The sequence below is a fragment of the Apodemus sylvaticus genome, chromosome 15 (genome assembly GCF_947179515.1).
Source record: "Apodemus sylvaticus chromosome 15, mApoSyl1.1, whole genome shotgun sequence".
NCBI lineage: Eukaryota > Metazoa > Chordata > Mammalia > Rodentia > Muridae > Apodemus > Apodemus sylvaticus.
Genome location: NC_067486.1, coordinates 10,882,054 through 11,026,232, shown reverse-complemented (window position 1 = coordinate 11,026,232; position 144,179 = coordinate 10,882,054). Strand labels below are relative to the sequence as shown.

At 41.6% G+C, this 144,179-nt stretch overlaps 2 protein-coding genes and 1 long non-coding RNA gene across 8 annotated transcripts; 1 reads left to right on the top strand and 2 right to left on the bottom strand.

Moving 5' to 3' along the window:
- The first annotated feature begins 71,161 nt into the window (after window positions 1-71,161).
- Window positions 71,162-80,580, top strand: N6amt1 (N-6 adenine-specific DNA methyltransferase 1). Of its 2 annotated transcripts, XM_052159072.1 has the most exons (6): window positions 71,162-71,330; window positions 73,067-73,153; window positions 73,888-73,978; window positions 75,833-75,916; window positions 79,266-79,407; window positions 80,313-80,580. In XM_052159072.1, the coding sequence occupies exons 1-6, from the start codon at window positions 71,197-71,199 to the stop codon at window positions 80,417-80,419; spliced, it is 645 nt and encodes a 214-aa protein (XP_052015032.1). In that variant the 5' UTR covers window positions 71,162-71,196; the 3' UTR covers window positions 80,420-80,580. The 2 variants fall into 2 exon arrangements, with proteins under 2 accessions (XP_052015032.1, XP_052015034.1); XM_052159074.1 differs by lacking the exon at window positions 79,266-79,407 and having other exon boundaries at window positions 80,313-80,414.
- A 4,794-nt stretch (window positions 80,581-85,374) lies between these two features.
- Window positions 85,375-143,140, bottom strand: Ltn1 (listerin E3 ubiquitin protein ligase 1). 3 transcript variants are annotated; one of them, XM_052159058.1, is made up of 30 exons: window positions 143,018-143,140; window positions 137,415-137,618; window positions 135,857-135,955; window positions 135,191-135,421; window positions 134,481-134,533; window positions 132,656-132,836; window positions 130,188-130,361; window positions 128,571-128,761; window positions 126,901-127,036; window positions 123,890-124,708; window positions 123,568-123,609; window positions 120,400-120,589; window positions 119,381-119,620; window positions 118,064-118,217; window positions 116,993-117,137; window positions 116,391-116,577; window positions 113,536-113,695; window positions 112,176-112,280; window positions 110,378-110,520; window positions 108,643-108,778; window positions 108,320-108,464; window positions 106,884-107,097; window positions 106,072-106,309; window positions 105,242-105,316; window positions 102,703-102,889; window positions 93,910-94,081; window positions 91,954-92,174; window positions 91,201-91,395; window positions 87,813-87,980; window positions 85,375-87,125 (listed from the first exon to the last, which is right to left on the bottom strand). In XM_052159058.1, exons 1-30 carry the CDS (start codon window positions 143,057-143,059, stop codon window positions 87,063-87,065), a joined length of 5,310 nt encoding a protein of 1,769 aa, XP_052015018.1. In that variant the 5' UTR covers window positions 143,060-143,140; the 3' UTR covers window positions 85,375-87,062. The 3 variants fall into 3 exon arrangements, with proteins under 3 accessions (XP_052015018.1, XP_052015019.1, XP_052015021.1); XM_052159059.1 differs by lacking the exons at window positions 85,375-87,125; window positions 87,813-87,980 and having other exon boundaries at window positions 91,276-91,395; window positions 92,030-92,174; XM_052159061.1 differs by lacking the exons at window positions 85,375-87,125; window positions 87,813-87,980; window positions 91,201-91,395; window positions 93,910-94,081 and having other exon boundaries at window positions 92,036-92,174.
- LOC127666264 (uncharacterized) lies at window positions 90,111-91,178 on the bottom strand. Of its 3 annotated transcripts, XR_007973584.1 has the most exons (5): window positions 90,950-91,178; window positions 90,653-90,849; window positions 90,454-90,602; window positions 90,255-90,303; window positions 90,112-90,154 (listed from the first exon to the last, which is right to left on the bottom strand). It is a non-coding gene; the product is annotated as an uncharacterized LOC127666264 (long non-coding RNA). The 3 variants fall into 3 exon arrangements; XR_007973583.1 differs by lacking the exon at window positions 90,255-90,303 and having other exon boundaries at window positions 90,111-90,154; window positions 90,354-90,602; window positions 91,050-91,178; XR_007973582.1 differs by lacking the exons at window positions 90,112-90,154; window positions 90,454-90,602 and having other exon boundaries at window positions 90,167-90,303.
- Window positions 143,141-144,179: the final 1,039 nt, after the last annotated feature.

Here is a 144,179-nt window from a genome sequence, read left to right as displayed (position 1 = left end):
AGAAAGAAAGAAAGAAAGAAAGAAAGAAAGAAAGAAAGAAAGAAAGAAAGAAAGAAAGAAAGAAAGAAAGAAAGAAAAAAGAAAGAAAGAAGGAAGGAAGGAAGGAAGGAAGGAAGGAAGGAAGGAAGAAAGAAAGAAAGAAAGAAAGAAAGAAAGAAAGAAAGAAAGAAAGAAAGAAAGAAAGAAAGAAAGAAAGAAAGAAAGAGACTTTTTAGACTTTAATGAAAATGAAGACACAACATATCCAAACTTATGGGACAATGAAAGCAATGCTAGGAGAAAAACTCATAGATCTGAGTGCCTCCAAAAAAACTAGAGAGAGCATACACTAGCAGTTTAACAGCGCACCTGAAAGCTCTAGAACGAAAAGAAGCAAATACACCCAATAAGAGTAGACAGCAGGAAGTGAGGTAACCCAGACTCAAAAGGTGAATCATGGTATGCACTCACTAATAAGTGGTTATTAACCTAGAAAACTGGAATACCCAAAACATAATCCACACATCAAATGAGGTACAAGAAGAAAGGAGGAGTGGCCCCTGGTTCTGGAAAGACTCAGTGAAACAGTATTCGGCAAAACCAGAACGGGGAAGTGGGAAGGGGTGGGTGGGAGGACAGGGGAAGAGAAGGGGGCTTACGGGACTTTCGGGGAGTGGGGGGCTAGAAAAGGGGAAATCATTTGAAATGTAAATAAATTATATCGTATAAAAAAAAAGAGTAGACAGCAGGAAATAATCAAACTTAGGGCTGAAATCAACCAAGTAGAAACAAAAAGAACTATACAAAGAATCAACAAAACCAGGAGCTGGTTCTTTGAGAAAATCTTTCTTTTCTTCCTTCCTTCCTTCTTTCTTTCCTTCTTTCCTCCCTTCTTTCCTTCCTTCTTTCTTCCTTTCTTTCCTCCCTTTCTTTCTTTTGTTCCTTCTTTCTTTCTTTTGTTCCTTCTTTCTTTCTTTTGTTCTTTGTTTTTTTATCAAATACAGTCTAACAGGATTCAAACTGAAAAAGGAAACTTCAGTTGAGAAAAGGTCTCCATTATATTGTCTAGTAGGCAAAAGATCATTGAATATTTTAGTGATTGATGATTTACTATTGCAAGTGCCATCCCTAAACATCTGGAATAAGAAATCAGTCTGCACAAAATAGTAATTCTATTCCTTCATGACCTCTTCTCCAGTGCCTGCCTCCAAGTTCATGTTTATTTTCCTGTCCTGATAACCGTTCATAAGGTTCTGTGAGGCAAAAGATGAAATAAACTCTTTCCTCTCCAAAAAAGAAAAAAGAAAAAGAAAAAGAAAAAAAGAAAAAAAAGAAAGAAAATGCATTAAAATTTTTGAAAACTCAGATCAGTGTGAGTAAAGATGAACATTTCCATTGAACTGTATATTAATACAGCTATAACACACATGCACTTGTAAGAAAAACCATATATAATACAGAGAGTTTCCTCCTACACTGGACAACAGTATGATGTCATAGCCATGATGCTGATATCAACATGCTAAAGGTTAATGGTCTGTCCTGTTTAAAATTGTGTGTGCATGTGCACAGTACTCTATGATTTTGTAATCCGGGCATGTGTATGTACTCCCACAGTCAGGACACTGAAAAGCCTCCACACCACAAGTGTCAATCATGTTGCTTTGTAACTTCAGACTCTCTTACCACATCCCTTCTCACACTCCAGCCACTGACAACCACCAGCTTATTTTTAATTCTAAACTTTCATCATTTCTAAAATCTTATATAAGTGAATTGTGCAACATGCAACCCTTTGAAACCAGTATCTTTCACTCAGTGTGATGCCTTGGAGAACCAGTCTTCCATCTCATTATACTGAGTAGCAATCCACAGTACAGCTGCCCATGGTGTGGTATACACCAGGTGGTGGTGTACACCACTCACTTGAGAAAAGACACCTGATTCCTACTTAGGCTACTACAAACAAAGCTTCCATAAATAACCATCAACAGGTGCTTGTTTGAAAACATGTGTTCTCATTTCTTTGCAGCAAATGTCCAAAAGTGCAGTTGCTGGGTTCAACAGTCATTGGAGGGTTTGACATTGTACCAAATGTCTTCAGAGTAGCTGTACCATTTTAGACCACCACAAGTTACAGACGATGTTGGAGTCTCTGAACCTTTGCCCACATCTGGTGTTGTCACAATGCTCGGCTATCCTGGTACATATGGAATAGAATCCTGTTGTGGTTTCACCTGCCATTTTCCTAATTAATGGTCATGACGAACATCTCATATGTTTGCTTATTCGTGATCTTCACATCTCCTTCATAAAATGTGTGTTCAGTCTTTTCCTCCTTCCTAATTGACTTTTTAGTTACATTTTAAACATTCTTATATGTTCTAGATACAATAATGTATTATATTGTGTTCTGGTTTGTTTTCTCTTGCTGTGTTAAATCCCATGACCAACAGGAACTTAGGGAGGAAAGAGTTTGTTCCATCTTACAGGTTATATACAACCTGTTGTTAAGAGAATCCTGGGCAGAAACACAAGAAAGGAACTTGAAGTAGAACTAAGTAGGAATTTGATGTTACTTTCTAGCTCACCTGGGGTACTGCCCACAGTAGGTTGCCTTCCCTACACCAATTAGCAATCAAAAAATACATCCACCACGGACAAGGCTGCAGGCCAATTTGATGGAGGTAATTCTTCAACCGAAGTTTCCCTCTTCCAAGATTTGTCAGGTTGACAACATCCATCAGACCTTGTAAATGTTTCCTTCCACACTGGAATTTGCCTCTTTGTTCCCTTAGCATTCATATCCCAGAGCCAAGTTTCTAACACCCCAGGAAGTCTAATTTACCATCTTCCTTTTGATCCAAAACGATTTACTATCTGAGATAACAGCTCTCTGAAAGATATTCTTAGCAATCAGGATATTCCAAGGTTATAGCATCTATCCCAGCTAGGAGATCTACCTCACATCTGTAATTCCTACACTTCAAAAGCTGGGGCAGAAGAATTACCATAAGCTCAAAGCCAGACTGCTCTACATATCAAGTTCTAAATCAGGCTGTACTATAAAGTGAGACACTCTTTTTACAAAAAGAAAAAACAAAAGCCAAAATGATTAAAAATAAAATCCCTCACGGGTTGCTTTCTCAGGAGCAAAGGTCAACCTTCTTGGGCAAGTGTGACTCACAGGCTCCAACATACCCGTAATTAAATTTTAATGGGAATAACTAAATGTTCCTACAGATAATGTGTGAGAGATAAGAGTACCTGTCTAAAGTAGACCAGACATTTAACATGGAGTCTCTATCCTTAAGGGATTTGCTACAGGGACCTATGTGCATGCAATGAGCACATAAGACTGCAAAGAAAGCTTGACCAAAAAGTATAAAAATTATTCCTGAGTTCAAGAGGGTTTAAGATGCACACACAAGAGCACTTCGATTTGAGAAGTGCCTAGGAAATTAGTATTTCACTCTTTTAGGGGGGTGTGCCTTTGAGAGATTTTCCAGAGAAAACAGTGGTCTGAGGACCTGCCCAAAGGTTGGGAACATCACCTGATAGGGTAAGGTTTTGAAAATGTTAAAGAAGATTGTGATACATTTTGGCATTGGTGTTTGAATAATTTTGACATTTGGCTCTAATGAAACTTTACAGGGTGGTTGCAATAAAAGATGAGTTGTTGGGTTGAGGTTTTTTGTTTTGTTTCACTAAGTATAAGGTACTGTTATCATTCCCACATTACCTGTAGGAACATTTACTTATCCCAACCAAAATTTAATTACACACACTGTGTGATTAAAATATAATCCTGACACGCTGGACCTATTGGATCCTGAGAGGCCACAGCATAATCCAATGGTCTGAGAAACTACCTTCTTCACATACACCAGAATCCTAGGTAATAAAAGACTGCAGAGGAAATGGCTCCCAGTCACTACCCCCACAGTATCATGGGATCTGTGGTAGGGCCAGCAGGATCTGAGAACTCTACCCTCCCACTCAACACATCTGGCTTGCTCCATAAGTACTCATTATTGTGTCTTCCATCACTTAATTCCCAGTCTTCTATATATGTCTTATGGTGGCGTTATATTTAATTGTATGTTGCTCAGTTAAATCTTAGTGTTACATTTTAAAAATCTCAAAAAAAAAAGAAACATTGTGCTAGAAAGCACTTACTTTTCTTATTAGTAAAATATAAGAATAGGTTTGATCTGGAATTTTCCCTTTAAGGGGACCCTAAACTCAGGTCTAGGCAGCTCAACACATGCTACCTAATGTGGTCAGATATTAATCCCAGCATTTAGAAGTTAGAGGCAGATTCTCTGTTGCAGTGCAAATTTGAAGCCAGATTAGACTTCATGAGAACCTATCTAAATAAATAGATAAATATATGCATATACAACTATATAAATAAAAGTAGCAGATGAATTGATAATGTTTTTTACAACGCCACCAAAGAAACCATTAGAAGCATACTATGTTCAGATACTGTGAAGCATGTGCATCTTTAGAACAGAAGAGACAAGAAAAGTAGTCAAAGATTCGTCTTCTTTGCCTGTGGGATTACAGAAAACTAAATGGCATAGGTGAGACCCACAAAGAAAACAAGTCAAAGGGACTGAAGATCAAGACCTCAACAAGCAATGTCTGGAAATGCAAACAATGAGAAGCTGTATAAAACTGAATTATAGGCAGGTCATTTCAACCTCTCTGCATTTTCCAGTGGAGGGCACAGAGATGGTTAAGAAAATGTATTGTGTTCAAAACATCTGAGGAAGAGGGAAGAACACTCTGTTATCCAGGGAGATACAGCGGTGTCTGAAGTAGAGATGGACAGAGGGAGAGAGAACTTGCTTCTATTGGATAGCTACGTGAGCCAGACTTGGGGCTTGGCATCTGCACAGGCCTTCACCTGATGCTCGATGCAGTCTTTGTGGCTGCAATTACTGATTTATCTTACAAAAATCAGAAATAATTAAATAGACGTTTCTGGTATCCATATAACTATAATAAAGCCGAGGATATGGGCAGGATAGCACACTGAAGAAGTGCGATGTTAATCTCTCTTGACAAATATGGAAATGGAAGTATGTGTTGATGGTTAGTATCAATCCATTGAGAATATCCATAGGATTGAGAGCATAGCTCTCACCCTTAGCTTTTTATTATTTATTGTTTTTTTAAGTTAGCATATAAAATACTGAGTTTCATTATGGCATACGAATATATACATATATATGAACATATGCACAAAAATATATTTGTACTTTGTAGTTCATTCTCTTTCCTTATGTTCATCCTCCTTCACCCATCTTGTTGGTCTTTTCTCTCCCAGTCTTTCCTTCTCCTTTCATGTAGTATGTATTCTGTTACCCATCTTTCCTCCCTGCTCCCATTTATAATCTATTCCTCTCCACTCATAGACCACTTTCTACTTTCATGACATACATACACACTCATGCACACTCACACATACACAATCTCACACTCACTCAAGCATGATCACACACACACTCAAGCACACTCACAAACACTCACACACTATAGGAACATTTACTTATCCCCACCAAAATTTAATTACACACACTGTGTGATTAAGATTTAATCCTGACACACTGAACCTATTGGATCCTGAGTGGCCACAGCATAATCCAAGGGTCTGAGAAACTGCATACACCAGAATCCTAGGTAATACACAGACTGCAGAGGCAATGGCTCCCAGTCACCACCCTCCCTCCCAAAGTATCATGGGATCTATGGTAGAGCCAGCAGGATTTGAGAACTCTACTCTCCCACTCAACACATCTCATTCACACGCATTCATACTCACACACACTCACACACAGAGACAAGCACACTCACACACACACACACACATTCCCACACACTAACTCATACTCACACACACATACACACACACATACTTACACACATACCCCTATACAGTCTCTCTAAGTCGGGCTTATTTCATTTAACATAATTCCTACAAATGAACTGACTTAATTTTTTTTAACCAAATAAAATCCTGTTACATATATACATTCTGTTTTCTGTATTCACTCGTCTGTTGATGGATATCTCAGTTGGTTCTATTTCTTAGCTATCTGAATAAAGTAGCAATAAACACTAATGTGCAAGGATTGTTGTCCTTTAATTAGTGTAGGAGTAATTATGCAATTATCAGTGCTGTGCCTGTCCTCACAGAGTTATCTTAAAATAGACATTGAGTAAATAAATATAGGAAGAGTAAAGTCATGTGTGTGAGGAGTCATGGAAGTGAAGGACCTGATATGAAATGGAGGCCTGGATCAAGATGATAAAGGTTCAACAACAGCATCCCTGGGAGAGGAACAAAGATGAAACCTGATGGTCAAGAGAGCAAATGGAGATTATTAAAGCCCCGGAGGGAAGGATGGGTTCAAATGGATGCAGGTGTGATAGCAGAGAACATCCCTGGGAAAGGGAACAATAAGCATGCCAGTATACGCATAGGAATTCAAAAGCATGGAACATTCCAGAATCTAGAAAAAGTCGTGGCCCTGAAAAAGAAGCAGCCGTGGGGAAAAGGCCTCTTCAGCCACAGGAGTTTACTTAACAGGCTGGCTCATCAGAGACCGATCTGCTCTCCATGTTCTGCCAAGATCAAGTTTCCTAGCCTGTGAGACTGAAGCACAGGCCAAACCATGAAATCTACCAAGGCAGTGATGCCACCCTGTTGGCCTCCTGGGAAACAACACACTAACTTTTAGCACTAGAGATGGTGTGCTATCATTCCCCACATGGTTTTGAACCATGTTCAGTTTTCTTTTGTGGTTAATCACATTTTACCATCTTGTAGACAGAGTGGTTCTTTGTGTTAATTTGTGGCAGACACTTTGACTGACTCATTTTGGTAGGTATCTAAGTATCCACTTGTTCCTAGCATTCTAAATGTTAGCCAAAAGCTTATCTCCTTAACCAAAACCAACATTGTAACTGATCACATTTAGTTCTTGGCTTCTAAGTCTCACTCAATAGAATCCTTGCATCAATTCAGGACTGGCCTTGGTCATTATTGCTGTGGTCTTTTATATTAACATTCTTAAAGATGGTAACTGGTAACATAATTTAAGTCAACCTCTGTAAAGGGGATGATGCTGCCATCACAAAAATTTTATACATTGTTACTTGTAAGATCTGGGTCAAAAAATGTTAAGAAAAATCTGTGAAAATCTTCAACTCTGACTTTTCTTTCTTCACCCTAAAATGTCTAAGAAATAAGTTGTCATATATAATGAGGACAATCTCCATTTACACACACACAAACACACACACACACACAGAGAGAGAGAGAAAGAGAGAGAGAGAGAGAGAGAGAGAGAGAGAGAGAGACATGTTTCTTCTGATGAGACAGCAACATCTTAATGATTCTACTTTCCCAAACAGAACCACACCCACACCATCTTGGGGTCAAATTATAGATATGTGCACATATAAAGGAAGATTTCATACTCAAATTACAGCAATATCTCTGGTTATGTCTGAATGCTAAAAAAAGAGAGAGGAAGTCAGAAGAGTAAGGCTGACTACCACACAGTCCCTCATACACTATAGCATCATTCCTAATAGCCAAGATATGAGATCAACCTAAGTGTCCATCAGCAGGTGAATGGCTAAAGAAGATCTGGTACTACATATACAAATATATGCAAATACATATACAAATATATGCATATTAAGACTCACTGACAAAATTAAGTAGTGAGGGCCAGAAAAGTTTTTTGAAGATAGCATGTAGAGTTTTTCAGGAAAATCACAAACACATTCAGCTAAACATCAACTAAGTGTTTGCTTAGGGATGCCCCGTGTAATATTGAAGATATAACATAGAGATATCTCCATATGGTATCCCCCTTGAAAGATAATTACTGTGTTTTATTCATCCATAATACCTGGTGCTTCTTAAGGGTTTAAAGACACAAGTCTGGCTGTGAAGAACTAAGACAAATTCCAATTTTCTTAGAAGGAGAGAGATACACATCTTCAGTGGATTTCTGGAAAGATTGGAAACTTTTACACTGCTTGGCAAAAGTCAGGGGGCATGGAAGAGGATACATAAGGAAGGGATATTTGTGGAATCTTTTACCCTGTCCTTGAGATACAAAATCATCATCATCTTCTTCTACAAAGGCATTAGTCAAATCTATTTTGCATATTAATGCTTCCAGGTAAAAGCCTATGTTGTCTGTTTTGTGTGTATGTATTCATGTATATGTGTGTAATATGTATGTGTGATGATGTGTGTTCTTGTGTGTGTGTGTGTGTGTGTGTGTGTGTGTGTGTGTGTGTGTGTGTGTAGGGGCAGAGGTTGATGTGGGGTATCTTTTTCAAAAACAGCCATTAAGTTATTCACTCAAAGATGGGGGTTCCACTTTGAATGATGCTCTACTTAGAAGATCACTAAAGGATCTGCATGGAGATCTTTTATTATATGTAACTTTTGAGTTTATACAGACCAACACTGTTAACTCACTGCCTTTTTAAACTTACTTCAAACAACTTGGGTTTTCATTTAAGGTTTCTTTCCTGACATAAAGTCTCACTATGTAGTCCAGATGACATTAAACTCCTGATCCTCCTGTCTCAGCATTCGAAGGTCAGAGATGACAGCATACATCAGCATACCTGGCTAATTTTCTCATTTTTAGCAGCATGGGCAAATCTGCTTATTTTATAGCTACTTTGTGCCTAATCACTTTAGACTACATTTACATCAGTGAGAGGATGAAGAACATCATAAAGCATCTCCATCTTCCACTCTGAATGCCAATGTTCAAAACAAAAGATTGGAAATATAATTCCATGTTTGACAATAAACATCTACAATACTCAAGAACATTTTTTTCCAAATTGTGTTCCGTAGAGGAATTTTTAATCCAGCAACATGGCTGCTCTGACAAAGGATCACATCCAAAGACCTTCTAGCTCAGTATGATCTGGCTGGAATACAAACATACCCTTAGTACACACCTTTAATCCCAAACAATGGAGGTAAGATTAGTTTTAAGCAGGAAGCAGCCATGTTTGAAAAGTGACATCTAATTGAGGGGCAGACAAAGTGATGAATCAGAGAAAGATTTAACAGAATGAGTAGAGATAAGATATGTCCAACTCTCATGAGACAGACAGAAAAGAGAGGTGATGAGAGAGAGAGAGAGAGAGAGAGAGAGAGAGAGAGAGAGAGGAATTTTCCCAGTAAAGTTTTGAGCAGGTTGCAAGTGAAGACAGAAGGAGCCAGAGAATGAAAAGGAGCTGGAAAAACAGATTGCCAGAGTCAGTTTGAAGCCAAGCAGAGCAATTTAGTCAGAAGCTGAGAAAAGCCCAATTGAATCAGTCAGCTTGAAGAGAATTTGAGTCAGAAAATCTGAGTCCAACCAGCCAGCCAGAGTTCAGAAAGAGCTATAAAGTGTGAGTTTATTCATCAATAATCCCCTGAGATGACAATTACATCTGGTCAATAAAAGTTATTTTACAGCTCTCTAAGTTCCACTGCACATCAAAGCATTCTCTGCTTAGGCTTGTAGGGGGAGTGCTGTTGTTATAAAACATTATTCAATTCAAAGAAAATTGAAATCAGGGAACACACACTTGTGAAGCATCTTGTAAACAGCTACATGAATACCAGAGTTCAGATATTTTGCTGATCCTTTATTTTTCTGGATATTGTATGATGATGGCTCCAGGAAGAACAGTTTCCATCATTGCACTCAACCGTGGCTTCACAATCACAGTGCCTCAGATGCCTTTTCAAGATATAAATTCCCAGAATATACTGCACACCCATCAAACCAAGGTGTACATGGGTAGAAATTTGTCATCTGTCTTTTAAAAGATTCAAGACTCTGGCCAGGGAAGCAGGTAGGTTCACTGCAGATCTTCATTCTCCCTCTTCTCCAAGTGCAAGCTCCCAGTCTCATCCCCAGCTCTATAGCAGACAATCTGCTGCAGCCTCTTTTCCTCCCTTCCTGTACTGGCTGGGTTTGTGTGTTAACTTGACACAAGCTGGAGTTACCACAGAGAAAGGAGCTTCAGTTGAGGAAATTCCTCCATGAGATCCAGCTATAAGACATTTTCTCAATTAGTGATCAAGTGGGAAGGGCCCATTGTGGGTGGTGCCATCCCTGGGCTGGTAGTCTTAGGTTATAAGAAAGCAAGCTGAGCAAGCAAGGGAAAGCAAGCCAGTAAGAAACATCCCTCCATGGCCTCTGCATCAGCTCCTGCTTCTTGACCTGCTTGAGTTCCAGTCCCGACTTCCTTTGGTAATGTACAGCAATGTGGAAATATAAGGTGAATAAATCCTTTCCTCCCCAGCTTTTTTGCTTCTTGGTCATGATGTTTGTGCAGGAATAGAAATCTTGACTGAGACACCTCCCTTCGCATCCAGTTCCACACTTTTTCTGTCTCTCCTTATAAAACAACCAGGCCCTCTAAATCATCATGTTGATGCACATTATGAACTCACAGAAACTGAGACAGCATGCACAGGGCCTCCATGGGTCTGTAAACAAATGGAATCCTAGAGCTAAAAGGAGAAGTAGACACATGCCCCTGTCCCCGATCCAGAAGCTATCTTCAACCAATAACCACTTGCAAATGAAAATTTGCAAGGAAATCTCACTGGGGAAACAAACTACTAAAGGTAGGCTTCATGCCCAGTCACAGGTGGCAACAAAAAACTAAATCAATGGAATCATTGCAGGTTCCTTGTTTTATAATGTTATATTAGGACTTTTTTCTAATCTTATTTTATTTTTATTTTTGTTTCATTTCACTTAATTTATATATTTTCTCTACTTTTACCCTACAGGTCCTTTGCATACATATTAGGGCTTCCAGTTTAGTTTTTGTATGGGATTGTGTATAAACAAGTCTCTGCATCTGTATCTATTTCCTTTGCCTTTTCTTGGGCTCATTTTCCTTCTGTTTCTTTTGTCCTGTTCTGATGCATTAGTATTTGTCCTATCTTATTATATAAATTATATTATATTATTAAACATTTGAATCCTGTTTGGTTTCTGAAGAGACAGAAAGGGAGAAGACCCAATGGGAGGGAAGGTGGGGAGGCTGGGAGGAGTAGAGAAAGTTAAGCCTAATCAGAATATATTATGTGAGAAATAAATCTATATTCAATATCAGGAAAAGGAAACTTTACCTACAAGACTAGGTCATAGGCTGAATTGAAACTTCATACCATAGTTTGGAAAAGTTGTTCCAATATATAGAAGAGTAAAGTTTTATAACAAATTTTAAATCAGGAAAACAGTAGTTGGCTTGTTTAGCAGAAAAGCATACACTTAGCACATGATGGCCCCTTAGTAGAATCACCAATTCCACATAAAGAAGAGAGAAGGCCCCACTAAATCAAATGTTCTTTCAAAATTCTACAACAAAATGTAATACTTTATATGCTAATTAAATAAAATTAATTGACTAGAAAATCAAGTTACCCGGCACATAAAATGGTCTCATGACGGAAGCAGGAGAGAATGACTAGTGTCAACAGTGTCAATGACTCTGTTAGTCTTCCCGTAACTAAAACTCTTTAAGTCATTTTCAGATGTATTTGCCATTGTCCTGCCTTGGGAATATCAATCATTGTAAAACTGTGCTCTGTTTTCTTAGCAGTAAATTTTATTCTGTGCTGTCATCAAAAGACAAACAAAACAGTGAAATATTGGTCAACAAAATACAGTAATGATGGCAAAAAAAAAAATGATTGTGCTCTTGTGGTGATTTAAATGAAAAATGTTCTCTATAGGCTTGGCTGCTAGAACCCTTGGCCCCACTTGGTGGCACTATTTGGAAAAGTTATAGAAAAGTACAACCTTGCTGGAGGAAGCTCATGTGGGTGGTCATTGAAAGTTCCCAGAGTCTTCTCACCTGGGTTGGCTCTCTTTGCTTCATTCTTACTGTTAAAGATGTGATATCTCAGAGTTCTGCTCTAGATGTCTGTTGTCATGCCTCCCTGCCATTATGGACTGCCCCTCTGGAACATAAACCAGAATAAACTCTTTCTTCCATAAGACACTTAGGGTCATTGTGCTTTTTCAAAGTAACTAACACATCCATCATGGCTGAAGATGATTGCTAAACACTGACTGTCCTCTTGTCCCATACAAAAGTATGTTTTTAACTCCATTTCAAATATGAAATGAACAAAAGCCACCTTCCACCTATGAGGCTATAGGACACAGGCCCTCCTAGATCACTCCTTATCTCTATTTTATGCCCTCCAAAGAGTTGGGTAGGGAGTCAAGAAATAAGTATAATTCAAAACAAGCACAAAAATGGGTGCTCAAGATTTTCTCTTCCATCTAGACTTCCTTTACAGTGATCTATTTGACAAATCTCAATAAATTTCATGTATAAAAGACACACAGACCTACATTCAAGAAATTTCTAGCAGAAACATAATTTTGTATTAGCCAAAGTCAAGTTGAGAACCATAGTTCCAAGCCATCTTCCTTTGTACTTATGACTTCCTGGGTTGGCCACCAATCAGTTATCAGTAGTGTTCAACAGCAGTAGGGATCCCTGGACCTAGCCCTGCTCTCAAAGGATGAGACAAAATAGAATAGTTAAAAACCATAAGGGCATCAGCAGAGGTCATAAGACACAGAGTCATCAGTGAATTGTACATGGTAACAATGGGATGGATGACTACTTAGTAGAATGCTAGAAGTATGAATTCCACAGAAGACCCCAATTGTGAGTGGTACCTCTCAGAAACTACTGGCTTTGAACTTCCTACCTAGGGTCGCAGCCATCCTTCCTGTATCCGTAGCCACTGCTGTCATTGGTTCCCTCCCCATCCACACTTTGGTCGTCATTCCTTGATCTCCCCATGTGTGTTGGTCAAGAGTACGACCCACTATGTCTTCCCATGAGCCTTTGTTGTTCTTTCTAAATCTTTCAGCATTTATTCTGTGTGTCCAAACAAATCACCCTCATCCAAGGGGACTCTGGCATGAGGCATCAGAATCTCTGGAAACTCCTGAAAGAAGTACAATAATATACATACATATATACATATATACATATATATGATTTATAATTTCATCCTTTAACTAAAATATAAAAAAACTAAGAAAGCATCTGTTTTTCTTGAATTTTTAACTCCACTTTAGTTTTTCTGTGGCATGTTATTTATTCATATGCATTTGAACATTTTAGTTGTTGTCGTATGTAAATGGAAACACAACTGCCTTAAAAATAATGGTCTCTGAGCAATCTTTTAAATCCTACCGAAGGGTTTGCCATTCCCTGATGATCCAAGACTACCATCTAGTGGTGACTACCTCTGAATTGAGAATGTGAACAATCAGTTTAAGGAAGTGTCTGGTTGGTTGGTTCCAAAACTCTTTTGTCTAAAGCAAAGCTCATGTGTTCATAAAAGGAGCTTTGCACTTTCAAGTTGTGTGAGGAAACATCCCCGGGAATAAATTGTTATCAAGCCAAACTTCTTTGAGAAAATCAGCATCTCGGTTCTGCTCAGCATCGTCTTTGCTTTGCTGAATTCAGGGATGACATGACAGATAAAGGGAAATTGCTGTAAAGAATTACATAGACTGGGGCTGGAGAGAGAAGCACACACTGCCCACACAGAATAGCCAGGTTTGGTTCCCAGTACCCACATCAAGCACCTTTCAAATGTCTATAACTCCAGCTTCAAGGAAAGGAGCCAAGGCTGTCAAGTCTTCCAGCCTCTACGGCACACACACACACACACACACACACACACACACACATGCACACACACTTAAAAGGAGGGAAAGAAATAATATAATTTACATGTGCCCAAAGTGAAACATTTAATGATAAAACCTTGGTGTTTGATGAGTTTAAACAGTGTCTTTTAAGAAGATGGGCTCACACACTGAGCCCCAAAACTTGTAAGTGTGACCTTTTCAGTGAAAGTGCTTCTGTCTGTGTAATTTAGGTAGAAAACTGCATGCCAGTTCACAGTAAATTATCCAAGTTGGTGCTGAATTCAGTAACATTGCCCCTTAAGTGAGACAAGGTGTGCAGAAGACACACTAAGGAACCAGACTCTGGGTGGTGTGGACAAGACAGGAGAGACTGGGTCTACTACTGAACAAATGTGCAGGGGCGAGGTTCATGTCTGCCCCAGAGCTGCAGAGCAAATGTTGCCCTCCAAGTCCTCTGGTTTCAGACTTCTGGTCAGCAAAACTTCAATAAATTCTTTCTTTGTTCTTTAAATAAATTCTTACTGTCTTAAGACATGCAGTTAGCTGTAATTCATTATGGAAGACCTCAGTAACAAATACAGTTTATTATTTTTTTCAGCATCTCTGTGTTTGTAAACGACCTGGATATTTACAAGCTTTCAACAGAACATATGTAAACCCATTGAACTACCATGATTCAGGGTGCTGTCCAACTGACAGCAGAAAATGGGTCATGGCCTACACACTCTTTGTGAAAGTATTTTGGATGTCAAATATTTCCTTTAAGATGTTTTCTGCTAAAATGCAAGACTATTCAGCTAATGTTCCTCTGTTCTAAGGTTGAAAGTGAAGCAATAAGAGTTTTCCCAAGGGGGCTGAAGAGATGGCTCAGCGTTTAAGAGCACTGATCGTTCTTCCAAAGGTCCTGAGTTCAAATCCCAGCCACCATGACAACCATCCGTAATGAGATCTGACGCCCTCTTCTGATGTGTCTGAAGACAGCTACAGTGTACTTAGATATAATAATAAATACATCTTTGAAAAAAAAAGCAATATAAAGTGATTTTTAAGCCAGGTGGTGGTGGCACATACCTGTAATCCCAGCACTCTAGTAGGCAGAGGCAGGCAGATTTCTGAGTTCAAGGGCAGCCTGGCCTACAGAGTGAGTTCCAGGACAGCCAGGGCTACACAGAGAAACCCTGTCTCGAAAAAAAAAATCCAAAAGAACCAAAAAGAAAAAGAGTTTGCTTAAATAAAGATATGTGTAATCAGAATCATTCAAATGTCAGACACAGTCAGGAAAACATGGTAAACTCAGTAGAAATGCTCATAAATTGCCCACGAGATGGGATACTTGGAGGCTGTGTGAACACTGAAAGCAGCAGAGTCAATACAACTGAATGGAAGTATTCATAAAAATGTTGTTTGGCTCAGCAGACAGTAACTAAATATTTGGGAACTGGAAAGAAGGAAATGTTCAAACAGTCACAAACAGCAAAGTCCATCCAGGAAATGTGGAATCCACACATCATATCACAGGTTTGAGTTCCCTGTATAACACACAATGGAGTCTGTTTCAAATTATTCAATGACTTCAGAGTCCACAAGTGACCACAGAAGAGCAATAACTGATTAGCCAGCAGGAGCCTCTATTTTATGTCTGAGCCTGGAGGGCCTATTTTTCCTCTAGGCAAAGCGGGGGAGGGCTATGTAACATAAGATTCAAGTAGGAAGTGTGGAATTCCTTTATGGCTACAAGGTAATTCCATTACTTATGTTGATAGAACTATCAACACATAGATGTTGATAAGGATTGCAGATAGGTGTCCCTTAAGTTCTCACCTGATGATGTAGTACCCTGATGTGTCCAAGGGTTAGGTTCTGATAACTGCCACAATAGACATACCCACATATAATACTACATGAACTTTGTCATTACCTGGACCTATAGGTGAGTGCTTCAACAAATGCACAGAAAGGGAATAGTAGTGCCTTTTTTAATTTATTCCACATCCTTAATCCATCTTATTTTCAAAATGTCTTAAATACAATAAGAAAGGAGAATAAGAATTTCTCTGACGATGATGGCTCTCATTGGTGATGTAGCTTGGTGGGGGAAGGACCCACCTAGTATACCAGAAGCCCTAGGTTTGTCCCCTATCACTGATTATAATCCAAGCCCTTCCACAGTTCAAAGCTAGTGGTTCAGGACTCCAATCTCATCCTCCACATCAACCATCTGGGAACCACCTGGACTACATCAGACTGTGCCTCAACATAAGTTAAATTGCTCCTGGTAAAAGCAGTGGCTCTTATTTTTAAATTCATGAAAGCAATGTTTTCGCCCTCAATAGCTGTTATATATCCCAAACATCCTCCACAGCTTCCATGTTGAAAATACTGTAGCAGCTGGCGACACATTGAGGATGGTGAAATGTCAGGAGGACCCTAGTGGGAAAATTAGTCATTGGTTTTGAACATGTTTATTATTGTAATCTGGTTTTTAATTTGGGTTTAGGTTGTCTTTGCGTGGTGTTTGGTGGAAGGCTGAATCCAGGGCCTTGACCATGACAGGCTTTGACACTGTGTTACTTCATAGCCCAAAAGTAAGTCAATGGGAGACACATGTCCTTGAAGGGTATATTGAGACCTTGGACTGACTCTGTCTCTCCTTTACTCCTTCTTCTCCTGCTAACTTCTCAACTCTAATAAACTTTGCATGCTCATGATGCTCCACTGGCCCTGAAGTGACACAACCAAGTGGCCTTGGACAGACATCTCTGAACCTGGACATCAAAATCAACTTTTCCTGCCTCCTAGCTGACTGTCTCAAAAGTCTTGTTACACTGATGGAAATCTGGCATAGCTGCGGAGACAACCAAAGAATCCTTAGAATATGTGAAGAATTTGCCCCCAAAGTCAGACAACAAATAAAGAAATCCTTCTTTTGCAAAGCCAGTGTTACTCCCTGTTAATGGGGAAATGCTGCCTAATAAGGGCCTCCAGAAAAGACTCTCTTTAATGAACTGTCCACTGGCCAAGTGCCTCCCTCAGCTCATTCCAACTGACTTCACTGGATGTTCATAAACCACTAGAGCTTGTCTCCTCATCTTTCAACCATAACACTCACCCATGTGATCATCTGTACCACGATACCCAATAAATGTTTACTAGATGAACATATCAGAGGTATAAGAAAGGGGGTAACATTTGGGAAGGGAGAACAAGGAACATTTTGGAAGTGTTTTCCATTGCTATATGTAAGCATCACTTACTGATGATTATCTCAGTCATGTTGATCCATAAAGTACTTATAGGATACCAGGACTCAGCAAATAAGAACTATTTATAGTTTGAGCTTCAGATGGGCTTTTGGTACCAGATCCCAATCAAAACAGAAATCTGATTCAGGACTTTGTAATGTTCATACATTTGACAAAAGTTAATTGCCCTCAAGTGATATTGAAGATTTCTCCTGAGAGGGATGGCAACACTAGAAATGTGTGCCAGGAGGCGATGAATAGCAGTTGGCTTAAAGGCTTGGTGTGATTTGCTTGGGCATGAAAACCAATCATGAAGACACTCGATCTAAACTCCAATTAGTGACTGAAGCTTTCTTAGGGTTGTTATTTTATATACTTATGAGTTTTGTCCACCCTAAATTTTGTTGGTGGCACCCAAGTATTTCTGAAGGCCATTAGTTTGTCTCTCCAACAACCTCTAGGACCAGACACCTCTTTCTTCTAGTAGACATGAGAAGTCGGCAAACTGCCTTAAATCTTAGGTAATAGGATGTTCTTACTTTACCCTCCTCTTGCAAAATCCACTCACAGTAATCTGAAGGAGCTAGCCTGCACTCATGAGCATCCTCACTGGTGAGTGCTACTCTACCCCTGTTCTGGCCTCACTGCCCACTATCCCTGGTCTGGACTCACTGTTGAGTGCCCACTGTGCCACTATTCTAAAGACAAAAATCATGGGCAAGATATGAGTAATGGTGCAGACCAGGAAATCAACAAAGAAGGTTTCAAAATTATTTTATAAAGAAAAAGAAATAAACTTAGAGGCATAAGAGCCCCATTGTAAATACTGAAGTGTGGGAAGAAATCAGCCAAAAGCTTGTAATAAACAGATAAAGATTTATCTTAATTTCACAGTAAGTGAAGAAAATTGGGTCATTAAAAGGGGGGCTGAAACAAGCCTTTTCAGGATCAGGGACCTCTACTTCCTTCTTCTTGGTAGTCATTTGATATGTGAATTTTGTCTTGGGTATTCAGAGGAGGGGGTTGATAGGAGAATGGGCGGAGGGAAGAGGGCTTAGGGAACTTATGGGGAGGTGGAACCGGGAAAGGGAAAATCATTTGAAATGTAAACAAAGAATATAGAAAATAAAACATTATAATAAAAAAGGGGGGCTGAAGAGATGGCTCAGTAAGTAAGAGTACTGCGTGCTCTTCCAAAGGACCCAGGATCAATTCTCAGCACCCACGTGGCAGCTCACAACTAACTCCAAGCATGGGACTCTACAGCCTGAGCAGAAGCCAAACTAAGGGCTCTTCAGCCATTTTTGGTAGTTTTGTTGTTATTGCTTTGGTTTTTGTTTGATGCTCATTTGTTTCCTTTTAATGTCTGTGATCTTTGGCATCCTGACAGGGGAAAAAATGGCGGCAACAGAGATGTCAATTAATAGAGAGTAACTCAACTTGCGATAATGGCTACATTAGGAGCAATACCACTAGTATCAGACATAATGGAGGGGGCACACTCAAAAACTTAGATGATAAGATACAGACTCTCTTCAAAGACCATTTCTGTGTTCATCTGTCTCTCTGGTGACCTCCCTCAGTATTTCTCATTTATAAAACTGTGTAGATAAAGGGCTCGTGGTTTCTTAAAAATGAAGAAAGTCATTATATTAAACTTAGTTTCCTTGTAAATAAATAAATAAATAAATAAATAAATAAATAAATAGTAATAGCTATAAATCCCTGCAGTGTTTTGATAAGCAAACTATTGATTCATTCCTGAAGGTTTGGAAAGTCCCATGAGAGTTTCAAAATTGTTCTGTGTGAGTATTCTTTATTTAGCTTCTCTTCTCAGCCATAATCATTGCTTACACAAAACTATCTTCATCGTTTGATGGTAACCAGGTAACCATACAACTTCACGTGAGCATACTCAGAAGATTCTTTGATCGTGATTTCCTAGTGTTTTGTATGATTCACTAATGAAAATCCCAGCTTTGGACAGAGAGATAGGCACATTTTGTTTACCCAAGTAATAGTAATGGTATTGCCCACTTCCTGCATAGCCTGCAGCATGCACTCCCAACACTGTACTGTTTTGCCTGTTTTAAGCACACTGTGCTACAAGTTATGAGATGCACTGTCCAAAGCAGGGCAGCTCCTACTGGTTGCACCCAACAGATCAGACCTATAATTGATTAGGAAATCAAACCTGCACTACTGAGGGAGTCTCTTGCTTCCAAGACAGCCCTTTGTTTTGAAACAGCAGTCTCTAAAAACTCACCAACTTTATTCATCTTATACTGATGCACAGACAAGTAAAACTACACAGTTACAGATCACTTAACGTTGTGTCAGGAGAACTAACCCAACCACTACAGGGTCCAGTAAAAGCAAAATCTAATAAAGTATTAAAAATTGAGTGAAGGTGGGGCAAGAGCATCAAATCTCCTTGTTCAGAGTTCTGCAAGTCATCATCCTATCTGAATCGTCTATAATAGCATAATAATAATGAGTGAATGTGCTACTATGCATCTATGTTCACACAGTATAGTATGTACATATCATTAGTATATAAAAGAGTATATATGCAATCATTTCCCATCCCCTGTGAAGAAGCTGTCCCAGGATCCCTAAGGTATACTAAAATCCTTGGATGCTCAAGCCCTTCTCTATAGCACACTATTTATCTGGTTTGCATATTCATTGTACATATTTTAAATTACTTGGAATATCTAATACACTGTAAGTGCTGTCTACAAAATTTTTGTGATAAATTTTTAGGGAATAATGTTGAAGAATTTATATAAAAACACATCAATATAATAATAATTTTGTGTAGAGCCTACCTCCAGAAGAAAGATGGGGCATCAAGTGAGGAATGGGGTTCCATCCCACAGTCAAAAACTCTGGCCCATAATTGTTCCTCTCTGAAAGAACTGCAGTGACAAAAATGGAGATGAGCCTGAGGAAAAAGAGGTCCAGTGACAGGCCCAAAGTGGGATACAGCTCAAGAGGAGGACCCAAGTCCTGACACTATTACTGAGGCTATAAAGTGCTCACAAAAAGGAACCTATCATGGCTGTCCTCCAGAAGACCCAAGAAACAGCTGTAAGAGTCAAATGCAGATATTTACACCCAACCAATAGACAGAAGATGCTGACCTATGCGGTTGAATTAGGGAAAAGCTGGAAGAAACTGAGGAGGAGGGTGACCCTGAAGGAGGACCAGCAGTCTCAATTAACCTGGACCCTCAAGATCTTTCAGACATTTGACTGCCAACCAGGCAACACACACCAAGTGATATGAGGTATCATATCACTACACATATACAGTACAGTAGAGGACTGCTGGGTCTGTTCAATCAATGAAGATGCACCTAACCCTTAAGAGATTGAAGGCCCCAGGGAGTGGGGAGGTCCTGTGAGGTAGGGGGGTGGGAGGAACATCCTCATGGAGATGTGGGGGTGGTATGGGATATGGAACAGTCAGAGGGTGGACCTTGAGGGGGAGAAAAATCTTGAATGTAAAAAAAAATTAAATAAAATTAAAAAAATAATATAGATCTCATTGTGTAATCCTGTCTGGCCTGGAACTCACAGAGATCTGCCTTCCTCTGCCTTCTGAGTGTTGGATTAAAGGCATGTGCTACAGCCACTCAGCTGCTTTCTTTCTCGTTGATTGGGGAACAGAAGAGGGCTTATGGGGACTTTCAGGGAGGGGGAACCAGGAAAGGGAAAATCATTTGAAATGTAAATTAAGAATATATCTAATAAAAAAGAGATGCAGATAAAAAAAGATAAACAAGAATAAAGCAAAATGAACAAATTAACAAAAAAATTAAACAAAGGAAAAACATGGAAAACCACACACACACACATCATAGAAACACAATATCAGAAATGTAATTTGCAAGCAAAAGTTGTGAGCCGTTATTGGTTGGAGATAGTTTCTTGATTGGGGATAGAAGTTCATGTCAACTTCCCTCATCTCAGCATTAGGACCCCTATCTGGTTTAGACCTGTCTAGCCCTTGAACATGCAGCCAAAGTCTGTGTGAATTTGAATGTGTGACATTCCTGTTATGACCAGAAGATGTGGTCTCCTCCACATCCTCCAACCCCTCTGGCTCTTAGAATCTTCCTGCCTCCTCTTCTGCATAGTTCCCTAGGACCTGAGGGGAGGATTTGATGAAGACATCTCCTTTAGGACTGAATGCTTCAAGGCCTCTCACTCTCTATACGTTGTCCAGCTCTGGGCCTCTGGGCTCCCATCCATTGCAGGAGGAAGGTTCTCTGATGATGGCTGATAGAGACACTGATCTATAAGTATAGCAGAACGAAGTGGAAGTTTCTGTTTGCATCATGTGATGCAGACTCACGTGATGTTTGAAGAGAGTATAAATAAAACTCAGTGGTCAGTGATGGGGCACTCACATAGCTAGCCTTGCAACCCTTTGTTGGTCTCGAGTCTTCCCTTTGTTGAGAGAGACACAGCAGAAAACTTCTCCTGGCATCTTGGCTGGTTCTGGCCATTCCCACTGACCCATGCCAATTTGGCAGAGGCCTGGCTATTTCTATTGGATTGTGACACTGCTGCTGATTTGTGTTTGGTATCCTGACACTGTTGAAAGGGACTGCTGGTATCTTGACAACAGAGATTGGAATCACCCCAAAAAACTACTTCTAAACAGGTCCTATTTACCATCCTTACTCCCCTTACCTTTGGACAGTGGGCTAAAATGGAGGTCACATCATTGGAGAACCCTTATTAAAGTAGGTTTAGGTTTGAAAAATCTAAGCCTACAGAAGGATGACATTAGGAGTTATTTTATTGCTATGTTACTTTAACATAACAGTAGCGTTTGATTTTCCTTTAGGCCCATGGCCTATCTAGTCTCAGATTCTTGGTCACAAAGCAGTGTCAGGTATGGGTTTCATTCAATAGAGCAGGTCTTAAATCCAATGAGATAGTAGCTGGTTATTCTCACATTTGTGCCACTATCATACAGTGCAGCATATGCAGGTCACCACTGTAGAGCGAAGAGTTTGTGGCATGGTTGGTGTTTACCTGTATCCTCTGGTAGTGTTCACGGTATGGCAAAGTACCATGAAGACTAATCAGTAGGGAATAAGGCTCTAGGTAGGCACTGCGTCATCAACTTCTCTGTGTTCAATGAGATATGTTGATGTTGTCTTCAGCAATAGGTCCTTACTGTCAGTTTGTGGAGAGCAAGCAACAGTCTTGGCAATAGCATAAGTTGTTTGAGAGCTTCTGTGGGGCCTCTTTGGCCAACAATATAGTGTATTTTCTGTGTAAATATGGTATATCTGTGTGTGTGTGTGTGTGTGTAAATATATATATACTTGAAATTCTGACTCTCCTGCCTCTACCTCTCAAGTGCAAGATTATAGGCACAAGCCTCAAGGCTGAGTTTTATGTTGTGTTGAGCTTTAAGCCCAAAGCTTTGGTTCATACTAAGTAAAGTACCACTATACCACCTGAGCTCCTTCCCCCACTCAATAGTAGAGGTTATGAGACCTCTAAAAGTTGAGAGAAGTACCAAACAATCTCTGACCACCATAGTAACACTTCAACATACAAGTTGTCCTCTAACCTCTACAGACTCATACACACACACACACACACACACACACACACACACACACAAATAAATAAATACAATTTTAAGTCATCAATTATATATATATATATGTAATTCATATTATTATTACACAGATATGACTGTCTATCTTTTTTAAGAGGAATTCATCAGAAAAGACCGCTTAGACATGTGTTTAAGCCAATACAAAATCTTTATGAGGCTACTGGTAACGTCACTGGATGTTCAGAATCCCAGTGTAGCACTCAGAATTACATTTTCAGCACAAAAACTATGGTCTGGTTTGACATATTTCTTTTTTTTTATGTACATTCTAGTCATTGCCCCTCCTCAGTCCCCCCTCCCACAGTTCTTCATGCCGTTCCCCCTCCCCTTGCCTCTGAGAGGGTGCTCCCCCCCAGACCTCTCCCTTCCCTGGGGCCTCAGGTCTCTAGGCACATCTTCTCCCACTGAGCCCTGACCAGGCAGACCTCTGCTATATTTGTGCCAGGGGCCTCAGATTTGCCCCTGTTTGCTCCTGGTTGGTGGCTCAGTCTCAGGGAGCTCCCTGGTGCCTGGGTAAGTTGAGACTGCTGGTCTTTCTATGGGATCCCTCTCTCCTTTAGCTTCTTCAAACATAGGGGTCCCCAACTTCAGTTCAATGGTTGGGTGTAAGCATCACTCAGTCAGATGCTGGTAAAGCCTCTCAGAGGACAGCCAGGCCAGGCTCTCCTGTCTATAAGCACATCGTAGCATCAGTGACAGTGTCAGGCATTCATGCCCTCCCGTGAGATGGATCCCAAGTTGAGCCACCTTTCCTTCAGTGTCTTCTCCATTTTTGTCCCTGCAGTTCTTTTAAACAGACACACTTCTAGGTTAGAAATGTTGACTGTTGGTTAGTAACCCTGTCCCTCTGCTTGAGGCCCTGTCTATCTACTGGAGGTGGACTCTTACAGTTCCGTCTCCCCAACATTGGGCATTTTGGCTAAGGTCTCTCATCTCCGGAGTCTCTAGTACTTTCTAGAGAGACCTTTCTGCCCCCCACCCAATTCCCAGTGCTGCTTATCTCCATTCATTTTCTTGGCTCTCTGGGCTTCTCCCCTGCTCCTCCTGCCCGTACCTGATCCTGTTTCCCTTTTCTCTTTCCCCTCCCTTTCCCACCCACATTCCTCCTGCTGCCTCCTGTGATTATTCCTTCCCCCTGCTAAGCTGGATTGAAGCATCCTCACTTGGGTCTTTCTGTTTGTTACACTTCTTATAGTCTGTGGGTTGTATCCTACATATTCTGTACTTTTTCCACTAATATCCACTTATCAGTGAGGACATACCATGCATGTCCTTTTGAGTTTGAGGTACCTCACTCAGGATGATATTTTCTAATTCCATCCATTTGTCTACAAAACTCATGATATCCTCGTTTTTTAATAGCTGAATAGTATTCCATTGTGTGAGTGAACCACATTTTCTGTATCCATTCTTTGGTTGAGGGACATCTGGGCTGTTTCCAGCTTCTGGCTATTACAGGTAACGCTGCTATGAACATGGTAGAGCACATGTCCTTGTGGTATAGTGGGGTGTCTTTTGGGTATACAAGAGTGGTATAACTGGGAGCTGAGTCTTCAGGTAGAACTATTTCCAATTTTCTGAGGATACCACCAGGTTGATTTCCAGAGTGCTTGTACCCATTTGCAATCCCATTAGCAATAGAAGAGTGTTCTGTCATATTTCAGTTTAAAAAGCAAAACAAAAAACAAACACACACACAAAAAAAACCAGCCAGAAGCAGAACTACAGAAGCCTGAAGCAAGGTTAGTGCATTTAGAGCCTTTCCTAGAACTATGGTCACTGATGGATAGATAAGTCTTTGTTTTCATTTTGGTAGGTGAGCTCTGTTTGACTCCCTGGATGGTATGGCCATCAGGGAGTGAGTTGTGCCAAGGTATGGGGACCTGTTACCCTTGAGCATGTGCTACTCTAGGGTATGTGCTTATCCTGTCCGTCCTCCCTTCCCCCAGCGCTGAAGTCTGTACTAAAACCCTTTCATAATTACCTCCAACGCCACCCATACTGACTTGGCCTGAAATTCCTTTCTGCAGGCAAGTCATTCCTTAGTCGAGCCTGCCCACATTGCTACAGCATTGAGCCACATCTCAGGCTGCCACTGACAATAGCATTTAACTAGAGGTACACTGTTCAAAAACAAAAAGTACAAGACAAGGTTGGAACATCTTGTCGCCTGAAATAAAGATAAGAACTGCCAGATATTTGTTATCTGTCAGCAGAGTAATTCCAGTAATTGACCTGCATTTGTCATGTAAGGAAATGCTGGGACCGGTTTTTCTAAAGGTAATATGTGCTCTGTCATCGTGTGGTGAAGAGATCGTGTTGCTTAGTAGGCTAATGGATCACAAGTAGGTGATCCAATCCAAGCGTTTTATTGCTCAGAACACTTGGAAACATGGGAACATGGGAATAATGGTTCTTCTTCCTTGCCCAAGTGTGACACAGGACAGAGCCCCTGTCCTCCATCTTTGCACATTTAATAGGACAAAGGTTAGAACAAGGCTAACGTGCACTGAAGGCCAAGAATGCAAAGACCCAATCTGGTGCTTACTTGCCATTTGTAGCTCATGTTCCTCAGAGAATCCCAACAGCTTAGATACATGAAAACCTGGGTTGTTCCATAGAGAGAATCCCTGGCCTTCTCTGAGAAACCCCTTAGCTAGACTGAGACACAGCTCTCTGTTTTCACAAAATATTGTTCTCACTGCAATACTATATAAAATACTTTCTCATTGTCTCTGCCTTACAGACGCACTAAAATTTAAACAATTTGTCAGAGTATTTCCAAAGTGGCAGGGCAAAGATAGATGTTCAGTGTCAAGGATAACTGGGTCTCCAGACCCAGTGTTATCACTGAGCCATATCACAAACTCAGTAAGATGCCTATTCATATTTCAGTATTTCTCTAACAACAATAATAGCTTCAACTGGGCCTGTTAAGATGTGCTTCTATTGGGTATCATACCTGTAACTCCAACACTGAGGTTGTAGAGACAGGGAAGATTGCTTCAAGTTCAAGACAAGTATGGGTTGTATAACTAGTTCTAAGCTATCCTATACTATGCAAAGCAGTCATACCAAAGAAGGAGAAGGAAGAGGAGGAGGAGGAGGAGGAGAGGAGGAGGGAGGGAAAGAGGGGGAGGAGGAGAAGGGAAAGGAAGGGGAGGGGGAGGGGAGAAGGAAGAGGGGGAGAGGGAAGAAGAGGAAGAGGTTCAATCCCTACTTCATAGTATGCTAGCTCTCCTCTGTGTTATTTTTCCTCTCCCATTCCACCAAAACAACATCACATAGCTTCTTTAATTATATTTCTAGTTTATGTCTAACTTCACTTTTATTGCTATGATAAAAATATCCCAACAAAACAACCTTAACTGGGAATGGGTATATTTGGCTTACAGCTCCAGACTACATTTAGGGAAGTCAAGGCAGGAGTTTGAAACAACTAGTCACATCCTGTCAAGAACAGAGAGAAGCAAATGCATGAGTGTTCATTTTCAGCTGCTTTTCTCAGACTGATACTGTTCAAAGCTCAGCACATGAAATGGTGAGAACCGCCTTTGGGGTAGACCTTCTCACCTCAATTAATCCAGCAAAGAAAAATCGCCCACAGGTAAGCCCTCAGGACAACCTGGTCTAGGAACTCCTTTGAGACTCTTCCCTGGTGACCTTAAGTTGAGTCAAGTTGACAGTTAAATGACAGTTGGTATATTTTAATTTTGCTCAGTAGCTCAGGAACAGTGATAAACTAATGGCTGTCACGGTCTACTTCCCAGACGCTTTCAGCCATAGCTCCCTAAAGTACACAGTGTTGCTTCAAACCAAAATATTTGGGAATCATAATTAGCCATAACTAATCGGGGCAACTTGTCAGGAACCTAAAGGTTGCTGCCAGCTGAACTGTTTCTCAAACAAAACACTTGAGTCTGTGTGCATGAATCTTTCAGCTGGGTCATATCGCCACAGATACTTCTACTTGGATTTACATTCTCTTGTTTAAAAGTTCTGCTTTCTTATCTCTGAAGTGCATGTGTATTTATAGGTGCTACAAGCTTCTAAAATATGCCACTGTGAGAAATGATGTAGCACTTAAGCAAAACTTTGACAGAAAGTTGAAATTGGGGCTGTCCAAGAACTCAGCAGTACATAGTGTTTCTGGCCACTCTTCAGTGGTTTGGGGAACTCTTGCCTCTCAGTCGTTTCACAGTGTACACATCAGTACGTACGGAGGCGTAGTGTCTGCTTCCCAAAACTCCAGAAGCATGAGTCAGCTACTCAACTATGATCTACAAATTTGGTAAAAGTACTGTGCCATGGAACGCAAGGCTGGTTTCCAGGAATCACATCTCCAGGGCCCCCAGAATCCCTGTCCCAACCAGAGTGAGAGCGAGCTTCCTGAAGTGCTCCACCTTGACACTGACATATCTGGTGAAAGGTCAGGGATCTTGTGTTATCATTTATCCATGTGGGTGTGCAATTCCACAGCTTGACGAAACATGACCCCAACTTAACAACGTCCTTGTTCAATGAATAAAAGTACTTTATTTTCTTCCTGTATTTCCTTTATATCTCACTTTACAATGTTACGAAGGCCACAGTTTTATACAAAAATGTAAGATGTTTAGAAATATCTTTGCAGACAAATAACACTATCCTTTTAACTTGGGGAAATTCAATTGGGACACGCTGCAGGAAAGTGTCACAAATTGAATTATATACCCTCACAAACTATACTCAGGTCCTAACCTCTAGGAACTCACAATACAACTTTATTTTAAAGTATCAGGTCAAGATAATCTTTTTTTTAAAAAAGATTTGTTTATTATTATATGTAAGTACACTGGAGCTGTCTTCAGATGCACCAGAAAAGGTTGTCGGATCTCTTTTACGGATGGTCATGAGCCACCATGTGTTGACTGGGAATTTGAACTCAGGACTTTCGGAAAAGCAGTCAGTGCTCTTAACCACTGAGCCATCTCTCCAGCCCACAACCCAATATTCTTACTTAAGAGGTGGTTGTCCTGGAGAGGGGTGGACAGATCTTTAGACAATATGACCTGTGTTCATATTTTAAAAAACAGTGGTGAAAGAGGGAGAAATTGGGGGATGTTACTCAATGGTTGCCTGCTTGTCTGGCATGTTTGGAGCCTTGGCTACAAAAATGTATTTAATAAAGTTTCAAGATAAAAGGGAGAAATCCGGTAACAAAGGTAGACATGTGTAAAAGACAGGGGGAGAAGACAGACCCAAATGATTGTGATATTTGTCAAGAGTCTTGGGAATGTTTTCCAAATATGAGATTTTGATGGTATTATAAATGCAGTTATTTTACTTAACTTTCCAACTATTTACTCCTGTTACATAAAGTAAGATGATTTTTAGTCAGCCTTATGTCCTATGACCTTGCCGAGCTTGTTAGGAGCTTTTGTGGTTATGCAAAAGATGCTTTAGGAATCTTTTCCCAAACCACACCGTTCAAGATTGAGGCAACTTTATATCTTCCTTTCTGATCTTGATATTTTAGCAAAAAGCAATTTAAGTGGTTCAAATTAAATGTTTTGCAACTAAGAGAATGGCTATTAATTTTAATAACTCCTTTTCCAAAACACTAAACACCAAATTAAAAGCTTTTTAAGTGTTTTCATTTTATAAATTAATGTGCAAAGGATGGGGTCTCATTACAGGATGTTCAAGCATGGTTTGTCTTGTTATCGTCCATCATCTTCTTCATCATCCCTTGACCTCCTTTTACCCTTCCAAGCTGAGCAGCCTCTTCCGTGTCCATGTTATTTGCGCTGTGTTGTTCTCTTGTCCCATTTCACAGTATCTTTTTCCCCCTCTAATGATCCCTTTTTAACACATACTACACACATACACATAATATATATCCATCAATTTTCATGTTCTATATACATTTATGTAAACTCAAAATCCATTGTGTGGGTCAGCAACATGGTTCATCGGGAACGGCATTTACCTCCAAGCCTAACTGACCTGAGTTCAACCCTCAGATCCTACATAATAGAAGGATCAATGGACTCCTTCAAATTGCCCTCTAACCTCTGTTTGCTGTGGCATGCACATATACACAAAAATAGAACATATTTTTAGAATGCACTTTTTTCTTTCTTTTATTAGATATTTTCTTTATTTACATTTCATATGTTATTCCCTTTCCTCTTTTCCCCTCCAAAAGCCCCCTATCCCACCCCCATTACCCCCCTCACTAACCCACCCACTCCTGCTCCCCTGTTCTGGCATTTCCCCACACTGGGGCAACAAGACATCACAGGACCAAGGGCCTCTCCTCTCACTGATGTCCGACAGCACCATCCTCTGCTATATATGTGGCTGGAGTCATAGGTCCCTCCATGTATACTCTTTGGTTGGTGATTTAGTCCCGGGGAACTCTGGGGGTACTCGTTGGTTCATATTGTTGTTCCTCTTATGAGGCTGCAAACTCCTTCAGCTCCTTGGGGCCTTTCTCTAGATCCTCCATTGGGGCCCTGATAAAGCACATTTTCAAGGTCGGGTGTCACTGTATAGTCCAAGCCACCCCTGTACTCTGAGGCAAACCTCTTACCTCAAGAAGTATAAAGATTACAGATCTGAGCCACCATGCCCAGCTAAGATTAAATCATGCATTGTATCCAGAATGGTATATCTAGTCTCTTGCTGATTTTTGTTTAAAGGTGGTAACACCTTTAAACAAAGTAAGATTTTATTTTTGAAGAATTGTGGTGGAGGAGTTCCCAGTCACTTTTTAGAGTTAACTTGTACAATGTAAATTCAAAAGATGGATAGAATTGCAGGAGAAACCCTTTTGGATACAAGAAGTCTAAACTAGCCTTGGAAGAAAGGTTGATACTGTAGTTAAGGCAGAAAAGATACAGGACTAAAGCAAAGAAAGGCACAGAAAAGAACAATGAGTAAAGTGTGTTACAAGTGTAGACAGATAGTTTACAAGGAATACTGGCAGCTAATAAGACAGAGTTCCAAGCATCAGATTCTTGGTTTCATGCTCTGCTTTAAGGTTTTTACATGGTGACATATCACAAGAAAAACTATTCCAAGATCACAGTCAAAGAGACCATGACCTCTGAAAAAAAGATAGCCCTTACAAACACCACTGCAACAGAAGGAGGAGGATGAACATGAAGGCTGAATAGTTTTCCCACATATGAATGTGGTGGTTTGGTTGAGCTAGTTTGCATAACCAAAGAGATAGCCTTGAAAACATGCTGATAATTTCATTTAAATGCCACAACTTGGAGGCCTCATCATATCACATGCTATAAGAATGATTTAATACACATCAAATAGACAGTTAATATTCTGAGCTCAGTGAGTAACTATTGCTATATGGATGGCATTGGTTTTGAATAGTAACAAAAAGGAACTCGAATACTAAGAGTTGGATGGGTAGGTATATTTTCCTACAAATTCATCATGAAGTTATTAAAGGTTAAAATCCACAAGACATTGGCTCTACTATGAGTGTTACTGAAGGTTGTTTCACCTTTAAAATACTCCAGGGGAGGATAGAATGAAGAAATAAGATACTCTAGGGATGCCTCTAAAGCATTAATGATGTTAGAACTGAGCCTTGTAGCATTATCAATAACTGGTTATGAACTGTGTTCAGCCTTCTCACTGCCTTGGTCTCTCACATAATAGCATGGTCCAAAGACCACTGAAATGTTATATAACAAAGCCCTCTGAGTTTAGATGCCTGGATTCACGTTGGCAAAGATGTTCTTAGTACAATGCCAAAGCCATACTGTCAGCAATGTGTGTCCCTTCATTCAGCAATATCCTCATTCGTTGTTGCTGCAGCTATCTCTGGAAGGAGGGTACTTGGTTAGGGCCCCAGTGGCTCACACATCATTCCTGACTATTCGAGGAACAGCAATTTCTGTCTGCTCAGTCAAGAGTTCACAGGAAAACTGAAACCACCTTAAGTTTTTCAACCAAGAAATAATTTAATGAAGGAATTCTGACATACAAAACTGTTCCTTGGACTAGGAAACCAATGGTCATGGGAGCTTCTATTTAAACTCAATGAACCAGAAAGAGCAAGTATCCCAAGAAACCTTCCACCAGCTACCAATGACAGATTCTCTGGACAACACTTAATGGCCGTTTGCAAACCCCCACTTCTTTCAATTGCTCATCCAGCTGCTTATCACTGCACATGAAGACACATGAGTCTTCTCTACTGTTTTCTCAAATACACCCTCCTACCCCCAGGCTGAAGGAATGAGCCCCAGATATGCTAATGAAGCTAAAGAGCATGATATAATATTTTAGCATCTGTGCCCTACAAGGCTGGACAGAACTTAGAGGAACAATGCTGGGGGACTCTTCCTTCAGAACCTCAGCTTAGTCCCTATGGTCTGCATTCTTCTGCTCCTTCCTTTAATCCTATCTTCTGCCTCCATGGAAACTAGTAAGCCCCACACCTCCTCATCCAAAGATCTACTTCTCCAGAGTTCAAATAGCACTGGATGAGCCATTGTGGGTGGAAAGGTGGAGGAATCTTCATGAGGAGGCACTTTCACTAAACCCAAAATTAATCCCCTTGTGTGAAAAGAATAGGTTATGCAATGCATACCAAAGAGTGTTCCAGTGAACCAGCCAAGAACAAACAAAACATCCACAAGCGTGTGCAGTACTTTGTCCAATTCCAGCACAGAGGGGATCCACAGAGGAGGCAGAGATATGAGAGAACATTCTCTTTATCTCTGGAGGAATCTGACTCCTTCATCTAGACCCTTCTTCTATAGTAATACTGCCAGACTCTGTGCAACAGACTCACTGCATTTTGAATTACTAGGGTATAAGTACCACTGTTGGGTGATCCTTTAATTTTCTGGCAAATAATAGGAGAACTACTATATAGTAAGATGTATTCTTGAACAAATAGAAAGCTAAGATGAAGAGTGAATAGTCTTTTTCACACCTCTTGCTGGCCACTTAATGTTCCAATGTATATAATGTTTAGTCATTTCAAACACCACATATATAATTTAGGGGGAAAATGTTGTGGAGATAAAAACAGAAGAAATAAAAAATGTTGTAGGAAAACAAAAAAAACGGAGATATGCAAAAATTAAGCCACATGTACTTATAATCTAGCTAAAGTTATTAATGGTGGTAGATAGCTGTAGATGCTAAGGCTTCTAAACACTGGATGTTACTGGATAATGATATAGGGGACATCCCCGGTTTATCTCAGGTTTATATACATATGTATACACATATTATCAGTCCTATCTCAAATTTCACAAAAATGAAAAAGGGAAGAAAATAATAAAAGAATTCACTAGCACATTACAGAAAAAGGTATCCTCTTCTCTAGGACCACCCCTGCCGCACCCAACACATCACACTACGCCCCCCTCCCCCACAAGCCTCTCAGCAGGCAGGGAGATGACCCATGAGAAGTGAAGAATGAAACTTGAGACAGGACCATGCTTGCAGGCACTGAGTAAAGCCTTCCTGAGACCAACCTTGTGGTTTACTTTTCTTCCACGTATACATGGAAGCGTAGCAGGAAGGTGTTTCCACGTGGCAGTCCTCATAACGAAGCTTCAGGACCGACTACATCAAAATCCCTCGCAAAGTAGCCAAGGCCTGTGACCTCTGAGATAAGAGTGAGCTCTATTGGCTGCTAAACAGAACTCAAGGCTAGGGCCTAAGGGACAGATAACTAACAATGTATAGAAAGATTCTGTTGGTGGAGGATGCTGAGTACCTGGGGGACCTTTCATAGAGATGTGTTCTATTGATGGAGACACAGAGCTCAGGATAGTGGAGGCATTCCTGTGGAGGTGGCTCCTAACAAAATGGCAAAGGATCACCAGATTACTTGACCGCTTCACCCTGCATTCCAAGGACCAGACACCAATCATTTCCTGTCACTGAAGAAAATAGGCCCATGTGATTGACAATCCTGGTTTCTCCAATGCTTATTCTACAATATGCTTCCTATATCCACTGAATTTTGAAAGATAATAAGCAGACATATTAATATCTCTTGGGTTATATTTTTTAAGTACAAGATAAAATTTAGCAGAAGGCTGCATGCAGCTCTGGGTGGTCTAGACTCGATACAATGAGGATGCGTCTAAAGGCAGTTTTGAACATGCATTGATTGGTCTCTTCCATATGTATCAAACAGCCTCCAGGAAAGATGCTGGCAATGAAGCTAAATCAAGATTAGTTCTAGGGTCCAGAGCACAGATGATAAAATTTAAGTATCCTTAAAATGGATCCAGTCCCATTTAAAAAATCCACAGGGACCTTTTACTGAAGATGCACTAACTCATTACTGATGAAATTTGTTAAAAGAATGGCAGCAAGTCGTGTCAATGTAACAGTGTAAAAGAAAAAATGGCAACTTACATGTATTATATATCATTTTATATGTAACACATTGACCACCTACATATACATATGTGAGCATATATATATATACATATATATACATACATATATATACATATATATACATATATATATCAGCATAAAACATTTTTAATGATGGTCAGTTTGACTGCCAACTTGGCTGGATTAAGAAATGTGTAAAGCATTAGTGAAGCACACTTTGTATATGTCTGTTGAGGATATATATGTTTTGAATATTAACATGTTAGGATTAAGTGGTAGAAGGTACTTTGGTGAGTCCAGGCCAAGGCACGCTGAGTAGATCACACCACAAAGCAGATGTCACTCAAAGACTTATTCAGTTTATTTTGGGAGAGAAGAGAGTGGAAGACTGTCTTAGACTGGAGGCATGAGAAGAGACAGAGAACAAGAACGGGAAACCTTTTATTTTACTGATTTTATGAATTTCACATCATGTGCCACTATCACACTCATCGCCCAGTCTGTCCATATCTGCCTCTGACCTTGCAACCTCCCCTGCATAAGTAAAAAATAAAAATAAAAACAATAGTCATAATAATAATAAACCTCACTGTGGAAGCTGTGGGGTGCCACTGTGCAGATGTTCATTGCAGTGAGTCATGGGTGACAGTGACAGTGGACTCATGCCACACCTGGCAGGGACAGATGATGGAGTAAGCTGCTGGCGCTGAGCCCCTAGAGGCCAGGCTGCTTTAACAGGAAGGCGGGCTGGAGGCACAGCAGGAAGGGAGAGAGAGGGAGCCGACTGCTAACACTCCCCTTGGCTCCTAATCTGCCTCAGTGTTATCAACCCCCCCCACACACACACACATACATACACACATACACACACACATACACACACACACATACACACACACATACACACAAACACACATACACACTCATGCACACACACCACACCACACCACACACACACATACACACACACACACATACACACACACACCACACATACACACACATACACATACATACACACTCATGCACACACACCACACCATACACACACCACACACACACATACACATACATATATATATATATATAAATACACGCACACACCACACCACACACACACCAAATCACACACACATACACACACACCACACACACAAATATACACATATATACACATACATACACACAACACACACACACACACACGCACATGCACACACACATACACATACATACACACACATATATACACATACACATACACGACATACACACATACACACATAGACATATATATACATACACAAACATGCACACGCACACACCACACCACACACACCACACACATACACACATTTATATACACATACATACACACACACACATGCACACACACATACACATACACCACACACATATACACACATATATATACACATACACCACACACTTACACACATCACACACACACACACACATATACATACACACCATACACACAAATACACACATATATATACACATACACACACACCACACACCACACATGCACACACATACATACATACACACACACACACACACAGATACACAACACACACACATAGACACCATACACACACACCACACCACACACACACACACACACACACACACACACACTGATTTAAGCTATTCTTTCAGCCCGGCCTTCCCCACCACAGTGGGGAAGCAATAAGCCAGAACAAAGCCTTCTTCCTCAAGTTGCTTCCTGTTTGGTCAGAGAAACAAGGAAAGCAGATGATACACATCCTTTACGGGATAATGTACAGGACGTGGAGTATGTTAAGTGAAATAAGTCAGATAAAGACAAGTACCACATGGTCTCTGTCATACGTGGGTCTCTTCAGTAGGTCAGATTGGACAGCCATGCATTACAATAGACTGTAATGGGAGTGTGGTAGGAGGCGGGAGAAAGATACTCAAATACCCTGCAAAGAATCAGCAAGTTCTAGTGGCTTCAGTACAATGCTAGAGGCTTACAAAAATGTATCCGTTATTTTATAAATATCTAGAAGACTAGTGTTTCAGCACTCCAGGCGTTACGGCGTGACTAGGGAAAGGAAGTGTCAACTACATTTATTGAGCTATCTCTTGGTAACCCATAAATATGTACAATTATTTTATGTCCACTAACAATTTTAGAAAGCTGGTTATGAAGATGAGATGTTAATTCCTCTGATTTTACTGCTGTATGTTGTTTATGTATGTACAGATATCACACTACTCCATCAATTTGTACAATTAAGATATTATAAAAATGTTTAAAAATTATGGAAAATGGCAATGAATTATAGAAAGGAAAAAACCCACCTGACACAAAGAGATTCCCTTTCCCAACACTTCTCATGAAACAGTGCCTTGCTTCTCTCCAGAAACCACAACAGGTCATCTACAATAGTTCGAATGGCGGGCGTCCTGGGGCAGGTGTCAATGTCGCAGGTGAACCAATCATCATGGAGGAAATGATCACAGGAATGCCTCATACTGGTCTCAGATTTCCCTCATAGTCAACTGTTACAACCTTTCCTGACGCACAGCTGCAATCTTAAACTTCGTCCTCTTCCCTGCCCCTGACCCAGAGTAATGCGTGCGTCTGTGTGTGTTGTGGGAATCATTCTCTGGAAAGAGAAAACAGACTGAAAACAGCTTTATAAGATGAATTTCCACTAATTTTATAACTGTAAATGCCAAAAGCACCATTGAGATATTGCTTGACTAGGTTTGTCTCCTTACTATCTGCATCAGTTGGGGTCAGTTGGAGTCACTGGGTGAATCCCTTTTAAAACTCTATTAAGAATTTCTATAAAGTATCCCATGTTTCTTCCTCATGAAATGCTTTCTATGCTGTTGAATAACTACAGGGCAGAAGCCCTTTGCTAGGAACAAGGGAAAAGACACGGAGAGCAAAGTAAAGAATTCAGATCTGGCCTTGCTGTCAGTTAAAAGACACCAAGAAGAAGTGCTTTGATTTCCTTCCTTAATACGACACTGAGGTACTACTTTGGTAACTTTGTGTTTGTTATTAATTATTATTATTAATGCATTTCAAACTAACACCAATACCCACATAACATGTATGCAAATAAAATAAAATAAATGACTCATCAAATGGCAAGTAAAGTGAATAAAAGAATTACAGCAAAATATTTCCCTATTAGGCTGTCCAATAAAAAAAGAAAATCCCACACACTTACAGGGTGTGGTATGGGAGGGTATATACTAATACTTGGAATTTAATGGATATTTATGATCTTGACAACAGTTCTAGGTGATAAAAGATGTTGGTATGTCATACTTAAAATCCAAAAGAAAAATTAGCATTGGACCAAGAACCTCTCTCTCCATTCTCTGCAAATAGCCCCTCTCTCTCCCTCTCTGCCCTCATGGCTCTATTGCTGTTACCCATCCATCCGCCTATCTATGTGTCCACTTCTTTGCCTCTGTCTCTTTCCCAGGTCTTCACTACCTCTACCCTCTTCTACACCAGATCTGTTGCATGGCATAATTTCTCAGGGGGACACCTTGGATTGGATCCACCAAAGATACCCCTTGCCACATATTTCATAATGTGTATACCTTGAAGGAGTCATTACAGACAGGAAATTAGGGGTCTTGTTACGATTAGTAATTGTACCAAGTGGCTGCTAATAAGTGTATGACAGAATGAGAAAATGAATTGCTTAAAACACAAGGGAGCACTGATCTTTCTCAACTTTCCATTTTGTGCCTTGGACTTTTGTGTTCAGAGACCCTCAGAACAGTGATCAAAGACATAAGTGGGGTTCAAATCCCAGATGCCTAGATGTATGACCTTAGCCATTGTTCTTCCATGCTTAGAGCAATGGTTTTGTCTACTGTAACTGCCCGCAGTTACATGGAACGGGTTACCTGGAAGTGAAGCTGGGGATGTATGGGAAGGTGGCAAAAAGAGATGGAGACCAAGACAACACCTGCTACTCAAGGTCTCAGAGTTTAATGAAGAACTCCCAATATATATAGGCAGGGGGAAAGGCTGGAAGCTTCTCAGCAGAATCAGTTCAGTTGCTCCACAGGTGGCTAGTGTTTTTCAGGAAACTGCAGGTCCTTGAATAACAATAGGCTTCACCTTGGTCTGAGCACTCCACCCGAGGTGGAGGGAATTATGGCTGACAAAGGAGTTCCCACTCAAAGGCTGGGAGAGGAACTTCACATATGGTTGATATCAAGTTCCTGCCAGGTGGCATGGCACCTCAATAAGGCTCTCTACAGTCTACTGTTAGAGTATTAAGTCTCCTTGCAAAATCACCGTGTAGATAAATAATTAATAAGGTAAGTCTCATCAACTATCCATCTGTGGTTATGGACAGAAAGAGAATGGAGGCAAGAAGCGCCCTCCATATCTAAACCCCTTCTGTTTAGTTCCTGTGGATGTTTCAGTCTTCTCTTGTTTTCTCCACTTGCTCCTTAAGAATTCTTAGCCAATCCAAAATCTGTGAGAGTTGGAGGGAGCTGTTAGAATGATGAGCTTGGACTGGGAATCTTGGAGTCACCTCCTCACCCTGCAGGAATATGGGTTTGCAAATCCCTTCAGCTTATTCAGTCCTTCCCCTAACTCCTCCACTGGAGTCACCATGCTGAGGCTTAGCTCTGAGCATCCACATCTGGATTGGTCAGGTTCTGGCAGAGCCTCTCAGGGGACAGCCATAGCAGGTTCCTGTCAGCAAGCACTTCTTGGCATCAGCAATATGTCTAGGTTTGGTGTCTGCAGGTGGGATGGATCCCCAGGTCGGCCAGTGTCTGTATGGTCTTTCCTTTGGTCCCTGATCCTGGGAGAGGATCCTTTTCCCTGCATGCCACATTTTCTGTATCCTTTCCTCTGTTGAGGGACATCTGGCTGTTTCCAGCTTCTGCCTCTGGGGTATTAAAATTAAACGGTGCACAGCCGTGCTTGACAAAAGAAAAGAAGATGATGAGCTCGCTGCTATTGGTGTCTTCTCCCTGGAAACACAGAGAGGTTCTGCAGAGTCCATGGAGCTCCATGTACAACTCCATCAGCATCACTGATCATCAGCACACCGAGGGAAAGGCATGGTCTCTTAATCTTCAGTCTATACGCTGGATCACTTATAGAAAGAATGGCTATGGCCCATAGAAAAAGACTTTAGGGCTCAGTGTCTCCGTGTCAAAATGCATGAAATTACAAAGAAACATTCTTGGCTAATTTAAGAGTTAACTTTTGATCTGTTGACCTGCCATCCATATTTGCCGTTTTTGCTTTAAATTCCCCCTTCTCCATGTCTCTTTACCATTTCCAAGCCTAAGAACCACAGATTCTCTAGATAATCAGTCATTAATGTATTAGTTACTCTCCGTACATGAATACTTGAAGAAACTGGAATCTCTCAAAGCTCTGGAAGAAGCTCAAAAAGAAGGCAGCAAATAATAGGGTATAGAAAAGCCTCAAGTAAACTAGGCGAGTATTGGTGGGTACCCATGACGTACAAAGTCCCATACAAAGTCTTTTGTGTTGCGAAATCAAAATGTCATTTAAACTAAATGACAGTTATCAACCTTTTAGCTGAGGGTGGGAGTGGGGGGAGGCAGCTCTAATCATTTAGACCTATTCCATTCATGGGCTTAAAGTAATTTTTATATGCCTTGAACATGAATAATTTTATGTTTTTACATTTTAAGTACAGTAAAAGTCACATAACCAAAATATAATTCAAATATGAGAATATTTGTCCAGTCATTTATCATACAGAATTCCCTTTTAGTTAGTGGGATATGAAAGAAACCAAGTAGGGATGGCTGTTGTTGTTGTTACTGGTGCTGCTACTGCTGTTGTTATTGTTGTTGTTATTGTTGTTGTTGCCTTCCACAGTTGCCAATAATCTTTTTCCCCCTATTCCAACAGGAACACAGCCCAGAACCTCGCTGTTGCTAGGCAAGTGACTCTTCCACTGGGCTAAATCTCCAACCCACCAATGGTTCATTTAAAAGGCAGGTCCCTTGGTATCTTGGGTACTTTGGTATTGCTGGGGTAATACACCATTTCCAGGGCAAGTTAAGGAGGGCAGAGTTTATCCAGGCTTCTGGTTCCAGTGGTCTGAAGCCCATGATGGTGATGCAACAGAAGCAAACATCAGGCAGAGCTGCTGGAGCCGGAAGGTGGGGGCTCGCTTCTTGAACAGCAAGCACAGAGATGAGGATGAGCTCAGAATGGTAGACACCTCTGGAATCTCAGAACCCAATCCCGGGTACATACTTCCTCCAGCAAGAACACACCTCCTAAACTACCCAACTATGCCAACTGGGAAACCATCATTTGGGCCTATGGGAGACATTCTCATTCAAACTTCCACACTGACTCAAGACTCTGATTCTAGGTTCAGTTCTGGCAGTCATCCTGTGTTGAAAGACAAGGGTGAAGAATAATTGAATATGATCACCACTGTATTCAAGTTTTAGCACTAAGAAGGGTTACATACAGATTGCCAAGTTTTTAAGGCCTTGTCCATCTCCATTTGATATCTGGAACACCAATTAGTATTTTGGTTACTTTTATATATCTTCAGAGCTGGGTATTAGTTGTACTAAAATTCCTCCTGGAGGGTCAAAAAGAACAGAGATAAACACAAATTTTACAATAGCTGAAAGGGGGTGGAAAAGCAACTGGGCCAATAGAGAGCTCCTTTTATGCAATTATCTGTTCTTCTTCATGGGTCTTTCTTCTACTGCAGCATTCCAGTCTTTAGATTGGACACACTTTGTAAAGTCATTTTCCGGCTTGATCCTAGCGTAACCATGGGGGAAGTATAACATGCCTCATGTGGGAGAAAGGTTGGGTTTTTTTCCTTTTCATTTCCCTGGTCCTTACAATTTTACCTAATGGCATCAGCCCAAATTAAGCAGAAAATTAGGTAATATTATTTTAATTATTTGGCAATTGTATTCTGAGGCTTATATTAAGAGAAGCACAATTTAAATCACAAACGACATGAAGTAGTAATTTGTTTTAAAATGCCAGATTTCTTGGCCCACACTCTAAAAAAAGATATTATAAGAGACCAAGTGCAGCAGGAACTTTATAGGTTTGCGGAATCAAATATGTGAGGAATTTCTCTAGTTTATTTCCCTAAAATGAACCACACCATAAAAGTGGTTCCAGGGCATTTTATATACATACGAATGTCCCTGAGCCCCCATAATTGCTGGGTTGTTAGACTGGCTTTCCTGTGAAAGAGCCCAGGAATTCCAGCTGGAACCTTTCCTGTCCCCAGTTGTTCCTGAAGGTTTGACTTAATTATCCAGCCTGAGCTGCTGTAATTTGCATCCACAAAACTTGGTCCCTTTGGGATTCTGCATAGCTGACTTTGGGGAAGCCAATTACAGTTTAGGCAAATTTTCTCAACTCTGCCATTACACCTGGCAGCCAACCCCAGGAAATAACATCCGCTCAGTTTCCATCACGCCCACCCCCTAATGTGTTTGTGTACTGCTGGCTGACAACTGTAACATGTTTGTAGTACAGATAGTACTCGGAATGAGGGCTCTCTCATGTGGCTGGAATGTTGGCGTGGTGTAGAAAACAAAAGTCAACTTCACAACAAAAAAGTTAGCTCCTCCAGGAAAGATGGCTATGGGACCTGACACACACACACACACACACACACACACACACACACACACAAAGGTTGATCTGGTTGATTGCACAAAATGACTGCTAAAGGCTATAGTGTGTCTTGGACTTTTGGCCCTTCTCTGCAAACAGGGTGGGCCATGTTAAAATGCCAACTTGAAAATCGAAGATCTCAGAAGGTGGAAAGATTTCCCATGCTCATGGATTGGCAGGATTAATATAGTAAAAATAGCCCTCCTGCTGAAAGCAATCTACAGATTCAATAAAATCCCCATCAAAATTCCAACTCAATTCTTCATAGAGCTAGAAAGAGCAATTTGCAAATTCATTTGGAATAACAAAAAATCTAGGATAGTAAAAACTATTCTCAACAATAATAGAACTTCTAGGGGAATCACCGTCCCTGACATTAAGCTATATTACAGAGCAATAGTGATTAAAAAGCAAAACGAAAAAACATAACAAACAAACAAACAAACAAAAACACTGGATGATATTGGTACAGAGACAAGCAGAAAGATCAGTGGAATAGAATTGAAGACCCAGAAATGAACCCACACACCTATGGTCACTTAATATTTGACAAAAACCATCAAGTAGGGAAAAAAAACAACATTTTTAACAAATGGTGCTGTCTCAACTGGTGGTCAACATGTAGAAGAATGCAAATTGATCCATTCTTATCTCCTTGTACAAAGCACAAGTTCAAGTGGATCAAGAAAGAGGAATACTTCTCCATTGTGGGTAGGATTGCAAGCTGGTACGACCCCTCTGGAAATCAGTGTGGCAGTTCCTCAGAAAACTGGACATAGTATTACCTAAGGACCCAGCTCCTGGGCATATACACAAAAGATGATCCAACATATAACGAGGACACATGCTCCACTATGTTCATAGCAGCCTTATTTATAATAGCCAGAAGCTAGAAAGAACCCAGATGTCCTTCAACAGAGGAATGGATACAGAAAATGTGGTACATTTACACAATGGAGTACTACTCAGCTATTAAAAACAATGAATTCATGAAATTCTTAGGCAAATGGATGGAACTAGAAAATATCATCCTGAGTGAGGTAACACAGTCACAGAAGAACCCATATTATATGCACTCACTGATAAGTGGATTTTATCCCAAAAGCTCAGAATACCCAAGATACACATGACCACATGAAGCTCAAGAAGAAGAAAGACCAAAGTGTGGGTACTTCAGTCCTTCTTAGAAAGGAGAAAAAAATACTCATGGGAGCAAATATAGAGACACCCAGATGCCCCTCAAAGGAGGAATGGATTCAGAAAATGTGGTATATTTACACAATGGAATACTACTCAGCAATTAGAAACAATGAATTCACAAAATTTTTAGGCAAATGGTTTGATCTGGAAAATATCATCCTAAGTGAGGTAACCCAATCACAAAAGAATACACATGGAATGCAATCTCTGATAAGTGGATATTAATTAGCCCAGAAGCCCTGAATACCCAAGGCACAAATTGCATAACAAATGACTCCCATGAAGAAGTATGGAGAGGGTCCTGATCCTGGAAAGGATCGATCTAGCATTGGAAGGGAATATAAGGACAGAGAAAAAGGAGGGAGGTGATTGGAGAAGGGATGGAGAGAAGAAGGTTCATGGGACATATGGGGAGGGGGGATCCAGGAAAGGGGAAATCATTTGGAATGTAAACAAAGAATATAGAAAATAAAAATATTAAAAAAAATAGAGAGAAACAAAGTATAAAGCAGAGACTGAAGGAAAGACCATCCAGAGACTTCCCCATCTGGGGATTCATCTCAGTCACCAAACTCTGACACTATCGTAGATGCCAAGAAATGTTTGCAGAAAGGAGCCTGATATAGCTGTCTCCTGAGTGGCCCTGCCAGAGCCTAACAAATACAAAGGCAGATGCCCAAAACCAACCATTGGATTGAGCTCAGGGTCCCCAATGGAGGAGTTAGAGAAAGGACTAAAGGAGCTGAAGGGGTTTGCAACCCCATAGGTAGCACAACAATACCAACCAACCAGACCCCCCAGAGCTCCCAGGGACTAAGCCACCAACCAAGGAGTACACATGGCTCCAACTGCATATGTAGCAGAGGATGGCCTAGTCAGGCATCAGTGAGAGGAGCGGTCCTTGGTCCTGTGAAGGCTCTATAGATGCCCCAGTGTAGGGCTATCAAGGGCAGGGAGGCCGGAGTGAGTGGGTGAATGGAGGAACACCCTCATAGAAACAGGGAGAGGGGGAAAGGGTTTCCAGGAAGGAGGGGAAATCAGGAAAGGGGATAACATTTGAAATGTAAATAAAGAAAATATCCAATTAAAAAAAAATGTGAAGTTGATGATTCTGTCTCCAAAGGCCTTGTTTCTCTTTTTCAGCAGTGCTCCTAAGCTCTTCTTTCTGAGATGGAGATAACACTTAGCAGGCTCAATGGATCATTGTCTAAAGACCTGAAATGTAGAAATTAGGCCCTAGGAGGGAAAAAAAAAAAAAGAGGTCATTATCTGGATATCTCAGTAACTCTCTTGAGTTACTTCTGACTGGCTCTTTTCAAGTTTGCATTAGATCTGTCTCCACTGAACTGTTATTGAAACTGAAATCTGAACACATTACAGGTCAGCTAGAAATGTGGCATCATCTGCTTACTGTTGGGACATTTTCCAAGAGAATAATATCTGAGCTCTGCAGAGAGGTATTGGGGCTCTTCTATTACCTCATCCAAGTCAGGCTTAGCTGGGGCATAGATCAATTTAAAACATGGCCCCTCCAACCCAGGAGCTTAGTGCTAAAGCCACTATAAATTAATAGATGATAATAATCTCTGTCCACATGCATCTCCTAAGTATCTCTCTTATGCCAGGCCCTCTACTACCTAAACTATACGTCATAGGTAGTCTTGTCAAGTTAGAGGATTTAGAATCATGGATAAAAAACACCCTTGGTGAGTCCAGGAGGGAGCTTCCAGAGAAGACCTACCATAATCATGGGTAGAGCCATTCCACAGGTTGGAGTTCCGGGCTGACTGAAAGGAAGAGTATGAGGTGAGCAGCAGTGTTCACCCCTCTCTGCTTTCTGACTGTGCATGCAGCATAACCACCTGCCTCACCCCCTGCTGCCAGGCCTTCCTTACCCTGCTGCAATGACCTGTTCCCTCACAATGTGAGGCTAAATAACCCTGCCCTTCCTTAAGATAACTTGTGTCAGGTGTTCTGTCACAGCAACAAGAAACAACTGGTCTGGAGAGATGGCTCAGTGGCTAAGAGCACTGGTTGCTCTTGCAGAGGACCTGAGTTTGATTGCCAGGATCAACATGGTGACTCATAACTCTCTGTAATGATGATGCAGTCATAGGTGATCCCATGCCCTCTTCTGACCTTCACAAGCACCAGGTATGAGTGCGGTATACAGGTGTACATGCAAGCAAAACACTCACACACACAAAATCATAAAAATAAATCAATCTAAAAATATTAAAATAACTAACATACTAACATTAGGCAAAATAAATAAGTAGCAGAGCTAAACATTTCTAAAAGTGGTTGGATCTGCTAAATAACTCCCATCAGAGCCTTTTAGTGAGCTTATGTATTGAGCAGAGCCCTGAATCGCACCCCAGACTGAGCAGATGGAAGGGCAGCAGCTATCTGGATTTCTTACAATTGCATTGATAACCCTTTAGCTAGTCTTTTTCCTCTGGGAAGTACCTGGGAATTAACAGCTTCAAATGTTCTTAGGCTCGAACCTGGCTTCACATTTGAACCATCTAGTAAATTTGAAACCTCAAATGATCTGTTACCAGAGCAGACCCTCAAGAAGAGAAGACCTGATGAGCTTTTGTTGGGTTTGGGTTTTGTTAGTTGGTTGATTTTTGTTTTAAGGACTGCAAGCAACCCTAAAACACATCCAGGACTGAGAACAACAGTCATGAGTTATATATACTATAAACATTCAGGAAAGGAAGTGATCTACAGTGGTCAGAGCCTATATTTGCTGTCCTCTTGAACCTTGAAGAAGACACTATGTACTCTTTAGAGAGTGCATAAGTATGTTTGTGTTATTACTAACAAAATCACATATTTATGCAGCACTCATTTAAGATGTAGCCCATTTTATGGCTATCTCTTAATCTCATCTATCATCAATTCATCCCCTGAAATGCAATTAGAAGAAAATTTTATTCCTACCCAAATTGTAGAGCAAACAAACGGCATTTTTCCTGAGGCCACAGGCGAGTTCATTCTAAAATTCAAACTCCACGGAGTTTCTTCCCAGAGCAAGAAAAGAAGATTCGGATAGTCCTGGTTGACAAGAACACTCCTTGCTGCCAAACATGATTCAGTTTACCATTGATGCAACTATAGCTCATAACTGCAGTATCCTTTGGGTTTCTTTTTCCTTGGTAGCAAGGAAAAGATATGAAGTGCCAGCAATCCTACTTCCCCATGTCTCTGTAAGTCAGAAATGCTGAGTGAGTTAACGGGCATGTCCAACTAGGAGTTTCATCCACCCATTTGCCTGGGACTTAAGACCAATGCCTAATAAACTTCTTTGTTCTGTGTCATGCTAAAATGTCCTTATCAGAAATGGAAGCAAAATTGTCTTCTGAAGAGCTATATAAAGGTTCTCAAGGCTGATGATTGAACTGCCAAAATGAACAGGAAGCAAATAAAAAATCAGTAGACCAGGCTTTAGGTTTCAGGGGGAGACTGAGAAGGTACAATGGAGGGTCTAGGTTCATGGTTCTCTTAACTGTGTGGGCATCAGAACCACCCAACAGACATGTTAAATCGCAGATCACTGGACCTGCCAACAGATTCTGATTTGTAAGTCTGGAGAGGGCTTGAGAATTTTTATTTCTAGCATAATCTCATCTACTGATGCAGTTAGTCTCGGGATCACACTTAGGTCCTGGGCCAGGTTATTAAGAAGACTTGCATTTGAGCACAGGAAGCAACTGGCGGGTACTGTCAGCACCAGAGAGTTAGAAGCAAGCTATTAAATGGAGATGCAAGATGGGATCCAAATCCAGAACTCAAGGTCCACAGTATACATGAACGAACACAGAACCCCACCTAGGAATAGCTGGACTATGATGGAGAGAAGCAGAAAGAACTTTAATCAGAACAATTCATAGCTAAGACCTTTCTATTAGACGTAGGTGAGAGGTAAGTCTTGGTCTTAGAAACAAAGTATAAGTCCGTATCTGAATAACCATCTAAGGTGGGGAGCTCCTGGTTAGCAATTCAAGATTCCCAGGCAAGAGTAAAAGTGCAGTGGCCAACCCTACTGATTTTCCCAAGACTTTCTTAATGATGGCACTGAAAGTCAAAAGCCTGAGAAATTCAGTTCTAGGCCAACTATTCACCCCAAACATGGTCTCTGGAGACTAGAACCTGGTCTCCTGGCTCCACCATAAGAGGAGGGCAGCCTGAGTAGGAAGAGGATCCAGGGAGAGAGGGATGAGCCAGGACACTCATTGCAACATATGGCCTCGGAGAAAAAGGAAAGGGGTGCCCAGAAATATGGTCTGCAATGCTGAAGTGCATTTGCTTTAAATGGACAAAACACGTTAAACAACTCCCCAGGCTTGCGGTTTTTCTAAACTCCCCAAAGTGGAAAAGTTCAGAACAAACAGAGCAAGCCAGACACCCCGTAGATGGAAGTTTCCCTCACTGCCTTTTGACAATCATCACACACACTTAAGATCTCATTAAGTGTAGCCTTAACAGGCCCTATCACACACAGTCCAGCCAGGAGGAAAATAACGTTTGTAAATATTAGCAGAATACCCTGCAGTCTTCTGGTGTCTCCATAGAAAAATAATAATAAGCTATATAGAATGAACACATATTTCATAATAATGATTAAAAGGTTCAAGAGTGTTTAAATGTAAGGAGTTTTCTCTTGGAATTTGGATCCCCCTAAGATGTTTAGTGCTATAAACTATCTGCATGCCAGAAGCATTTTGAATTTCTTCCATAGACAAATATCAGTTACTGCCTATCACAAAGGAGTGCGTGCAGGTTATTATTGATAATGGCATATCCTACCAACTACAGTAGCCATTCAAGGCATTCTTTCCTAAAACTATAGTATTCCATATAGTATACCAGTCTTAGTTTTTAGGACTCAGTTTTAAGTATTCATACATTGGTGAGCACTAAAATTCAGTAAATGAGTATATAATTCAATTTTGGGAGACAGGAAAGAATACATCATGATGTAACAACGGTGTCAACCGCAGATCCTTGGAGATTAAAAGTTAGAAAACAGAACAGTGTCACCTTTCAAATGGTGGTTGACCATGATCTCTCCATGCCAAGAATGGTTAGACTCGTGTCCCACAGCTGCCTATATTCAATGTCATTTTCCCCATCTGGGAAGAAGACAAGGAACTGAAGACATACTGCTCAGTCCAGACTCTTTTGTTAATGTAATGTGTATACTAAAGTCATTTACTCTTAGAACATCTTGTTTACAAGTGAGCAGACTTAAATTTAGTAACAAACTGCTAAAGAGAACTTACTGTGTTTTGTTTTGTTATTTGGGGACTATATATTTATACAGGACTCTTGCACTTTGAAACAATCATTCCTATGGGTAAGACTTTTGGGTTCCAGATTTTCATCATAAATCAGCATAGAGTGCAGACACTGGGCATGTTTCCCTGGAGTTATTGCCTTATTATCAGGGCTAGACTTCAGTATCCTTCCCTGGCAAAGACCCAAGATCTCACATTGTACAACAAACACTCTGGAGTCTTACGAAGAAGCACAGTCTTGCTTCAGGATGTGGTGACCGTGATATGATCTCAAGGCAGGGCTGACAGAGGAAATGACAATCAGGATTTGTCTTGTGTATGCCGCTGTCACCTGGGCTCTTCCTTTCCTGTCCTCTCTGTCCTGCCTCTGACTTGCCAAGTATATCAGTTACCAATGATGTAAATAATTCGTAATGAAAGGAAAATCATTGGAGTGCATTCTTGGACACAAATTTTATGACAGTAATAAAATAAATGAATCACTGAGATGAGGATAGACTATTACAAAGAATTTATATTGTGATATAAATTGGGGATGGAACTGTTCTGAAATTAATGTATTAAAGGAATTAAAACTCTCCTAAAACATCACATTCCCATAGAAACCATTAACTTACCCAGTCTTGTGCTATGCATGATAATACTAATACTCTGACTTCTTAGCTTTTCTCACTTATCCATCATTAGAAGATGCAACATTAAGTGTTGAACTGCCTATAGGTGGCTATACAAATAATAACCATGCATTTGTTGATCCACAGGATTAAGAGGCTTCTCTTAATGATTTTACATTAAGGTTCTGCTCCTATTTTCTGAGTGACAACGACATGTAAGGTATTAAACTAAAAACACTTTAAACTCATGATGGTATTTGAGATGCACTAAGCAGTGGACTGGCTACTTCGATGTGTTTTTTCATCTGATCTTCATGACAATTTCATCAGTATACATTTAGATTTGACATACAAGAAATGGAGACTTGGAAAACTTAAGTAACTCATCCAAAGTTATATAATCAACCTTGCTTTAATATTGCTATTTAGCTGGAGTCCCCTGTCTACGTCTAACATATGGCATGGTCTGTCTTAAGTTCATGAGCTTAACTTACTCCACCCATATCACACAGCCATAAGTCTGTATCTTTTTAAGACTGGGAGTGTTGTGGCCAAAAGCAACCATTAATGACTTGATAACAGTGACCTAAAGAGACAGGTGTGATCTTTCCCAGCTGGAGTACTATTTTCAATAGATTTCAATACAACTCTTAGAATATATCTCAGGCTGTTCTATTTACATTTCTGTTGCTATAACAAAAGTCCGTGATCAACCATCAACTTTCAGAAGAAAGAGTTTATTTGGCTTACAAGTCTATATTACATCATTTCAAGGGAGTCAAGTCATGGACTCAAGCAGTTAGTCACACCTCATTCACAATCAAGAGCAGAGAGAGTACAAATACATGGATGCTTGTTAGGGGTTATGCAGTTCAGGGTCCAGCCTAGGGAATGGTACCACCATAGGCTGGGTCTTTCTACGTTAATGCACACTCAAGACAATCCTGCACAGACATGCCCAAGATCAACCTAATCTATATAATCCTTCATGAACATTCCTTCTAGGTGACTCCAGGTTATATCCACTTGATAGCTAAAAACAGCCAGTAAAAATCCGTGAGTGATCTACCAAATACAGCCCAGAGCTTTAACTATAAAGGATATAAACAATTTCACAGATAAACTAGCATAAATCAAACTATACCTTTCTTGTATCTACCATTTTGAAAGATTTCACCTAATAAGTTGGGGTTTTTTCTCTACTTAATGTGTATGGGTGTTTTAATTACATATATGGCTGTGTACCACATACATACCTGGTGCCAAGGATGCCCAGAAATGGGGGGGGGGGGTTAGATCTCCTAAGACTGAAGTTACAGATAGTTATGAGCTATCATGTGGATGTTGGGAAGGAATCCAGATCTTCTAGAAGAACATCCAGTGCTAATAACCCAGAAGCCATCTTTTTAGTCAATTTGATAAGGTTTTTAACTTCATTTTATTTACTTTATGGGAGGTAGTTACTACATACATGTATAAGTAGCAGCACATGTTCTATAGCTAGACCTTTCAGTGTTCAGATGTTGGCTCAACTGCTTCTAGTAACAGAAATGTAAGTATCTTATCCCAGTACATGTTCTAGTTTCATTTCTATGACTGTGGAAAAAAATACTCTGACAAGAAGCAACTTAGAGGATAAAAGTTTTATTCCACTCTATTGATGTGGGAACATGAAATGAATATATGTTTTCTGATTTGATTGCTTGTAATCAGCTTGACGTCTTTACTCATGATGCCTTGCATAAGGATGCCTTGAATAGGGAATGGTGCCACCCATTGTGGGCTGGGTCTTCCCACATAAATTAACTTAATTAAGACAATTCCCTACACATATGCTCATATACTCCCACAAACATACTAAAGCAATGTGTACTATCCCATCTTAAGACTCTCATCCCAGTTGGTTCTAGGTTGTGCAAAGCTGACAATTAAAGCTACCACAATGGGCTCCATTTTCTTCGCCCATAATATGGACAGAAAGTGCTTAAGGGGGAAAATGGTAACGTTCTAAATGTCAAATAAATATTTCATTTTCCAAAAAAATCCAACTATATGAACGAACATGAATCCATGTGTTTCCTCCAATTTCCTTGTTGTCCTCCTTAGGTATAGCCTTTAGCATCTATTTATTAGACATCCCATGTGTGCATAGATATATACACACTTGTAGCTCCATACACATATTGAGCATAAATGAATGTTTCTCTTTCCTTAAATACAAGCACACTTCACAATGTTCCTATGTTTAAAATTGTTTAGGTAGTTCTATATTGATATGTATGTATCTGTCACAGTTCTCTATAAATAATTCATACTATCCCATCCTGTAGATATACCATGAATTATCTAACTACCATACAAATGAGCTATGTTTGTCCCAGAGACAGGCATGGAGGGTTGGAGCTGGCATTGCCTCTTTGTTATTTGCTTGACTGTTCCTTTCCTTTCTATCTAAAATGTAAGGCACTGGTGCTATTTACATGGATTCTAAATAATACCCTTGGATAACTTTCCTTGAACCATCATAAATTAGGAGTATGAGTTTCCTCTCATTAATCATCTTACTGTAAAACACAGAACAATTCAGATGAGCTGTTCTGCTATTGACAAGTGGCTGTATATATTGAGCTATCTTTGTAAATGGCATTGTTTCATAACTGTTATTAGCTGGTGATTTGACACACAGATGGAAGATTGGAGCTCTGCCATTTTTTTCATTATATTTGAAAATTACTGTGATTGTTAATCTCAATTGTCAACTTAATGAGCTCTAGGACCACCTCAGACAGGAACCTCTATGCATGGCTGTGGAGGGTGAATCTTATTAGGTGAATCAGGGTAGGGAAAAACTACCCATTCTGAATGGCAACATTCTCTGAACTGAGAAACGTAGAATTCATTAAAAACAAAACAAAACAAAAACAGAAAATAAGCTGAGCGCGGGCCTTTATTCTTCGTGAATGTAGGCAACATGTAACCAGTTCTCTCCATGCTCCTGCTGCCATAATTTCACTTCCACAATGGACTCTACCCTATAAGTATGAGCTAAAAGAAAATCCTTTGTCCATTAAGCTGCTTTTGTCGGGTTATTTTGTCACCACAACAAAAAAGAGTGACAATGTGAATCATTGACTTTCTATTATGCTTTGTCTGCCTAATGAGCATGTCAACAATATCTTACTGCACAGGAAAGTGTTGACTCCACAGGCCTGCACTACTCAACTCTAGCACATCCCTCAAGTTGGGCTTGTTTGCATGGCCCGTGGCCAGTTCTTGAATTGTGAACTGTTAGAATGTCCTGAGAGCTAAGGGTGTTTTGTACACTGGGAGCTTTGAGCCAAACTGTACTGATTTGTCTGGACAATTTGGCAAACAGTGTGATTGATGGTAAATACCTGCTTGCCTGTTAGGAGTCTGGAGCTGCGTTGGCTGTGGTCAGTCTATGTGGAAGACCTTCAGTGAACAAGCATGGACCTGTAGGCTCAGGAGAGCTTCATGTGAACAATACTGTGTGTGTGCATTGTCTTAGCTCATTGCTGGGGGACTGAGTACACACTATTCGATTCCATGGCAAGAAGACTTCAATACTGGAGTTTTGCATCATTGAGACATGTGCCTTTTCCTTTCATGATTTTGTATTGTTCTGAACATGGATTTTGTATTCTCCTTTTAGTGTCCTGATCTAAATCTGAATTGCTCCTGCATCATGTAAACCTTTTCAGGGAATCTCTGAGCCTCGTGGTAGCCTGACACACTGTTTCAAAGGGTAACCAAAGAGCAAATGACAATATTGAGGAAAACAATGGTTTAATGACACTTCCTAAAACAAGCAAAGATAGAGGAAGCACGGCCATAGGGTTTGGTATAGGAGGAGACTAGGCTCACTCTGAGTATCAAAGAAACAAGTGCAAATGAATGGCCACGCTACAGAATATCGATCCATAATGGAAAATTACTAAGAAGAATCATCAGGGTGAGGGAGAGTCTAATAGGATCCTGGGTGAAGACGAACTAGGGTGATTAGCATCACTGGTGGGATGGTGGAGGATGAGGAGCAAAGTCAGCTACGAAGGGTGATAAGACATAAAGGAGTTTTAATAGAAGAGTTTTGTTAAACCAACTTGGCAATATTCTTGGCTAAAACTGGATTTTATAAGTGCCAGGTGGACCTAGAAATTTCAGAAGCCTGACTGTTTTTTGGCCAAGCTAAGAATTTCTGTTGGTGTGCAAGACAGTCAACATAATATATGAGCCAAGAGTTATTAATATCACAGTTGGCAGTAACCTGCATCACTTTGGTACTGATCTGACTGGGGTGATGGGAAAAGAAGAAAGGACAGATACCCGTACAGAAAATCTGGGGTCAGCTGGCTGTGCATTCTGATGAAGATGGTCATGCAACCTGGAAACTCAGTATGCTTTATTATACATAGTTGAACAAAATGGCGGGCTATCTAATCTTGATAAGATGTCTCTGTAGGGGAGCATTCTCAGGCAAACAAAGAAGGAAGCTGTTTTTGATACTCTATGCACATATTGTCAATATCCTTACTAAGGGGAAGGCCTTGCCATTCCAACTTCCACCATCCCTGGGGATCAACCTTCCAACACAGGCCTTTGGGAAACATTTCATAGTCAAACTATAGCAAATATAGTTCTTAAGTGTAAGGGTCCACTGAAGAATGATATCCCAGACTCAAAAAAATGTATGTAAATGCAAAAAGTGTTTTATTCTGCAGAAGTCCAGCATGCTGGGGTCTCCCATTACCAGAATGGAGATACAACCAAGTGAGCTTGCAGGCCTAGTTTAAAGCACATTAGAGAATTCCGGGGAAGGTGACCTCTATGTTAATCTGTTGGGTCCATCTCTACAAACATTCCATTACCAGAGTTTGGGAGCTGGAAACTTGCTGAGGAAGTCTGAAAACTGTTGTGAGGAAGTCTGGAAACTGCTGCTGACCCATTGTCCTTGCCTCAGGCCAGGTAATGTGGCAGCTTCTAAGGCCTGGACTTGCCCAGTTCTTGGAAACAGAGATTTAGGCCTAAATCTCTTCACCTGCCAATTTGAAGCCTGTCATGGAATCAACCTAGCCTTCTCACAAGCCTAGAGAAAATGTATTCAATTAAAAGCAGAAAGTGGGACTGAAAAGATGACTCAGCTATTAAGAACACTGGCCAGTGGACTCAAGTTTGATTCTCAGCATCCTCCAATAACTTGTGCCTCCTTCACCATCTGTCTTAGTCAGGGTTTCTATTCCTACACAAAACATCATGACCAAGAAACAAGATGGGGAGGAAAAGGTTTATTAAGCTTACATTTCCACACTGCTGTTCATCACCAAAGGAAGTCAGGACTGGAACTCAAGGAGGTCAGGAAGCAGGAGCTGATGCAGAGGCCATGGAGGGATGTTTCTTACTGGCTTGCTTCTCTGGCTTGCTCAGCCTGCTCTCTTATAGAACCCAAGACTGTCAGCCCAGGGATGGTACCACCTACAATGGGCCCTCTACTCTTGATCATTAGTTGAGAAAATGCCCCATAGCCCGATCTCATTGAGGCATTTCCTCAACTGAAGCTCCTTGCTCTGTGATAACTCCAGCTTGTCTCAAGTTGACACACAAAACCAGCCAGTACACTACCCGAAACAGGGCCACTAGTTGGGGACAAATTGTTCAAATACCTGAGACTAGGGAGGCTTTTGCTCTTTAAACCACCATGTGAACCTTTGTTAGTGGCTAGAAAATAGCCTGCACAGGGGATCCAACCCCTTCTTTGGTTCCCCACAGTCATGCAAAAGGAGTTCAGACCATGCATGGAGGCAAAACACATATAATGATAAAATAATAGTGGGAAATTAAATGAGAATGAGAAATGGCCCCTCTTATAAGAAGAACAAAATAATACCCAGATGGCTCCTCTTGCCATTTTTGCTGAACTTTGAAGAAATGACTTCTTTCTCCCCGTTTTCATCCCTGGTACTGTATGCAATTTCAGCAGGCTGCTTTGTCATTCCAAGCCTTGGTTTCTTCTCCTGAGTGTGCAGTTGTTAATGTATTGAGGGGCTTACCTGGGTGAAAATGATTTAATAGACATTATCTGGCAGTTTTCTATTTCTATTACTTTTACTAGTATGTTATTGTTGTTTCAACTACTAGTGCTCATGTATCTTTGTAGAATCCTGAGTCCACATCCCAGTTAATGTGGGGACAAGAATAAGTCTATCAGTATTTTTATCAAATATTATATATGTATGTATATACATACATATATAATTTTTATTAGATATATTCTTTATTTATATTTCAAATATTGTTCCCTTTCCTGGTTCCCCCTTCCCCCAAAATCCCATAAGCTATCTCCCCTTCCCCAATCAACCCTCCCCCGCTTCCCTGTCCTGGTATTCCTCTACACTACAGCATCAAGTCTTTCCAGGACCAAAGGCCTTTCCTCCCTCTGGTGTCTAACAAGACCATCCTCTGCTGCCTACATGTCTGGGGCCATGGGTAACTCCATGTGTACTCTTTGGTTGATGGTTTTGTCCCTGGGAGCTCTGGGAGCACTGGGTGACTCATACTGTTGTTCCTCCTGTGGCGCCACAAACCCCTTCAGCTCCTTGGGTCCTTTGTCTAGCTCCTCCATTGGGGACCCTGTGCTCAGTTCAATGGCTGGATGAGAGTGGCTCCCTCTGTATTTGTCATGCACTAGCAGAGACTCACATGCATGAACTTATTGCAACATGTTTAGAAAAATAAAACACAGGTAGTGTTGAAATATACAGAAGATCCAGTTCTATATCTTCCACTCAGAGTTTTACTTCAGAAAGCAAATAGCACAGATTAGTCAATCCTTCACAGTGGAAAGGAGTGTGACTTAGCAACTTGTTCAAGAGTTATTTTAGTTTGCTTGCTTTGTTGTTCCAGCTAATCATTTGACCCCCCGTGACTATCCTTCCCCTGGGGAAATATTCTGAATTTGATCTGATATTTTAAAAGCTATTTCACATAGCAAAAAATACTTTTGGCATTTTTGAATTTACAAAATGTTTTTGACCTCTGAGGACAAAAATAAACAAATAGGTTAGAGAAAATTAAAATAAGCCCAAGTGCATGTTTTGAAAGCTGTCAAGTACAGGAAGAACGTAGATGGACTAAAACTAAGGTCAAACTCGGGCAAGCACCTAAATCTCTAAAGATGTCAAAAGTGATTTTATATGAATGACTGGGTGCTTGTGTTTCATTAGTGTTCTTCCAAAGAAAAGGGAGAGTTGTTGAAAACATTAAAAAAGAAACGTTATCAAAATGCAATGTTCAGCAAGAACACTTCAGTACAGCAAGTCTTCCTGCAACGTCAACAAACCCAGCATCCAGTGATAAAGCAATTCCATGTCAGGGAGAAAGTGACCATGCTAGGGGCCGAGCTTGGGCTGAAGCATGAGCAGGTGGCATGGCGGCACAGGCCTATTATCCCAGCCCTCCAGAGGATGAGGCAGAGGGTCTTAGCACCAAGGCCAACCTCAGCTGTAGCCCCTGGCCTTCACAATGGAAACCTATGGGAAGGGCTGGAGAGATGGCTCAGCGTTTAAGAGCACTGACTGTTCTTCCAGAGGTCCTGAGTTCAATTTCCAGCAACCATCTGTAATGAGGTATGATGCCCTTTCTGGTGTGCCTGGAGACAGTGACAGTGTACTCACATACATATAATAAATAAATAATTATTTTTTTTTAAAAAAAAAAAGAAACCTATGGGAAGAGAGACCGGTCAAGGAAAAGGAGAGGCAGAGAAAGGAGAGGGGCAGAGAAAGGGAGTAAAGAGAAGACTGTGTTGCCCCATGCCTGTAACACTGGAACATGGTGGGAAGAGGTAGGATCAGTAGTTCAAGATCCTCTTTCGCTATAAATCAAATTCATGAACAGCCTAGAAAACACGAGACATGTCTCCAGAAAGAAAGAAAATAAAGAGAAGGGGGAGGGAGGGAGAAACGGGAAAGGAAGAGGATGCAGGGACAGGAAGGAGGGAAGGAGGGGGTAAATCTGAACCAGACAGATTCTTGCCTACATGAGCTACTTTAGGGGATGAAATCAGGTGAAAGATGAAAACCACGGCTCAAACACTTGGACTATAAGAAATTTCAAGTCATAGGAAGGGAACTCCACTCATTCAAAGCCTTCCTATCCCTGAGAGTAGCGTTACTCCTACATCTAGTTCAGAATCCATAAAGCATTCTAGTTCATAGTTACGTATACCTCCAGTGAGATAGTTACAAAGACCTCCCTATTCCCTATATATTCTAGAAATATGTAATCTGTAGTCTTACAATAGTTCCTAGCAATTAGAGACAAATGAACATGCCTGAGATGACAGACTTCAGAGCTAGAAGACTCTGAGATAATTATTTCCCCATATGTTTCCCCATATGTGAACTGAGACTACTAGTCATCTACCTTACGGTTTTGTAGTGATAGCATGAGACAAACAATCGTGCTTAGAACAGTAAGGGCACACATGTGGATGTGACCAGCCTTGCTTACATGTGCATTAGTAACTTTTCTCCATGAGATGGCAAAAGAGCTGACAGAATCAGGTTCTGGAGGAAAGGGTTTATTTTGCCTCGTGGTTTGAGGATAGTCTGTCATGGATGGAAAGGTGTAGAGAGGTGAGAGAGACTTTAGCCAAAGGAGCTTCTGGCCGCTGGTGCTGTTGCATCCACAGGCAGGAAGCAGAGAAAGATGAATTCTAGTGCCTGACTAGCTTCATCCTTTGTCTTTTGGGTTCGTTGCTGCTGTTGTTGTGTTTGTTTTCCTTTTATTCAGTGTAGGACCCCTACCACACTGCATGCTGCAACCCACATTCAGGGTGTGTTTTCCTCTTCATCCTTGGTGAGACTTCCTCACAGATACACTCAGAGGTGCATTCCCTAGGAGGACCTAGATCTAGCCAATCATGTTGTCCATAAATGTTAACTGCCACCATAAATGTGTTCATTGAGACATTCCACAGAGACTTCCTGAATTCCTACTCTCTGCCAGACAGCACTTTGGGACTAGGCCCCAATCATGAACAACGCAAGAAACAACACCCACGGATTAGTACAATATTACATGTCAATTAAAGTTTTTATTTGAATATTTTACTTTTTCCTCTTCCTACCCTCTCCCCACCCCCAAGACTCCTCCGCCCCATACTCCCCAGTCCCATCAGAAGAGAGCAGGCCTCCCAGCGACATCAGTCAAATGTTCCATAACGAGGTACAATAAGACCAGGCACATACTATCACATCAAGGTTGTGCAAGACAAACCAATAGGAGGAAAAGGATCCCACAAGTGGGCAAAAGTCAAGACTTTAGACTTCATGGGGCCTCCCTTCTCAACCAGAACCTAAACTCCATTAATAGAAAGTGCATTAAGTATCATTTATATGGCCATGTTACTTTGTACAAAAAAAAAGAACCTAGGAATTTGTGAGACAACTGTAATAAGTAGATGAAGAAAAGCGTGCTTGGAAAATCTTGGACTCCTAGGCAAAGAAAACAACAACTAATGTGAAAACGCCTATTGTATTCTGCTAGGAAGATCTTCTGGAACCTAGTCATTTAACATTTCTTAACAAAGTCAGCTCCTTGAAAATAGAATAGATGACACAGAGTTTCCACCCGAACGCACCACATGTTGCTTGTGTAGCACAGGAATGTGAAGCGGAGTTCATTTCTGGATTGTGGTGTTCAGCCAGGTGAGCCCAGACCACCTTGTGTTCTGGGCCTTTCTGCCTAGAGTGTCTGCCAGTTGGAAGCCTTGGTTCTGGCTCCTTATTCTTAGAGGCCCGGGAAGTCACCACTGGCCAGAGTGACTACAGGAGGCCAACGGGCTCTGTGCCTCCTAGCTGAGTCCCCATCCTCTAAGACTTGAGTTATAGCTGGACTACAAGTTCCACCAGCACACCCAGTAATGCAGGACGAGTCCACTTCCTAATAAAATAAAAAAAACCAGAAAAGAGCCTTCCTGTTAGTTTTCAGTCTAATTATAAAGATGGATTTAATTCACTGGAAGCAGGTGAAAGCTATAACTTCAAATAGTTGGGGTAACTTCTTTAATAAGTTTTAAGAGCTGTGGAGACATTTGGAGGGAACTTGCAGGAAAGCTACTTTCTAATTTCAACTTTGATTAAATAGCTTTTTGAACATCAACAAAGAAACTAAGGGAAGTCAAGATAGGAACTCAAGGTGGGAATGGAAAAAGAAGCCATGAAGAATGCTGCTTATGGGTTCACTGTTCCTGACTTGCTTGGATTGTTCTCTTATATGCCTTAGGACCACCTACCCAGGGGTGGTACCTCTCCAATCGGCTGGGCCCTCCCCACCAATCAAGAAAGTGCCCCTACAGGCTTACCTTCAGACTGATCTTACAGATTCATTTTCTCACTTGAGGCTTCCTCCTCACAGATGACCCTACCTAGTGTCAGAAAACCAGCCGTCACATATCACAACCTACCTCACAGAATAGACTATGATCCACACTCAATAGTGGTGAGTCTTACGTATCTGATTTTTAATGCATTCATAATTTTGTTTTTGATTAATTTATTTACTTTACATCTCAATCATAGCTTCCCTCTCTCCTCTCTTCCCAGTCCTTCCCTCTTCTCCCCTTCATTCCTCCTCTTGTCCCTTTCTCCTCTGAAAAAGGGGAGGCCTCCCATGGGTATCAACCTGCATGTCAAGTTGCAGTAAGAGTAGGCATCACATCTTTTTCTACTGAGCCCAGACAAGAAAGCCTAGTTAGGGGAAAGGGATTCAAAGGCAGGCAAGAGAGTCAGAAACAAGTCGTGCTCCTGCTGTCATGGGTCCCACATGAAGACCGGGCTGTACATGGGTTACATATGCATAGAGGACCTGGGTCTGTCCATGCATGCTCTCCCAGGCAGTCATAATTTTATATCTGTAAAAAGTTCGATTTTCTTTATGTCATACAATGCTAGAAATGTGTGGTATTGATTATTAGAACAAGCAATAAAGGTTCTCACAGCATAGCCAGCAGGCCTCTCTTCACAGAGATTTCTTTGCTCACTCAATGAAGCCTGCCTAGGAAAAGTTGAGCCAAGGGTTTCTAACCTTTGCTTTACTCAAGGTGTTCAATCCTGATTATTTTGTTTCCATGGCTTATAATGAGTTCTGTGCGCCTCAGAAAAGAACAACACGCTTGCTCTTTCCTAGACTGGGTTGGGTATTCCCGCCCCAGCTAGGATGTCAGTTGCTTTCAGAAATCTTTGTTCACATATTTGAATGTAACGTTAGCCTTTTCTTTGTTGGCTCATTAACTGCCCTTGGTGCAGGTTAACCAATGACCCCAGAAGAGGTCTCCAGTTGCTCTGTAAGCATGATGAGCAATTCACACCCTGCACCTTGGCCAACAAAAATGTTGTGCCCGTTTACAAGTCCCAGAAGGCCATGTGGTTCATGGCATGATATATGTAAAAGAACAATAAAAACTTTTATAGCTCCAGGAAAGCCAGCAAGTCCCAGAAGTGCCCGAGGCAGGTAAACTGGGGTGTCCTCAGGTAGCCCCACGCCTTAGCAACTTCAGGAGACCAGAGGTCACAAACTCTGCAAACTTTTGGGCAGTCTTAGACTGGAGACAAGTGCAGTCAGGTTTTCTCAGAAACCAGGGCAGTTGTTGTTGTCTTGAAGCATGAGAGCTAAATGAGGCGAATGGACAGCATGGTTTTTTAGCCTTGAAAAGACAAAAATATACATTCCACTGCCCATTTGTTAAGAAAAAGGCATGCTGATAGAAGTCTAATCAAGATGTGTGTATCTGACCGCTGACTTCTATCCACTGAAAAAGGTGCATGTGCTTGCGTGTGTGTGTGTGTGTGTGTGTGTGTGTGTATGTGTGTGTGTGTGTGTGTGTGTGTGTGTGTGTATGTGTGTGTGTGTGTGCCACAAACGATAAATGTGCACAGGGGTGTTCTCAGGAAGTGGAAATCCTTGACCTTTTTATAGACGAGCCTAGGAGGTCAATATTGACACAATGTTACATGAATAGCACCCACAATATGGAAAAGACTGTAGTGGAGGAGGAAGTGGGGGAGAATCGTTCCCACTATGAATATACTCACTAAACTATGGATTGTACAATTCTGTGCATGTGTGTGTGTGTGTGTGTGTGTGTGTGTGTGTGTGTGTTGTACTGTCAATCAATAAACCTCTGTCTGAGATTTTTCTTGCTGCTATGGCAAAATACCTCCCAGAAGCAACTTAAGGGAGAAAGGATTAACTGGCCTCACTGTTTCGGAGAGCTGGAGGTCCCCTTTGACTAGAAAGGCAAGGTAGAGAGTTCAGTCCGTGGCAGTGAGCGACAGCCACCATTGTGGGCCAGGAAGCAGGGAGCTAGTGCCAAACCAGGGCCTTCCTATCACCTCCTTAGGCCTCCTCCCAAGGGGCCCACTAATGCCATCAAGGCTCCATGGCCCCCAAACTGCTACCACCAGCCAGAGAACAAGTACCCAAAATTCAAGACTGTAGGGCAGTTCATATTTAAACCACTCATTCACACACACACACACACACACACACACACACCAAATATATATTGAATTCACACACATATATATATACATATAAATGACATACACTTTTATTCTTTTCCATGCTAAATGTTAGGCTAATACCTATCCAAAATATAACTCCTTCAAATTCTCTTTAGAGTCTTAAAATTTCTTGATCATATAAACAGGTACTACTCTCTGTTTAACAATGTACACTGGCTAGTTGCCTGAAATGCTAACTGGATTTCAAAAAGATGTAGATTTCTTCAGAATGCAAAGATGTGATGTCCAGAGACCTTGCAGGGAAGACATCTAAACTGATTCAAAACTACCCTGGCGGCCTGTGACTAAAAGGGCAAATGGCTGGGGCCCCGACCAGTTGTGCCCCTGGAGCATTCAGAACAGCAGTGTCTAGGCTGCTCTGGCTTACTCACACATTGTTCCCTCAGACACGCTGTGTTAAGGAATCCGCCGATCCCTGGCTTTCACTAATGATCTCAGCTGGGATATTTTCTCCAGCAACCTTCCTCTGTTTAAAAAAAAAAAAACCTCTAGGCCTTGCCTGTGAGAATTCCTACGCCAAAGGAAAATATGGTTTTGATTCTTACAAAGAAACATTACCTAAATGAATGTTTTCTTAGTAACAATGTCTTCATATTACAGACCACCTTTCCATCCTTGGGGAAAAGGAAATGCAACAGAACACGTGCAAAGATCACCTTCATCTACCGCAGGAAACCTTCCCTTTCTCCCATCCAAAACTGCCACCTCTCCACCGCCAAAAGTAATTCTCACAATCCCTCGGGCTTTCCCTCCAGCTCTTTAATTTCCAAAGTCTGGCTTAGCAACCATAATTTAACTTGGGATTTGTGGCGATCAGACTTTAAGCGGATATGAATTTTTTTTTAACATGGAGATACTCGCTTATAAAATTCATACAAGGTTCTTAAGTAACTGCACCAATGAGGCTGCTAGTCAGTCATCAGTTGGTCACAACTGATGCTGAATTAATGTGTATTCTATTAATTGCATCATACACAGAATCATGTATTCAGGGCAGCCCTGTCCTATAGAAACATAGTATGTATATTTTCATTTTTGCATAGCTGCATTCAAAAAGAAAAAAGAAATTTAAATTAATGTCTTACTTAACTCAAACTGGTATTATTTTAACATGTTCTCAATATATAATATTACCGATGGGATATTTTGCATTCTTTACAAAATCTCAAACTTGTGGCACATCCCATGACAAGCTAGCAGCTTGCCTAGTGTTCATTACAGCCAAGTATGGAGACAAGTGCACACGTGGGGGGGGGGGGGCGGGAACTGAGTGTCAGAGTAGAATATCCATACCTTAAATTGTAAATCCACTTCAAAAAAAAAAAAAAAAAAAAAAAAAACCAAAGCATTGCATTTTTACCGGAACATGGTATTTATACTTATATACTACACTGTGATAATGCAATACATGTTCACAAGGAGTAACATTCAATTTAATAAGTATTTAAATCTCTTCAACTGTCAGCCATTTTTACGTGCTGGGAATTTCGTGATACGCTAATTATTTTTAAATACATCACGTTCAGTCCACGGTTCTCATGTCCTGCTAAAGAAGCAGCAGAGGCTGGAGAGATCGCTCCGTGGTTAAGAGACTCGCTGTGCAGTCCTGAGAACTGGCGTTTAGGATCCAACACCCACATAACAAAGTACCTCTCCAACACATACCTGTAACCCCTATCTCCAAGGAGGAGAGAGACAGGAGGGTCACTGGGGCTTAGTGGCATGGAAAGAATAGCGAGAAAGTGTGAGCCCAGCTTCCAGAAAGATCCTACCACAAGAATTAGGTATGAAAACACTCTTGCAACATAAACATTTTTTTAAAAAAAAAAAGCAGTAACCGGAAGTTCTCATTCTGTGCTGCGGTGCCGTCATACTTACACGTCCGGCCCTTCCGGCCCTTTCAGGAGCACGGTTCCATTTTCTTCTACTGCTCTCTCGACTGTGGATGTGATGAGCTGCTTCAAGTTCCCACCGCCTTGAATTCTCTGCTGTGATGAGCTGGAACTCGGAGCCTTTCTCCTGCAAGATGCTTTGTCAGAGCGACGGGAAGGAGGTAAAGCCACAAGTGAGAACATGTCGTATTTATTTTTCCGTACCTGGCTCATTTCATTTATTTCATTTCATAGCAGCACCTGCCCTGCTGAAAATGCCAGTTTCATTATTTTATATGACCTAGTAGTATTCTGTTGGATAAATATAACACTTTATTGTATTCTTTATAAGCTCCTTGACTGAATCTGGGATGAGTCTGTATTACGTCTAGTCTAGTCTGAATATTGCTGCAACTTTGGATACAAACTTAATGAAAATTGCCAGATCATCATGTGGTAGGGTGTTGTTGTTGCTGGTGGTGGTGATGGTAGTGGTGGTGGTGGTGGCGGTGGCGGTGGTGGTGGTGGTGGTGGTGGAAGTGGAAGTGGGGTGTGTGTGTGTGTGTGTGTGTGTGTGTTTTAGCCAATGCCATATTAAAATATTTCTAAAAATTTCTCTTTATTAACAAATTAGAACAGGCAACTGTTTCTCTCACAAATTAAGGGATTCCACTAGATCATTGCTTTCTTAGAAACTGTTATGCTAAGGTTCAACACGTTCAGACAATTATGGCTGAAGCTTTAACTGGAATTCTAAACCATGATTTTCTGACTCACTTAGACAACCATTTGAAATCCCGCTGCACCACTCCAGAGTGTTCAGGTTCCCGTCTCTGGCCTTCGGGAGGATGTACTTGAAAGTGCATGTTTTGATGGCGAAAAGAAGTGGCCAAAACAACAGATGTTTGTCACGGTTTTAGAGGTCAGAAGGCCAAGGTCAGCTTTTCGACGCGGTCAGACCGTTGTAAGGATGCATCATCTCCTGGGATGCAGCCACTGTTCACGGTGTCCTCCCATCTTCTTCTAGGGCTCCTAAGTCGATTGTGAGGGCCATGTCCTCATCACCTCCCCTAAGCTTAGCATCTCTCAAAGCCCTGTAAATCGTTTCTAACATCTGACAACGACACAGGATCTAGAGTCACCTTGGAAACAAATCTTTGGGAGCGTCTGTGAGGGAGTTTATTTATCCTGAGCTCATTTAGGTGGAGAGGCCTATACTGGATGTGGGCAACACCTTTCTTTGGCCTGGGAGGCCTAAACTGAGTAAACAGTAGAAACCAAGCTGAACGCTAGCATTTATCAGCCTCTGCTTCATGACTGCAGAAGCAGTACAACCAGCTGCCTTTCAGCATGTCTTCCCAGCACAAAGGACCGTATCCCTTCAAGCCATGAGCCCAAGTAGATCCTTAACTTGAACATGTGTTTTATCACAGCACTTGAAACAATGGCTGATACTGGCGCCATCTCCAAACACCATGGCAATCTGATTGAATATCAGATTTCAACGTATGAGATTCAGTGCATAGCAGGTCTGTAAGACCCAAGCAAAGCGGAATGCAATGTGTATGTTCCAATAGATTTGATGTAAGTCAGATGTCAATCCGCTACAACACCTGGTTGCAAAGCAGAGGACAAAGAACAGGACTGCTCCTGAGGTTTACCACTCCCCAGCTTCTCTACATGCGGTTTCCATGGCACCCTCCCGAGGGCATTTGGTACCCAACACACACCAGTAACTCTCAGCTCCAAGGAGGACGGAGACAGGAGGATCCAAAATGTAGAAGCTAAGCAAGTATAACCTTAGGGCAATGTCTAGAGAAATTATGTGTGGCCAGTTTAATTTTGTTTTCAGGTAGGGCGTTCTTTTTTTTTTTTTTTTCTAAATTCTTTGTTTACATTCCAAACACTTTCCCCTTTCCCAGTTCCCCCGACCCCATATGTCCCCCAGCATGTAACAAGGACACATGCTCCACTATGTTCATAGCAGCCTTATTTATAATAGCTAGAAGCTGGAAGGAACTCAGATGTCCCTCAATGGAGGAATGGATACAGAAAATGTGGTATATTTACACAATGGAATACTACTCAGCAATTAAAAACAATGAATTCATGAAATTTGTAGGCAAATGGTTGGAACTGGAAAATATCATCCTAAGTGAGGTAACCCAATCACAAAAGAATACACATGGAATACAATCACTGATAAGTGGATATTAACTAGCCCAGGTAGAGCGTTCTTATAGAAAGGCCTAGAACTCACTCTGTAGTCCAGGCTGAACACAAACTTTCAGTGACCTTTCTTTTCAGCCTCCTGGAGGCTGGGATTACAGGCAGGAGCCACCATTCTTGGCTTCAAGATTGTGTTTTCTTGAATGATATCCATAAAGACAAACTAAATAACCAAGTAATATGATAGCTTCCTTGCCTAATTTTACCACTAGAGACATTTTTAGTTTCCTTAAAATAGAAATCATTTTATAAGGAAGAAAAGATTCACTTAATGAATTCTCAACTAAAATATCAATGTGCTAAAACACAGATAAGGGATAGCTATGAAAATCATTTTCATGGAAAGTAAATTTCATAAAAGTAATGAATTCCATTCATCATTTTTCTAAAGAGAAGGTGCAGTCATTGGCCATGGTGATCAATGGGCAGTCAGAAGGACTTTTGATGCTTTGCTTTATGCAAAGACAGTGGAACAATATGAAAATTACTGTGAATTTCAGTAGCATGTGATTTAATATCACAGCACAAGCACCTCTAAAATGTATTAAGCTTCCAATAATTTTAAGAAATTGAAGTGAAATGTGCTTGGCAATAACTGGACATTTTGACACCAATGAAAATATTTTATGTAGTTATGTAAGTGATAAAAATAAATGTTTTATTTTTTAAAAAATCTCCAAAAAGGGTTCTAACTCGGAAAAACAATCATAATTAACAAGATTTCATGCAGGCTGTGGGAGCCAAAGACAACATCTTAGAACAGCCAAAGGTGACATCATCCTGGCCCTATGGTTCTAAGATCTGACCACCTGTGGAGCTCTTTAAAATCAGCTTTAAAAATTAATTTTCCAAGTATGGACACAACGAGGCTCTCTCTATTTTACGTGACTTTCTAATGTACCAAAAGGAGCTGAATGTACTCATCAGCTTTGGAAGCAGCTGTCCCTTCAACGCAGATGACAGTGTGTCTTCAGGTACCATCTGGAGAAAGGGACATGGGTCTACTATTTCTGAACATACTAAGCAGCACAGAGTTGGGATCCAAGATGAAATGTTATAGCGACCTAATACTCACAATGGAGATGTTAAATTATGCAGTAGCTGAACTGTACATCAGGTACATTCCTCTCTATATGTGAAGGGGTGGACGTTCACTGCTTATCACAGCAGTAGTTTTTTGGGTTTTTTTTTTTTTTTAACAATCTTGCTTGCTTCTCGCTTTGGGAATTGTAAATGAAGGTGCTACAATCCTGTATGTTCAGGTTTGGTGTGGGCATGTTTTTTAATGCATGTATGTAAATAGTAAGGAACACTATGGATGGACCACAGTAGCATTCCGTTTTGTGAGAAACTGCAGAGCTGTGTTCCAAATGGTTACGCCATTTTGCACCCTCACCAGCATTTGCCAGGGTTTTGTATTTTCTTCATTATAAGGGGAAGGTTGTGTCTGTGATGGGTTCCTCTTACTTGTCAATCTGGAAGAAACTAAGAGACAAGAACACCTATCTGTAAGGGATTTTCTGATCAGGTTATCAGTGGGAAGATTCATCCTAAATGTGGGTAGATCCCTGGGGTACCAGTCCAGTTCATTGGAAGCACGAGAAAAAGCTTTGTGTTTTGCACCATTGCTCTTGTCTGTCCCTAGCAAGTCCAGCCTGTGGCTGCTGCTGCTCCTACATTCCTTCAGTGATATCAGAACCCAGCTCTCGGGGTTGAGGAATTTCACCTCAAGGACTGCCACAGGCCAACCCTGGCTGGTCTATAGGGTTCCCCCATGAGGAGATAAGAAGTCACTGAGGAAGAAGGGAGACAGAGAGAGTTAGAAATGTTTGTCAGGAGAATGTTACAGCTCTGTGGACTAGCCATCAGGCTGCTTCTTTATTGATTTGGGTTTCAAAGATCAAAAACAAACAGATCATCCCAAAGTACAGATTATATCATTTTGTCTCTAGACATGTATTTGATTTTTTTCATTACATGTCTGGGGTTACAAGTTCAGTCACAATTAGAAAGTACAAATAGAACAGATTTTATTTTTATTAATAGCCCTATTACTTCAATTCAAAGAATCTAAAGAATGTCCCCACCAAAGCAAACATGTTAAACGACAGCCTGCTTTTAGTCTGGCAGTGTTTGCAGTTTAAAGCACTCTAGACAATCAGAAAATATTGGAACTGGTCTTTTTATGATTGGCAAATACTAATACCTAACCCCTTTTACCATATCATTTTATTATTTATGCTATAAAGTAGGAAAAGGTTACTTTAGTCAATCGATCTCATTTACAGAGTTTTATTCCTCCACAGGTGTTTCCTGCTCAATCTCTTATCTTTAAACTACATTTTAAGAGAGCCCTAAGTATACAGTAAAAACCTGCTTAGATCTGTTACTAATTCTCCTGGCCAGTCAGATTTTGTCAGCTGTCTCTGCACCAATTGTACTATTTGAGAAAGCTTAGAGGCAGATGGCCCCAGAAGATTCTTGGCCATTTAGAAATTTCTCTTTCTCCACATCCTCACCAGCATCTACTGTTACCTGAGTTCTTTTTATCTTATCCATTCTGACTGCTGTGAGGTGAGGGTTGTTTTGATTTTCCCTGATGACTAAGGATGTTGAACATTTCTTTAGATGCTCCTTAACCATCCGAGTTTCCTCAGTTGAGAATTCTTTGTTTAGATCTGTACCCCATTTTTAATTGGGTTATTTGGCTCTCTGGAGTCTACCTTCTTGAGTTCTTTGTATATCTTGGCTGTTAGCCCTCTATTGGATGTAGGATTGGTAAAGGTCTTTTCCCAATCTATTGGTTACCCTTTTGTTTTATTGACAGTGTCCTTTGCATTACTTTGCAGTTTTATGCGGTCCCATTTGTCAATTCTTGATCTTAGAGCATAAGCCACTAGTGTTCTATTCAGGAACTTTTCCACTGTGAACATGTATTTGAGGCTCTTCCCCACTTTCTCTTCTATTAGATTCAGTGTATCTGGTTTTATGTGGAGGTCCTTGATCCACTTGGACTTGAGCTTTGTACAAGGAGATAAGAATGGATCAATTTGCAACCTTCTACATGCAGACCACCAGTTGAACCAGCACCATTTTTTTTGAAAATGCTGTCTTTTTTCCACTGGATGGTTTTACCTTCTTTGTCAAAGATCAAGTGACCATAGGTGGGTGGGTTCATTTCTGGGTCCTCAATTCTATTCCATTGATCTACCTGCTTGTTTCTGTACCAATACTATGCAGTTTTTATCACTGCTGCTCTGTAATACAGTTTGAGGTCAGGGATGGTGATTCCCCCAGAAGTTCTTTTATTGTAGAGAATAGTTTTTGCTATCCTGGGTTTTTTGTTATTCCAAATGAATTTGCAAGTTGTTCTTTCTAACTCTATGAACAATTGATTTGGAATTTTGATGGGGATTGCATTGAATCTGTAGATTGCTTTAGGCAAGATGGCCATTTTTACTATATTGGTCCTACCAATTCACAAGCATGGGAGATCTTTCCATCTTCTGAGATCTTCTGATTTATTCCTTCAGACACTTTAAGTTCTTGTCACAGAAACCTTTCACTTGCTTGGTTACAAGGATGTGGAGAAAGAGGAACACTCCTCCATTGTTGGTGGGATTGCAAGCTGGTACAACCACTCTGGAAATCAGTCTGGCAGTTCCTCAGAAGATTGGACATAGTACTACTTGAGGACCCAGCTATACCACTCCTGGTATAGCTCCAACATATAACAAGGACACATGCTTCAATATGTTCATAGCAACGTTATTTATAATAGCCAGAAGCAGGAAAGAACCCAGATGTCCTTCAACAGAGGAATTGATACAGAAAATGTGGTACATTTACACAGTGGAGTACTACTCAGATATTAAAAACAATGAATTCATGAAATTCTTAAGCAAATGGATGGAACCAGAAAATATCATACTGAGTGAGGTAACACAGTCACAAAAGAACACACATGATATGCACTCACTGATAAGTGGATATTAGCCCAAAAGCTTGGAATACCCAAGATACAATTCACAGACCACAAGAAGAAGGAAGACCAAAGTGTGGATGCTTCAATGCTTCTTAGAAAAAGGAACAAAATACTCACAGGAGGAAATATGGAAACAAAGTCTGGAGCAGAGACTGAAGGAAAGACTGCCCCACCTGGGGATAACATTTGAAATGTAACTAAATAAAATATCCGATAAAAAAAAAAAAAGAAAGAAATTTCTAGCTTAGTGCTTACCACAATCTTCAGGTTATAAGAAAGATATCCAAATAGGCCAGGCGAAGTTATTTCTCTAAAACCGGAGGGGATAAGCTCCACAATTTTCTCAGGAGCAGACATAAAGTGAAGCATAATGCAGAGTGTCTCCAAGAACAAAACACACAGAAACAAAACCGTGAAAGTGAGAGACCGAGAACAGTCGCGGCACTCGGCTGTGTCTAACAGCTGTGCTGGCTTCACGGCCTTCGCTGTTTCCATGGGATAAGGCTGCCAATGCACCAGGCAGCCATCAGGTTCTCAGTCTTTTAGTTATTCAGAAGAATATGATTAGACTAACATGAGTATACTGTCAGCCAATCTGATAAATATTTTAATAGGAGTTCATTTTGTCAGGCCTGTGCCTCTAGAGAACCCTAACACTGTCTTGTGGTTGATTTCATTTGCGGTTTTATCGGCATGGCATTCGTATGCTTGGCATCTGTCTTCTTGAGTGAGCCATCTCTTTAGGTCATTTGTACATTTTTATGTTGGGAGGGGATATTTTACAAGCTTGAAAATCTTTTCTTATACTTGAGATTATGGTAAATCATGTCTCTCCCTTCCCTTTCCTGCCTCCAACCCTTTCTTGTACCCCTCTTCACTATCTTCGTGCATGGTCTCTTTTGACATTGTTATTGTGTATGTGTGTGTGTTACAATACAATATATAACAATACTATATATATGTTACAATACAAAATATATAACAATACTATATATATGTTACAATACAAAATATATAACAATACTATATATATGTTACAATATATATAACATAACAATACTATATATGTATATATATCCCTAAAAACAAGCCGTCATACCATAAACCAGGCATGTGGCACTTTAAAAAATATTTCTGTATTATTTTTAGATGTCTATGCACATATGCTGCCATACCCTTGGAAGTCACAGAGCTATAAGAATAGGTTTTCTCTTCCACTGTGAGTTTCAGGGCCCTAATCCACGTGCCCAGGTTTAGCAGCACCTACCTGCCTTTTATAGGCAGAGCCTTCTTGCCATCTTCAATTCTGTATTTGTGGATGCTGGCAGAGGATTTAACTGCTGGCAGATTTAACTCCCAGGAACTGGAATTACTGTGTTTGTGAACCACCTACTGTGGGTTCTGGGAACCAAATTCTGGTCCTCTGAGAGTTAATATTATTATCTTGAAAGTACATACAAGTACACAATAATATTATCTGCAATAAGATATATTAATATCTTATTGCAGAACCATCTCTCCAGCCCTAACATTTTTTGTTACTGTGACTTTATGTATGTTATTTTTACCTGTATGTATGCGCACAGCAGTTGATGCAGGAAGAGCAACAACCTGAAGCTGGAGTTACAGGGAGCTGTGAGCCACCAAACAAAGGTGCAGGAAACCACGCGTTTCTCTTCTGCAAGTGCAGTACACCGTCTCAACCACTGAGCAGTTCTCCAGCCCTCCAAACCACTGCCTTTGTTTTGTTCTGTTGTTTTTCAAGACTGAATTTTTTTTTATGTGGCTCTGGCCGTCCTGGAATTCTCTTTGTAGACCAGGCTGGCCTCTCTGAGATCTGCCCGCTTCTGCCTCCAGAGTGCTGGCATTAAAGCCATGAGCCACTACTGCCCAGCCCAAACTATAATTTCAATGAATGAAAGTGACAAAAGTAAATTTTACACACGAATAAAATTTTCAAATAAAAAATAAAAATTAAAAGTCACAACTAGACTGGGCATGGTGCCACAAGCCTTTAATCCCAGCACTCAAAAGACAGAGGCAGGCAGTGGATCACTGTGAGTTCCTGGTCAGCCTGGTCTACATAGTAAATTCCAAGACAGCCAGGAATACATAGTGAGACTCTATATAATAAAATTAAGCAAATAAAAGTAGTTATAATCTTATAGATGGGTATTTACATTTCAGATGCTTAAAAAACAGTAAGATTGCCGAGCGGTGGTGGCGCGTGCCTGTAATCCCAGCACTCTAGGAGGCAGAAGCAGGCAGATTTCTGAGTTCGAGGCCAGCCTGGTCTACAGAGTGAGTTCCAGGACAGTCAGGGCTACACAGAGAAACCCTGTCTCTAAAAGACAAAACAAAACAAAACAAAAAACCCAGTAAGATTCAGAAAACACTATTTTTGTAAGTGCTTCCAAGTTTAAAATGGAAGAAACGTTCCAAATGTCATTAAATAAAGCAGTCACCTTAGGACAAAATAACCGACGAAGCTCAATATTAGGGTAACCGATAAAAGTAAACACAAAATGTCCAGAAGTTGTAAAGGATGTTAATGGTTGCTTAAAAGTCCCAGACTACCCCGCAAACATTGCACTCCAAACTCCACCCAGTGTCAGACAAAAGCGCATGCGCAGCAAGCCTGACGCGTCCGTACTCAACGCCCGCCCATTGGAAGCGGAAGGGAAAGATGGCGGCGCCTAGTGTCCCCACGCCGTTGTACGGGCACGTGGGTCGCGGAGCCTTCAGCGACGTGTACGAGCCAGCGGAGGACACGTTCCTGTTACTGGACGCGCTCGAGGCGGCAGCGGCCGAGCTAGCAGGGTGCGAGAAGGGTGCGCGCCCCAGCGGGAGAGAGCGGGGTGTCCTGGAGGCGGAAGCCGGAACTTGCCGCCCTCCTCCGGAAGTGATGGGTCGGCCCCTTTCTGGTGATTGACAGCGGAGCAGGGTAAAGGAGGAGTTGCCGGCTTGCCGGAGTTAGAGCATCAGGTGATCCTGCGGGTTTATGATCACCCTGTCCTGCCTTTCAGTTGATAATCTGAAAAATGTAAGCGTGCCTCTGAGCAGCCGGAGTTTATCGACCAGAAACAAGATGTTCCAAAACTTTGCTGCTTTTCAGTTTTAATTTTTTTGGTGAATATGTAAAGCTCGCGTAGTAGAGTTATTTGAACGCCTCAGTGCATAAATAACATTCTCCGGCAACGAAAGAACACGTAAGGGGTAGTGAACCATTAAACCCACTCAACCTATTCAAGGAACAGCCATTAGCGTCTGAGAAACTGGATTTTTTTTTTTTTATTGAACTCTTAGAATTTTAGTTGCATGTAGTTAGAACTATTAGGGAAGATTTAAATAGTTAAATGCTTCCGCCGGTAGGATTTTCACTAGCCCGATTGACAAAAATAGTAAATGCCTACATGTTAACTTTGCGGAGAAAAGAATTTGAGTTGAGAGCGGACAAGAAGGCTCAGCTGGTAAAGGCTCTTGCCGTCAATCCTGCAAACCTGAGTTCTAGCCTCAGAAACTACTACAGGTTGTTCTTGTCGGGTCAGTTACAATGCTGAGGATCGTTCTGCCCACACATACACAAACCTAATAAAACATTTGGCCGAAAGAATTTGGGTCATTAACTTAATGGTCAAGATTCCAACTGGGTTTCTCCAGAACGAAATAGCCATCATGTTTGTTTATATTGTCACGTTTTTTTCCACCTATAAAGTGTTCTTAAAACCAGTCTTTCTTCATAGATGGTGGAGCATTTCGATTTACTGGAATATCTCGTGGATTGCAACTTGAATGCTCAGAATAGCTCAGAAAGATTTCCAACTACAGATTGCATTTCAGAGTATGCTGTAATAGAGCTAACCTTGTTACAAAGGTCGGGAATTCTAATTAGTTATGAGACTGTAATGGTTAGTTCCAAAAAGAAGGCACCTGGTCATAGTCACAAACTTTACTATGACCCACTAGTGGCTTGTGTGTCATATTATGTGGGTCACATAAATATGTGGCTCATTCTAAAGGTAAAAATACTGTAACTCCTTCTTGAGTAGTTGTTTGAAAAGCGCCAGAAAAACTCATAAATGTCATCAGACCAGTCAGTTGTGGAAATTAAGTAGTGCTTTTGATGAATGGACCGTGATCAAGGAAATATATTTGCTGGAAACTCATATAAAGGTTTTTAAGTTTAGAAAGCAAAGATGATCGGCATTCTAAGATCAGACACTGAAGAACTTGCTCAACCCAGTTCTCAAGTAGAGAGAAGTCTCCGTTCTTCAAGTATGTAGGCAGATGGAGGGCACTTACCAAACCCCAGGATATGCTGCTGGGCTTATTTAAGTACTTCAACTGAAGTACTTTACACACCTAACTATTAGCACGCTTGAGCTGCGCAGTAATAAGCAGTATGTAGTTGCCAGGAATGGTAAATGTCTTTATATTCCCACGTATTTGCAAGTGAATGGTAGTGCTGCAGAAATACATCCTATGGCGTGAGAGTTGTCTTCCATGAAGAATGTCTTCATAAGAAGGAACTAAATATTTTGTGTTTTTGTTGTTAGAGTGGAAATATGCCTTGAAGTAGGAGCCGGATCTGGTGTGGTGTCCGCCTTCCTGGCCTCCATGATAGGCCCTCAGGCCTTGTACCTGTGAGTATGTGACCTTCACCCACCCCCTCCTGGGTCCCTATGGCTGCAGCAGCTCAAGAGAAATGTTTTAAATAGACAACATGGCTCTCATAATGTTTCATTAGGGACTCAAGTCACAGCTTGTGCTTGCCCCAGTTAGAACCTCCTGTTCACTCCTCCATGCTATGTGACTTTTAGAAGCAACACAACTTCATGCAAATCTCTACTTTGAATCCGTTCTCAGGGAAACAGTCTGAGTGTTATAAAATAGCTGCAAAGTCCAATGTCCTTGCCGAGATCGTGAGAATACAAAGGCCAGGGGGCCACATTGTCATCAGAGATCTCGCCACACATAGAACAACCGTGTCTTTTTCAGCTCGTTATCTCCTGTGTGTGTGTGTGTGTGTGTGTGCGTGTGTATGCGTGTATGTGTGTGTGTGTGCGTGTGTATGTGTGTGTGTGTGTGTGTGTGTGTGTAGCGGTTTCCTATCAGTGGTTCCCTTTTGCTGGCTGCTTGAGTCACACTGACATAAACTCCTTCAGATGAGCGCCGACAGATTCTTTAGCCGTGTCTGCCACCAGTCTAACAGTTTTTCTTCTCTTTTTCTTCGCCATTACAAACACATTCTAATTTTTTTCCTGCACCATGTTAGAATTAAGAAAACGTTCCTATATTTGCTCTAGCAGAGACCTGCCAAGACACTGCCTGCCCCTGCGCATTCTCCAGGTCTCATTTTCTCGTCTCGTGTTTACAGGTGCACTGATATCAACCCCGAGGCAGCCGCATGCGCCCTGGAGACTGCACGCTGTAACAGAGTCCACGTTCAGCCAGTGATTACAGATTTGGTGAGCGCTGATCCTCATTCTGCAGTAATTGATTTCGATTAGATGGTCAATCGGTTTTAGTGGGAATAAGCTTAAGAAGTTAACTTTTGTTTTTATGTGACAAAGTGTCATGTAGCCCAGGATAGCCCCCAACCCCCTATAAAGTCACAGATGACCTTGAACCCTCGTTTTGGTTCGTTTTCCATTTTTGCAAAATCCATCCTGTGGTTATTACTGAGTAGCTGAATAGGACAAAGTACTATGATTTACAAAGCAAAATCTTATCTAGTTTCTTTATCCAGCATTTCTGGAAAATTATTTCCAAGTTCTTTTAAGAAACTTAATTTCTTTATGGAATTGAAAACACTTTCAAAGCTCACACACACACACACACACACACACACCAGTGATTCCCTCATTCTTGCACTGGTGAAGGAAAAAACTAATCTTCTTTTGGTTTGTAGGCAAAGTTACATCCAAACTATTTCAAGGAATAATTATTGTTTCCCCTTTTAAAGGAGCAGAAAGGGGGCTGGATGGATGGCTCAGTAGTTAGGACTACTGGCTGCTCTTCCAGAGATCCTGAGTTCAATTCCCAGCAACCACATGGTGGCTCATAGCCATCTGTAATAGAATCTGACGCCCCCTTCTGGCCTGCAGGCATCCATGCATCCAGAGCCCTCGTATACTTAAAATAAATTACTAAATCTTTTTTTTTTAATTAAAGAAGAAAAAAATTATTTCTGTAAGCATATCCTCAAAAATAGGTCTTAGGAATTCTCTTTGAATTGCAAGTTAACAGGTATGTCAGGATAATTCAAATGGGATTGAATATAGAAATCTAAATTGGGCAATTCTCTGATATCACTTCATCATGTATATTCAATATTCATAACCCAGTCCAATACATGTCAAGTGCTTGGATGGTGTGAATGGAAATGAAGCGACTTTAGTCATAGTTTTAAAATACACACACACACACACACACACAGACACACACATACACACACACATACACACACACAGACACACACACACACACACACACAATTTGTTCTCCCTTGTTCCATAGAAACCTGCGCCCAGTTTAAAGATCTTCATAAGCCACACACAGGTTGGTTGCAGTCTCTGACCACTGCACTTGATGCTTCCTTCTCTGCCATTTGATCTTGTCAGTCAAAACATTTACAAGTAACTGAAGCAGCAGAATCCATTCTGTTTTTTTTTTCTGTCATTTAAGTACAGTCTATGTCATCTTACAAAAGATTTCCCTTCGGAGCTAGGTGGCTGCCTTGGTACAGTGTCTGTTTTACAAGGGCCTAAGTGAGATTCTAGGAATGAATATAAACCCAGGCACAGTGGCATGGTTGCTTGTAGCCCCAAAGACAGGCGGATTCCTGGAATCTTTCTGGCACACCATCCTAGCCCAGCAGTGAACTTCCAGGCCAGTGGGAGACAAAATACTTCAAGATTGTCCTCTGACTTCCATTTGTGTACACACCACACACGCGCGCGCACGTGTGCTCTATTTCTTAATTACATGTGTAAGTCAGCAGGCATAGCTATAACGCTCCTCACAGATCTCCAGGGAACGTGCTTCACATAAGCAGAGCTCGCTTGTCCTCACACCCACCGCTGTCAAAGTGAGGCCGGCGTGGAGGCGCCCCTGCTGCCGAGCAGAAGCCGCAGTCAGCACCGGTTTCCTCTCACCGATGCGGTGCTCACCTTCAGCTTATGTTCATATAAACTGCATCTGCACGAAGAAAAGTGAAATACTTCTGTCTGTGCGGCCTTCCCCTCCTGACCACATGAGAGTAACTTTAACTTACTACTTGAATCCGGATCCAGCTTAATCTGCACTGTTGCCACCCTCAGGTCCACGGCCTGCTGCCCAGATTGAAGGGAAAGGTAGACCTGCTGGTGTTTAACCCACCGTATGTGGTGACTCCGCCAGAAGAGGTAAGACCTGCAGCAGCAGGACTTAGCGTTTGCTTCCAGCTCTTCCATGCGACCAAATGAACTTCCTCTGACGTCAGTCACTGCCGCTCACAGCTCCTCTGACTGCACAGAGGCTGTCAGTCACAGGTGGGGGAGTGATGCAGAAGGGGGAGATACTGCTGCAGGCACAAAGTGTGACCTGCCTACTCAGAGTTCTCAGATACCTCAGGCCATGGTGGCCAGACAGATCCACTACCCTAAATAACAAATGTGTACAGCAAATGTTAAAAATACGTGTAGTCAACTGAAAGTATTCACTGATAATTTCCTTCTCAAAGTCTGGGGTTTCATCCTTCAAATGGTCAGAAGTTAAAAGTGTGGGACCCATCCTGATCTCTCATAGGAGAACAATAGAAATACACGTATTTAAGAATCTCCACCGTGAGCGGGGAAGCCACATCTGCTTTCCCCCAGAAGGGGAAGGAACATCGTTCAATAGCAGACAAACACTAGCTTCTCTTTAATTGGGCCTGTTGTATTCTTTGGTGATTATTCTCTGGCAGAGCTGGTAAATAGTACGTTCACCTCCACTCCAAGATGAAGGCGCCCATTTGTCTCTTATGACTGCCCTTGCTGTGCTTAGGTGAACTGAGGAACCAAAATTAGTCACAGCACAACAGTGTCTTATATTCTGTTCACAGCTGCTATACTGAGACGCCATTTCTCATAGGCTGGAGGCTGAGGAGACATCTCAGTGTGCGACTCTGCAAAGGCCTTTCTGCTGTGTTATAACAAAGACATCACACACTGAGAGTGAGGAGACATTCATAAACACGTGACTCTTTTCTCCTTTTTAATATGGCCCTCATGGTCTCCTGACCCTAGTCAAGCTACCTCCAGAGGCCATCAGCATGTGTGTAGGGATGAAGCTTCTGACGCAGAACCTAACGCTCAAGAAAGACCTGTGACGATGACCCCTGTGATGAAATGGTTCAGGCTTGGCCAGAGACTGGGGAGGGTGCTTGTCCTGAACCTGATCCCCAGAAACCACTGTCCAGGTCCTCTGACCACATGCGCGCGCACGCAAACACACACACACACACACAGTCAGTCAGTCAATTTCTAAACAGATTCTGGTCCAGTAATTCCAGTACTTAAGATCTAATTTAAAAAATGTTAACAATCTAATTTTAAAAATCATTCAGTAGCTTGCTGTGATGGTGCATGTCTTTAATCCTCCAGCACTCAGAAAGCAAAAGCAGATAGATCTGAGTTCCAGGCCAGCCAGGGAGGGCTATACAGTGAGACTCTACCTCTAAACAAACACAAATCATTCATAGGATAAAAACTGAAAGGGACAAAAGTTGTTTTGTTTTTTTTTTTCTGTGTATAATGACCGAATGAGCCTGTGTGCATAGCAGGAGGGATTAATTCATGGTTGTGGTTTAAGTTCATACTGAGAAAACTAGTCAGTGAAGAAACGGTTCTAAGAACATGATGACCCACTTGGGGTCTCAATGTATTTCCAGCTGTAGCACTAAGCTAGGCGTGTCTCCTGAGCCTTGCATCTGTAGAGATGCAGTGGAGGACCAAGGGTAGGCAATGCAGGAGATCTGGTGCCTGAGTTCCCAGAGCTGAATGATTAAATAGTGTCAGGACACAGCACAGGTCCAGCAAGATGGCTCAGCAGGTAAAGGTGCTTGCCTTGAACGACAACTAGCTTAACCTTTAGCGATGGTTAGAAATACTTAGAGATGACATCCAGAAAACATAAGAATTGGAGCCTTAAAAGTCTGTCTGTGCTCACTATCACATGCAGAAACATGAAGTGTTGCGGGTTGTACCTGTGGTCCCTAAGAAGCCCAGGATGGACCCATTAGCTAGCCCAGGGAACAAGCAACCAGACGGCCACTAACACATGCCTGACTCCTTCTGAAACGGAATCCTTCTTCAGCCTCAGGGTTGGGCTGGTGCCAAACACCTCTGATATCATCTCAGGTATAAGCAGATAAATGGGGCTCAATGGCCTAGAATCTTATCACCCGAAACCCTATTGCATTCTGCAGCAGCAAGAGGAGAGGTCTGATAGGGATTGACCCAGAGCGTCACACGTGCTGAAATAGACAGACCAGTTCCTACAAACAGATAGGGCAACGCTGAGAGCAGCTTGCCCAGAATTAAAGCACGGGGGACCAGGAAAGGGCGGTCTCCAGAAATCTGACACAAAAGTGGAATTAATGATCTCCTAGTGTGATTGGGACAAACACACTCAGTGGGTAATAGGTCTGGGAATAATCAGAATTAGATTCAAGGAAAAATAATAGAAGCAGCAGATGTCAAACAGCAGCTAGATAAGGTATAGTCCTTCAGTAAGGTCCTGTGCCAACAGAAATGAATTCAAGCTACTCCAGAGGGAGTGAGACTTCCACGAGATGTTGATTGATAGGGCTGGGGAGATGCTTGTGAAAGTGAGGTCCAAAGCTGGTATCATCTGAACCCAGTGAAAGGCTCCCAGCAGCACACACCTGTAACCCAGCAGACCTGAGGCATGATGGGAAGCCCAAGGACAGCCAGCCTGGTATATACAGTAATGGACAGGAGAGACCCCCACCTCCAACAAGGTGCAAGGCAAGGATTGTGTCTGACCCGCACATGCCCTCTCACACACACATACATACATGCTACACATAACACCACATGCACAAAAAAAAGAAAGGGAAGGATGAGGAACGATCCTGGATTCTGAAACATCGAAAACAAAGCTGCTAAAGATAGGGAGGAGCAGAGGACAAACCTGACAAAGGCTCACCCTTGTAAGTAGGTGTGTATATACCCTTGTTCTGTAAAATTCATAATTCGATTGTAAATGACTTATTTTAAATTAGGAAGCATATGAAATACTAATAATTAAAAAACATTATTGTATATAAAACTAAAGTCAAGTATAGGTAAAGGCTATAGACAGCACAACTTGGAAAAGTTGTCTACTTTGAACTTAATTTTCATTGATTTCTTCAGAGTATGCCTGTAGTAGCAACTGAACCCAAGACCCCACAAAGGCCAGATGAGCTCTGACACTCAATGGACTCCTGTCCCTTGAGCGTTTGTTGGCCTTGAGATCAGAATCAGTCTTCTCACTCTGGTCTTAGGTGTAGAGATTGCAGTGTGCCCAGCAGCCCCGCTTGCTGCTTCACTTGTTGGCTAATTCTGTGTCCTCTCATAGCCTGAAGACTTCAGGAGTTTGGCAGAATGATGTTCAGAAGCCAAGGCACATTCGTTTGAAAATATGAACTTGTTCGGAGATGGTTTTTGTCAAAAAGAGTGTAATCGAAGTGCAGCCTGAATGCAGTATCTCTGTGATTGCTGACAGGTAGGAGGCCGGGGAATAGCAGCAGCCTGGGCTGGCGGCAGAGACGGCCGGGAAGTCATGGACAGGTTCTTCCCACTGGCTCCACAGCTCCTCTCCCCAAGAGGGCTCTTCTACTTAGTTACCATAAAAGAAAACCATCCAGGTAATTTTTTAAAAAGAGCTTCTTGTTATCTATTCACTAGCTGACAAGAGTTGGAAGACTATGACTTACAAAGTAGCCTAACAATGTGTTGGAAGCACTTGTAAGAGGTAAAATGTTCATGTTTTAAAACCTGTTGTCTTCGTGGGACAGAGCAGTTTTGCTCATTTATAAAGTAATTATTCAAATGTAAACACTGACTCCTAACACTTCACCCTCAGCGTGGGTTCTACCTCAAGGAGCAGGTTTTAAATTCCAACAATAATAATAGAGAAGTTGGTCACTGCAGTAACATCTATACCATGCTGGCAGGCCGCTGTTGGAGTTCCCAGGATTCATAGCTGGATGGGGTGATTACTTCCCCACCTCCCACCCCACTATGTACAGGAGCCCAAGAAGGACAGAAGAAAGCATTGGATCCTTGTAACTAGAGTTTGAGATGGTTGTGAGGTATCATGTGGGTGCTGGGACATGAACCTACCACTGACTCATATCTCAGGCCTCTGGTTTTATTTTCAAAAGAAGTGAATTCATTTATACGCTGGGCACTGTCAGGATTCAGTTTGTCCAAATTTTTATTGATCTTTCCCATAAAGAATATATGGTAGAGACTGGCACCAACCAGCTAAAACTTGATCGCTTGTTATAGTAACAAGGTTAGATAATGATTCTGTTAGTCAGAAGTGGGCTAGCACTACAAACCAGGCCTTTAAATCTGTCGGAATCGTCGGACCATTTTAAAGCGGAGCCCCACCTCTCCGAGGTCCAAGCTTGAGTTGACAACACTTGCCTGGTATGCATTGTTTAATTAGGAACTTAATGTGTTTATCATCACATTGCTAAATTGCTCAGTGATCATACATATCACCACATGTTTAACTGAATTTTACTTTTATTTTTCATTTTAGAGGAAATCTTTAAAACAATGAAGACAAGAGGCCTGCAAGGAACTACAGCACTTTGCAGGCAAGCAGGCCAAGAAACCCTGTCCGTCCTCAGGTTCAGCAAGTCCTAGTGTCCCGAAAGCCACTGAAGGAAAACGAGCTGCCGGCAGCTGGGCACTCAGTTGCTTTCAGACTGATGCCATCCCTGACCAAGAAATTTTATCAGAAATTTGCCGTTTAAAAAAAAAAAAAAAAGTGGAGCCAGGTGGTGGCGGCGGCGGCGGCATACGCCTCTAATCCCAGCACTCGGGAGACAGCGGCAGGCAGCAGCCTGAGTTCCAGGACAGTCACTACACAGAGAAACCCTGTCCTGAAAACCCAAACCAAAAGGAAAAGAAAAAGGAAAGAAAAAAGCAGGACTGGATAGATAGATGGCTCAGAGGCTGAGGCACTGGCCGCTGGTCCAGAGGGTTGGGGCTCAGATCTCAGAACCCACAGCATAGTTCACAAGGGACCCTGCCCTGTTCTGACCTCCCAGGGCACAGGCACATATGCGGTATACATACATGATGCAGGGAAGATAGCTATACACAAAAACAAAATAAACCTAACAAAAAGAGAAAAAGATGAAAAGATGGGTCATTCTGTTTTCAGAGACTCAAGCATATAAGTTTTTCTGTACATGTGCAAGTAAATATGTATTATATTTATATTTCATATATTTATATATGAAGGCATGTTCTATTTAGCCCTAGCAATAATAGCAAAGCAATATAATTACCCTAAATGTCCACCAGAAAGGATGCTTGTTAAAATCTCAGTCTAGGGTTGGAGCGGGCTTAGCAGTTAGGAGCACTGACTGCTCTTCTAAAGGTCCTGAGTTCAATTCCCAGCACCCACATGGTGGCTCACAGCTATCTGTAATGGGATAAGATGCCCTCTTCTGGTGTGTCTGAAGACAGCTACAGTATAGTCATATATATATAATAAATAAATCTTTAAAAAAAAAAAATCTCAGTCTCTCCATTCCACTGAATGTAAGGCCATGAAACAAGTTGCTGTGTTGATCCTGAACCAGAGGCTTTTTAGTGACTAGTTACAACTGTGTGCTGAGAAGCCAGCTGCAGCTGAATTTCATCTCATACATGCAATGTTGAAAAGCCAGCCAAATCAGTGTATTGCTGTGTGTATATAACAAAGTTTGGGGAGATAAACTACAGGAATAAAAGAACTTCAATCTTTTGTGGTAGAATTTGTTTTACTCCCAGTAATATTAGAATGTCAGTGGATTATCATAATCAACATGATAAAAACCCTTAAATGCAGACAGTCTAAAAGGTAAGGTTTCATTCTTTGAACAACATAACATCACTTGCTGATTGCTACCAGGGGTTCATCAGGAAGGTCCCACCAGAGGCAAGTGATGTCATCCAGAGTCCAGCCTCTGATGGAGGTAACTTAGATGATAATTTGCAAGGATTCTGACCACCTTCCCTCTCTGAGATATCTCTTTTAGGGGTGGCTACTAGTGCATTGCTTATGCCCCAATGGATAACAATCCTGTACCCAACATTGCCTGGACTCAGAGTTAATACTATATACCCAGACAAGTTTTTAGAGATATGTGGGTGAATATATGCCACATGTGGGCCAGGATCTCAAGAGTCCAGAGGAAGGTGTCAGATGCTCTAGAACTGGAGTTAGAGGTGATTGAGCAACCCAACAAAGTGTTGTAAACCAAATTCAGGTCCTCTCAGAGCAGTAAGTGCTTTTAACCAATGAGCTCTCTCTCTAGCTCACTCTATAATTTAGAAAATAGGGGGTGAAATTGCAAAGATGAGGAAGGCGATGGGGGAATGTGATTAGGATACACTGTGTACATGTATGAAATTTTCAAATAATAAAATTGATAAGAATTCCCAGTTAATGATAGAGCTAACCAGGGTCAGGATAACTTGATCAATATTCTGTATTCAGATCTGCCAAGATACAGTATCAGGCCAAAGGCTGTCACTTAAAACTAGAACAGTTGTGATGTTAGCAGGGCCTTGCTCCAGAATCCAAAAGGCCTGCAACTGCAGATTACCATAGGGCCTGCCACACATCCTGTATGGGATCCCTCTCTGCCACCACAACCTCAAACACCAACCTCTGAATTTTCTAGACCACATGGCCAGAGTGCCTGAACAGCCTCCACAGCAGCCTGAGTGTGCATGTGGAAGTAGCAGGTTGTAGGTGAGATGTGAGGGATTCAGGGGCATGTGTTTCTAACCTATAGTCTTGCCTCTGGGCCCTATGGAAATGCTGCAAATGTGCCAGAGTTGCATAGTGGACAATTAGGTGAAAACCTGTTGGCTTTCACAAGCAGCATCGATGGGAGCTCCAATGGGGAAACTGTACCACCACACTGTCAAGAGACATACAGGGCTGCAGAGTTTACCCTGCCTGCAACCTACATTAGTCAGGTACAGTTTCAATGCTAGCCATAGAAACCAGGCTCCGGAACAAGAGCAGGAGACATCATCATACTACAGCACTTAGTACCAACAATGGCCTTGTCTGTCAGTTTGTCTTCATCCCAAGTTCTGTGGGAGCGGGGATAGTAGTGTAGGCTCAGCCAGACGCACACCAACTGTATAGTGTTAAGAGGATAGGAACTCACAAAAAGCCGGAGTCCTTCCTTAGCATGCCTTCATTCCGTGTGCATTCTGTTTACCAGACTGCTGTGGAGAGAAACAGCATCCATGTCTTCCAGCTCTTGTTGAGAAAGGGAAATGGAGCATGTTGTAGTGACACAAAAATGACTTTGTTAAGCCCATTGCTCTGTGCGCTAACTCAGTGACACTAAGTTGTTTCTTAGTACCCTACTGAATCTGGGATTCAACAATTACAGGATGCCTTACTATTACTCAAAGGATTCCTGAAAGTTCACAGTAAATAAATCAAAAGTACCAGGGACAGATGAACACCCTTCCTGAATAAGACCTTTTGTAAGGAATATTTGCAAAATAGAAAAACAGATCTCTCTATATAAAGACACTGAAGGATTCCATCACAGATACACATTTCTTTTACCTCTAATTCGGAGCAGAATATAAAGAACAGTTGGATTATGAGACTCTGAGGTGAGATTTGCCTGAGAGGAACAAGACTTGATCAAGTGTTGTGATGGCCACTCTTTGTAGTCAACTAGGCTCCATCTGTAATTAACTAAAACCAAAGTGGATGGGGACACGTGACGGGATTTGTCCTCATTAAATCATCTGAAGTGGGAAGACCCACTTTTAAAGCTCCACCTCTAATCTGGACCACACCTGCTGCTGGCTGCCTATCTATAGGACATCAAAGAAGGAAGTTTGCTCGTGGCTTTTTGCTCTTACTGGAAAGTCCATTCCTTCACTAGCATTAGAACCTACTTTGGGGTTCTGATTTATACTGAAGACCATCTGAGACATCCAGCCCTGTGGACAAAACAACTACTAGACCTGTTAGTAGACAGCCATTGTTGGACTGGCTGAACCACAGCCTAAGCCATACACATTCACTCCCTAAGTTCTGTTCCTCCAGAAAATCCTAACACTAACATTTAAGACAATTATGTAAAGTTAAATTCACATACCACGTTGAGGATAAGCTATGTGCTTGACTAGATAATAAAGCTATGTGACCATAATTTAAAAATAAGCACAAATTATGGGCATGTTTGCAAAATAATGACCAACAAGAATGAAATTGTCTCAGTAGTTAGGAAAATATAAACCATAACAAAATGTCAGGAGATGTAGTGCAGTTAGCTCACAACTCCAACTGGAAACTGGAAAATTCCAGTAAGACTAAGCACGAGTGACAAAGTACAAACCAGACTCTTCTCACTGTACTGCTAGGCAAGCTAACGTAGCAAAGGAAGGGAGCAGTTTGACATCATGTAAACCAACAGTTCACAAACACTGTTACCTGCAATTCCACTGTAGCTGATCATGCATCCTGAACACCTACCACATTTCCTAAGGAAGACTGTATTCTGCAGCTTTTGCTCAAAATGGCAATTAGGAGGACTGGTAGGTATGGTGAGGAAGATGATAGGTATGAGGAGGAGGACTGGTAGGTATGAGGAGGACTGGTAGGTTTGAGGAGAGTTGGTAGGTTTGAGGAGGACTGGTAGGTATGAGGAGGACTGGTAGGTATGAGGAGGACTGGTAGGTATGAGGAGGACTAGTAGGTATGAGGAGGACTGGTAGGTATGAGGAGGACTGGTAGGTATGAGGAGGACTGGTAGGTATGATGTCAAATGGTAGGTAGTTAAGTGGAGAAGGAAGTTGTAAAAGATGACACAAGTAGGCTAGCACCTTCAGATTTCTCTAAAGCAAAACCCTGCCACACGTTATTTGTAGCAGGAAGCACATAGAGCAGAAGTATAAATCGTCAGGTATGAAGGAGTGCACAGACTTTATAACAGTAAGCTGGCTCTGGAGAAGGAAGAATGGGCCAGAGAATATAAAAGAGTTAACATTTTATTTCTTTAAAAATCAGAAGCAAATATGGCAAAATAGTAATGGGAAGAGTACAAGTAAAATACTGTCATTTTACTATTTTCTGACTATTTTGAAATTTTTGTAATTTAATAATGGTATAATAATCAACTAACTATTCACACCATAAAATGTATTGTGTTAATATTATTTAAGCAGAAATGCATATACATATGTTAAAGGATGAGAAAAATAAATTAAAAATAAATTTTAGAAATTGCTATTTAGTTTCGGATTTTAAGTAAATTTGTAACAGGGCTTTGACTCTGGCGATTTTAAGTTCCTTTTATGCTAAAATTGTCAGGGCTGGTATCCTGTCCATGAGTGTTGTCAAAACTAAATAAATAAACCCTGTATGTGGTATTCCAAGTGTCAGTCTTGCTTCTGGAAAGCTTCCCTTAGCATTATCAACAGGAGTGAACTGACAACTATGCACACAAGTCTCGCAGCATGTGTTTGGAGTCCTGAGCTCTCACATGCACAAAGCCAAAGCTCTTCTACCCTATCTTCTCTTCTACTTGGGCTTTGGGTCAAAAGTCAAGAACCAATACTGGAAATGTTATAAACAAAATTTTATTGTAAAACCACTTGAAGAGAAAAAGAGTAATTTTCACAGAGGCATCCCACAATCCTTGTGACTACTATGTCAGAGGCAGACAGAAAGGTAAGAGTGTTGTAGGGGCTAAGAGGTAGTAGAGACTTGCTATCTACACTTCACTCCTTCTCTGACCTCAAGATTGTAAGATAATAAATACTACACAGAAAAAACCAGAAGACAGACAAACTGATACTGACTTGCAACCCATACATAGTTCTTCCTCTGGACTGTGATCCTGACCAGTTTCATACTATTTCAATAACAGTCATTTTGACTAGTTGATGGTAAACAGTAATTTTATTTGACACGTGTTGCACCCTTCTAATTAAACATTTGAAACACAGGTGATGAACTGAACTTTTAGGTATCCTAACTACTAGATATGAAATGGAAGACTGTGTTCCAAACTTCCACACTATATACTGTGAATACAGTGTTTAAAGGCAAGGGCACTGTAACCAAAGGCAGATTTCACGTGTTTGCACACTTCGGTCCATTAAGACATAATTTCACCAGGCTTGGTGGTACACTTTAACCCCAGCACTTGGGAAGCAGAGACAGGAAGATCTCTTGAGTTCCAGGCTAATCTGGTCTACAGGGTGAGTTCCAGCCCAGCCCAGAGCTACATAGTGAAATCCTGTCTCAAAACAAAACAAAAACAAAACAAAAATATTAATTTTACTTAGTACTATATCCTTCATTCCTGATAGTTTTAAATAATTAGCTCCCCCAATTCCTGATTTGGTGTAACTATGGCTAGTAAGGATAGCAAACTTTGTTTACAAAATTTACAGCCTCCTACAAGATTTTTCAGTATTTTTTTCTCCACACACAAGTATACCTTAGTGATCTTTATTCGTTTCTTGAGTCTGCTACCATTTTACCTCACAAACTAACCAAATAACTGCTTGCTTCAGATTCTCACTCTTTGTAGACTCACTAAACTGAGTAATAGATTCAACCAACACATTCACAATTCAAACCTCATTAACATGGAAATAATTCTTTCTCAAACAAAAGATTAGTGTCAAGGATGTAAGCTATGAATTTCACAATTCTTGACAGTGCCCCTTAGAGTTCACTCAGTTATTTCATCATGTGAAATTTTAGAGTTCACTTCAAACAGCTCTGGATGAGGATGGAAATAGCTCAGTGTCTTTATCATTAAATCAATGAAAATCAGAGTCATTTTAAATTATCGTTGTCCTCACTAACAAACAAGCCTTCGTCTCATCCACACACGTAAGTCAGCTCTCGGGTCACGGGCCTTATACTTGGACTGTTCACCAGCATAGACCAAAACATGGATGCTTTCTTAAGTTATAATAGAGTTTATGCTTTCACAAATTTCGGTTCTATAATTTAGAATATTTAAGAAGAGATATATTTATTTTAATTTTAAATATACAAAGAGATTAAGCCATTAATATAAATATTTTCTTTCAAATATGTAATATTCTCTTGTAAAAGAAAAGTTTCCGAAGATTTACAAAGCACTCTACAGAGAGGTGAGCCTGACTTGAGGATCACACTGACAGAGGTGGCATTTCTGTCATGCTCACTGGCTTCACGTCAGTACTTCAAGATGGAGCCCAATCCATTCCCTCTGGCTTGACCTACTGCAGGGGCGACTTCCAATGAAAAACCTCAGAAAAAGGTTTCCCGACAGAGCGGACAAGTGGACTTGTTGCTAGATGTAAACCATTTGTACTGAAAAAGAAAAGGTTTTAATGTTAAAGTTTTAAGGCTTTCATCTCACATATACACATAGAAGGTAATCTGTAGTGACAAAATGAAAAAGAGAACAAACCAAGCATTTTGCATCATGTCTCCAAAATTAACACAATGAAATGTTCTTTCTTGAGGCTACACTGTGACACAGTATACGAGGGCTCACACATAAAGCTAAGGTGGAATGAAGACATATGGAGAAATCATATGTTCTTCCCAACAGTGTTTAAAAGATAAAGGGCTCTGGTGCTGGACGGCCAAAGTCAAGTCTTATAGCCTCCCATCCAGGCCAAGATCTCCCAAGACCATCAATCACTGAGTGCTAAGAGCCCCACGTGAAGTATCCATTCCTTAAAGGGCTTTGATACACCATCTCAGTAAATCACTAATAATCTTTTATAGAAAAAGTCATTTCTTTGGGTCTCCTATAAACACATAACCGTAAGTTGTGTGTTGGCATGACAGTGACTGGGTCATGAGGTTGTAAGAACAATTCTGTCAGGCTGGTTCTCTCGTACCTTCCGTGGCTGCCAGTCTCAGGCAGCAAGTGCCCTTCCTTTACCTGCTGAGATCATCTTACTGGCCCGACACACAATCTTTCAAATAAATATCACATGTAACATATACAAACCACAAAGACTGTTAAGAGATTTCTCTTTGCCTTACCAAGCAGGCTGAGTGGAACTTTTTCTTGCATGTTCTACAGGCTTTTTTGGGAAGGGAATAGTTGAAACCATGAATAACTGAGAAGCAGATCATACAGTCTTCAACACCCTCAAATCGTTTGTCTACATTATTCTTCCATAATGCTAAGCCTTCCATGATACTTCCGTTCTGTTAGAAAAGAGGAAAGACAGTCAACACATACTAAAGGTCTCCAAATGGTACTTTTATTCAATACCACAAATTTCAGGCTGAATTTTAATTCTGAAAGAAGAGAATCTGGCTGATCATATTATCTCCTAACTTTCTTAAATGTTATTTTAAATTACTACTGAATTTTTAGAAAGAAATATAGTTCTTATCATTAAAGACAGTTTTAACAAGAAATCCTAGGGGTTAAAGGCTTAAGCAAGATTCAGGCAGGGGCACAGAAGAGAAGTGGAAGTTTATAAGTGAATTAACCAAAGGGAAGGGAATACAAGAAACCCTTATAGAAACCCACACCTTGTAAGCTAATTTAAATCCATTTATTTATTATTTATTCATTTACTTAGGTTTTTTTTTTTTTATTAACCTGAGACTTTTACATAATGTGCTTTGGTCATATCCACCAATTTCTCCCTGGTCTCCACTCACATCTGCCTCTAACTACCTCCCCTTAACCCAAACTTTGTATCCTCTTTACGAAAAAGGGAAAAAAAAGTAATTTAAAAAATAATTTAACATATGCTACCTATGCGTGAATGGTTGGTTAGCAAGGTTCCAGAGGCCCCCAATCTGGATCAGGGCTGTTACAATCATTCCTGATGCCTGTCAGAACAAGGTAACTACCAGAACTCTGTGCTCAGCACTGGGGGCAGAACGGAGAAACCAAGCTAGAGCTGACTTCAACACTTGCTCCCTGCCTTCAGTGCCAGAAGGGGACCACCGTGCAGTGGTGGCCCGAGGCTGTGAAGGTGGCCACAGCTTTCTCACTGGGTCTGTGACCTGCTTCATCAGAGGGATTCGAACCTGGTACTGTAAACCTGGCCAAAGCCCATGGCTCTATATTACTGTTACTTTGCCAAATGACAAGCATGGTTTTAACTTGTAAACATGTATGTTTCAAGCCCACAGATAGGTGATGTCCTTTCTTGTGTGGCCGCACTAGAGAGAGCACTCAGAGCTCGTCACATGCTGAGCAACTGAGCGGCTCACAACTGAGACTCCCTAAGTGAGGCCTCTGAACAAGCACTTGAAGCTTAGGAACCGTCTTAGAAGAGGAGCAGAGAGAAGGTAAGCGCCAGAGGCTACGGAGGAAGCTCTCTTCTGCGCAGGGCAGGACTTGTGCACTTAGACACTCCGGCAGCTATGGTAGCCGGCACACAGTAGGTCAGCCAACAGTACAGCAGGCAGGGAGAACAGCACTCAGTGTGGGGAGGGACCATGACATGAAACAGACGACGGCTGAAGGGAGACATCTGAGAGCGAGTCTGGGAGGGAAGCTGAGAGCGGGCATGCCCAAGACAGAGTGCGTGTGCAGGAAACTGGAAAAAACACAGTATTCTTTAAACAAAACAAAAACAAAACAAAAAAAAAAAAATAGAAAAAACTTTAAAGCTTCCTGAACCAATGACTAAGTGTTAGGCTCTTAGCCTCTCTGAGAAAATGAAGTCATTCTGAATGGCTCTCCTGACAACTGACTTTTCAACTAACAGTCACATCATCCAACCAGCTCAGCTGATTTACAATAATGCAATGTAAATCATCTTTAAAATAATTTTTACTGCAAAATACTTAAAGTATATACTTTGCAACATACAAACAAAACTAGAGATTTATAATTAAAGATCAAAGCAAAGTTTAAATGCAGGAATAAAAGCAACTGAGAAAACACTGGTCAGTCGAGTCTCTCACGGGAGTCCCTTAATTTCTTTAGTCCCACAGGTTACTCTACATCTTGTGCACTGTCAATGGAATGCAGTCGTCTCGTCTCTGCCAAGCAACAGGAAATTAAGTACAGAACTTGAAGAGCAAAGCAGAGATGACAGCTTCAGGTCATTTAGAAACGCATTTGCCAAGAATTTTCTGTTTGTTTTATTTTATTTTGGTCGTTTGGCTAATTTTTTTCCCCAAGACAGGGTTTCTCTGTGTAGCTCTGACTGTCCTGGACTCAATTTATAGACCAGGCTATCGTCGAACTCAGAGATCCGCCTGCCTCTGCCTTCCAAGCGTTGGGATTAAAGGAGTGCGCCACCATGCCCAGCTTTACCCCAGACCTTTTAGCAGGGCCCTCGTCTGAAGGCAGGCGCGCACCTGCCCAGCCGCTCTCTCTAGCAGGGCCCTGTCTGAAGGCAGGAGCGCACCTGCCCAGCCGCGCTCTCTAGCAGGGCCCTGTCTGAAGGCAGGAGTGCACCTGCCCAGCCGCTCTCTCTAGCAGGGCCCTGTCTGAAGGCAGGAGTGCACCTGCCCAGCCGCTCTCTCTAGCAGGGCCCTGTCTGAAGGCAGAGTGCACCTGCCCAGCTGCTCTCTCTAGCAGGGCCCTGTCTGAAGGCAGGAGTACACCTGCCCAGCTGCTCTCTCTAGCAGGGCCCTGTCTGAAGGCAGGAGCGCACCTGCCCAGCTGCTCTCTCTAGCAGGGCCCTGTCTGAAGGCAGGAGTGCACCTGCCCAGCCGCTCTCTCTAGCAGGGCCCTGTCTGAAGGCAGGAGTGCACCTGCCCAGCCGCTCTCTCTAGCAGGGCCCTGTCTGAAGGCAGGAGTGCACCTGCCCAGCTGCTCTCTCTAGCAGGGCCCTGTCTGAAGGCAGAGTGCACCTGCCCAGCTACTCTCTCTAGCAGGGCCCTGTCTGAAGGCAGGAGTGCACCTGCCCAGCCGCTCTCTCTAGCAGGGCCCTGTCTGAAGGCAGAGTGCACCTGCCCAGCTGCTCTCTCTAGCAGGGCCCTGTCTGAAGGCAGGAGTGCACCTGCCCAGCTGCTCTCTCTAGCAGGGCCCTGTCTGAAGGCAGAGTGCACCTGCCCAGCTGCTCTCTCTAGCAGGGCCCTGTCTGAAGGCAGAGTGCACCTACCCAGCTGCTCTCTCTAGCAGGGCCCTGTCTGAAGGCAGGAGTGCACCTGCCCATCTGCTCTCTCTAGCAGGGCCCTGTCTGAAGGCAGGAGTGCACCTGCCCAGCTGCTCTCTCTAGCAGGGCCCTGTCTGAAGGCAGGAGTGCACCTGCCCAGCTGCTCTCTCTAGCAGGGCCCTGTCTGAAGGCAGGAGTGCACCTGCCCAGCCGCTCTCTCTAGCAGGGCCCTGTCTGAAGGCAGGAGCGCACCTGCCCAGCCGCGCTCTCTAGCATGGGCCCTGTCTGAAGGCAGGAGTGCACCTGCCCCGCCGCTCTCTCTAGCAGGGCCCTGTCTGAAGGCAGGAGCGCACCTGGTGGGTGAGGTATGTACTCAGTTGCAGCATCCAGTTGCGCCACTGCTGCACGGCCACGCCGATCCTCTTCCCGCTCTCCACGGTTATTGAACCCAGAGGGTAATTGGAAGGCAACTGTATTATGAGCTCAATGACTATGTCTTCGATGCTGTAAGTGGCCATCACTTCTCGAGTAGTAGCTCGCGCCTTAACCTACAATACAATGCAATACAATAAAAAAAGGTATTTTTCTATGCCAAATAACTTATTACACCAAACACTTTGATCGACTAACAGCTGAAGACTACAAAGAATAAGGACATAAACCCATCATTTATCTGACACTAGGCATTTAAACAGCAGGCTTAAGAGCCTGGCGTGTGGCAGAGGGTGATGGTGTGTACCTTCAATCCAAGCTCCGAGGGCAGAGGCAGGTGGATGTCTAGACTGGACTCCAGAGGGAGTTCCTTGTGAGCCAAGGTTACAAGTGAGACAGTGTCTCAAAAAAAAAAACAAACAAAAAACAAAAAACTTTGCATGCTTTAGAGTGACTTTACTACATTTACAGTTTGTCTCACAAGGGATGCTTTGTGCATAGAGAGTATCCAACTGTAAGATGTCTACCATATCTTTGTTAACACGCAGGAGTCAGAAAATGAGGTAAATTATTTTCTATCAATTTTGAATCAAAGATTACAACTTATGATGAACTAAGCAATCAGAAATATAGCTGGTATTCATTTATCTAGAAGAAGCCAAGACAATACTAACCGTCATGCCACTGAATAACTGGGTACTTGTTTGTACAGAAGATATTTCTTGAAAAGAAAGAACATTGCTGACATACTTGCTTGTGAATCTATCGACGATATTGAAGACACGCTTCTCACTGCTATTCCACCATAGCCTAACCATGGCAGGCAAGTCTTTCAAAGTCATGTGATAGACGGAGCATGCCAGGTGTGGGATATGGTATGGAAGAGTGGCTGTTTCTGAGGAGGAAACAAATTCCAATTAGTGCTGTGCACTTTTCGCCTGGAGCAGCAGACTGACAGAATACTCCTTAGACAGCCATGGCTACTACTCAACAATAGTGTGGCACCTCATAAAACAGAGAAAGGCCCCCAACTCCTGGAGGATTAGCATCCTCCCACACACTCAAACTGAACCCCAACTCCTAGAAGATTAGCATCCTCCCACACACTCAAACTGAACCCCAACTCCTGGAGGATTAGCATCCTCCCACACACTCAAACCGAACCCCAACTCCTAGAAGATTAGCATCCTCCCACACACTCAAACTGAACCCCAACTCCTGGAGGATTAGCATCCTCCCACACACTCAAACCGAACCCCAACTCCTAGAAGATTAGCATCCTCCCACACACGCAAACTGAACCCCAACTCCTAGAAGATTAGCATCCTCCCACACACTCAAACTGAACCCCAACTCCTGGAGGATTAGCATCCTCCCACACACGCAAACTGAACCCCAACTCCTAGAAGATTAGCATCCTCCCACACACGCAAACTGAACCCCAACTCCTAGAAGATTAGCATCCTCCCACACACGCAAACTGAACCCCAACTCCTAGAAGATTAGCATCCTCCCACACACGCAAACTGAATCCCAACTCCTAGAAGATTAGCATCCTCCCACACACTCAAACTGAACCCCAACTCCTGGAGGATTAGCATCCTCCCACACACTCAAACTGAACCCCAACTCCTGGAGGATTAGCATCCTTCCACACACGCGAACTGAACCCCAACTCCTGGAGGATTAGCATCCTCCCATATGCTCAGTCGGGTCCACAATAATAAGAGGTAGGAGTAAAAATCCCTCTGATACAGAAGTCTGGAAAGACTATCCTATGTCTCACACAAAAGACAGAAATGAAATGGGACAAATATTTTTAAAAGAGAAACATGTAAGGCTCTTTCGGGTTGTTTGTTTGTTTGTTTGTTTTTTAATTATAAAAGTAAGCTGTCTCCTTTACTGTCCCCAAAGCTCACTAAGCTACTGGACTGAAGTCCTAGAAAAACCACCCAGGACCTGGAGAGATAGCCCAGTGGTTAGGAACATTTGTTGCTCTTGCAAAGAACCTAGATTCCCAGTACCCAGACGGCTACTCCCAGCTGTCTGTAATTCCGGTTCTAGGGAGCAGACACCCTCTTCTGGCCTCTCTGGGAAGAAACCTCGTGCACATACCATGCCCAGCTTCACAGCACTCTCCAGTCAGGGATGTTTAGTTCTTCACAGGTGGCTCATGCAGACAGATGGACTACATTTCTGTCTCAACTAAAGTCTGAGCTTCCAGGTGAAGAACATAAACTTCACTTTAATTTTGTTTCATCAACTGAATATAGATATCTGGGTGTGGTGGCACATTCCCTTAACCCCAGAAGAGGCAAACAGATCTTTAGGAATCTGAGGCCATCCTACATAAAGTCCCAGGTTAGCATGGGCCAGAGAGTGAGGCCCTGTCTTAAAAAACAAAAATTAAAAGAAAAGATTCATATAGAATACTAAGCTTCCAAAATTAATGACATTCTTATCTCTAAGGTCCAGCTCTCTGTTCTAGTAGATGAATGTGGAAAAGCATGCGTTTTGGCACCCGCAGAGTTGAGACTTCCATCTGGACTCTCCTCCATAACTCCAGGAAGCTTAGTACAACTGGGCCTGAGCAAAGTCTCTAAGAAGTTATGCACGTGTCACTCACTGACCTCTAATACTCAGCTGAACCTCCTCGGTGAAGAAGGTCTTGGGGTCTTTATTTGATACCTCAATAGCTGTCTCTCCATAAGTAGGGTTTTCTGGCATAAGTCTGAAGAGATGATAGAGTAACTTATTCAGACTCTTTGTTTTCCGAAGGTACATTGAATACAGAGCACGGAGCTGGTGAAAAGCAGAGAATGGATTAGTAAACTCAACTATCCCAAGACAAAAGAACAAATAACCCTGTCATAGATCATGCAGCGCTATGGTATAATGCATTCCCACACGTGGAATTATACAGAGAGGTTAGTCATGTAGTTCAGTGGCAGAACACTAACATGCGCCACATGAGACAGTAAGCGCATCTCCAGCACGGTCAGAACAGACATTACAGCAGCACTCCTATAAATGAGGCGCAGCCCTTGAGTCCGCCATGGTGTGGCCCTGCACCTTTCCCCATAAGCCAGCAGTGTCCCTCTTCATTGTTAGATGCACAGCTCTAAGATCTTTCTCAAATCAACCCCCATCGATGCAGCCAGCGCTGGTCTGCAGCTCCATGTGCTCCAGGCATATCTAGTTGTCATTGCACACAGATGACGAACTCATATGCTGCCACACATTCCTTCCACACCGTAGTCTAAATCTTGCAAATTCCTGAGTAAAACTAATCTCATTTTCAAGGTTAACTTTTCCCTATCTCAAATATGACAGCATTCTTTAAGAACAGAACACAGCAATGAGTGGCAGAAAATGCCATAAGTATTTTACCACCAATCAGAAAATTCTGAATAAAAAATTTCTAGGGGGGCTGGAGAGATGGCTCAACGGTTAAGAGCACTGACTGTTCTTCCAGAGGTCCTGAGTTCAAATCCCAGCAACCACATGGTGGCTCACAACCATCTGTAATGAGATCCGATGTCCTCTTCTGGGGTGTCTGAAGACAGCTACAGTGTACTTACATATAAAAAATAAATAAATAAATCTAAAAAAAAAAAAAAAAAAAACCAAATACTATTTAAAAAAAAAAAATTCTAGTTCCCCTTAAAATTAGGAGAATTTGGCACCGTGTGAGCGAGCACCGGAACTCTGTGTGAGACTCATGTGTTGTAACTATTTGTTTCTCAATAGCACAGCCTGGCCCGGGCAGTGTCTGGCAGGCTGGGCAGTGGTGGCACACGCCTTTAATCCTAGAACTTGGGAAGCGGGAGTTCTGAGTTCAAGGCCAGCCTGGTCTACAGAGTGAGTTCCAGGATAGCCAGGACTACACAGAGAAACCCAGTCTTGAACCCCCCCCCCCCCCAATAGCACAGCCTGTTTTTTTCTCCATCTTTACGGCTTTGGTCTCTGCAACAGTCCCATGATGATTCCTTTCAACAAGCCGCACACCTCACAGCATAAGCTGTAAGATCTGTAAGCTCTGGAGCTGACTCTTAAGACATGCTGATAAAACCTTTGCAATGGAGACATCTAGAGACAGAACCTTTCCCAAGTAGCAAAGTCTTACACCACCAACACACCAGCACAGGCAGTAACACACCTGCTAACTCTTACACTACCAACACACCAGTACAGGCAGTAACACACCTGCTAAGGGATCAAGCCTCATGATGGAAAGTACCTCTATTAAAAATTAATCAGGAGAAAACACTCAAATAAAGACAAATTGTATGGCACACTGCAGACACAAACGGTTAAGTGCTTTTGTAAAGCATCCTGAGGTCTGCAACATATTTTCAAAAACTAAACGAATAAAAAAAGTTAATACAGAAGTCGGGAAGACAGTTCACTGAATAAGGATGCCTGTCACACAAGCCTACCACTTCAACTCGCTCTCTTCCTGCGGGCCCCATGGTTCAGTCCACACTGCATAAAACTTAGTGTACTCATGTATACCTGTAATCCCAGACTTCAGAGCTACAGGACAAGAGACCAGAAGTTGAAGGACATTCTAGACTACCTAGTGAATCTGAGGCCAGTCTTGGCTACATGAAACTATCTTAAAACATAAAGAAGGGGTCAGAGAAACGGCCCAGTGCTTAGGAGTGTGGACTGTCCTTCAGAGGACCTCAGCTCACTTCCCAGCACCTACGTCAGGGAGCTCGTAACTGCAAGTAACTCTAGTTCCAGAGGTCCTGACTCCATAGATGCCTACCACTACCACCACATGTGCACATAATTAAAAATCAAGTAAATCCTTTAAAAATTAAAATAATAGCAATCCCATCTTTGTTGGCATGTTTTTCTGTGGTTGTGGCATGAGTCTATAATCCCAGCATTTGGAAAGGCAGGCAGAAATACTGCTACAAGCTGAAGATCAGTGTGAGGCTAGATTAGTCCCAAGTCAGCTGGTCTACACAGTGAGACATTTCAGAAAAGTAGGGGAGAGGGCTGGATAGATGGCTCATCAGGTGAGACCACTTGCTACTCTTGCAGATGACTGGACTTTGATTCCCAGGACCCATACTGGTGGGTTCACAACCACCCATAACTCCAGCTATAAAGGATCTGACATCCTATACCCTCTTTTGGCCTCCAAAGATGTCCACACTCACAAGCTCATACCTAAACAAACATATAGACACATACATATGTAAGAATGAAATAAACACTTTTAAAACACTGGATCATGTATCAGAAGAATTAATAATGTAAAAATGGCCATCTTATCAAAAGCAATCTACAGATTCAAGGCAATCCCCACCAAAATTCCAACACAAAACACTCAGGATAGCTAAAGCAATCCTGGATAATGAAGTATCACCATCTCAGATTTCAAGTTGTATTACTGAGCTATAGTAATAAAAACAGCATGGCACTGACACATGCCAATCACCTGAATAGAACTGAAGATCCAGAGACAACCCCACACGCCTGTGACTGCCTAGTTTTTAACAAAGCAGCCACAAGTATATCGTAGAAAAAAGCCAGCATCCTCAACAGATAATCTTGGCCAAACCTGCTATTTGCATGTAGAGTAAAAACAGATCCATATCTTATCATTCTGCAGAAAAATCAACCCCAAGTGGATCAAGGAGCAAATATGCTTCCCCTGATAGAAGAAGAGAAAGCAGGAAATGGTCCTGAATCCACTGACAGAAGTTAGGACCTTCTAACAGTACACCAGAACTCAGCCACTAAGTTCATCAGTCTATAAAGGGACCCTCATGAGGCCTCAAAGCTTCTGTGCCACAAATGACACCATCATTAAAGCAAAGAGGCAGCCTACAGAATATGAAAACACATCGTTACCAATTAGCATCTAGACTAAACAAAGGACCTAAAAACACAAGAAACAATAACCCTAATTAAAACTGGGGAATGGAACTCAAGAGATTTCTCAAAAGAGAGAACACTTAAGGAGACACTCAGCATCCTTAGTTATTAGGGAAATGCCAATCAAAGCTGCTTTGACATTTCTCTTACCCACAGTCAGAATGGCTAAGGTCAATAAAACAACAACAGATTTTCACAAACATACAGGGGAAGGGGAACACTTACACACTGCTGGTGGGAGTGCAAACTTGTAAAACCTCTACAAAAATCAGTGTGGAGGTTTCCCAAAAAGCTGAAGATTGACCTAGCACAAGACCCAGCTCCCCGCGGTTAGGCACACACCCATGCTATTACAGAAACACTTGCTCATCCACGCTCACCACTGCTCGATTCATAATACCCACAAAACCCGAAAACAGCCTAAATGTCCATCAACTGTTAAGTGCATAAAGAAAACGTCGGAACATTTACACAATGGAATGTTATTTGGCTGTTAAAAAAGTGAAATTCTGAAGTTTACAGGTAACTGGATGGAGCCAGAAGCAACCATCCTGAATGAGGTAACTCAGGATGTTACCTTTTGAGCTTTAGATATGTGTTTCAATACAAATAGTACACAGAGGCTAGGTAGTTAATAAAAGACCAGTGAGAAGAGAGAATCTCCCAAGGAAGGGGAAATAAAATATAGCATTCTGTAGAGATAAAGGCAAGACTAAAATAGGAGGGTTATATAGGGAGGAGGATTGGAGAGAAGTGTAAAGAAATGAATATATATAGAGAAAAATAACCTAAAGGCCGAGCCCTTTGAAATGCCACATAGAAACCTACTACTGTGGAGGATTCCTAAAACATATGTTTAGAATATGGAGAGACAATGTCCCAACCAAACATGGTATGCCACTAAGTAGAACCTCCAGTGCCAGCAATGGGTTCCATTTCTTGAGTCATTGGCTAAAGGGGTCCCACAGCACATCTCCCCCAAACATCATACGCTATTTCCAAGGCTATATGGTATGGCCCTGTTGTTGACCATACAACTTACGTCATCAAACATGGAGAAATGGAGCTAGTGGCCCACTAGAAGCTTCATTCCCACTGACGAGTGTTCATGGTTCTGGAAGGTGGCTGTATGCTAGTGGAGGGCCTACAAGAGACACCTGCTATATGACATACTGGTGTAATGGTGACACAAATTTTAACCAAATTTGGGGGGGGGTTGGTTGGTTTAAGGCCTATTCCCTAAGATAGAACATTGCCAAGGTGGCTAAGAACCTGAAACTAAACAGGTCTTGGGCAGGCCCAGGGGAAAACCCACTTTTATTCTACTAAAGGAATATAGCAATAAAATGACTCCTAATGACACATTGCTGTATCAATAGATCAGTGTATCCCTCAGCTCCCATCAGAGAAGCGTCTCCCTTGTAGTAGAAGACCTACAACTGGGCAGTGTGCAGCTACTCTGCACTAAATGAGATGCCTTTACCAAACACCTCCACTCAAGGCTCAGGCACATATGTGGAAGAGGCTGCAGGACAATTCTGAGAGTCAAAGGTGATGGGTGACTGGAAGGAAACAGTGCCATCCACATCAACAGTGGACTCACGGGTACTGTGACAGCATGCACAAGCCAGACAAAATCCCATCTTAGAGAAGGGGAAATAAATGTAAGAAGTGATTGTGGTACGTGGGCTGGACCTAGGTCCTCACATATGTAGTAGATGTACAGCTTGGTCTTCATGTTGGTCCTGCACAACTGGAGGGAAGCTGTCCCTGACTCTGTGGGCTGCTTGTGGATTCTCTTCCCAACTGGGCTGCCTTATCTGGCCTCAGTGGGAGAGGATGCACCTAGTCCTGCAGTGACTTAAGATGCTAGGGTGGGCTGGTAGCCAGAAAGACCTCCCTGTTGTCATAGTAGAAGGGAAAGGTGCTATGGGGGAGGGGCTTGAGGGAAGGACTGGAAGGAAGGGGGCTGCAATTGGAATGTAAAATGAATAAATAAATAAATTAATGGAAAAAGAAGTTACTTGTGATTAATACCTCCTAGGAGAGTAAAAATCAGGTTTCTACATTAAGAATCACTGTTTATATCAACTACACTCCAATTTTGTTTTATTGATGTGGGGGGGGGGGGGTTGAGGAGTTGAGGAAGAGGAAAGAATATTATTAAAACATATTGCTTATTAATTTAAAAAAACTAGATGAAAAGAGAGTTTATCAACCATATTAATGGGAGAAACATGAATATGACCCAGAAAATCCCATTTTGGGGTTCATGATGCAAAAGAAATGAAAACTTATCTTCAAAAAAAGACACATTCATGAATTATAGTAACACTGTTAATCATAGCCCACAAGTGGCAGTATCATGTTTACCAACAGAGGAACAAATGTGGTATTATACACAACAGAGTACCTTTCAACCAACAGGAAGAAACTGATGGCGGTCCACCCAAAGTCAAGCCCGGCTCCACAGTGAACTGACAGCCTATGCAACCTAGTATGATGTAATACGGAGGGGGGTGTGGGGAGGGGACTGGGAAATGACTGCTGAGAGCCAGCGCGCTGGGTGCTAAGCCCTGAGGATGACGACAGCTTCCTAACTGTAACTCAGCTATCATGTAAGGTTTGCCCTTTACACAGATGATGTCCCAATATGTAAAATAGAGCTCTCAGTGAAGATATCAATCATGTGCTGGAATACTGCATGGCGCCCATGAACTGTCATGTCTTGATGTAATATGTATTCTGCCAGGCAGTGGTTGTGCACACCTTTAGTCCTAGCACTAGGGAGGTAGAGGCAGGCGGGCGGATCTCTGAGTTCCAAGACAGCCTGGTCTACAGAGTGAGTTCCAGAATAGCCAAGGTTACAAGGGAAAGCTAGTCTCAAAACAAAACAAACAACTAATCAAACTTATACATTTCTAACAGAAGGAAGAACATACACAGGGCTGTCTCCAGTTCAATCCAGTTTGCTAAGGGTTTCTTGAGAAGTTAAGGCATCCCATGATTTGAAACCATTACATTTTTTTTTTAACTGTCTCAATCCATTTCAGAATACAGCTAATACATTTACTCTTCTGTGACATTCTGGTTGATTTGTTTATATCTATCTCCTTTCATATTTCAGGCTCAATAATAAATGCTCGTGCCCAGGACCTGCACAAGTCTGCTCCACATGGGGTCTGAGAGCGGACAAGGGAAGTAGGCCCACACACCCATCCTAACCCAAAAGTCATTTCCAATGGAGAACCACTTGCAAATGAAAGCTTCATTTTCTCCAAGGAAGTCCCACTGGGGAAACAAGCTTCTCTTAGGGGTAGTTCCCAGGACAGCAGTAGATACCAACAGAAACAACAATGGTGTCTTTGGAGGGCTTTTTTGTTTGGTTGGCTTTTTTCTCTCATGTTGTCAGGGTATTTTGTTGTTTGTTTGTTGGATTTTTCTACCTTACAGATCCTTTGTGTATATTATGGGTTCCAGCTTTGAGTATTTATGGGATCATTGCGTGTGTGAATGTGTGTGTATGTTTCTTCTGCTTTTTCTTTGGCTATTTTTCTTAGATGCCTATTTGTTTTATAAGAAGAAACAGAAAGAGTGTGGAACCGGATGGGAAGGGAGGGAAGGAGGAACTGGGAACAGTAGGGGAGGCTAGGCTGTAATCAGAATATATCATATGAAATATTTTCAATTAAAAAATGTTGCTGTTGCTGGGCACTACGGTATATTCCTTTAATTGCAGCATTCATAAGACAGAGGCAGCAGATCTTGTGAGTCCCAAGCCACAGCTACATAGTGAGACCTTGTACTCAAACTAAAAAAACAAAAGTTTCTGTACAATCTTTTTGGGTTCCTACCTAATTTTTTTTAAGTATAGAATAGAGTTTATTCAGGGCATGGGGAGGGGAGTTGAGATGCTAACAGAGGCAGAGAGAGAGGGGGGAGGGAGAGAGAGAGAGAGAAGGGAAGGGAAGGGAAGGGGAGGGGAGGGGAGAGGAGGGGAGGGAAGGGAAGGGGAGGGGAGAGAAGGAGGGGAGGGGAGGGGAGGGAGGAGAGGAGAGGAGAGGAGAAGAGAAAAGAAGAGAGGTAGCCATGGGCACGTGGAGAGGGGAAGGAAATGGAGGGACAGGAGGGAGAGCGAGAAAGGAGCAAGAACAGCTCCTGTCTGTCGTGAGGATAAAAAGCACAGTGGTAGCCATTCTCCTGATATAAGGAATATGGTCACTTTTAAGATGACAAATTTTATACACACCAAATTCTGAATTTGCTGTTAATTTTTGTCAATAATCTTGTAGGAACAAGTCTATAGGTTCCAAAAAGACTCTTAAAATGCATCAGCAAATAACAGTAGCATAAGAACTAAACCTAAGAACGGGCTTGACAGGAATAAAATATTCTATTTAGCAACTAGATCAGTGTTGCTCCTAGTATGATCCTCCCTGAAATACGAAAGTATAAGGATGTACACACTAACATATTTGTATTAAGGCACGGGCATAAGCAACAACATAAAGTATCGTTTAAGATTTCTGAAAAACTGACTGGAAAAGAATGTCAAAAACATTTAAGTACGTTTGAAGTGAGAAGTTCTCAGCTAAGTATTTCATATTTATGTAAGAGAAGAAACTTACCAGGGCTGATTAAACCAAAGTCTGACATCAGGAAAGTGTACACTTGTATTCCCAGCACTCTGAGGCCGAGGCAAGGGGATGCACATGTCTTGAAACCAACGTGAGAACAAGGTCATGTCTTAAAACTGACAAAAAGGGTTTTGTTGTTGCTGTTTATTTTTAAATAAAATGTATTTCTACAGAAGTAGAAGCTCTAATTGTGCATGGTGGCACACACCTATGGTGCTAGGAGTGTACAGGCTGAGGCAGCAGACTCAGTGCTTGCCCAGGCTGGATCTGTCTGACAAATGAGAGGAGGAGAGTGTGGGAGCAGAGGAGGGCAGAGGCTGTGGGTTCTTCTGACATGTGAAGTAACAGAGACATCTAGCGGCCAATGCAGGAACTGCACATTATTAGTCCATTACATTAGGGTAGATATTACAAAGGCTACTTTGCTGGACTAAAGTTTTTGCTTAGGACACTTGGTAGCCTTTCAAAGACTGTCTTCAGATCACGGGTTTTCAGTGATGTAACAACTGAATCTGTGCAGCAAGGTGGTGGCTTCCAAAACAGCAACACCTAATTCTGATTCTCTAAAATCACCATTAGAACAAAACTAAACCATACAAAGATCTTTCCCTGAAGTACAGAAATGGTTGAGTACATTCTGTTAGGAGAAAATAAATTACCCAGACCCATTTCCAAGATCCACTCCTGGGACAGAAGCTTGCATCTGAAAGAGGACATGATCTTGGCAGCAGGCAAGTGAACCTAGCTGGCTAGGTTTGGATCAGATGCAGAGCATTCCCACCCAGATGGGAGGGGGGGCTTCAGAGACACCCTGCAGTGCACAGCCCACAGCCGTCACCTGGTGTATTCCATAACACCCGCCCACCCTCCAAAAGTCCAGTATGTATTCACCTGAGACGAGGCAGCTTTGAAGAAAGTGAGTATTAACTTCCAGGTAAGGAGGTATCCCAGAACGTAGCAGAAATCCTCGCTCAGTGGTTTAATGGTGACTATCTGGCCCACGGGAACACAGCCCAGGACATTCTCCAGCAGCTCCTCCTGAGTGCTGAGAAGAGACATGAGAGCAGCGGGCGGCGACCTGGGAAACAACCATCACACAGGACATGTACCTGGCTCGGAACGAATTCATGGCACTTAAAATTTTCAGTCATTTAAACAAAGAAAATCTTCCCCTATTTTCCAAAATAATAATAATAATAATAATAATAATTAATGTCATCCCATGCTGTAAAAAGACACTATGTGTCAACACCCGAATACAGCTGTAGAAAACATCTACCCCAACTTTCTGTTTATAATTAAGGAAACAAGTCTCATGGCCAGAGAACAAGTGATTTCTGTCAAAGCGGGTCAGGGAAGGCGTGGGGCCCGTAGTAGCCCTGTACCAACAGGAGACACGGAGCCTCACCTTACTGTCCGCCCTACAGTCTTACTTTACAGTTACAACACGTCAAACAGATCACGACTCAGCCGAAGGATGAGTACATTCAGAGTGTCTGTATTCTGCAGTGCTGATCCTCACATTAACTCAGTACCATTTCCACGTGCGCTGAAGGGTCTTAGAAAGCGGAGTTCTCACTGGCCTTCCAGAGTCACTTAGCACCCTTTTCATTTAGTGCTACTTTCTCTGCTGGCTTTCTCCAAGCTTCTGCCATCCCGTGGCCCACGCCTTCTAGTCTGTAACAACGGCCAGTGCTGTCTCACAAATATCATCTGAAGTTGCTTTCCAACGGCCGGCCACCTAACACTGTTATCTAACTTCTGGAATGACTCCACCTCAGCCTGCTTCTTTTTGCAGTGTATGCTCTATCTCACGTCAGCATCAGCTGGTGGCATACCATGTCCTAGCAAATGCTGTCCTAAATCCTTAGTGACTCCCTCTTCATGGCTGTATCATAGATTTGTTTGCCCAGATGCACAGGTATGTGGAGGCCACAAGAGACCACTGCGTTTCTTCCTTTATCACGTTTCAGCTTACTTCCTTCAGACAAAGTCTTCTCACTGAGCCCCACTCAGCACTCACGTCTAGGCTACTCTTAGGGAGGCAGGTTCAGGGCACCTGCCTGTCCCTGACCCCTTCCCCAGTCCGGGCAAGCAGGCACATCTAGCCACACACAGCTTTTATGTAGGTGCTGGGGATTCCCCCCAGAGGCTCCTGCTTCATGGAAGAGCTCTTACCTACTGACCCAGTTCCCTAGCCCCAGAATCCCATTTTTCAGGCTGTCTCTTATCTGTCTTAACTAGCGGTCTAGCTTCACCATCCACCACACCCTCCGCTGCTTTGTGCACAGTAGTTCCTTTAGACTCTCACTGAACAAATGACAACAACTTGTGGACTTGCCACAATCCTGAGCACTCTGGATGCTGTGGAAAGTGAAATAGGGACAGAAATTCTTTCTCTCAGAGCTTGCCAAATATCCAATTAAAATAATGAGTGACAAACACTGAACCCACCATTTCCATGTATATCTTCAACAACACACCTCAGTGTCTGTGCCCAGTGTTCTTCTGCACTGTTCCTATGCTGTCACCCTTTGTCTAAGCGCCTGTCTAAGCACACAGACACACTCCTAGAGAGCAGCGGCATCCATTAGAGGACAACCTACTACACACTGTACTTGCCCCTCAGCACTGATAGTCTGTGAACAAAGCACTGATTAATAGATACGTCAGCTGCTTCATTATTTCCACAGCTACACATGGTCAAAGAGTCTTAAGGCACAGCAGCATATTGAATATGCTTCAGGAGTAATTAAGAGAGAGAATAAGGGGGTAGGGGAGATCGCTCACTCAGCAGCTGAGAGCACTGAAGCTCAATTCCCAGCGCCCACGGGGCATCTCATAAGTATCTATAACTCCAGCTCCGGGGGATGTGATACACTCCTTTGGACTCTGTGGGCACCAAGCACACATGTGGTACTCTGTTATAAATACAGACAAAATACCAACACACATAGAGTAATAAAATATCAAAAGAAAATCTTTAACATAAACTTTGGATTTCATTTGCCTTTTGGAACTTCCAAAGAGTATGCATGCAGAATTGGTACAAATCTGAAGCCAGAGTCAGGATGCAAATTACAAGAATATGACAAAAAGAGCCCTAAGGGAAGTGGGCTGGGATGCCCCAGCGTGTGAGGTGCTTGCTCTACACGTGTAAGGACCCGACTTTGGAGCCCCAGAGTGTAAAGCTGGATGTGGGAGCATATCTCTGATTCCAGCTCCTAAGGCAAGATGGGAGGTAGTGACAGGAGAACCCCCATTGGCTGGTGGGGTCACCTAGCAGGGCAAACTGCAGCAGCACACACAAGAGACTATCACAGACAAGGTGGAAAGAGAGGACCCACAACCCAAGGAGGTCCTGCAATCACACTCCATGGCGCACACTCAAAACAAAAGTGAAGTGAAAGCAAACAAGCCAAACCCTTACAAAGCCGGCTCCTCCTCTTCATCCCCATCAGACCTCAGGTTGTCCTGATCATGCTGCGGCAGCTCAGGCATCAGTCTGAAAGGCAGAGCGTCATCTTTAGTGCGTACACACCCAACGTCCACTACTAACTTGTGCTTAAAGCTGAGTATATCCTTTAATAATCCCTTTCCGAAATAACTGCTTACAGACAAAACTGTACAAATACGATGTACAAAGGGACAAAAATGACATGGTCAAAACCTTGTCCTCTCTATTATTAGGATATATATAATCCAGTCTCCTTTCTCATTTAATTTTTTTGTTTGTTTTTCTGGGTTTTTTTGTTTTGTTTTGGTTTGGTTTTGTTTTGGTTTTTTTGGTTTTGCGAGACAGGGTTTCTCTGTGTAGTCCTGGCTGTTCTGGAACTCACTCTGTAGACCAGGCTGGCCTCGAACTCAGAAAACCACCTGCCTCTGCCTCCCAAGTGCTGGGATTACAGGCATGCGCTACCACGCCCGGCTTCATTTAATTTTTTTAAAGATTAAAATTACAATCTAGGGGGCTGGAGAGATGGCTCAGCTGTTAAGAGCACTGACTGCTCATCCAGAGATCCTGAGTTCAATTCCCAGCAACCACATGGGAGTTCACAACCATCTGTAATGAAATCTGATGCCCTCTTCTAGGGTGTCTGAAGACAGCGACAGTGTACTCACATACTTTTAAAAAAATCATTAAAAAAAAAAACTAAAAAATACAATCTAGGAATTGGAAAGGTGGCTCTGCAGATAAAAAAAAAATAGAAACTCAACATGTGTCATGTGTTGGAGACTAAACACTTCTCCAAGTCTTACTTGTAGAGCATGTGGTAAGCAGCAATTTGCACAGGTCTGGCTCTGAAGAGAAGCAGTGGGGTCAAAGTGTTGAGCAGAGTCTGGAGGTGCTCTGGTAAATTTGTTTTCTGGCTGGCAACCAATCTCGCAGGGAGCTTGTGACTCAGCAGCTGCTCCTTGGAGATGTACGTTAGCGTCTCACACATGGGTTTTAGCATCGCGTTCTGAAAGGACGTTTCAGATAGGTCTTTGTTTTCTCCTGGTATCCAAATGAAGAAACACACACCACTCATAAGAACACAGCTGGATGACAAAATGCCATTTAAGAAAACCAAATGAAAAAATGAAAACTGGCCACGACCATGACAAAAGTGCTCGCTGGATGTAAGCTATGTCTCCATTACCCTCAGCTGTCATAAAGGCCCCTACTGCACTATTTTTACAAAGCAATAGTTTGGGACTGGAGAGATGGCTCAGAGGTTAAGAGCACTGACTGCTCTGCAGAGGTTGAGTTCAATTCCCACAAACCACATGGTGTCTCACAACCATCTGTAATGAGATCTGATGTCCTCTTCTGGGGTGTCTGAAAACAGCTACAGTGTACTCATATACATAAAATAAATCTTTAAAAAAAAAAAGCAAGCTGTCTAGAGGGGTTCTAGTGCTGTACGCTGTTGATTTATAGTATCTTAACTGGCAACGTTTCTCCCCGCATCATTCTGCGTCCGTACTATGAAGCTGCAGCATAGACTACCTCTAAGAAACCAAGCTTATTTTAAATTTTTCAATAGCTATTTTCAATAATTACCATTATCATGCCCCTTTGTACTTACCTATAGCATTTACCAAAAGAGGTAATAGCAAACTGTGGATGCCTTTAGAAAAAAATTCTTTCCACTCACTGATCAGATTTACAGGAAGATTGTCAACAGTATCTGGAGTTATTGAGTCAAAAAAGGCACTGAGGTCACAGGCCAGATCAAAGCTGACACAGGCAAAGAGCTGCACGAGCGGAACAGAGTACAACGCCCGGTTCTCACTAGTTGTCTAGGAAAGGACAGAAATAAAATAGGTAAGGACGGTGCTACCCGAACACCACAAACAGTACAGGATGAAGATCTTCATCATGCTGAATCAGAGAAGAAAGAGGAAGAGGAAGAAAAGGAAGAAGAGGAAAGGAAGGTGGTTGTTGAAATACATACTTCAGGAAAAAATCATGTATGTTTAGATCAAACAACTTCAAAAATACCAGAAATTTAACAATTATCAATGAACAATTTATTCTGAAATGAACATTTTAAATTTGTAAAGTATGGAAGAAAATAATATTTGCTTTTACCAAGTACATTAACTATGCATACTTCAGAGCTCTACAAGTTGAACATTAACTTATCTTAAAATAAAGAAATTCAAGGGGCTGGAGAGATGACTCAGCAATTTAGAGCACTGACTGCTCTTCTGGAGGTCCTGAGTTCAAATCTCAGCAACCACATGGTGGCTCACAACCATCTGTAATGAAATCTGACTCTCTCTTCTGGTGTGTCTGAAAACAGCTACAGCATACTTACATATAATAAATAAATAAATAAATAAATAAACAAATAAATAAACAAATAAATAAATAACTCTTAAAAAAAAAAAAGAAATTAATTCAGGCAGAGATGGGAGCTAAAATGCTAACTCACACAGCGGGTAACTAGGCAAAAGCAGACTTGGACCACGTCAGCCCTGACTGACTTTGCTGTCTGTCTCACACCTACTTCACAAGTTACTATTTTTCTAGTAACTTTGGTTTTCTAGTAGCTTTGGTTTTCTAGTAGCTTTGGTTCATGAAAGAACAACTAATTCCCTGCTCAATGTCTTTATGCTTCATAAATCACTTTGGTCATACTATACAGTGTGTTTTAAAAAGAATTACACCCCAAAAGAAAAAAATAAAAACAAACAAAAAACCCAAAATCTTGCCATGTTGAAATCTAACCTGAAAAGGCTGTGTTATAAATACTAAATTAAAACAAGCTTTCAGAAGATTTTAAATGCAATTTGGAGATCTGATGCCCAGACTCATGAAACTGCTATTCTTTTCCTGGTCTATCCGAAAAGCTAGTGCAGGAACAACTACTAAGTATTTTAATTTTTTTTTTAAGCAAAGTATTTTACATGTTTTCTCTACAAAGAAACTAATCATGATTTAAAGACAGAGGAAAGGTTCAAGACACACAGAGAGTGCAAAGACCCAACAGAGGTGATGCCCATCAGGCTAGTTTACCTCCAACCAAGCCAACATAGAGCACATGATGAAATCCCAGTCGCTCTCTGCCAGCGGGTACGAGCAGTACTTCAGAAACAAGGAAAGGAATCGCATGATCTCTATGTTTAAACCAAGGACCTCGGGACTTGCTTCCGAAAGATTACTGTGACAAAGACAAAGACATTTAATTAGAGAATATCCCATTTTAAACCAGGAATGCAAAAATAATGCCTTAAATATCTATTAAAATCTTGCTACCTCAAAAAAACCGTAAGTATAAAATACAGAATCTGGGCATAAAGTACTACCTACATTTTATATGGGAATAAAGTACTACCTACCAACTGAAAAGAAAAATATCTTCATGCTGTTTCCTCCAGCTTGTTATGATTTTTAATATACCGTGCAATAGCTGTTTGTCATCTACACTTCTGGTTTGCAGGCAAGAATTGAAAATGGCAAGATGTCCAAAAGCTCCTAAAGTAAAATCAGAGCAAAATGGAAAATACATTTTAAACATCATCTATAAAACAAAAGTCTCCTTTGGAAAACTAAAAATGTAATACACAAGATGCTAACTCTTCTAAAAAAGCTTGAGCCTCGTGTGAAGCAATCCCAGCAGGTGGGGGCAGGAGGATGCTCGCATCCAGACCAGCCTCGGCTACACACAAGACTGTGGCTACAAATAAATTATCAAAAATAAATAATCTATTTCCAAGGTATTATACTAAAGAGTCAACAGAAGGCTCATCAGTGCTCCGGGCAGAGGTGTGTCTCCATGTCCACCGAGCATGTACTTCTGGATGAGGAATCAGAGAAAGAGAGCAGGGAATGCACAGCACTGGACTTCACGTGGGTATATTATACCTTTGAATACAGAAGTCTTGTACTTAACTTTCAAAAACAAAAGACAAGACAAAGACACAGCTATAGAGTAAAACATTAAATAAAGTAGAAAATAGAACATATAAAATTATAGAATTAATACACTCAAAAGGCACATATGCTTTCTGGTAAGTTTTTACATTACAAGGTGTTCAAACTTCACAAAGTAAAATACAAAATGAAAATTTTAAGCACTTTAAATTATACTACCATAAAAAACGTCTACTTTGAAAGCCAAATTCTTTCTTGAGCAGTGCCCAAATGACTAACTAAAAATGGCGTATGTGAGTGAGGTTACACCAAGCAGCTCAGTAACTTCACTCCTGGAGGACCCTACCATTTTTAAAACTCATTTTCTTATTATCTAACATCCTTTGTTCCCAACTTTTACCTTAAATGTCAGCTAAAGTGAACTATCTGCACTCATTCCGTGTTCCAGCAATGCTCTTTGCAAACCGCATACACGCTTCAACATATATGTTGCAATCTGTATAAATGCTCAAACATGGACATTCCAAGCCGCACACATGCTCAAACATAAACATTCAACATCACAAGTGAGGGAAATTAGCAGCAGTGGAAAGTCCCTCCTTTCTGCCATTTCCATAGCAGTACACAATGCTCTGCTATAACCAATTACAACAGGATGTAACTTGACTTCTGTCCGTCTTCTCTACAACAGGAATTGATTGCTTATTAAATCAATAAACATATGAGCCAACATAGTGCAGAGGTCAAAAACTTTAAAATACTACAAAACTATTCGTTTACCTTTATATGTTCAATCGTTGGTTGACTAGGGAGAGATGAGACATAGCTTTAAAAAGCCTCACAGGTGTGTGTGTGAGGACACAGCTGCGCAGTGGTAGAGTGCTGTCAAGCATGCCGTAGGCCCTAGATACCCCAGGACCACATGACCAATTGCCACAGGCAGAAAATAAATGACTATGGGTGGGCACTTGTGGATATGAATTCTCTCTCAAGGCTCTAGCACTTCTGTTCAAACGTGCTATCCTTACCTGTGCAGGAATTCATCGTAACAGTTCTCAACCTGACAGGGAACGGAGCTACAAGGTAGAAAAAAATGAGCTCACGGGCACTTGGCCACTTGGACTTTGTATTTACATACTAAGAAATTCTTCTCTAATCTTGAGAAATAATTAAAACATAGAATATTGCCCGTCAACTTACCATTAATACTGCAAAGGTCTTCTTTAGTCCAACCCAAAAAAGCAGGTATACATTGAGCACTAAATTCCTTCTTTTCTTCTTTAGACAAAAATGGACAGAGACTTTGAATGGTATGCAAATTACCTTCTGTTAGAGGGAAGAAACTGTTTAGAGAGAAAACATTACTTATAGTTATTCTATGTGCATAACTATTTCACAAAATGATGTTATTCAGACCATTCAAAAGGAAAATAAGTAAGTTCAATGCATAAATACTTGTCCAGAAAAAAAATAGACTGATAGCTGCTAATTCCACTTTTAAAAATTTTTTTTTTTATTTTGTTGTTTTTTTATCTTTGCTGCTTATTTCTCACTTTTGAGATGAACAATTGTAACTTTTCTAGAGTCTGATGGTTTTTATCTTTAGCTGTTAAACCAGTGGGCTGGACTGCAAATAGCCTAATAGTGGGATGTGTTTGTGTGGCATTCACAAAGTCATAGGATCGATGTATAATATTAAAACAACTAAACAAGTAAGAACCCAAAATGTCCTATGCAGAATGGAACCAATGAATAAAACAGGGCATACATATCAGTAAGACTTATTTTTTTTGTTTTGTTTTTTGATTACTTCCTATAAGTGAATCAATCTACCTCAAATAAAATTGCTTAATTTTTAAATAAGATTTACGAAACTGAAATTTAGTTAGCCCACACAGCCTTCTAGGTAAGTCAGAAATTCAAATAGCTTGTTGGTAAGCCTCAGCCAGGCACTAAGAGGAAAGCTGAGCTTTCTTACACGTCTTACACGTTCCTGTACTCTGGCATGGGCTTTCACACAGTGGTCCTGAGGGCTACAGAGAGCTTCTCATACAGAAGACCCCAATTCAGTTCCTGCACCCACGTGGCTGTTACAGTCACCTGCAGCCTTAGTTCCGAGATCCGAATGCCCTCGTCTGGATTCCATGGGCACCAAACACATGTGGTGCACATATTTCCATGCAGGCAAACACACAAAAGAAGAGTTGAATGAGTCTGGGGGGAGGTAGAGGCTGTCAGACCTGGAGGCCACAGAAGGGAGGCCACACAAAGGGAGCAATTGACAAAATGAAAGAAAAGGAGCAGCTTTTCCACTTCCATGCAACAAATAAGGTGGTATGCTAAAAACAAAGTTTTCCTATCAGAAGATTTATTTTATCTTATCTTATTTTATTTTATTTTATGTGACCTGTTTTTTAGATCGAATGTCTCTGTGTACCACGTGCACGCCTGGTGCCTTCAGAGACCCGATGGGTGTCAGATTCTCAGGTTGGAGGTACAGATGGTTATGAGCCATCACACAGGTTCTGGGAACTGAATCCAGGTCCTCTGACAGAGCAACATGTACTCTTAACTACTGAGTCATCTCTCTAGATCTCTGCCAAAGGAATTCCAAGAAAATTAGACTTATAAATTTTTTTTCTGAAATAAGTATAAAATTTCAGGAAGTGTCAAATCATTCAAAAAAAAAAAAAAAAGACAAAACCAAAACACAAAGCAACAACAAGACCCTGGTAATTCCAGCACTCAAGCAGCTGAAGCAGGAAGACTGTACACCCAGGTGACACAGGGCAGCATGGTGAGAGCCCATCTCCTAACACAACAAGCATATCTCCAATCAAAGCCCAAGTCCACCGGTCCTTAGTTCTCATTTCCTTCATTCAATCCCCTCTTCTCCAAACCTTGCTTTTTTGAGGACTACACTGTTCACTAACCACAGACGGCCAAAGTAACCCACTATGATAATAAATGGCAGAGTGGAAATGTTAACTAAGAATACCTTTCTTTTCTTTTATAATATGGTTTTACTTCATCAGATGAAATACTTCGGGAAAGGATCAGCTTAGCAATAATAAGAGACCAAAGCGTGCCATTTTTCCTAGATCTAAAAAAAGAGGCAAAACATGAATATTAACCACAGATATACAGATAGAGATTGGATCGATAACACTGATTATCCGGATTCCTTCTATTGAATTAAATAAATTTGGATCACTAAGTCATTCTAAACTTCAAACTCAACTGCCACTGATTACCCCAAGGCCTGGAAGTTTAGGTAGTTCTTCACGACTGGAACTGAGCTCTCAGTCCCAGGTAACCTCAAAATATCTCAAGATCCAACAGGAGAGATGCCCTTACATGTCTAACTTGAAGACCAGAAACCACATCTGGGAAGGGCTGTCTCGCAGAAGATAACTGAGTCTCAGTGAAAGCAAAGAAGCACTATTAAATGTAGAGGGAGCTCTGAGTATCTGAGGTTGGCTTTTCTCCTCTCCTTTTCTCTTTTCTGAGGCAGAGCCTCACTACTGAGACTCACTACCTGGCTCTTGCCATGCAGACCAAACTGGCTCTAACTCACAGAGCTCTGCCTGCCTCTATCTCCCGCCAGCATGCCTATGCCCAGCAAGCTGTGTTAGTATAGACCCGTGTTTCAGAAGAAGGCTGGTACCCTCATATTGTAAAGCACATTCAGAATACTGGTAAACTAAAACAAACAAAAAAATATCATTTAACATCTAAACACCATAATGCCACAAGAACTATTTTCATAATCCATTTTCCTTACCTGAGGAAGAGGAAACTCAGCCACAACATTAAGAAACATCTAAGTTATAGGTGCAATTAAAGTACAATTAAAGTTAATTTGAAAGAAATGGGAAGATCAGTCACATGTAACAATGTCTTAAAACAATGTCTTCAGTCCCCATAGACTCATGTGTTTGAATGCTTGGTCCATAGGGAGTGGCACTGTTAGGAGGTGTGGGCCTTGATGGAGGAAGTGTGTCCCTGTGTGAGGCGGGGCTTTAAGGTCTCATAAGCTCAAGCTTGGTTGCTTTCTGCTGGCTTGGGATCAAGGTGTAGAACTCTCAGCTCCTTCTCCAGCGCCACATCTGCCTGCATGTTGTCATGCTTCACACCATGAGGATAGTGGACAAACTGTAAGCCAGACCCAATTGAATGCTTTCCTTTTATAAAAGCTGTCTTGGTGATAGTGTCTCTTCACAGCAATAAAACCCAAACTAAGACACTATTAAAAGAGATTTAGATCAACTCTCTGACTGAAACAAACTGGGCACAAACTGGGCTCACATCTTATAGAAGGGAAAGCCAACTTAAAAACAAATTAAAAGGGAGTCTACCTGTCAAATAACAGCTGCAAGAGGCTAGAAGTATCACCAAGTTCAGATAAGTTGCTGTAAGTTATATTCATTTTTTGAAGCATTCCACAAAATCCACTTAGAAAAGATGGCGGATTGTCGAGTTCTTCACACCACTGCAGTGAATACAGCAGCTCTGCAACTAACAGAATGGACACAGCCAGTTATCAAAGACACAGTGTACAGAACCCAGAGCTGACAGAACTGTCACGTACTAAGCTTGTGGGAAGCTGAGTCTCAGACTCCCTTGTCTCCTCCAAAACACCTTGTCAAGGGGCAAGCTGCCTTCCTATCTCTGTACCAAGGAGAAAGTCGGTCAGCAGCTGAAGGCACTGAAAACATGGTGGTGAGAACAAGGAGAAAGCAATCTGTTTCCACAACATATTTACTGTCTATCCCAAACCCTAAAATGCATACAGCAGGGAGAGGACACTGGCTGCTCCTCCAGGGGGAGGACCCAGCCGAGGCTCCCTGGGTCTCTCCTTGCGTTGACGGTGGACAGACAGATAGATGACTTTATGTGCTTGTTCTGATGACATCATTTGATACTATTCTTTCTATGACATGCAAGCCTTATTGTGGTGACACTGTTCTGACCAAGGCACAACAGCAATTCAACTTACGCCTCAGCTGGGTTTCCCTAGTTGATTTCTGCTGGATTTTTGTAAACTTAATTTGAAGATGTTACCTTTAGTTTACTCTCTGAATAGATACTATGAGTGCTCAGTGTGATGAAGCTTTGCTAACTAATTGCTACTTCCATCAGGTACTTGTTATTTCTTCTTTCAATTTTGCTTGCTATGAAACACAACCATCATAGTCTCAGCATACAGAAGACATGGTGGCTAGCCCTTAGAGCACCTCCACCTGTCTACCCAATTCTAACAGCTATGCTCGCTCATAAAAACACCTGTCAGCTGGTTTTCCAATTGCTTTGAGATCTGAAAGAATAATGAAAGTGACAACAGCTGTCTGTCATAAAACAGTCCACTAACCCTAATTCTAACGCTGGGGTGTGGGGTCATGTACCTATAGTCCTAGAGAGGGTGAGGTGGGAGGAATTAGAGACCAATATGGTAACTTATGAGGCCCCTTATCAAAATAAACATCACTCCTCTTCCGAACAGAGCCCTATTTTACTAGACATTGAAGGAAAAGCTAGCTATTACTGTAGTGCACCTGGCAAGTTATAAAAGGCAAAAGAAACTGGGCCAAGAGTGGAGATAGCACACACCTTCAATCCTGACACTCAGGAGGAAGAGGCAGGCAGATCTCAGTGAGTTCAAGGTCAGGGGGGGGGGGGGAATCCACGTCGTAAGGGCTAGAGCGAAGGTTCAGCAGTGAAGAGCACTTACCGTGGGTTCCTAGCACCCAGCCAGTGAGCTCACAGCCATCAATAGCTAGAACTCCAACTGTCCAACTGCTTTGGCCTGAGGGCATGCGCATTCACATGTACCTACGCATACCCACACACATTTAAAAGTAAAAATATATCTTAAAAAACAAAAACGCAGGAAAAAAAAAACCTTAGAGGTTCCCAGACCTTAGACAAGAATTTGATGCCAATTAGGCAAAATCAGGATCCAATGCAATGTAAACAACAAAATTAAACATGGGGCATGTGGTGGCACATGGCTCTAATCTCAGCACTTGAGGTGAGCACAGGAAGATCTCTGTGAGGTCAGCCAGGGCACATAGTGAGACCCTATCTCAAAGCAAAAAAAAAAAGGAACAAACAAAAAGGAACCATGTGTCCCAGTAACAGACTGCTCTGCATTAAGTCTCTTAGGGCTCTTAGGACAAAAGGACCAAGAATCAAATGCACTTCACAATCACAGGCTTATAGCACTGAGACTGCGAACACTTTTATAAAATCACATGTGGGTCATGAAGTCAGGAGTCTTAAAATCTAATCCTACCTTAACAAACACTCACTAAATAACAAAAACAATTACAGCATTTAGCTGAGAGCTGAGAAGAAGACGGAATATCCCTTATCTAGATAGTAGCTCAGACCTGTAATCCTAGCAGCCTGGGACACAGGCAAGTCCACCTCCCTGAGTATGAGTCCAGGTTAGTCTACAGACCAGCCACAGCTATACACTGAGACCTATGTCAAAAAATATCAATCAATCAATAGAGAAAGATGACTAATCATTGTCATATCTCCATACTAGGTTAAGGCAGGCTGAGATCTTGTCTCCAACAAAAAAGAAATAAATAAAGGTGGGCAAAGGGGCTGGAGATGGCTCACTAGTTAAAAGCTATTGCTGCCCCTCCATTCAGGCCTGGGTTCAGTTCTCAGAAGCCATGTCAACCCTCTCAAAACTGCCTGTAACACCTGCTTCAATGGCACCGTGAAACGGTCTTCTGGCTTCCAGGAGTACCCACACGTACACAAACAAATCAAAATACAACAGCTTAACACAACAGGAACAAATCACCAATGTCTAGTCTTATGTTTGGACAGAGACAGCAGTGTAAATTGATGTTTCACCTTTCTTTCACAGAATATGTATTCTCTTAAATGTGTACAAATTTTATCTTGAATACTACCGCGTACAGGACACACACACAATACTATATGAGTGGAGAAATATGCCGAGGCTCTAAATCTTGAGATTCAATATTTGAGTCCTTACTGCCAGTGAAACAATGAGAGCCATGTGTGCTCAACTCCCAAGAGAAACTTGAGAATCCTGGCATCACACCTGCTTTCTGCAGGGCTTATGACCCAGGATCTCTTTACTCTGATGTTTAAATAAAATTTAAACCAAATTATGCTGAGCGCCAAAGAAGATCATAAAGTGTCTACCTGAACCTTCACAGATACTTACTTATTTTCTCAAGGACATTGTTTTCTAGGACTATTTTCTTTTTCCGTGCAACTAAGATCATTTTGCTCAATAATGATGAAGTACACAAATGGTTGGGAAGAATCTTTGTGTCTTGTTCCTTAAAATCAGTCTTGAAGCATTCATAATTTAAACTCAGCCTTCCCTCTAAAAGAGGTCTATGTAACCACTGTAAATAGAACACACTCAATTATATGCAAGTTCATTAGATATTCTAAATTGCTTATTATTTACAGATTTCCAATTCTTGTTCACTATATTCATCCAGTTTCTTTTGTTCCTATGAGGCTACTAGAATATGCAGTTTAAGTAAAAGTACAGTAGCTCAGAAGCTTGGTTTGTATCAGAGCAGTCAACACCGTGCATACTTCAGGTTTCCCTAAGAGAACCAGACCTTATTGCCTCTTTACATGAGGTTGATACCAGTGTCAAAAGGCATATTTTCACTAATAACAACTGCTATTAATATTCAGAGCAATGCAATACATCCTTTTAACTGTTCTTTTCTACTCCAGGAATAAAAGACTAAAGGCTGAATGGACTAGAAATCCAGAATGAGATGTACACTGCAGCATTAGACACACCTGGACAGGAAGAGCCTGCCTCATCTTTTCCCACTCGCTGTCGCTGGGCATCACACTTCCAATATAAACACCAAGAAGAGACGTGTCCTCACTCTCTATGAGGGTACTCAGCAAGTCTCCAGCAGCAGACAAGAGGACCTGAAGACTAAAACCAATGCAAAGAAGCACTGTAGTTAGGGTACACGCAGTTCCACAAGCTAGGACACATTAAACATCCAGGGAGAGAAACAGCATTTGAGCACAGGACAGAGAGAGAAATGATCTGTCCTACCGCCCACACCGGACCTCAGACACAGACTCAAATCTGGGGCTCAAGATCACATTCATAATGTGAAACTGGGTGATACTTCTAGCTCAGGGTGGAGTGGCTGACGGTTTCCATACAGAATGCCTGAAACATAACTACCTTCCTGAATGATAGGAGGATTATTTTACCCAACATATGGACAGCTATGTAAAATATTCTTGTAACCCAGTATCTTAAAAATGAACAACCAAGGACAATTAGTATGTATGGTGGCCATTAAAGATCACAGTTAACAATCTAATTTTTTTGGTTTTGGGGTTTTGTTTTTTGTTTTTAGAGTTAGGGTTTCTTTTGTGTATCCCTGGCTGTCCTGAAACTTACTCTATAGACCAGTCTGGGCTCAAACTCAGAAATCCACCTGCCTTTGCCTCCCAAGTGCTGGGATTATAGGCGTGCACCACCACTGCTAGGCTTTTTTTAATTTTTTTTTTATTTTTTAAATCCAAAATATTTAACACAGAATAATAATATCACAACCATGCTACTGATTACAGATAGTTTAGCAGGTAAATAACTGCTCTGTTGACAGCTTAAATGAATAATGTTAAGACAGAATTTTTTTGAAAACTCTGCTCAGTCTAGTTTTATAAACGACTTAAACAGATAGGAACTCACTAATCATGAACTTTCTTTTCCTTTTTAAGACTGGATTCTCACTATAGTCCAAAACAGTCTCAATCTGAGATGTCTGAGGGCTGGAGTACGGGACTCCCAGAAGGAGACAGTATATAAGGGACACCGCGCAGCTGTGCCCAGAGCATTACCTCATGTTATCCAAAGCTGAAGACTGAACCTGGTCTTTCAGCCACAGAACAGACAGACATAGGAAGGTACTCTGCTCATATGTATTCGCAGCTTGATGGACCAATAAATTTACACCAGAAAGCAAAGTATTCTTCAGTTTACAGATCAGAAAATCTAAAAAATCAAAGTATTAGCGATAATTTGTAATCTCACTAAAGAAACTCTTCTCAGTATAAAATATGAGAAACAAATTTGCTGCATAACTGAGATCTTTAAAATGTTAATTTAAAACAAAATACAAAATTAAACTTATTACCAAAAGAAATTAACTGTCATATTCACAGACTAATGCAAGCTAGCCTGTACTGTAACACTAGAGAAGAAGGAAGCTATTTTCCCTGTCCTGAACTTCCTTACCCAAAGTAGGTGTCCTTTGACAGGTTATCTTTTCCAACAGAAAAGTTAGTATTAAAGAAGAAAGGATTAGGGAAAGAAAGTTATCCATCAATAGTATTTGTAGTTTTTGTTCATTTTGTGACAGGGTCTCCCTGGGCGGCCCTGGCTGGCCTGGACTCACTATGTGTAAGAACTAGGTTAACCTTAAGCTCAGACTCTCCAGTCTGAGATTCCCAAGTGCTGGGATTAAAGGCATGCACCACCATGCCCAGACTCACCAATATTTCTTTTTTTTTTTCTGTCCCTTTCTTAGATAAACTTGAATATAGACAGCAAAAATTAGTCCTCACAAGACAATTTCATTTTTCATAATCAAGACAATAAATTTTATAATAAAAGATTCAGTATTCTTGTCCCTTTATAACTAAGGAAAGGGAGTCATTGAGAGATGAGGCACAGCAGGCACAGTGGCGGACACCTTTCATCCCAGCACTAGGAGCAGAGGTAAGCAGATCTCTCTGCTGGCCCTAAATTCTGTCCCTGACACCGAGGAGGTAGGAGGAGAAAACCAACCCTACCTGGAGTCCTGCCTCCACAGCTCACAGTGGACAACAGAGGCCACACAACATAAGGAAGTGTGATTTTAAAGGAAACGAAGCCCCTGTTAGTGCTACTGTGTGAAGAGGCTAAATAAACTCTAAATCATCTGGTATGACCCCTTGCAAACTGTTTCCTTGATATCAATCATGCACTTTAGAAATATCATCTACATATTCATTTTTAGCTGGGTTTTTAGAGCTAAAAATATGACAGTAATATTTTTCAAAGTTCTTTAAACTAATAAACACATTACAATTCAAGTAATAGCCTGGGCACTCACACTCACTCTGAAGGTCAGAGCCGGTGAGTCCCAACCAGATATCTGAGCAGTAGGCTGTTACCTGGCAAGTGTGTCCGTTCTCTGCTCTGAGCACATAACTGAAAGAGAGTTAATAACAGGTCTTCAGATGGTGGCATCAGCAAGCCCTCTCCTGCTGAGCTGAAGAAGCTATGGACCACATCACAGACAGAAGACACTGAAGAGTCACTGTTTGCCGCTTCTGATAAATCCTTTGTTTTAGATAAAGTTTCATGAAGTTTAACAATAATTCTTCCAACATATACTTCTCCAATCAAGTAATCTACAAAAGAAAGGAAGGAAGGAAGGAAGGAAGGAAGGAAGGAAGGAAGGAAGGAAGGAAGGAAGGAAGGAAGGAAGGAAGGAAGGAAGGGAGGGAGGGAGGGATGGAGGGAGGGAGGGAGGGAGGGAGGGAGGGAGGGAGGGAGGGAAGGAGGGAGGGAGGGAAGAAAAAAGAAAGAAAGAAAGAAAGAAAGAAAGAAAGAAAGAAAGAAAGAAAGAAAGAAAGAAAGAAAGAAAGAAAGAAAGAAAGAAAGAAAGAAAGAAAGAAAGAAAGAAAAAGAAAGAAAGAAAGAAAGAAAGAAAGAAAGAAAGAAAGAGTATTAACAATGTATTTTGAAAATATCTTTCCCTGGGCTAGCAATCATGAAGATTTTTCTGATGTCTTTGCATTTGCTTTTTAAAACCATGCACACACGTGTGTGTACTTACACACACACACACACACACACACACACACACACACACACACACGCACACGCGCGCGCGCACACACGCACACACACACACACACACACACACACACACACGTACGTATGTGTAAAACCCAGCAATGAACTATGAAATTCAAGAGCAGACTACTTTATCCAAAAATTTAAATCAAAATGAATAACATTACATATCTTGAGTCATACCATGTAACAAACACAGTATTTATAACAAATGTAAGGTATTTGAGAAAACATCTCTCATCTCCACCACCAATTAAAAGTATGGAACCCCCCATCCCAGGAGGTGGAACGGATTATCGCCCAGATATAAAGCCAAAGTTGCATTCCCTACCGTTTTTAACGTGTTGGGATAATGCCAGTCTTAGCAGACTCCACTGTTCTGACGAGTGAAATCCGGAAGATCCCGTGGATTCCAAGTCCTTACCACAAAGACAGTCTGCCAAGGCAACCAATTTCTCTCCAAGAATACTGCCTTTTAGCCAAGGAGTTACTAAAGCATGTTTATCTGAACTAGAACATGCCTAGAAACCATAAAATTAAAGATTAGAAGCAAGATCAAAAGATGTGTCCAGATTAGTATGCGGATCCTACTAGCTCCCTCCATCCCGAGGTCCCTGCTCTCCCCTCTGCTGTCTTCCTGTCCCCAGTAACTCTGGTGACAATCACTCTCAAGCTTTGCTACATTACCCCAACCACACAGATTCCCACATACCAAAATCCATACAAATCTCATGTTCTCAAAATCCCCCATCCACTACAGCCCAAAACAAACTTTTTTCTCTCTGCCCAAGCCAACTACTTTTCTCTTCCTAAAGCACATACTGGAAAGTATTATTATTTAAGTGTCTCAAGCAAGGGTTTCTCTGTGTAGCCCTGGCTGTCCTGGAACTCCCTTTGTAGACCAGGCTGGACTTGAACTCAGAAATCCGTCTGCCTGCCTCCCACATGCTGGGATTAAAGGCGTGCATTACCACTGCCAGGCAACGGACACTGTTTTAAACTTCTTTGATACCTGCTATCAACCCTGAAGATATGTTCAAAGAACAATGAATGAATTCTGAAGATAGTTTATAAATGGCTTCTTAATGGTCTATTTTTGCTCATTAATTTTTCTAAAATTAAGGAACAGTTAAGATATAATGTCCAACCTATTTGATATTAACGATGGGGTTTACTTCCCCAGAGTCTCTGAAACAGAGTACCTAGGGCCAAGTATCTAATGGTAACTTTTTTATTTTTGTTGAGTGGGGAAGTGAGAGAAAAAAAAAAATTGTAAATCCACCCCCAAAACCACGCTGATCCATGTTCCCAGAGCTTCTTTTGCTTTAAAGGCTGAGAAGAAAGGATTTGCAACTTGGTTCATTTCAAAGCCTGGAAAAAAAGAAAACCCAAGTGCACGTTGGGTAATGACTAAAAACTGCTTATCTTTTATATTAAAAAATTATAGACAATCAGAGCTAACATTTCAATCTAAGCCTTATCATTAAGCTAACCTTATGAATTTTGACACATCTCTCAACCAACCTGGGCCCACTTCCTAATTTATAAACTAACGGGTTTAAACTTCAGATTTCCCTCTGGGTAGAGAAATCAGATTTCTGAGTAAAATGTCTCTCAACTTAGTGAGACATGAGTATTAGTCACAATGCATTAGCACAGCTAATGAAACACTCTTTGCAGCTGTAAGAAACCAGAACAACTAGAAGTCCCAGGATCACAGAGAACTGGAACCTTACAAACACTACTCAGGAAGCCGTTCTTCTAAACAGATATAAGCACCTAGACAACCAGGCAGATACAGCTGATGTCCAGTGGGTGGCTATGCATTTATTCTTTCTTTTCTTAGTTTTAAAAAATTACATAGGCCGGGCAGTGGTGGCGCACGCCTTTAATCCCAGCACTTGGGAGGCAGAGGCAGGCGGATTTCTGAGTTCGAGGCCAGCCTGGTCTACAGAGTGAGTTCCAGGACAGCCAGGGCTACACAGAGAAACCCTGTCTCGGAAAAAAAAAAAAAAATTACATTTGTTGCGCTGTGTGTGTGTGTGTGTGTGTGTGTGTGAGCCATGCTTATTTATTGTATGTGTGTGAACACACAACCTATGGCACATAGGACAAACTGCAGAAATTGGTTCTTTCCTTCAACCATGCAGGTCCTTGGAATCAAACCCAGGTCAAAAGGCTCAGAAAGCACCACATCCCCCACTGAGTCTGTTTCAGCTGACTCTCCCTGTTCTGATTCAAGGCCTATCAAGCAGCTAATCCAGCTCCTCAGACTGCTAAACAAAAGTAACCACATGCGTGAAAGCTGTAATTCTCAGTAAACAATCAAAACATAGTCTGCACTTATATTTTGTAAAAGGTAAACCATCTGGTGAAACTTGGGTTTTTTTGGGTTTTTTTGTTTGTTTGTTTTTCGAGACAGGGTTTCTCCGTATAGCCCTGGCTGTCCTGGAACTCACTTTGTAGACCAGGCTGGCCTCGAACTCAGAAATCCGCCTGCCTCTGCCTCCCAAGTGCTGGGATTAAAGGCATGCACCACCACCACCCGGCGAAACTTGGAATTATATGAATATAATTGAAAGAGATTTTGTCTATTTTTCATTTTTTGCACTGCTACAAATCAAACCTGGGACCTCAAACATGCCTGGCAAGTGTTTGAGCTATGATAACCTTTGAGCTACTCTAACAACCATGATGTAGTTTTACAAAATAAGAAAGGTCGGGAAAATTAAACAACAATGTGACTGGACTTTATGGCCTGACCCCTCCACAGAAATACAACGGGAGTGAAGCCAGGCTCAGTGACAGGCCGCTTGCTAAGTATGTCGGAGGCTCTGGGTTCGATCCCCAGCACAGCAAAGAGGAAAACGGGGAAAGAAATTATGAGGATAGCTAATTTTGTTTTGTATTTTTCACTACCACTTTAAAAAAAAAAGAAAAACACAAATTCATGTAAACTAGTCAAATCAGTAAAATATGCTCTAAGAGGAGGTGTTTTAAGTAATTCATTGGAAACATCTAGAATCAAAAAGTCAGCTATGCCATTTAAATCATCACTAGAAAAGAACACTAAAACCTTTTTAATTTTTTTGAACTGCATCCTTTGATTTCATCTGGCTCCTTATCATCAGTTTTCTTATGTAATCATGTGGCAAACTGCACAAGACATTCTCTATCCTGCTGTGCAGCCCTGCACACAGGAAAAGAATTCCCAGACATGTACAGTCAGAGCTAGAATCGTTTGCTTAACTTCTATAGACTTCGAGGAGCAGAAGGAACCTTAGAGCCCCCCATAGAGTACAGCACAAGGCTGTATCATCAGCTAGAAGACCAACCGACCTCTTCAGGGTCGGTTTCTCACTAGAATTTACAAGTAAGGATGTGCACTATCAGATACCTGACCACAGTCAGCATGATCATAGGACTGCGGTCTTAATTTCTATATCCATACACAAAAATAGAAAAAGAAAGAAAGGGAATGGGGGAGGGGTTAAAATACCTTTTCAATGACCTGAAGAAGAGAACTCCACTTCAGGTCCTCCTGAAAAAGATAGAGTTGGAAAGTTAAGGACAAATGCACAAACTTTAAAAACATGACTGAAGCTCTACACAGCCAAAATTGCCTCCCTGCAGGCAGGCCAGCTAAGGAACTCTCCCGCTATCAACCTTTGGCCTTATAGAATTGATCAGTCTTTTCCAAATCAGGGAAGAGCATGTTAACCTGACATGCAGGGTCCAGTTAAGGAAGCCACAGACAGCTCCCATGCTTATTCTTACCATGCGTCATAAGAATGTTTATAATAGTACAATGACAGTTGTACCTTGGTTAGGTCATCCAAGACTTCTTTCCTCTCCACACCACTGTCGCAGCATCGGAGGGCACTGTACAAGATGTCCACCAGGAAGCCCCCGTCCTCATTCTGGCTGTCATTTAGCCAGTCTATCAATTTATGATATAAGAACTGAACTGCAGGATTCTTTTCTGCAAGTTTGGTTATTTCTGGAGGTTTGTCTTTGACAACGTTCTTCTGTGTGTCACTAAGGAGAATTTTAAATACTTGGCCTGAGGAGAACGAATCAAGCAGCGTAGAGAGAAACTGCAGGTGTTGCTCTGACTTCTGCTCATTGACAAAGTTAATGCTCACTTCTGCAAGTTTACAGACTAAGTCTTCCAGAGGCTTTTTCCTTAGCGGAGATACTAGGTCTGAAGATTTATGACTGAGAGGAGATTCAGCCCCTCCTTCAGAGCCTTCGCTGTTCTCTCCTTCTGAAGATACACATTTTTCATTCCCTTTAGGAGCGTCAGGAGCGTCAGGTGTATCTATGGCAAACCTGACCTTACCATTTTTCTTCCTGTTTGACTTCAGTGAGCTCTTTGGCTTCTGAAGGACCCCCACTAGGTTAGACACACCCAAAACAGACTTCACGTCTGCTTCTGGCTCACTGATTTTCTCAATGCAGATCTCTGACAGTCTTTCCCAGAAATTGAGCAGAACATTCTCCAGGTTGTAAACAGTTTCAGCATCTTGTTCTACATCTGCTTTGGTTTCCCAAGAACTTAATGTGTCTGCCAAATGGTTAAACAGTGGCCCATGCTGCAGTCCTGAGTCTTTAAGAACTATATCAATAAACGGGATCAACTGAAAGAGAGGGTGCAGATTATAAGTGTTAGCTTCGAGAGAGTTTAAATAAAGTTAAAGCAGTAGAAAAACTCCTATTTGAGGACCAGGGAGATGGCCAGTCAGTAACATGCATGCCAAGCAAGGATGAAGACCTCAGTTCAATCCCCAAAATCTATGCTAAAGAAAAAAAAAGTCAGTCAGATCCCTAGGTTCACTGGCCAGATGGCCTGCCCAACAAATCAGTGCATTTCTAGCCTGCTTCAAAGTCAAGAGGAGAGGAGTTTTGAGAAATGACACAGGACGTCTTCATCCTCTGGCATTCTCACACACTTAAACACACATTCTCTCATTCTCTCTCATTCTCTCTCATTTTCTCTCATTCATTCATTCATTCATTCATTCTCTCTCTCTCCCTCCCTCCCTTCCTCCCTCCTATTTGGTCATAACTGGTTTTCCCCTCATATATCTGAAAACAGTAATTCAAATATATTCTTTGTTTGTTTGTTTTGTCTTTTTTGGTTTTTTGAGACAGGGTTTCTCTGTATAGCCCTGGCTGTCCTGGAACTTACTCTGTAGACCAGGCTGGCCTCAAACTCCGAGATCCGACTGCCTCTGGCTCCCAAGTGCTGGGATTAAAGGCATGCGCCACCACTGCATGGCTTTTTTTTTCCTCAAATATTTTACAATCATTCAAAAAGTTTGACAATTTCACTCTATTCCACCTCAATTTTATGGTGTAATTAACCATAATTCATAATCCAGTTTTATTTGTATCTTCTAAAATCAATCAGTTTTTGCATTTTTGTCAATTAAAAGATACAAAAGCATACAACACTAGAAGCCTGCCAGGTAAAGTGATGTAATAAGCCTGTCATTCTAGCCCTTGGGAAATGAAAGAACTTGGCTTCCTTAACATATATGTTGTTTGGCCACATAGGACACTGATGGCTAGGCAGGGCTACATAAGACCTTGTATAAACAATAAATAGTCTATAAGTCATTTGAAAGATAACTGGAACACTTAGGCACCAAAAATTCAGAATACCTTTCCTGAATTAGAAAGGTAAAGATGGAGCCAGACAGAACTCTACAGAGCGAGTTCCAAGGCTGCCAGGAGTACACAGAAAAACCTGTCTCAAAAACCTAGAGAGAGAAGGAAGGAAGGAAGGAAAGAAGGAAGAAAAGGGAGAGGGAGAAAGAGAAAGGAAGAAAGGAAGGAAGGAAGCGAGAGGGGGAAGGCAGGCAGGCAGAGATGGTAATGCTAGAGAGACGCTCAGTAGTTAAGAGCATGTAGCGCGTTTATAGATGACTGGAGTTCAGTTAGCAGCACCAATAACAGCTACTGCACAGCCCCCTCTAAGTCCAGCTCCAGGGGATTTGAATCCTTCATCCGGATCATCAGGTGCCTACAGTCACACATGCATACTGCCACACCGCACAAATACCTTAACGAAAGTGAGACACAGCTGGACAGTAGTAGCACATACCGTGAATCTCAGCACAGCAGAGGCAGGATGAACTCTGAGTCCAAGGCCAGCCTGGACTCCAGAGCTAGTTCCAGGACCGCCAGGGCTACACAAAGACACTCTGTCTCGGAAAACCAAAGAAAGACAGAGAATCTAACAGAGTATCAAATATTCAGGCTTCTACAGTCACAGAGCCCGCTCTTATCATGGGTATTATAGTCAAAGACAACTGCTCATAAAAGGGAAAATGTATACGACATCTTAGAAAGAACATTATTGCTTAAGAACTGAAGCCTTACTATACATCACCAAAGCACCAAGAAACTTCTGTTTTGCACTGTCTCTTTTTAAAGAAGTCAGGGATTTAAATCCAAAGACAGAATATGGTAAATTAGTCTATGTATATCACAATAACAACTGACAGTACAGATTATTTATACAGTCAGAAATATACCATTCAGGGCTGGAGAGATGGCTGAGTGGTTAAGAGCACTGACTGTTCTTCCAGAGGTCCTGAGTTCAATTCCCAGCAACCACTTGGTGGCTCACAATCATCTGTAATGGGGTCTGATGCCCTCTTCTGGTGTGTCTGAAGAGAGCAATGGTATACTCATATACATAAAATTAAATTCAATTTGTAAATTTTAAAGTGAAATCCTTTGGAAGGCTAACTACCAGACCTGTGAAGCGGGCAGAGTGAGCCTGAGTCTCTCCATGCACAGCACGGGCGGTCTGCGCGCGTACCTGCTCATTGATAAGCATCTGGACCATCTCTTCCTCGCCTAAGTTCTGCTGCATTATAAACCGTAGGCACTCGAAGAAGGCAGCGATGACAGCTGAGCACTCGGAAGAGCTCGATTTGGTCCTCTCTGTTGACAGCCTAGGAAATAATAACTGATGATTATTCTTCCAAGAAGAAAAGAAGAGCTCAGAACCACAAAATACATTAAAAAGGAATCATACTGAACAAAGACTTTAAAATCAAATTCTTAAAACTAAAAACTAAGAGTAACCAAAATATTAGAGCTGATGAGAATGTGAATGTCAAGAATTAGAAAAAGAAAGAACAGGGCTGGAGGGATGGCTCAGCAGTTAGGAGCACTGACGGCTCTTCCAGAGGTCCTGAATTTGATTCCCAGCAACCACATGGTAGCTCACAACCATCTGTAATAGGATCCAATGCCCTCTTCTGGTGTGTCTGAAGATAGCTACAGAATACTCATATACATAAAATAAATACGTAAATCTTTAAAAAAAAGAAAAAAAGAAAACTTTTTTCTTTTTCTTTTTTTTTTTTTTTTTTTTAGGTTTTTCGAGACAGGGTTTCTCTGTGTAGCCCTGGCTATCCTGGAACTCACTCTGTAGACCAGGCTGGCCTCGAACTCAGAAATCCACCTGCCTCTGCCTCCCAAGTGCTGGGATTACAGGCGTGCGCCACCACCCCCGGCGAAAACTTATTTTCAAATCTAAGGTAAGAGATATTTCCTGCTTATGTATTAATCAATCTGTAAATATGAAAGATGAAACATAAGAGATTGTGATATTTAAAATGTGATATCTAATTATTAATGTTTAATTATCGATAACAATTAATTAGTAGTAATTATCATAAATGATCATAATAAAGTATGCATGTCATTCATTGAATGACAAATGTGGTAAACTTTTTCAAGTGTTAAACAGAAGTAACTTTTCTGGAACTTGGGTATGGGACCTGGGACCTCACACACACTTCTAGGCAGGTGAGCCACATGGCAGGTCCTTAGCAGCTCTAGCATGGATTTGGGCATCTATATCTGACAATGTAAAAATGCTCTGACTCGATTAGAATATGGCCCTCTTCCATCTAGACACTTAACTCTATTTACCTTTGTACTGGATACTACCACAAAAGCTGGAACAGTTTTCAAAAACACAAGTGAGCTGGCAACAGTCCATGTCCTATAATCCCAGCCTAAGAGGCTGCAGCCCTCTGCCTGTAAGGCCAGGGCCGAGGCTCCTCTGCACCCAGCCCAGCCCAGACAGCCTAGACTGCAGCCCTCTGCTGCTCCCTCACTCCTATTTCTCTGAAAGCTTGAACTGTATAACAGAAGAAAAAATGGTGAAATTAGAATTGGAAGGAAAACTGTGAGAATAAAAGCAAGAAAAATTCCTTTTGCTTTTAAAAGCAGGATTTAGGCTGGCAAGATGGCTCAGTGAATAACAAAGTCTGAATACACAAGTGCAATCCCTGGACCTACATGACAAAAAGACAGAACAGGCTCCTGCAACCCGCACTCCAAACCTCATACATACAGAATACGCACAATGACACACGCGCACATGTGTGTGTGCAAGCATATACATATACCAAGACACACACTATAAACAATAAATGTAAGTTTTAAAGTAAAAAAAAAAATGTATCTGCTTACCCAGTAACTAGAGAGGTGAGGAAGTTTTTGAAGAAGTCCAGCTTTGGCTCTGTGATGGACTGAGGCAGCTTGCTGATGAACGGCAAGAGATAAGGATAGATGACAGCCGCCAGGCCCCGGCCACCCTCACGGATCATGGCCGTCAGCTTGGGAAACACACTTTTTTTGGCATTTACATGAAACCAACAGTCCTAACGAAAAAAGAAAAAAATTATAATAGTAATTAAAAATTAAGAGAAAGTATATTAACCAAGCAGTGGTGACGCATGCCTTTAATCTCAGCACTTGGGAGGCAGAGGCAGGTGGATCTCTGAGTTCAAGGTCAGCCTGGTCTACAGAGTGAGTTCCAGGACAGCCAGAGCTACACAGAGAAACCCTGTCTTGGGGGGGGGGGGAACAAACAAACAAACAAAGAGAAAGCACATCTCAAGAATCGGCATCAAGCCAAGATTGGCAGAGCGCGCATGTGTGCCCAACACTTTCAGCTACACACACAGCCTGTCCACACAGCTGTTGCGATGTAGCAAGACCCTGCCTCCAAAAAACCAAAACTAAGGCCAGGCAGGGTAGGGCACATCCTTAACTCCAGCACGGTAGCTGGAGCTACCCAGATATGAGTTCCAAGCCAGCCAGAGTCACAGAGAGACCCTGCCTCGAAAATATTTTTTTATTTTAAAATAATTTAAAATAAAATATTTTAACTAGAGCCGGGCAGTGGTGGCGCACGCCTGTAATCCCAGTATTCTGGGAGGCAGAGGCAGGCTGATTTCTGAGTTCAAGGCCAGCCTCGTCTACAGAGTTCCAGGACAGTCAGGGTTATACAGAGAAACCATGTCTCAAAAAAAACCAAATCCAAAAAACCAAAAAACCAAAAAAAAAAAAAAAAAATTAACTAGTAAGGTATAAAAAAATCCCTCACTACAATTAAAACTCCTAAAAATTAAATGCTTCATCTAATAATTATGTACTTGCTGTGTGAACAGGAAGATTATTTAAAACATTTCTAGAAGAGCTATTTTCTTAAAAGAAATAAACACATTTCTGATTCAGAAATCCTTCCAGAAGCACAGTAACAAAGCAAGAGCGTAGACAGAAACACTTCTGCGTGCTGAGACTGGGATCTAAGGTTACTGAGCCACAAGTGAGAGTAAACCAAAGGCCATAACACTGTGACCAAGACTCAGGTTCTCCTCGTGGTACCAGAGCCACTCAATACTGCTCCGCTTCCCTGAGGAGATCCAAAATCCATGATGTGAGAGAGTAAATGAATGGTTTGTTTTGCTTTAAAAAAAAGAAAATCCAGACAAGGTGTCTTATGCCTTTAATCTCTGCACTCTGGAGGCAGATGCCGGTGAGTTAGAGGGTAGCCTGGTCCACACAGTACGTTCCAGGATTCAGAACGCTGGGACTACACACAAAGTCTCTATCTCAACAAAACAAAACAACCAGGGAAGGAGGAAAAGCAAGGGAGTAAAATGACGTCTGGAAGGGAGTGCAACATCTGTGCCATTCATAGCCAGCCAGTCCAACATGCTGAACATGCATTTTTCCAGTGGTGTTAGACAGGACAACATGTTCTCTCGTGTGGCATTTAGGAAGTGTGCCTCCCTTCCATACCTCCACAGTGGTCAGTGTGTAGAGCACGGCTTCCCAGAGAGCGGGGCAGACCACAGGGTCGCTGTCATCGATGCTCAGGAGGACAGACGGGCTCACTCTGGCGGCTTCCTCTTTCATCACCTGGGGCACGTGCTGGCACAAAGCAGAAACCAACTCAAAATACGCTGACCGAACCTGAAGAAAAACCAGAAAGTGGGATGAAATGAAAGACTAAAGACAGCAGCGACTGCCCATAATTTCCTGTTCGCATAACAGAAGGCACTATATAAAAACAATCTTTAAATCTTAAAAAGTAACAATCTGAAAAGACACAAAAGACACTCAGAATCAGCAAGGCAAAATAAAGACAAAAGGAATATAACTTTTAACGGAAACCCTATTTAATAGCAGAACCCTTCATTGAGGGTTTCAACATAGTCAAACAACACTAGCCACAATGAACACAAAGAAAAGCAAGCACAGCAAAACAGAAGAGTTAAAATTAATCATCTACAAACTTCATTAACAGTGTTTAATAAAAAACCTAATTCCAGCAATTGGGAGGCAGAGGCAGGCAGATCTCTGTGAATCCACACAACTTGGTCTATAGAACTGATCCCAGAACAGCCTGGGCTACACACAGAAACTCAGTCTCAAAGATACAAACAACAAAAGTGTCCTATCCTTTTTAAGATAGTAGAACATAAATCTGAAAACGCATAATCCCCTAAACAAACATATATTGATCTAATACATTTAAGTTTAAAGCTCAAGGACCACATTACATCTAATGTTCCCACTAACTCAGCTCACTGCTGAGACTTAACCACTATATAGAAGTAATGAGGTCTTGAGCATATTGCCTTCATAAATGCAATTAATAATTAACAAAAGAAAGCTCAGCATAGTGACAATGTCTTTAGTCCCAGTACTCAGGATGAGTTCAAGGCCAGCCTATCTATACAGCTAGTTCCAGAACTACAGCAACTTCCAGTTCCATGGTGAGGCTTTCTCAAAAACAAAAACAAAATCAAACAAAAACACCAGGAACACTAAGCAAGAAGACAATAATTGCCCAGGAGGTCTTGAGGGAGCCAGGCTGCCCTTCTGCCCTCCCATGTCTTCCCACAGGTAAGGATACAGTGACAAGGACCCATCTTTGAAGCATAAATCTATGTGGTAGTTTGAATATGCTTGGCCCAGAGAGTGGCAACATTTGGAGGTATGGCCTTGTGGAGAAGTGTGGCACTGTGGGTGTGGGCTTTAAAACTATCCTTCTAACCATGTGAGAGTCAGCCCTCTCCTAACAGGCTTCAGATGAAGATGTAGAACTCTCAGCATCTCTTGCACTATGCCTGCTTGGATGCTGCCATACTCCTGCCTTGATGATAATGGACTGAACCTCTGAACCTGTAAGCCAGTCCCAATTAAACATTGTCCTTATGAGAGTTGCCTTGGTCTGTTCACAGCAGTAAAACTCTAAGACAACCCATCTTTGAAAAAATAATCCCTAATAGAAGATCTGCTAGAATATTTATCTTGTCTTTTAAAAAGTATGTTTAGAGTTATTTTATTTTATAGAATGAGTGCTTCTCCCGCACTTACGTATGTGCACCAGGTACCTATCTGATACCTGCAGAGGCAAGTAGAGGCCACAGCTAAGGGTGGAGGCTGTAAGAGGGGGTGTTAGATCCCCTAGAACCGGAGCTGCCTATAGTGTGTGCAACTGTGTAGGTTATGGAAATCGAACCTAGATCCTCTGCAAAAGCAACAAGACCCTAAACCACTGAGCCATCTTTAGCCCCTCCGTCGAGTCTTAACCAGCCTCTATACCTGGGAGACATGTTTCTACCTTTTTTGAATTACCCAACTTAGACTATTTTGTTTGAGTAGTACGGATGGGCTGAAACAAGTAGATTAAACACAATGAGTGAAGTAGAAGACTGAATAAAAGAACTTATTCACACACAGAGAGAAAACTGAAAAACACAGGAGACATACGAGATAGAATACAGGACATTACATCTATAATTAGTTGCAATTCCAAAGGAAGAAAGAATGAGATGAAGGAAATATCTGGAGGAAAGTCTGAGAATCCCAGAGGCAATTAAATATCCCAATCCACAGATTTAAGAATCCTAATAAATCATAAGCAGGACCCATAAATGTGTAGAAGAAAATCCATACCAGGACAGACCATACTGCCTTAAAAAAATGTAGAGAGCTGGTTCTACGATGCATGTTGTTAACCCAAGGGACAGAGGCCAGCCTGCAGAAGGAAGTGACAGTGTGGACCTGGTTCAACACTCAACAACAACACAGAAGTGACCAGAGAGTTCCAGTTTAATAGCAAGGCATGTGAGTCCAAAAGGACCAACACAGAGATGTGCCTGCATGACTGTAAGCATAAGCAGTGAACAGGAGCATAAATGCAGCAAAACCAGGAGAGTTCTAGAAAAGACGTTTTAAAATTGAAGCTATTACCATACCTGAGGTACACTGTGTTTTCCATACTTCCAAAATTTATTCTGTGATAAAAGTAATTTAAATTTCTCCTCCAGAGAATCAAGCTCATTGTTAGGTAAGAAGCAAAGCAATCTCTTTAGTGCCAATAAAGAGCACGTTACAACTCGATGGAATTTTGCCTCTCTCTCTTCCTCTGGAACAGTTCTAAATTTAAAAAATAAACAAGTTAGATTGCAAAACAGCCAAACTAAGTATTTGGCACCTTTATATTGTTTTATTTATTTATATATATTTTATTAAATTTCTACCAGTTAACTAATTTCTGTATCTTTTCACCCACCACAAATATCTTTCAAAACTCATAGAATGTTTTGTCACATGTATTTAGGGTGTTTGTCTATATGTCTAAGCCATGGTGGGTGAGCGTGGATAAGCGTGCCTGCGTGCATGCGTGTGTTCCAGTTTGAGAACTGGAAGTCAGAGAACAAACTGTGGGAGCTCTCAGTTCATCAGAAATCTGCCTGTTGCCTTTTGCTTATGACTGTAAGCATACAGTCTCTCCTTCCTAAGCATACAGTCTCTCCTTCCTCCACGCTGGTCTTAGGGACTGACAGCAAGTGCATCACCCACTAAGCCATGGCCCACAGGTAGAATTTTAATCACACATTTTGCCACTAATCCAAGGTAAAAGCAAAGGCAAAGCCAGCAGCATGGAGTAAGTGAACAAACACAATGTTCTCTGCAGCATGTACTCGGCAGTAAGGCATCTGACTACTTCCCTTGATGGTGTCTTAAAAGCTTGGTTCCAGCAGGCAGTGGTGGCACACGGCTTTAATCCCAGCATTTGAGAGGCAGAGGCAGGAGGATTTCTGAGTTCAAGGCCAGCCTGGTCTACAGAGTGAGTTCCAGGACAGCCAGGGCTATACAGAGAAACCCTGACTCAAAAAAGCCAAAAAAAAACAAACAAACAAAAAACAAAAAACAAAAAACAATATAACAGGAGAGCTGGAGAGCTGGCTCAGGGGTTAAGAGTACTGGTTGCTCTTCCAGAGGAGAGGTCCTGAGTTCAATTCCCAGCAACCACATGGTGGCTCACAACAATCTGCAATGGGATCTAATGCCCTCTTCTGGTGTGTCTGAAGACAGCAACAGTATACTCATTTACATAAAATAAATAAATCTTAAAAAAACAATATAACAATAAAGGTAAAAAAAGCATTTTTACTACTGTTTTTCCAGAACTATTTAATAACACTTTCAAGTATGCCAGACCTTAAAATAGTTTCTGCTATGACTGCCAAAAGATTAATTAAAAAATAACAAAGCCGGGCGGTAATCCCAGCACTTGGGAGGCAGAGGCAGGCAGATTTCTGAGTTCGAGGCCAGCCTCGTCTACAGAGTGACTTCTAGGACAGCCAGGACTACACAGAGAAACCCTGTCTCGAAAAACAAAACAAAACAAAAAAAATAACAAAACAAACTAGAAGGTAGCAGTGCATGCCTTTAATCCCAGCCCTCTGGAGGCAGAGTCTGGTGGTTCTCTCTGTATTCTAGGTCAGCCTAGTCTACAGAGTGGGTTCCAGGGTAACCAGGGCTACAAAGAAAAATCCTGTCTTGATAAACCAAAAGAAAGAAAAAAAAAAAAACAGTAAAATTCTAATAAAACTACAAATGTATCTCAGAAATTTCAAATTTAACAGTCAGGCAAAGTTCAGGGAGGTACCATGCAGTACTCTGAGGTAATTTCACCTGCATTTGGAATTCCTTCTCAAAACATGCCATGCTGAAATTATACATGCAAACAAAGTAAATGCTTAGTGTATGTTAGTTAAAAACAGTGTAACTTACTGAGGGTCACTGAGTGTATCAGGAGTTTCTTTCAGAAGATGATCCTGTAGTACCTGAAGGAGAAAAACCACCAAAGTCTTGAGATTTTATGGAACTGACAACCGTAATCAGATGTAGGGAAAATCCATCCTTCTAAAAATTCTCATACCCTTAACCCACAGACTAGCAATTTTCAGCATCAAAACTAACAGGTCTAAATTTTTGCCCATTTTTGTCTTCCTGTCTATTCCCTGAATTAGCTGCTACTGTGTTAAAGACTGGGTACTTTATGACAGTTCTATCCTCATCAAAAGAAGCTATCCTCTAAATCCTTGTAGCTACTTATTAGCTGCTGTAGTCATTATTCTCACTACAGCAGCACAGTGGGATCATCTGCCCATCAATCTCAGAGACAAACTAGGATTCGCTTTCCTTTCCCATTTCCAGTCCACAGAGAACACATGCAAGTCAGGGACAGCGGTGAAGTCAGTTCTCTCTGTATACCTTTGAGGACTGTAAGGAACAAAGTGAGCACTTTACCCACTGAGCCATCTTGCCAGCCCCTCCATACCTTTTGAGGTTACCGGTATCTTTTATGTTGACTGTGTATGAGAGAGAGACACAGCTTGTTTCTCTTGACACATTTACAAGAGCATGTAAAAAGCTACCACTGGATGCCTGTGAGCCCTTAGACAATGGGAAACAGGTACAGAATGATTCCAAACACTCACACTTGTGATTTCTTCCTTACAAAACGCTATGGCTTCAGGCTGCTTGCTTGGAGGGAAAGCAGCTTCGAATGCGTCCTTGGCTGCCAGCGCAGCGGGTGGGTACGTATCGCACTGAGCCATCAGCCAGTATCCCATCACACTTTTCAAATACGGAGCTAAGTGCTTCTTCACTTTAAGGATAAGTTTTTCAAAAGCTTGTTGCGTCGCTTCTCGGACACGGCGATCATGATCCTATTGAAAGCAAAAATGTGGTTTAAGAACAAATACTAATATTTGCAAATATTCTCCAATGACTCACAGTAGTAACTCATCTATGTATACAATCACACTAACCATAACGTTTAGCAGCCTTGAGGAAAAGCTCAGCAGTGGAGCGCATGGTTTAGGCTAACAATGCCCTGAATTCAATTACAAGCCAGAAAAAAAGAAAAGGAGAAAAAGAAAAAAACACTTGCTTTAAAATATTGCGGATTTAGGGTTTCTTGACAATCATGTAAAATAATTTTTCCATTCTCCCCCTTTCCAGTGAGACTGTATCCAAGATAGGTTCAAAGACAGAGTAATAGGAGGAATTCATTCTCAATCTTCTGTAGAAATACAGAGGGCAAACCCTCTCCAGAAATAAATCATTTAAGCAGAAACTGGCTCATAAACTCTAATGCTTACAAGGGAGATTTTGCAGAAGATTCTTGGCCAGTATGGAAGAACCCCTTTTACAGCTTCTGTGTCTCTCTCTGTGCACATAGTTCCAAATTCTTGCATTGCCTGAAAATAACATCATCAAGGATTAACAGAGGTAACACAGCCTACCGATTTTCTTCCCTTCATTCTTAGAATTTAATCTACTTTATTTAAAAGGAGAATGCATCATTTCTGTCTAAGCCACAAAGAAACATGAAAAATTCTTTCACAGTCCACTATAGCAAAAACTTAACCATTGACTTTTAGACTTTACCATAAACAAAGAAAACAGAGCCATGTGGTAGTGAGGCAGACCCAAGGCTTTAATCCCAGCCCTTGGAGGCAGAGCTAGGCAGATCTCTGACTTCAAAGCCAACCTGTCTACACAGTGAATTCGAGGACAGGCAGAGCTACACAGAGAAAACCTGTCTCAAATCAACCAACCAGCCGGGCAGTGGTGGCACATGCCTTTAATCCCAGCACTTGGGAGGCAGAGGTGGGCGATTTCTGGATTTCTGAGTTCGAGGCCAGCCTGGTCTACAAAGTGAGTTCCAGGACAGCCAGGGCTATACAGAGAAACCCTGTCTGGGGGGGCGGGGGGAACAACCAAAGAAACAATTATTAAAAGCTTGCAGCTAAGGCAAGCCTGGCATCAGTTCTACAGAAGCTGAGGAAGGTCTCGTAAGCCCAGAAACCTCAGACAGGCTCAGCAATATCACAATGCTACATCTCAAAAAATCAAAGTGTGAGGAAATGGCTCAGCAGTTAAGAGCACCAGCTTCTTTTCAAGAAACCCAGGTTCATTTCCAGGCACCCACATGATGGCTCACAACCATAACTCTCATTCCAAAAGATTCAACAATTTCTTTTGTCTCTTGGCCACACACATGGACATGGTGCCCATACATTCGGGCAAAACACACACACATACACACACACACACACACACACACAAGCCAGGCATAGTAGCTCACACCTATAATTCCAGCACTCAAGAAGCAGAAGCAGGCCACAAATTTAAGGACAGCCTGGTCTACATATCAAATTCCAGGACATCAAGAGCTACCTAGTGCCAGGCAGTGGTGGTGCACGCCTGTAATCCCAGCACTCTGGGAGGCAGAGGCAGGTGGATTTCTGAGTTCGAGGCCAGCCTGGTCTACAAAGTGAGTTCCAGGACAGCCAGCCAGGGCTAAACAGAGAGACCCTGTCTCGGGAGGGGGGGGGGAGGGGGGCTACCTAGCAAAATCCTAAAAATAACTAAAAATGTTTAAAAAATTATATTCCCCTACCATGAATAAACAAGATATATATATTTTTTTATAGTCAAAATTCCAAAATATGGTTCAAAATGTTTCAGAGCAACAAACTAATTTGTAACCCAGAAAGTTACGTGTTAACTAAACTTATGTGTCAAAAAGTTACAACTGTAAAAAGAACTATTGATAAATTACTACACAATTTTCTTTATATCAAATATACCTAACATTTATTCTAATAAAACTACATTCTTAATTATTGTTTTTATGAAAATAAGAATACTCGCCTTTAATTTTGTCGTAACGTCTTTTTTGGAAAGTTTCCGCAGCACCATTCGGAAATCAGAATCTACAAGACTGTCTATGTCTTCTGCTCCTTGAATAGCAGGAACATAGCCCAGGTCACTGTGAGATGTTCCAAAACCAATAAACCCAGGCACTGTTCCCTGCTCTTTGGCAAGGAGTTCTGCAGCTCGGCCGCTGTTTGAAGGCTGATAAGAAAGCAAAACAAAGCAAAAGAGGGTCAGAACACTTTCTCACACATACATTAATCAAAAATATTTTTTTTAAAAAAAAGCTAATACTCTGTTTTGAACCACAGTGTTTTGACTGATATTTATAATATACAAATCCGCTAGTTCTGAAAGTTAGGGGATCTGCTGTTAAAGAGAAAACAAATGTTTGAACTGTACAAAGAAATTAATTCTTTAACTCCTTCACAAGTCTATTCAGAATTGTGGGCTGCTTTCTGCCCCAGCCTACAATATTACCTGGAGTTGAATATTTTTGTCATAACAGCCTATCAAAAAATGTTCTTACAACAATTCTGGTTTCCCAAATGTAAGAACAACTCTTGATTTTTGGAGAGAGTCTCATGTAGTCATGCTAGACTTGAACTTCTGACCCTCCTGCTGTATGTCTCCCAGGTGCTAGGATTATAGGCATGTATCATCACTGGGTCAAAACAAGGTTTTGAAAACTGTAGTTACAACCCATTAGTGGCTGATAATATCAATATAATAGGCACTTTAATAAGAAAAAGAATTAAAGTCTAAAGTCCCAAATATACATTTGCTTATGAAGATTTTACTTTCCATATATAATATAGACAGAATCTGCATACACATATATCTTATAATGACATAAACTAATAAACAGGTCCAGTCTTTTTATCCGCCCAACCACTTTGATCATCATACTGAGATCTAACACCATATCCTGCTAGACCAAATTCTTTTGAGAATAAAAAACCTCATTTCCACATACTGGAAGCCTAAAATTACTAGAATAGACACAAAAAGCAAGGTAACGATCAAGACAAGAGACACATTCTTGACCTTCGGTGAAGTCTCAGCAGTCCAGAGGAGTTTTGTATCGTGGAGAGCACCATCACTGAGCTGCTCACAACTGCCTGTAACTCCAGCTCCCAGGGGTCTGAAGCCCTGTAACCCCAGCTCCCAGGGGTCTGAAGCCCTGTAACCCCAGCTCCCAGGGGTCTGAAGCCCTGTAACCCCAGCTCCCAGGGGTCTGAAGCCCTGTAACCCCAGCTCCCAGGGGTCTGAAGCCCTGTAACTCCAGCTCCCAGGGGTCTGAAGCCCTGTAACTCCAGCTCCCAGGGGTCTGAAGCCCTGCCCCTTCTGCACTTCCAGGGCACCTACATTCACATTCACACATATGCAAACTCACATAATTAAATTCTTTTTTTAAAACAATATTTTGTGTTAAATCATGGTCAGTGTTTTGACTGCTATATAGTATACTACTAGTCCTCTATTCTAAAAGTTAGGAGAAGTAATGCTAATGAGAAAATATTTGAGCTATTAAGAGAAATTAATCACTATCAACTAAGAGGCAGGTGGATCTCTGAATTCACGGCCAACTTGGTGTACAGAGAGAGTTCTAGGACAGCAAGGGCTACCAGAAGAAACCCTGTCTCAAAAGCAAGCAAATAAACAAAGAAGGCACAAAACACAAAGTGCTCCAACTAAACCACTGAGCTGCACCCGAGACCTGATGCTGATAACTGTGAGCATGAGAGGTGTATCAAACCCTCAGCTTCCCATTTAAAGCTATTTCCTTAAATGTACAAGCTGGGTTATCCACTGTGGGTATAAAATACAAGTATTATTCTGATCTTTACAGATTAGATACTTATAGCCACAGCCAAATAAAAGTTACAAACCTAAGGGCCAAGTGAAATGGCACGGGAGGTATGCCAAGCCTGAGGATGCAAGTTACATCCCAAGGCCCACATGGAGAAAGAAGAGAACTCCTTGTGCTCTGATCTCATGCACATGCACAAATAGATATAATAAGTACTTTTTTAAAAAGTAAGAATATTAGGCAAGCTGGACCGTGGTGGCACATGCCACTCAGGGGGCAAAGGTTGGTGGATCTCTAGGCCAGCATGGACTATAGATGTTCCAAGTCAGCCAGAATTATAAGTGCTTCTCCCTCAGATCAATCAGCACTCTCTTCTGTCCTCTCACATTCTTTCCATTCAAGCATTCATGCCTATTTTCTAATTGCTTCATATGTCATCATATTTTCTTACAAACCTGTGCCTGTCATTAAACTGATCCTTCAAGAATAGCAATCAGAAGCTGTGTGGTGGTGCAAACCTGTAATCCCACAATCCCAGCACTGGGAGGGGAGGTGGGAGAATCAGGATGTTAGGGCCAGACTCAGCTATATAATGAGATCAAGTCCAGCCTGACTGAGGCATATGGACCAGCTTCAAAACAAACAAAGGAAAGAGGAGCAGTGAGCCATCTTAGTGGCACAAGCCAGTAATTCCAGCACTTAGGAGGTAGAGACAGGCTGATTTCTGAGTTCAAGGCCAGCCTGGTCTACAAAGTGAGTTCCAGGACAGCCAGGGCTGTACAGAGAAACCCTGTCTCGAAAAAATCAAATCCAAAAAAACAAAAAAACGAAAAACAAAGACGTCTCAGATCAAGCTAGACTACATAGTAAAATCCCATCTCAAAACAAAAAAGTCAAACCAACAAAAAATAATAATATAATATAATAATATAATATAATAATATAATATAATAATATATAATAATATAATAATATAATTTGTATATAATCTACACACACACACACACACACACACACACACACACACACACACACACACACACGGCTCTCAGCACTATTTTCTATCGAACAAATCCAGGCCCGGAAGACAGTTCAGAGCTTGCTATGCAAGCTGTCAGACAATCTGGACTTCCCTCCTGGGAACCCAGAAAGGGAAAGGAGAGACTGGGCTCCTGAAAGCTGCCGTCCCTCTATGAGACAACATTTTAAAAACTAAACTTCAAGTCCCAACTCTGAAGCTTCCAGGCTACATGAATTTAAGCAAGTAAACTTCTCTAAACTTCAGTTAGATCATCCTTAAACTGAGGTAAGAGCAATCAATTCACTCTTTGTCATTTGTGAAACCGACAGTAAGTTTCTAAAGTACCGCAGTAGTAACTGATCCCAGCAAGAACCATATAGGCATGTGAAAATCTTAAGGGATAAGGATTTTAACCACAGATTACAACACCACGTATTTCTTATTACCCAGCAGAAAAAGATAACTTTACAATGCTCAACATTAAGCAATGCCACTGAGAAAGGAAAAACAAGACAAAAAACAAATAAGGAGAAAAAAGAACCATCCTGGTCTACAGAGCTAGCTAGTTCCAGAACAGTTGGAGCTATACAGAGAAACCCCGTTTTAAAGGGAAAAAAGTAATGTGTACTTCCGGTATGATTTACTGAGAATGGCATCGTACAAAGCATTCTGGTCAAAAATGGCTTAACCTGAAACGATATAAGAAAGCAATTAGAGCCGGGCGTGGTGGCGCACACCTGTAATCCCAGCACTCTGGGAGGCAGAGGCAGGTGGATTTCTGAGTTCGAGGCCAGCCCTGGTCTACAGAGTGAGCTCCAGGACAGCCAGGGCTACACAGAGAAACCCTGTCTGGGGGGCGGGGGGCGGGGGGGCGGGGGGGGGGGGGGAACCAAATTAAAAAAAAAGAAAGAAAGAAAAAAGAAAGAAAGCAATTAGATGAGTCTCAACAAATCAAACCAATGGCCAACTCTTCCTGGTTATTATGACATAAAAGACACAATCATTTACAATGCAGGAAATGGGAAACTGTCTAAATCAAAAGACTTAAGTATATCTTTTAAATGGGTTTTTTTTTTTTTTATGTCTTTTAACGTATTCCCTGCCAAAGGGAACAAGTGATACTTGACTGAGTCATAAATGTTTGGAAAATGTTATTATCTAAAAACAACATTAAACCACTCCTGGAGGTGCACTCCTGGTGGTGCACGCCTTTAATCCCAGCACTAGAGAAGCAGAGGCAGACACATTTCTGTGAGCAACTTCCAGGACAGTCAGGACTACACAGAGAAATTGTCTTGATAAACCAAAAACAAAACAATTAAAACTATAAAAGTTAGTAGAAATGTCAATTGTAAGTCTACATATTATATTTGTGTATTCCACCATGGTTAAAGTTTCCCTTGGTATATGAAGAATGACATTGTTTTTATAATATATAAGGTAGTGAATTTGGGTGTTAAATACTGAAATTAACTCTCCTAAGGGTCAGCAAAATTTATAAATTAAGAGATGAAAATGAAATGTGGACAAATACGAACAGCTGGTGACTTGGTAAATACGGAGAATTCTGGGCTTGGCACAGATCTTTAATCCCAGTAAGTGGAAAGTAGGTCTAAGTTACTCGTCATCTACATAGCTGAATTCCAGGCCAGGCAGATCCTCACACTGGCAGAGTTAAACAGTAAATGATCTCAAAACAAAACAAAAAAGGCCAGTTGTGGTGGCATGCGCCTTGAAACCCAACACTCCAGAAGCAGAGGCAGGAGGCTCTCTGGGAGTTCAAGGCCAGCCTTGTCTACAGAGAGTTCCAACACAGCCAGGGCTACACAGAGAAACCCTGTCTGTCTGTCTGTCTGTCTGTCTGTCTCTCTCTCTCTCTCTCACACACACACACACACACACACACCACAAACGAAGAAGAAAATGCTGATTTTAATTCTAATATTCTTGTACTAAAACAGCGAAAAGAGTTTTTTATGCTGTGACAATTCAACAAAAATGCAAGAGAAGCATTTAACATGGTAATTAACCTTCTGTAACTGTTATGTTTTGATACTGAAATCACTAAAATTAACTGACTCAGGAATGGCGGAACAGTTCTGTAAAAGCGAACTCTGTGTGTGTGTGTGTGTGTGTGTGTGTGTGTACGCGCGCGCGTGATCCATTAGGAGAAAGGCAGCAGAGAAACACCTGCCTTTAAAATGCTTATAAAGCAAGAGAGTAATTTACTTGGCACGCAGCGCTGTTACCACGGAGAACAGCCACGTTAAAATGGGGCTGCCGCCGGAGGAAGGGCGCACTCAAGTGTCTAGAACCACCTAACATATGGCCACCGGAGCCGGCCAGGCCAGGCCAAGTTCGTGGTTAATCCAGGGTGGCCAGAGTGAAGCAGGGAAAGCGAGGCGAGCTTGAGGCCAGAGACGCCGTGGGTGACACGGCCCTGACACCGGGCATGCCACCTACGGGCGCGGGCCTCGCCAGGAGGGACGGGGAAAGCCACCGTCCATTTCCGCGCAAACGAAGCCCACGCTTGCTTCCTCCCACAGCTCCTACACAAGCTCGGCGCCCTGGGTGCACGCAGACACCGTTTCCCGGCGACACCTCCCTCCCTGGGCGCGCTCCGTTTCACGGATCCGGCGTGAAACGTCGTTTGGGTCCCAACTCCTCGACCGGTCCACCCGCGGGGACGCACACACGGGGAGGTCATAGGCCTCCCTCACCGCCCTCTGGACACCCGGGCCGCGGGGCTACCATCACGGGACTCACCCTCAGGTTCCCTTTAGTCCGCTGCTTGTTCTTCCCGCCCATGGTGGCGGTGGCAGCCGGGCTCTCAGTCTGCAGAGCCGAAGTTGACACGGCCGGGCCACAACTTCCGGTCCCTCGCGCCGGAAGGGGACTCATTGTAGCCACTTCCCCCTCGCCCTCCCAGCCTTTTAGCTTCCCACTTCCGTTCCCGCCTCTCTGTCAGGACTCTGACCATACGCTACCTCGAACGTAACAAAGAAAGCCACGCCTGCGTGAGTGACGTCACTGCGGACCAATAAGAATCCAGCATTGAGCCCGTGGCGCCAAACCTGTCCCAGGTATTTGTAGTGGAGAGATTTCCTTCCCAGTGTGTGGGAATTTGACTTTTTGCACTAGATAACATTAGAATGATATGGAAGCTACCGTGTTGAGCAGTCCTACAGGTAAAGAAAGTGATGCCATCATCTGCATGAAAAACAGACTCTCAGGCCCATGACTAGAGAATCATATTCTGCGTTTAACAAGATTCCCACTCGTACTAGAATTTGGATAGGGTTTTACGCTATATTCTTTGTAGAGCCCTCCCTGTTTTCCATTCTAAAGCGATGCAAGAGTTAGTTAGGTCTTGGAAAAGAGCCCATAGTAAGTTGGTCCAAACTGACAATATCTGACATATTGATAGGATCAAACTTTGGGTGCAGCTCATTGGTAGAGTACTTGCCTAACAGACACACAGGTCTGGCTAAATCCCTAGCAGCAAGCATACCCTCAAAGTCCTCTAAACTTATGAACATCGAAAGACTATCAGTGAGCTATTATACGACTTAATGTAATGCAATAGGAAGTATTCAAGACCTATTAAGTATTCTTGTAAAAAAAAAAAAAAGCTGAGTCAGCTGAGCTTCAGATTAATAATTTACAGAACACCGAGGACCATTTAAAATGACACTGGTACAGCCAAAGAATTCAGAATGTGGGAAATTACCCACCCACCCACCCCCAAATGGTTTCACTAACAAATACAGTGGCAGGGATTAGGAAGAATACATTTTAAAAGATGGAAGACAGATTTTGCAAATATATGTGTGACTCTTGTTTGAATCAAATTATACGCCAATTAGAGGAATATAACCTTAGATTGGATTTTTTTTTTGTTTGTTTGGTTTTTTGGAGACAGGGTTTC

Excerpts from the sequence above, each read along its gene's own strand:
- N6amt1 (XM_052159072.1), top strand. The coding sequence starts at position 71,197 with ATGGCGGCGCCTAGTGTCCCCACGCCGTTGTACGGGCACGTGGGTCGC. Across the intron at positions 71,331-73,066 it reads GCAGCGGCCGAGCTAGCAGG|AGTGGAAATATGCCTTGAAG; the intron begins GTGCGAGAAGGG and ends TTTTGTTGTTAG. Across the intron at positions 73,979-75,832 it reads AGCCAGTGATTACAGATTTG|GTCCACGGCCTGCTGCCCAG; the intron begins GTGAGCGCTGAT and ends TGCCACCCTCAG.
- Ltn1 (XM_052159058.1), bottom strand. The coding sequence starts at position 143,059 with ATGGGCGGGAAGAACAAGCAGCGGACTAAAGGGAACCTGAGG. Across the intron at positions 137,619-143,017 it reads GGACTAAAGGGAACCTGAGG|CCTTCAAACAGCGGCCGAGC; the intron begins GTGAGTCCCGTG and ends CTTTCTTATCAG. Across the intron at positions 91,396-91,953 it reads AGTTATTCAGTGGCATGACG|GTTAAGGCGCGAGCTACTAC; the intron begins GTTAGTATTGTC and ends ATTGTATTGTAG.